Below are 108,223 nucleotides of genomic sequence, written 5' to 3'. Positions count from 1 at the left end.
TCTGCCTATCACCAGAGCTTTTTACAGCACACCATGTAGGTTCATTTTATGCCTGCCTGCGGGCATGGCGCATGATACACTGTTTATAATGAAGTGGTCAGAAGTATGCACCACTTGAGCAGTCTGAAAAGAATCCCTTGCTCTCCACAGTCTATAATTGAATGAAAGCTGGGAGAGGGTCGGCTCTTGTAGCTGTCTCCATGGCAGCAAAAAGCACATGGCACACGCTTCCCTGCCTCGTTCAACCAGTCCTCGAAGAAAAGGAAGAGCATCAACAATAACAACTTGAGAACTCACTCTCCTGGAGCTACAAACAACAACACATAAAATCAATTCCGGCTTGCTTTTTCCTGCATGCCTAAAGTTTTCTGAGCAGTTTATTGGTCCCTTTGCTTATAATATGTCTAGCTTGGTTCAGTGGCTCAAACGTACAGTGATGGGATCCACTGTGTTCAATAGTTAGATGTTAGAGTGCCGGGCTGCTGTGTGTCCAGAATCACAGTGTTAGAGCACTGAGTTGCACTGTGTTCAGCTGCTCAGTATTATAGCTCTGGGATGTGGTGTTTTTTATTTGTTTGGGTCAGAATGATGAAGTGCAGTGTGGAAGGCTACAGTATATGCTGATAAATATGTTATCATACGGCAATGACTTGTGTGGTTTCCTCTCAACCTTAATATTATCATTGCTCTTCAAAGTAGCATCATCAATCATACAGTACTCTGTGAAAGCAAAATGATTTTTTGAGTTCTTATTTCTTAAGACAAAGCTAGTTAAACAATACCATTAAAACAAAACATTCTCTAACAGACAGAGCACAACAGTTTGAAAGAATTTACCATTTTCTAGTACTATTTGGAAACATTTTGTGAATTTACACTAGCCCTTTTCATTAATTCTTCCAACCAGCTCTTATTTGGCATGTTTAGGAGTCTATGTAAAGAGTAGTGCAGTGTCTGTATACTGTATAGTTAAATTACTAACTGGAAGACTTTGTACTGTAAAATTGTTTGTCTTTTTGCAGACTCAGAAGTGCTCTGTTTTTTGAGGCGCAGATCTAAAAACTTTCAATGCAAAGGGCATATTAAACAAACAATATTTTTTTTTTGTATTACCAATTGCATACTTTGTTCTCGGTGTGGTCTTTGCTGTTCTTCAAGACAAGCAAGAAAAGTGAGAAAATAAGTTCAAAATATATCACAAAAGTATACAATTGTTTTAGACCACATGTTGAATATTGAATAGGTTGTTGTTTTGTATATACAGTATACAAAGAAAACTACAGAGCATACACTGTGAGTTTTGAATTGACCGCTGATCTTTAAATGTGTTCATATCTCTGCCCATTCCCATCTTACTTACCTTTACCAGCAGCCATATCACTCTGCAACTCACAACTGGCTGCTCACTGAAGCTAAGCAGGTGTGAGCCTGGTCAGTACCTGGATGAGAGACCTGGGAAAAACTAAGGATGCTGCTGGAAGAGGTGTTAGTGGAGCCAGCAGGGGGCGCTCACCCTATGATCCGTGTGGGTCCTAATGCCCCCACTATAGTGACAGGGGCACTATACTGTAAACAGGTGCCATCCTTCGGATGAGATGTACAATAAAACTGACGTCCTGACTCTTTGGTCATTAAAAATCCCAGGGTGTTTCTCGGAAAGTTACCTCTGTGTCCCGGCCAAATTTCCCATTGGCCCTTACCAATCATGGCCTCCTAATAATCCTTATCTATGAATTGGCTTCATTAATCTATTCTCCTCCCCACTGATAGCTGATGTGTGGTGAGCGTTCTGGCGTTCTTATTATTATTATCTTAAAGGACTGTTCCAACTCCAGGTCCACCCAGAGCTCCAGGTCTGTGTCAAACTGTGTCCCAAGGACTAAGTTGTCCTCTGTGAGCAGTTCAGTTTTTTTTTCCTTTGCTTCCCATCTCTGGAATAATTTGCCCCATGTCATAAAGGCAACCAAGTCCTTGGCAGCATTTAAATCAAGAGTAAAAACATATCTGTACAAGAAGGCTTTTGTTGCTGCTGGATTTTTATCGCTGTTGTATTGATTTGGATTTGTTTTATTTACTTGTATTGTTCTGTACATTTTAGCCTTTGATTTTTTCCAGCATTTTATCCTGTTTATTAATTGTGTTGCATTTACACTGCTGCACTTTGAGCCTTTTGAAAAGAGCACTATAAATACATTCTTATAAATAATATTTAATTTATATAAAACTGATGGATGATTAATGTAAATTCTTCACTTACAGTATAATTAAAAAGGGCTTTTTTCAAAGATTTTGTTTCTGCAAAGCACAAATTGCAGGGCAGCTTTCAAATACATGACTACATTTACATTCATACAGTAACATTGAAATGAAATCGCTTGAAGGAAATAAGGAAATTGAGATTTTTTCTTTTAAACTTGTATACATGCTTTCATAGCTACAGAAACAGCATTTTCAGATCAAGCATTTATTTATTTAAGCAAAAATGAAAATTGATCCTGTAATTTAATATTAAATTAATATACTGGACCATGAGTAAACCAGATATTCTATAGCACTAGGGCTCCCAACCCTAGTCCTAGGGACCAACATTCAGTAGTTGCTGTTTTCATTGCATCTGAGATCTTTTCCTAAAAGATTAAGTGTTAAATTAAACAAGTTACCTGGTTGAAAGTTTTTTGTTTCTTTGCAAGTTTTTTTTCTACTTCCCATAGGTTGCATACAAAGGAAAGGTATACAGAAATCATCGGAAACCACAACAAAAGTAGGATAAAATCAGTGACTAAGGTGTCAACATAGCATTGCAAATTCACATTGGTCAACCTTTTAAAAGCAATATAAAATTGAAGATTTATACCTCACAACTTCCCAAGGTTAGACAGATCATCCTCAAACATTGTTTCACTGTGGATCTACCACAGCAGTTCTCCTGATGAGATTTCTGTATTCTATTCTATTTCTATATTCTATATCAGATTTTAATGTTATGGAGGTTAACAGATACAGTGAACCCTTTATTCTCTACAACATTAGGGCATGCTCACATAATTCTCTTCTTTCTACCCCCAGCTCAGAAGCTGTTCCAGAGGACATTTTAGGAGGGAGAAGTTACTTACTGTAGCAATCAATGGCTGAGGTTCAACAAAGTTCACATAAAAAGGCAGGCATCTTTATTGTAAGAAGTTCAAAAAATAAGAAAAAGTGGATAATAAAAATAAAGTCCTCTTATGTTTCTAATTACAATCTCTCAATACTACTCAGCTTTAAGGAGCTTTTTGAATTCAATTTTCATTTTACATTTTCACTTACATAGTCGTGTATTATCTGAAATAAGTTTGTGCTGAAAGGAGCCTTATAGGAACATACAGTATCATTTGATTAGAGAGATGATATCACTCTCACTGATGACCAGTGGCAGTTTTGCCAAAAGTCTTGAGGTGTTTACCCTGCATAGTTAAAGAAAAATGCCCCCATGTTCAAGACAGTTTGTGTGGATTTTGTAGCCTTATTCAGAAAGTTTAAACCTGTGAGCAGGAATTTAAAAATGCTCTCCAGGTTCTGAAAGCCATGCGATCTCTCAAGGGATCAAATATCTTTGAAGTCAAAACTAAGCTCCACCTTGAAATCTAGTTACCCAAACCCACACTGTTTCAAAGAACAAAGGTCCATCTGAGAAACTCCAGTGACTTAGAAAGAATGTTTGCAGACAGATCCTGAATATGAGCAGTGTACTTCTGAATGAGCAACCCTGCAATTAATCCATGCTGTTTAAGTAATTGACTCCTGAGTCACTGAAATCACCAGACTGTAAGCAAGACCATGTCACCTTCACATCACCCTCTGCTTCCTCTTCTGTTTTATACAGGGCTGATTGACAGCAAATAGTATAAGGGCTTCTAATATTATCTTGTATATTATATATTGATTTTCAAATGGCAGAATGTTTTTCAATCATAATGTATACTCTTTGAGGAAAAGTTTTTGGAATTTACCAATTTTTATCACAAGAGGGAGACAAATGACTTTTTGAAGGCAGCCCTGTGTTTAAGGCCATTGGCTGGTGATCGTAGGTACATACCAAGAGCAGAACAGCTAAAACAAGATACAGTATGCCATTCAGCCCTTTCTTGGATTAATAAGGAGTTTATTAATCCAAGAATCCAAAGATTCTATCCTGGCTTCTTTCATAATTCTTGAATGAAGCTCGTGTTATCAGTGTTAACAACGTGGCTGGGTAGTTTGCTCCATACTTCCACAATACTTTTGTGTAAAGGAGATCCTTCTGTTCACAGTTTTAAATACCCTTCCATGTAAATTCCACTTGTACTATCTGAAATGAGTTTGAGCTTCGATTGCTACTGTCTCTCTCAAAACATGTCTTCTGTTCCATGTTTCTCTGTTCATTCTGAAGGAATCAGCTGGATCGAACCCTGAGAATTACTTGTATGAAGTCCCCTCACAATCTTCTGTTTAACAATTAAACTGTTTAACAATTAAAAGGTTTGATGCATTCAGATTTCAGCCTTTAGCCCATTCAATATTACACTGAAAAGCACTGGACATTCCCTCAAGCCCTGGGATGCATCTGGGCATTGTTTTCTGGACTGACTCAAAAGCAGCAGGTCTTACTAGTGCACTGTTCAATTGTAACATATCATTTAAATATTTAAATTCTGCACTTTTAACCATTTATCCTAACAGTTTGCCTTTTCAATTGCTTCCCCACATTATCTAGAGGCTACTGTACAAAATGTCTCAACATAAACATGTCTTTTTCATAAGAAGCCTCTTCTAGCTCATGTTTCCATCCATCTGTTTTTTTAGATACTTCTTCCAATTCACATTCGCAGGAGAGCCAGGTCCTACCCAGGGCAAGCAACCCTGGACAGGAAGCCAATTCATCACAGGCAGGGACACAGACACAAACATGCACAAACCAAGCCAGAACCAATTTTCCCATAAGCCAATTAACATACAGTGGCATTATGTATTTGGACTGTGGGAAGAAACCAAAGCACTTGAAGTGAACCACATGAATATAGGGAGAACGAACAAGCACCATGAAAACAGCTCCAGCACCCCAGGTCCAGAACTGAACCCAGGGCCCCAGTGCTGTAAGGCAGCAATGCTGACCACTACCACTATGCTGGCCTGCAGTGACTACAATTGTGTATTTTATGTGTATTATGTTTTTCTACCTGAATGCAAATACATGTACTTCTCAACATCAAATAGCATTTGCCAGTTGTTTGCCAATAGTATCTTCATCATCTTAGAGCTATTCAAGGATGATTATATTTTATATCAGGGTTTACTAAGTATTTCCTAGCTGTAACGAATGTGCTGATTCTTTGTAATCACTCCCAGTATTACTTAGCTTTGTTTAGCTTCGGGAATCATTTTCAACAGACATGTTTTGTGCTAGCATGGCATTGAAACAAGTAATCTAAATAGGAATAACAACAGACAGGATTGTAGAACACTTCCATATACTGTAAAATCTTTCCTCTATGCCCTGTGGCATAAATATTATCCTTCTAGTACTGTGTGTCTATATATGCAATTATGTATATATACTGTGTATATTTATATACTCCTGGATTTTAACAGAGTATTCACAACACAGGAAATGTGAGTTATGAACTGTATATATAACAGATTCTACTGGATTGTGTTCAAGTGCTCCACACATACCTAAGCACAAAAAACAGTATGATGCTTAAGCTGTTCATATTTCAAATCCTTTTGGTTTGTCAACAGAAACAATTAAGAAAATACATGAGGAGGAAAAGAGCCGTAAAATTTGAAGTGTTTCATACACTCAATTTCATTAAATTTTGTTTTAAAAATCTCACCAGAAAAAAAAAAGAATTAAGAAGGATTTCTACATGATTTCGAATCTATATTTCTTGTCCATTATGGATTCTTTACACCACAAATCCGTTCTCTCTGGTTTCACTTTGATATCATACATTTCTTCCAATCCATTTGACTTCTCATTTGACTGCCTCTGTAAAAGGTACTGGACAAGACTGTAAACAGCGGTCCTGCGACAACAGCTCTGCCTCCTCAGCTCCTGTATTAAACATTGTCTGCAATAAGGAAAATATGAATGTTAAAGGGTATCAGTGTTTGGGTATTACAGTTTTTCTGAGTGGGACATTTATGTTTTGTGTGACGTTAATTTGTGTCCCATTTGCTCATCCTTTGCAAGTCTGGAAACATTCTCTCTGAAGTATGAGTGTGCTGAGTATGATGCAAAGGGTATTCTTGCTGCAGTGAATAATAATCAAAGGAATAGCAATGAGAGAGGTCCATACAAAATTTATATTGCCCAAAGGGAATCTAGAAAGAATTAAGAACAGAAAGTTGCTAATGACACAGACTTCAAAAGGGCTAAGGAAGTAAGTCTCTTCCAGGATACACAAATCACAATCAATTGACCTGAGCTCCCTGTGTCTATATACCCTGTGCAGTCAGCTCACTAACACACACTACATGGGCAGTGTATGTAACTTGTTAAAAGTCTTCTGTTTATGCCAACTTAATATAAACTCCAACTGCAATTTTTCCCAGACACACTTAAATAAATTGTATCTTTACATGTGAAATATAGGCCTGGATTGTTCAATTCTATTAGCACTCATAATGTAAATTCCATTTCACCAGCCATTATCTTCCATGTTCTCTCTCTAGACCTGTCTATTGGCAATATACACTGATACCTCCAGGGACACCCAACAAACTGCTTATTCAGCAATCACTGCCATAAAGATGTGTAATGACATTTTAGAGGAAAAAAAAGGCCTGTGTGGTTTTTAATTCATATTTAATGATCATCAGGGTAAAAGGCTCTTGTTCCTAAATGGGCGCTACCACTCCCCACTCTTTTCCCACTTAAGGCTGAAGTTTGTCTTTGCTTAATGTTTGCATTTGTACTTTGTGGTAGGAGTCTCTTGTGTGTTCTATTTTATTTCCCAATCTTTAGCTTTTTTTAATGACTACCTTGGTAAATGGAAATTTAAATTGAGTGTTCACTTTTGCACAAACCTTTTATTTTTTCCTCATTTTGTGAGAGCTACTACACAGTGCCATCCAACAGAATTGGGACGAAGTCACAACTATTTTTTTTGTATTTACAAATACAATGTGCATTTATGATCAATAGATTAATGTGAATGATAGGTATAACACTTTGTATTTAACTCCATGATTTCAAGTGGTAATTAGCATCAGGAGACATTCACATTTCAAAGTGTAAACATCAGAATGTAAAAATATACACCTGTGTAATCTCAAGCCATTATTGCAGGTGGGTTTGTATTCATTCTTGTTCTGACTCTTTCAGGCAATATCTTATTCAGCATGTAAAATACGTGTTCAATTGGATTTAAATTGGCAGATTGACTTGGCCGGTCTACATTTTTCCACTTTTATCTCTTAATGAACTCCTTGGTTGCCTTGGCCTTATGCCAACAGAACCATTTGTCTTCTGTGGAAGAAGGCAAAATGTTTCCGTAATCTTGAGAATTTATTCTTCCGTTGCCATCATCAAAACAGATGACTGTCAGTTCTAGCGGTGGCTCTGCACGCTCAGACTGACAGTAACTCCACCACATTCACAGATGAGGTAGTGCTTCTTCAGTTCCATCCATTTTCCACTCTTCAGCTTTTCTGTCACTTGTAACTTAGTCTTGTTTATCCATACAACATTTTGCCAAAAACTCTCCTGACTTTTCTTTGTACTTCAAGGAAATTCTATTTTTTTTTCTTAGCACTGAATAGATGTTAAGATCTTGCTGTGCAACCCTTGTAATATGATGTCTCAGTACTCTGAATTCTGGTGCTTGAGATTTCACCCACTTCTTCCCAGCACTCTGGAGGTTGCTGGTGGTTTCACAGTTGTTTTTGTGTTTTTCTTCACAGCTCCGATACTTTGTCATGAGCTGCATGTTTTTCATAGCCAACCTGGTTTTAGCTGATAATTCTGCGTTTTCCTTCTTAAGTATATTCAGTGCTAATTTAGGTATGCCCACTGTCTGTCCAGATCCTGATTGAGTCCTTGATTTCTTTCAGTTTAATAATTATCTGCTTATCTCAAACAAAAAGTTAATTGGTTTTCATTTAGTCTGGAGTTTAGAATAATTTGTTTATTCATTCCAAACTTAAAAAACAAAACAGATAGTCACACTGAATAAAAAAAAATAAGTCTACAAAAATGCCAGCAATCCACCTTCTTTCCATGGTCTGTCCCTCTCACAGCAGCCTTGACTGTGCCAGCCATATTGACATTTTCTTCAGACGGAAGTCACTATCCACAGCTTGATCCATTGTCCTTCTGGCATTACATTGTCACATGCTATACAACAAGACATGGTTTTACAGATGCCCCTTGTAAAAAGGGTCACAAAAGGGACAGCCACTATCTTGAACATCTATTTCACTTCACATTCAGAAAATACATTAAGCCCGCATCCTTCCATGGTGCACCTGGAAGAGCTTGTCCATTGTCATCTGTATAACAAAGCCTTTACTTAGAGGACATTCTGGGACACCATCCATGCCAAGTCTCAGTGCTGGTTCAGTAAGTCAGGCCATCTAATATTCTTCTATATACAGTAGAAGTGTCACCCCTGGGAAAACTACCATTTGCATGCATCAAAGACAGCAGAGATTTAAACAGTGCTTAGGTAAAGCTTTCCTAACACAATTTCCAAATTATTTCACACTAAAAACAAACTTTTGGTATGGAGCAATTTAATTGATTTAACAGAGGGACAAGTAAAAGAAGGGTCAGTACTTGTAATATTTATAATCGAATCCACCTTTGGATTAACCCTGTAGAAATAGTTAAAATGAAAAGCTACACATTTGCCCTTATCTATTTGCTTAAGTCAAGCAGGTCTCCCCCTTCCCCCTTTTCCTTACTTCGATACACTGTTTCTCATTTCAGTCTTTCACAAAAAAGAAAACACTGCCTTCTTGCTCCATTTAGGGTTAAGTGTGTCAAAATGACATCATTGCTAAAACATGAAAATTGCTAGATATTCTTTTTAAGGAGCTCAACCCATTAATTATTTCAGCTTTTTTCCCCCTCCAGTTCAAAATTCCTGACCCAGGTGCATCAAATTTCAGACAAGATTTTACTAAAAAGTTTGGTATTCCCTCCCACATTCCATAAAAAAAAAAAAAAGTACTTCACATTTTCTGTTCAATTGAGACACCAATCTCAAATCTTCCAACTTCAAGCTTTTTATGATGCAAAAGCTACAGTTGACCTCCGGTAAGTCAACACCATCCTGCTGTCAGCTTTGTCATACTGTAGTTCTGCTACTCATCAGAAGGAATTGGAAAGATTGACAAGACCAATGTTACTTTAATGGAGTAAAGTACATACAAATGTTAAAGAAAGGCTTTGTTTAGACCTAAATCTGGGACAAATTTCATTCAAAAAGGATAGTATACAAGGCCAAAGCTAAACTGGAGTAGTACAGTTAGAGACCTGGCTTGAACGGTATTGAGAATCTCTGGAAACACTTAAATTGCTGTCCATTAATGATCCCAAAGCAAGAGAAATTTTGAATGAATCTGGCAAGAACAGTGGACAAAAATTGCACCAAGCTAAATGGAAACTTGACAAAAACTTGCCCAAAAAACCTGCCAAAAGGTGCTTCCCCGGACACCGAGTTCACAGATCTGAAGACTTATGCATTTTTTTCCCCCCTCTTTAGATTCTGCTAATGTTTACTGGATTTACCCTTATAACTCCTTAATTTTAAATTCAGGTTTAAATAAAGTTAAGTTTTAATGTATCACTCTGCAATTTCACAAATGGATACAACAGAAAGGGTCTGCATATATCAATTACATAAAAGTCTTATAGATATAAGACCATACTGTACATAGATATAAGAAATAATAATTCAATATTTGGCCTATCTTGAACAAGGTAATAAATTAAAGCTTTACTTATGACAAAGGAACAGTTGAAAGGGCCAACATATAAACAGACAGAATGCAGGTTGATAGATATGCACATCAATTATTAAACATCCTTCTAAAAGGATACTGTAACTAAACATACATGTAGGGAAGTATGTTGCATATGGTATACTGTAAATGTTACAGTCACAAAAGGATGAAGTGAACAGGAAATTAGAGATACTCTTTTTCTCTCAGTCTCGGCCATCTACTGTATGTGCAAGGATACCCACCCCCCAAATTATACAGCATAAGACCCCTTTGCACTAAAATGTAAATACATCTTGGGCAAAGGAGAGCCAGTATCCTGTTACACTCCTTACAATCAAAAGCCCTTTCATACTGCCCCAGAGAGCCATTCCTGTAATGCTGCTACATGAGAGATGCCCACAAATCATCTCTCTCCACCTTTCACTCTTACTCCTTTATATCTCCCTTTCAGACACACAAGCTTCTGCTCTTCAGTGCTTATGAGTATTTACATATGAGCATACAGAAAGAGGGATGGGGGGGGTGGAGACATATTTCAAAGAGGTCCTTTTTGCTTTAAGACAATTTTATAATATGAAATTCTTTACCTGAACTGAATTTTTGGGGCAGTTAAAATGGTAATCAACAGTATGCATTACAAGTTGAAGATCTGGTGGACAGATAAAGCCGATTTAATAAGAGCTTTAAACAGAGGTTTTTATAGCCCTAAATATAGTGAAATTAGAACTAGGTTCGGTCACAGAAGTCATAAAAATAGGTGTTTGTTTACTAAAAGTGCCGTTTTAAAACTATATACAGTACAAACATAAAAAAATAGAGAATTTGAAAAAGAGATTAACCAGCCATATTTAAAGGAAGTGTCCTACTAGCAGGTCCAAAAGTGTCAGCAACACCAGGCTGGACTACTATACAGACCAGGTACAATACTAAATGATACCTTAAAGACAAAATAAAGCCAAACTCGTTCCACCCCAAGTGCCAGGTTAAATACCAAGCTCCATGCCCAGTTCCTGTTGGATAGGAGGTTGTCGTCATTTCACCCAGGGGTGAAATCTTGATACAACATGGTGGGACAAACCAAAAAGGACAAGATTGTGGATCCACAACTGGTAAAACAAAACATGTTTAGATTAAGTTAATTACAATAATTATACCAAAATTAAGTATAAAGAAAGTGACTTAAACTAAGCAATAGAGCAAGTAGTGTATACCACAATTTAGTTATAGACATCAGCAGAGATCATATGAGGAAGTGCATAACAGAAATGAAGACAGCCTGTGAATACTCATGAGATATATTCTAGTACTATTTTCTAAACATTTTAGACATGATCAAGAGTGTTAATGTTGTCAGGAAACCAATGGATAGAATAGGGAATAGGGAAGATGATGGAAGCCCCCTGCCCCACGTGCATCAGATCAAAGTAGCACTCTGTACTCTTTTCCCAGTCCAGATATTACAACCATCCATAATTTTCTCTGGCTGACCCATGACTGAGACACGTCATAGGAGGAAAGCTGTTACATCATCATCCCCAATAAAGGGGTCATATAAATGCACTATCACCACGCGAAAATTGTGGTTGTAGCAACCCAACACCTCAGTCTCTCAAAGTTCTCCTTTCTTGTCCATAACTAACGGACGCCCTCTTATATAGCTCTATCTTAAGATCTCAAAGAAACATCAATATACAGTACTTCAAGGGTCTATTCCCTTGCACACACCACACATCATCGGATGCAAGGCCCAAAACAATCTTTAAACTCACGCTGTCCCAGTGGTTCTCCCTCACACATCCAGCAGAACCAAAAAGGCCAATCATAGGAGTCAACCCCTTCTGCCGCCATCCTGGAGGAGGCCTCCAGGCAGGCTCTCAGAAGAGTCCACTCCAATCCAAAGGCAAGGAGACCCCCCAATGTCCAAACAATCCAAGACAAAGAGCACTCCACAGGCAAAAACCCAACTGCAATTTTTTCTTCTGGCCTACATACAAGAGAATTCTGCAGGAGGCTTCTCAATAGTAAGTAAGGGTTGGTGTAAGAGGGAACTTTAAATACTGAAAGGAAAGGGATGTGGTTGGATAATTGGTTTGGGAGTGAGAATTTGTGGAATCTGGTGCATGTGGGAATGTGATGGGTTCAATTAGGAATGAGATTGTGAAACAGTGGGTTTGGGAATGCAACGCTGTTTATGAGGGAGAGTGGGGCATGACAGGAATGGAACGGCGTTTGCAAGGGAGAGTGTGGGGCGTGACAAATGTACAGTATAGAATCTGGCCTATATAATTATTTACATAATGTACACAATTGTACTATAACAAATTTGACTTGTATTAATACAGCTCAGAAGCTTTTTAAAAAACAAACTTTTCAATTACAAATCACTAAATTTGTTTGTTGAGGTGAGTCCCCCAGCCTCATCAGGGTGCTCAAGACTAGTTAATTGGATTCTGGGGTTCTTAGTTAATAATTGGGACACTCTACTCAAAGCACTTAACATATAATAGAAACCCCCCTTCTCCATCACCAGCAGTGTGTAGCCCCACCTGGATGATGTGACAGCAGCCAAAGTGCAACAGTGCACTCAAGACACACCAGCTTTCAACGGGGAGAACAGAGCAATGAAGCCAATTCAGAGATTGGGATTATTAGGAAGCCAAGATTGGTAGAAGCCAGTTGGAAATTTGACCAGGACACTGGAATTAACACCCCCACTCTTTTCAAGAAACATTATGGAATTTTTAATTACCACAAAGCATCAGGACCACGGTTTTACGTCTCACCCAAAGGCACAGTTTGGTGTCTCAATCACTAATTCTTTAAATCCAGCCTTTTTCTAACCTGCTTATCCGGTAGAGTGTCTCGGAGGGAGCTGGAGCCTAACCTGGCAAGCAACGGGGGCAAGGAAGGATACACCCTGAACAGGATACTAGACCATCTCTGGGCACAAAAACACAAACATCCACATGCTCACACCAGAGCCATGCTCACCTACCAGCATGTCTTTAGATTATGGGAGGAAACTCGCACAAACTCCAAACAGACAACCCCAGGGATTGAATCCAGGGCAGGAGCACTGACCACTGCGGCACCTTGCTGCTACTTGTTCTGTCCACTTCAAACATAGTTAGAACATAGTGAGTTAAGATTAGCAATGTATGTGGGAGGAAGATGAGTCTGGCGTTCTAAACACATAGTTAACTCGTGTACCATGCTGACTAACATTTAGTGGCATGCTCTCTTAGTTTCCTTCCCTAACCTTTGGCAATTTATTGTAAATTTTTAAATTTTAATATGTGAAAGTGTCAGCAGTGATAGAAAAGACAAAAGTAAAGCAAAGACTGAGTCTATAATGGGATAACAGCCTAGATAATTTTGCAATCAGTGAAAAAAAACAAAGAGGTTTAAAAGGGAACTGCAGTCCCAATTTCTCAGACCGGTCATTATATCTTGGTAACAGAATAAATTCATTGACTTTACAGAAAAAAATGACATATTTCAAATGAAGCACAAAATCGTGAACTTTGTGAAAGTACTGTAAGTGGCCATGTTGTCACAAACTTGTATTCAGATTCCCATAAAATTGTGACGTGATGTGGCCCTTCCTGCTCACTAGTCTAGCCAGCAGCCATATCACCTTGCAACTCACAACTAGCAACCCACTGAACCTAAGCAGGTGTGAGCTTGGTCAGTACCTGGATGGGAGACCTCCTGGGAAAAACTAAGGTTGCTGCTGGAAGAGGTGTTAGTGGGGCCAGCAGGGGGTGCTCACCCTGTGGTCCATTTGGGTCCTAACGCCCCAGTATAGTGATGGGGACAGTATACTGTAAACAGGCACTGTCCTTTGGATGAGATGTAAAGCTGAGGTCCTGACTCTGTGTGGTCATTTTAAAAATCCCAAGGCGTTTCTCGAAAAGAGTAGGGGTGTAACCCCAGTGTCCTGGCTACATTTCCCATTGGCCCTTACCAATCATGGTCTCCTAATAATCATTATCTATGAATTGGTTTCATTACTCTACTCTCCTCCCCACTGCTAGCTGATGTGTGGTGAGCGTTCTGGCGCACTATGGCTGCTGTCGCATCATCCAGGTGGATGCTGCACATTGGTGGTGGTGGACGGGAGTTCCCATTACCTGTAAAGAGCTTTGAGTGGAGTGTCCAGAAAAGCGCTATATAAGTGTAAGAAATTATTATTACAGTCTCCATAATGACTAATGTAATGTGATGTACAATCAAAACAAATGCAGGTTGTGTGGCAGATATTTCAGCTCAGAAATGTTACAACATTGATCTGAATGCAGAGGTAACAAGTAAGTAGTATATTTGTCGGCAAAACCATCTCAAAATCGAAAGCAATATTTCTATTGGATTAAAAGAGATTTAATTACAAGCCTGCTTGTTTGCAATGTCAAGGGCCACACATTGAAGTTTTGGTGCCTCATTTTGAAAAGCAGAACATGGCGCTGCACATACCTTTACATTTAATTTGTTTTGTGATAATATTGAAGGTTTTACAAAAGTACATTTTACTTTTATTGTGGTTTTGAAATGTACTTATCAAAACTAGAAAAAAGAAGAAAACTAGAAACATCACCAAAATACAGCAAATTATCTTCAGTGTACAGGAATATTTAATGTTTAGATTTATGAATCTCAGCAGGTACATACTGTATATATTCACTAATAGCTTATACAAAGCAATCCAAGAAAGGGCAAAAAGTAGGGGACCAAGAGGACACCCCTGTCTCATACCCCTCTTCAAAGTATATTGTTATGCAGTGGGTGATTCTTAAAATGTGTGCATTATCTTTAGAACTTGAGCATAAAAAACAAAATGCCAAAGCACTGCCTATAAGTGTTCTCACTCCAACCTAATAAAAACCTTCCAAGTTTAATTACTTGAAGTAATTCTGTGCATGTTTTCTATGTACCTATGTTTTGTTTTGCTACCTGTATGTACATTTCTGTTGTTTATATAACAATCATCTGCCAATTGTTCCCCATTTTGAATTGTCTAAAACATTTTAAATTGTGCTTTGCAGCATTTAATAATCCTTCTAACAGGGCTATGTTCTATAAACTCCAATAGCTTATAACTTACAGTATACCAGTATATGCTGCAGAATGTTGATATAAATTAGGAAGAACAGGGTTCGTAACACCAATCCCTGTGGTACCCTGTGGTTTAATTTGAGCTTTTATCCCTTATATCTAAATTCTATCAATTAACTCATTGTCAATCACTATCTATACCTCTTACCCACAATTTCAGAGTTAATCTTTATCTTAAGAGATTTCAGAGTTAATCTTTTGAGGAACTTTAACAAAAGCCTCATGGAAATCTTATTATAACATTATGTATGCACTGCCTGTTTCTCATTCACAGAACTGTAACAACTTAGGTTAGAAAGATAGGTTAGCAAGAGTTACAGTACTTTTTCTAAAGCCATGCTGGGATGAATGTACCTGTTAATAAATTCAGGGGTGGTCACATAGTCCTAAAAACAGCAACTAAACAGTTGAGCAAAATGGTGTTTCTTTATTAAAAGTGTGCAGAAACAGACAAGGACAAGGACTGTGGATCCACAACAGATTAGGCAAACATGAAATCAACACACAAATTAACTTATTTACAATAAATATACCAAAATCTAACAGTTACAGTGTAAAAGACAATAAGTGAATAAGTGAATAAATATGTGTGATAGACCTCAAAGGTTATGTGACAAGGACGTGTGATAGCCCTTTGTCACACATGCTTTACCATACAACCCTATTTCCACACTGGAGATCCTCTGTTTATAGTTCTTATTACATAACAGTGTACACAATATAAGAAAGATTTATTGGATTTAAAATACTTAGTTCAGTTTTATTACCCCTTTATGGATGGGTGGTGCATTAGCAGTTTTCTAGACAATAGGCTTTACCTCTGTCCCGAGCTTGTGTTAGAGCAGCACAAGAGTTTTTTAAAGGCTTACAAATGCATCCACTGTTTCCTTAAGTACAATTGGTAGAATGCCATCAGTGTCTTGAGATTTATTTTAAGTGATTCAAGCACCTTTAACACGTCTACCTCATCTATATTAATACAGTTTAATACAGCATTTTGTGTCTTCTCAGTCTGAGGGAAAATGTTCAGTTAATCACACTATTTCATCATCTTTCAATTTGCTATGATACTCATAGCTACATTTAATTTCATCCTTTACTGTTCTACTATCTATCGATATTATTCTAGGGAACTGAACAAACACGGTTCACATTTAAGTGAAAATGGACTATTACATTTCAACACCTTACACAACTTGTTCAACACCTTGCACAATTGATTATAAATATGATGACTGGATATTGAAAATAAAATTTGGATCACTTTTAAAAAGCAAAGGAAGCAGATAATTTGATATACTGGTAAACCTTAAATATGTGCTTAAGTGCTTTTCTGTTTTGTAGTGGACTTGTCTCCTTGGATCAGAGGTTTAGATCACGTGTAGAATATTTTTAGGGGGTGATTTAGCTTTGAACTAGCTTTGGCAATCAGTGTTAACTGCCCTTGGTAATGAATGGGCAAACCTTGTTTACATCACCCTAGAGTTATTAGACACAACTGAAATTACAATTTAAAAAAAATGTTTTCAGTCAGATATGTATTGCTCCTTCTTGTATTTCAAGAGGATCCTGATGCAGGATCCATAGCAGTGAACTCAGTTGGTTAACAGAAAGGCCATTTGTACTACAAGTATAACATTCTGATGTAAGTGTTTATAGCATGTCATATAAAACAAAAACATTTTCTGGATACTGACATCTTTATCTTGGGGAGTGATAACTAATTGTTCTTGGGGATGCTGTGCTTTTTAATAGTCTGTATGCATTAATATTGATGATACTGTATATCACTTTGAGACCAATATAGCATAGACATTTGTTTAAGATAAATAAATTGTCTAAGATGCGAAAAATACCTGGCCATAATATTAGAAATCCTGTGTTGTGCCTCTGTAAACCACACAACCAAAGCCTGCAAGCTTGAACAGGGTTTGGTCAGTACTCCACAAGGATGTGAAATATGGGTGACCCAAACTCAGCTCATTTTTCTAGCATGATGGTGAAGAAGATGAAATATTTGGGAGTAAGCTGAATGCTTCACTTATTGTTTTGGTTCTCAAAACGATTAAACTGGGGTTTGCTCTGACTAGTGATTATGACAAAATCTTGTCTTGCTCACTCTCATTTCCTGCCACTGAGAACTTGGCATCCCAACTTTATTTAGGAGGACTGCTACTACACTCAATCACTCAGCCTTTTAAGGGACTCACAATCAGATTGTAGTGATTTTTCATTTAGTGTAACCAAACATATACTGTACAGTAAAACAACATTTAACACGGTCTGCTCAACATGCAGTGCAAATACAGTATTTAAAAAAAACCCTCCAAGGCACACACATTCCATACCAAACAGATCTTTATGAATTTTGCCATATTAATCAGAATTTAAAACCATGTGATGCCAAAAACTCAGCAGGGCCTCCGAATACTATTGTCCAACTCAGGGCAACAAAAAATAAGGTGTTATTTTTTGCATTTCATGTTTCGGAAAACAGATGTAGAGAACCCGTGTTTTTTGCAAAACTCCATGATGATATTCTCATATTAGATTGGATGGTTAGCCAGCAGATTATGCCAGCTTAGCTCCCTTACAAATAAACCTGACAGTTGATGCTCTCACTGGGCACTAAACAGATCTTTGAAAATCTCATAGTGTCAGATTGATTTCCCCTACTACCCAATTAGCTAGCATGGTGACATTTGATCAGTGCCTTTGTGAGCCAGTGCTTTATGAGCCCTGAGCAGACATAGATTTGATTAATAAAGGAAATTGTGTGTGCTGACAAATCTGTTGAGCAGGAGAGGAGATGTAAATACACCAACTTCTTGAATATTTCAAGCGCAAAGAAAAGACTTGCCCAATGATTGTGCTTTTTCTATTTTTAGAAGGGATCAGAATCTCAGCCATTGGTGTTCTGTTTGGGTGTGGAGAGCATTAAGAGCATATACTGTAACACACTCATGACATTCATAAGAAAAGATATACTGTAAAAGGGAAAGTGCCTGATAGTTTATTCAATTCAATTCAACTTTATTGTCATTAAACTTACACAGGTGCATAGTATAATTTTCTCATTAGTCACTCAGGTGCAGTATATAGATAGGACAGAAGATAAGACAATAGACAGTTACACAATAGCAATAATAGTAACATGTAATAACATAAGATAAATAACATGTAATCGAGTAATCGAAAACTGTGCAAAATTCCACAAACAGAGAAAATTTAACAGGACAAAAACAGTGCAAGGTAATTCTTGGAACAGTGCAAAAAAAATAGTGTGGTTAAAAGTAGTATGGTTAATTATTATTAAATATTATTATGCCTGTTACTATTTTACTGGGCTATCGAGGTTGACAGTACAATTTTGGCTTACATGTGTGTGTGGTGGTGTAGGAGTACAGTGGTTGTGGGTACAGGAGGATGTTAGGAGAGATCATAATAAGGTGGAAGGGAGTGGGGGCGTCACCAACTTGACAGCTCTGGGGAAGAAGCTATTTTGGAGTCTAGTTGTGTGCGACTGGAGTGACCGGAACCTTCTGCCAGATGGTAGGGGAACAGACAAGTTATGACCGGGGTGATAAGTTATGGTGGCTTTTTTCAGACTCCTGGTGTTGTATATTTCCTGGATGGATGGTAAGGCACTGCCGATGATGTGTTGGGCAGTTTTGACCACCCGCTGTAGTGCCTTACGGTCGGATGCGGTGCAGTTGCCATACCAGACTGTGATATAGCTGGTCAGTATGCTCTCTACCGTACATCTGTAGAAGTTGGTGAGGATCAGTGGGTATAGGTGTATTTTCTTCAGCCTTCTCAGGAAGTACAGTCACTGTTGTGCCTTCTTGATGAGACTGGAGGTGTTCAGTGTCCATGTAAGGTCCTTAGAGATGTGAACGCCTAGGAATTTGAAGTTATTCACCATCTCCACCGCAGACCCTTCTATGTAGATGGGGGAGTGAACTTTTCCTTGTCTTCTGAAGTCAACAATCAGCTCTTTGGTTTTGCTGATGTTGAGACATAGGTTGTTGGTTCAATCTTCTGAAGTCAACAATCAGCTCTTTGGTTTTGCTGATGTTGAGACATAGGTTGTTGGTTCGGCACCTGTCAGCGAGTTGTTTTATCTCCTCCCTGTAGGCAGTCTCATCGTTGTCAGTGATCAGGCCCACGACTGTGGTATCATCAGCCTACTTGATGATGGTGTTTGTGCTGAACTTAGCAGTACAGTCGTGGGTGAACAGGGAGTAAAGCAGTGGGCTGAGCACACAGCCTTGAGGGGCACCGGTGTTAAGGGTGAGTGTGTTGGAGGTGAGGTTGCCAATCCTGACAGTCTGGGGTCTGCTGGTGAGGAAGTCTAGGATCCAGCTGCAGAGGGTTGTATCTAAACCTAGAGCCCTGAGTTTGGTAGAAAGTTTTATGGGTATGATGGTGTTAAATGCTGAGCTAAAGTCAATGAACAGCATTCTTGTATAGGTGTTCCTTTTATCCAGGTGGGTTAGTGTGGTGTGTAAAGCTATAGAGATTGCATCTTCTGTGGAGCGGTTTGTGCGATAGGCAAACTGGAGAGGATCCAGTGTTTTTGGAATGCTGGCTTTAATGTGCAGAATAAGTAGTTTGATCCATCAGTTTGTCTCTTAAGCCAAAATCAGCACTGAAGACAAAATCTTCACCTGATTGAACAACTGGAAATTAGTTGTAGGTGCATTCAGCAACGAAAACAGAAATAGTATTTTATTCTCAGGGTCTGTTATGTCTGGACCCAACTGCCCAGTTATATTGCAAATTCAGCATGGTAATCAGTGTTTTAATGTACAAGGCTATTATTATTGCTATTATTGTATTGTTTCTTCTTCTGAACTTCCTCACAGTCTTCATTAAGGAAACTGTTACACAAAATTCTAGTCTTTTCAAGTCTGATTGGGTAGGTTGCAGCACCCCCTGTCACTGGAACTCACAGAGTCCTCCATCCAGAATAGTAGCTTTGCTGTTTGCCCTCTGGACTTGCACTATGATAAGAAGAGGATTGATTAACATGCACATTTGGAAGACATCTATTTGTTGTTCCATCTGTCCCAGGCTGACGACAGAAGGTTGCAGATGTGATTTTGCTTGAATTGTGCATTTCATCTTTGGTAAGTAGTAAATGAGATTTCAAGTGTATGTACAAAAAAGAATTAAAAAAACAAAATTAATGATATTATCTAATTACCTGTGCACATTAAACTTTCTGGAAATAATATATGAGATTTTTGTTTAGTATTTTATTACTTATAAATGTATTTTGAATTAAATGGAAAGCTGAGAAGTACAAGATCCACATGGTGTTTTTGAAGAGAAAAGTGGAAGAGGAAGTGAAAAAGTATGTTGGTATTTTCACTTACAGATATCTTCAAAAATGTTTCACACTTTCTCTGTCTATTCAAAGGTATACACAAATTTTACCAAAAAAAACAATATGTTTTCACCTGTCGTCTTTTTCAGCACAGTAAATACATGCTGCAAATGTATTTTGGTTATGATATCCATTTAGAAGCATAATTTAGGCCTAATAGTTCAATGATTAAAGGCTGTCATTAGAAGTCTGTAAATGAGATTCCTGTGTAAATTCGGGTTAAAAGTTGGATTTTATAGTTTTCCTGTTTGCAGATCTTTGGATTTACTGTGCAAAAAAAGACCTGATCTTTCTGTCCTGTCCTGATACAAAAGTTTTTAAGAAATAAGTGAAACCCCTGATTAATACATTCAATGATCACTTCATGTCTGTGCAGAACTTTAGTATACATTCATCTGGGCTTGTATATTTTTGTTAAACACTGTATCATCACTGTCATAGTCCACAGAGAATTTGTAAAATCACAAAACACAACAGCTCCCATAGAAATTCTAGCCCACACACATTCAGGAATAGCTCTATTACTTATACACTTAAAAAATGTAAGTCTTGTGTTACACAACACCGAGCACAGAATGGAGCAGAGAAGACAGGGAGTCTGTTCAGACAAGTTTCCAGCCCCCCTTTCTCATTGACAGATGGGCCAGGCTCATTTGTCTTGGCCAGGTGGCAAATCTGCAGCCCCCACTCAGCAGATCAGAAGTTGTTCAAAGCGGAAGAATGTGTTGGGCTGACAGACCTGCATGTCTGTTTGATTTGATTGCAATAGCAACCACTTTGTTTTTTTTATTTGATTTGAATTATTTGTTGCATATATCCAATGCCAAATGCTTAATTGATTATATATATTTTTTTTTTTAAGTTTTAGATGTCTTACACTTTTCAGTGTAACTCACTAAAAATCTTACTGAGCTACAGAACTGGAGGTCAGATGTCTGTCTCCTAGAAAAGAACGAATGTTGCTGTGCTGAAAGGCCTCTTCAGCGCATCGGCTCATGGGAAGTCCGATAAGGCTTAAATTACTTTATCCTAAAGCCCCGGGAAAAGGAAAAGAAAAAGACACAGCCACAAAATATGTCTAGCAACTCTTCTGACACGGATTTCCCCACAGAAGACAAAAATCTCGATCCCAGAAACTGCAATGAGATCATACTGCTGAAATTCCCATAAGACATTATTTTTCTCTAAAAAGGTATGGGGCCTCTTCACTGTGAATAAGCTCACCTATCCCCACTGTTCTGCAATGACTAAGTTAACATTCTGGTCACACAGTTTTTCACAAGCATGACTGCATTACAGATAACAAAGGAAAACAACTTTCGTTCCCACTTTATTCTGTATCCTCCTATTTCTGCCATGTTATGCTTTTTTTATCTGACTAATCCAATCTCTCTTTAACTGTCTTGAAAGAGTTTTCTAATGTGCTAATTCAAACTAAATGTTAGCTATAAAAATCCTGGAGCTTTTTTGTGTTTTCTTTGCTTCACTTTTACTTTGAATAAGGCTGTTTGTCACGCCCAGTACACCTAGAGGGTGCTCTACTTCTCTCCTGCTCTTATTTCCCTGTGATTATTCATGTCTTTCTGGTGTGTCTTGTTGTGTAGCCTATTTACTTCTTGCTTGTGCTCTGCTCCTTGCTCAGCATCGAGGTTCGGATGTCCTTGAAACCTGCCTAGCACCAGGTCGCCCCAAGTTCGCTACCTGAGGGCATAGGTTTCTATACAGCATTTCCTGAACAACTGAGCCTGGGCTAACCCACGTCTTGCCGCTACGCATAGGGTCTTTTTCGCTCTCCTGCCATTCCACGGTTCGTCCCTTCTGACATCCGTGACACTGTTACTGCAACATTTAGTGCACTGTTCAGTAGTTATTGAGAAGTGTTTATTTGCCATTCTTGAGCTCTCAATGGAAAAGCTCTCAGTATCTTCTTATAAGTGTTGGTGGACTGGACTCCTTGTATATCTAATACAATTACAAGGCCTGTGATTGCCGCTCTCTTCAGGCTTCACCCCAGGGCACCAATCTCTGACTAAAGTACATTATCAGGGCTGCTTGCTGTTGATCTCAACACAGAAATCAATAGATAAACTCAGGAATTTATATCTATATGTGTAAATATTTAAGCCTGTTACTTATGGGAAAATATATCCAGGACTATTCTAATCTGGTTAAAAATAAAGATAATATTGCAAATGCAAATCATTCCTAACTCAAGGCTCAGTGCAAAATTAATTCAATATGTCTGTCCAGGTTATTTTTGTTGCCAGTAAATATATTACTATTACTAAGTAGTTGGCACCTTATCTGCCAACCAGTTTCACTAGTACATTTGTGTTTGCCTGCCGATTGCACTTATGTTAGAACTGTAATGTAACCACTAGTAAAGATACTGTCTCTATTTACATTATTGATTCATGTTCTCAAAGTGGCCAAGTATTCTCAATCCTGAAGGCCTTTTACCATGTCAAATTAGAGGATGTTTTAATGATCAGCATCAATACTGGGACCCAAGAACACAAGCAGAAATTAATAATAGGAACATTCAGTACATAAAAGAAAAAAAAATCTGTACTTAGAGGATTCCAGAGTCATGAACCAGCTCCTTAGCCATATTCTTGAATGTGATTTAATGGAATCATATAAGAAATGTATTATTATAATTCTTAAAATATTAATATTATTATTAACAACCAATTAAAGAAGATTTACCAAAAAGACTCCTTTTATTTCTACCTTACTTATGTTCCTATACTCCTTTCAATGGAGACAATGTTTGGTAATGTAATTGTTAACATTAACCCTATACAGTATTTTAAATGCATTTTTCATAATCTTGCAAAATATTGATACATTAACAATAATGGTATTATTATATATTTTCCTTATACATTTTCTTTGTTTTGAAGGTCCTGGAACATTGTTGACTACTCAGTGTATTCAATAATATATAATTAACCTCATTAGTACAGATTCTTCTCAGTCAATTAATGAATACTGACGGACATGATCAGCAGAAGAAACCAGAACCAGGTTATTTGCATGGGTAAACATTTAAAAATCCAATCTTTTCAAAGTCTACTATCATTATCCATTATTATATGCACAGCCATCAGCTGAAAAACAAAACATGATCCCTTGTATATAAATAATACACAAGTGGGATACCTGAGGATCAAGCAACCATGGTACAATATATTATTAAATGAATATAAATAATGTAAACAAACATGAAATGCTTAAGCACAACAGTTCACAAAGAAAAGGGAGGTTTATTTCAGGTCATGCAGCAGGGTTTGAAATGAAGTGGGATGCTGCTGGATTTCTTTAGTTATGAGCTAACTGTTACTCACAACAGTAACAAGCTACTCCTCATGTTTCAGCTCATCTGCATGAAGACAGCACACACATTACCCCCCTGCCACCAAGTTAATGATTCTAATGAAGAATGTGATATTCAGTTACATTACAGAATCTTATAAATGCACTAGCGGATCAATCCACTTTTTCTCTTGTGGGTATTTTAGTTATTTAGTCTAGATGTTGGTATTTGGGAGTTTTTTGTGTTTTCCTTTTACTACAAATAGAAAATTAGGCTGCAGCACTAAACAACAGAAAACACTTGCAAAATGAACAAATCAGAGCAGACCACCTCAGCTTGTCTTGGTCCTCCATTTCATGCAAATGCATTGATCTAGTTGTTGATGGATTCCATAGAAACTGCAGTCACAGCATGGCCTGGGCTGTTTAATCCATATGGCCACCCCTCATTGTGAGAAGATATTCCTTAATTTCTCATTTCTGAATGCAGTTCTACTCCATCTTTATTTTTTTCTTTCTAATGGAGTAAATTTATTTTTTTTTTATTTCAGAGCAACATTTAATTCAATAGTTGTTTTTTACACAATATGGTAAACTTCATAATAAACATTTTTCTTGTTGTTTTTTGTTCTCATGATCAGAATTGTACCTGTGCTATAATCCTTCTGTTAATCAGTGTACCACCCTACTCCAAAGGAAAACATTTTTTTTCATCTTTATATAAATGATTTTAACAGTCATAAGGAACTAAATTTACAGCTACAGTTGCTACATTTGCAGTATAAAAAAGATAAGGACAACATTTCTGTATCCTTTTAAATTTGCATGGTCAAAAGCAATTCACTCACTTCCTTAACACTGCAAGTGCGAACTATGCATGCCCATGCTGAAAAGCGGTAAGATGCCACATTAAGAATATGAACCCACTCTTATCACCTTGCAACTCACAACTGGCAACCAAGAGAAGCTCAACAGTAATGAGCCTGGTTAGTACCTGGATAGGAGACCTCCTAGGAAAAACTACAGTTGCTGCTGGAAGTGGGGCCAGCAGGGAGTGCCCCCCCTGCGGTCTGTGTGGTTCCTAATGCCCCAGTATAGTGACACAGTAGAGGGGTCACTATACTGTAAAAAGGTGGTGTCCTTCGGATGAGACATAAAACCGAGGTCCTGACTCTCTGTGGTCATTAAAAATCCCAGGGCATTTCTCGAAAAGAGTAGGGGCATAACCCTGGTGTCCTGGCCAAATTTCCCATTGGCTCTTACCAATCATGGCTTCCTAATAATCCCCATCTATGAATTGGCTTCATTACTCTGTCCTGCTGACTGCTGATAGCTGATGTGTGGTGAGCATTCTGGAGCACTATGGCTGCCATCGCATCATCCAGGTAGATGCTTCACAGTGGTGGTGGAGAGGAGTCCCATTACTTATAAAAGTGCTTTAAGTGGACTGTACAGAAATGCACTATATAAGTGTAAGCAATTATTAATTATTATTATTATATCCAGTGTCTGGCCAAATGTGTCTTCCTTCCTAGAACACAGCCCCAGTTAATGTATATAAGCCAGAAATGTTGGGCCTATAGGATTCAACATACACTCCAAATAGAGTGTGGTATCACCTGGTAGCCTTAACTTTTCTTTAACAGAACTCAATACTTTGAGTCTGCAATTATCATTTGGGTTAACTGTTTTAACACCATCACCAAATCTTGCTATTTACTGTATTTTAGTGGTGGTGCGGTGGCTCTGTGGTTAAGGATCTGTGCCTGTGGCTGGAAGGTTGCCAGTTTTGTATCCCGTGGCCGGCAGAGGAATCCTACTCTGTTTTGCCCCTGAGCAAGGCCCTTAGCCCCAGCTGCTCCTGGAGTGCTGTATAAATGGTTGATCCTGCACTCTGACCCCAAGCTTCTCTCCCTGTCTGTGTGTCTCATGGAGAGCAAGGTCGGGTATGTGAAAAAGACAAATTCCTAATACAACATATGGCCAATAAAGTGATCTTATTTTCTGGACTAAAAAAAGGAACATATAGAACAAATAACAAGTCTTTGAACTTCCAAACATGCGGACCGTCCATTCATTTTCTATTTTTTTAAAATACAACAAAACACATATTAAAATATGGATAGAAATTTAAAAGAAATTGATGAAATAGAGCTTAAATGGTCTTTTGTTAAAACTTCTGCTTCTGTCCCCAAAACAAAAAGCAAATACAATTTCACACATTTAAGAGCTATTCTTTATCAAAACCTGTATCACTTTTGTGAAAAATTATTTCCATGTTGCAATCAGTGAGGCTGTGTTACAAATTCAAAAATGCATACATTTGTTAATTTTAAGAAAATGTATTTACCAGCATTCCTCTTGTGAAGATTTAAAAGTTCCCAACATCACTTTGTCTCCCTACTGCATTCTCCATGTGACTATTTCACATTCCAATAGAACAGTGTCTGGAGGACTCAAGAATGGTGGCAGATTCACGGTTATGACTTAGCAATCACTTCTGAGCTTTAACTGCTCACTGTGTAAAATAAAATTATTGCTCCCTTGTATCAGTTCCAAATCTGCTTTTACTGAGTTTCCATTTATGTTCCCCTGCAACCTGCCAGACCATTTCACTTTTGAAATAAGAGTCAGATCTTTTAACTTTCTGCTTATGGTAAAACAACTTTGCTCTTTCTGCTGGCAAATGACCATGTGCACAACATTTACAATAACTTTGTTGTACACTTTCACCTAATTAATTGATTGCTCTGAACCCCTCTTCCTTTTACTGTCCATAGGATTGTAGGATCCTCCAACACCAAAACTGTAGAGTATTGATTTTATCCACTCTACCATAATCCTTATTCTGTTTGAGTGCTCAGGATTACTGGATAATTATCAAACACTACTGCTTTCTACTGCTCTCATACGTAATCAGAATAACTGAAAAAAGCTCTTATTATAGACATTATGTGCCAAATGTGTTCAGGAAAATATTTCTGATACACAATTCACAGTTAACTTTAACTTTATGTCTCTCTAGCTAAACTATAAAGCAAATTACTGTATTACAGATTTTCTTTTGTTTTGTTAAGAGATTTTAAACTACCACAATCTCTTAAACTCTCTGAAGTGTTCTGCAATTTTCCCATTTCATCAATAGATGTGTGTTCGTTAGCTAACATGGCTTTATTTTTTTCTATTTGATGCGCCCCCAAATCTGGAATGATCACCTAGCTGCTAAATTAATTTCATTTCATTGCACAGGACAAATGATGACCTCCAGCTTGCTGCTTTGATGTCCTCCTGTCAGAGTTATTCCTCATGCTGTTAGCTGTAATATGAGAAATAGCACCAATATGTCTGTGATGCATCTCCTGACAATGCCAAGCAAGTGCCAGGGTTTGGTGTTAGGATAGAAACCAGGAAGACCTTAATTAAGTCAAGCATACCCAATCCTTGTGGCTCTTGTTCATTTGCATGTTGCTATTGGAAATTCTCATCAAAGAAGGCCTACAACATAACTCAAACTGGCCATATCTGGGGAACAGCAGAATTGAGCATTCATGTTGGAATTATCTGATTATTGCTTAGTATAAATATAATACAGAACTTACACTGCAGGGCAGAAAATAGTATTTTTTTCTTTATCTTCATTTGCTGCAGTGGCATACATTAATGAAATAGACGAAAAAACTAAATCACATATGAATGTAGCCTTGTGATCCATCATAGGTTCGTTGATACCCAAGTGTTCTGTCAATAGTTTAAATGGACAGGTTAAGTAGCACAAAAAGGAGACGAGGAGGCCTGCCCCAGCAGGTCTGGGATCTCCCCTAGTGGTAGGTTTGGTTAATGGTCTGGGTTTGGTTCTGACCCAAGCACTCAGGAGGCCAACTGTAGGAGTGAAGTGGAGCCTTTTCATTTTTCCTCTCAGGCTGCACTGATGAATAGCCTTTAGCTAAGGCCCTTGACAGATGTTGCCAAGAGGAAGATGGATGATTGTGAAGTCCGGGCTCCTCCTAAAGAACCGTGAGAGCTGAACCATTTTCCTGCCCTATAAGTACAGTAATACATCATTCTCCATCATTGCTATTTCTCATCCCAATAATCACATAATTATTTTGTGGTGTGCAGTGTGACATCTCATAAAACAAGCCAGTTAAATGTGTTCTATTTTAGGGTTTTTTTTAAGGTCTTTTTGATCCTCCCCAGATTGTGGATACAGTACTTAAAACACTTGTTTATTTTATTTTTTGTTGATATACCTTTTTCAAGATGGTAAAATTGAATTAATGATACAGTACACATACCAAATAATGACTCTCTCTGCCAGATAGTTCATCAGTAGCTCGAGAAGCATAAGACCTACTGTACTATGTCCAAAGCAATCCCCAGACCTCAATTTAACTGAACCTATGGAATATGCATCTCAGTCTTTCACACCATTTCTCTTTCTTTTCTTATGGAGATGTAAAAACAGTACCGTGGCAGTCCTACAGTACAGTAGGTGCTGGTTTAAGAGGTTACAGCTGCAGCTGTGAGACATTATACAGTATTTAAGTGGCCTGCACAAAGTTTCTTGAGGATGAAAACCTTCTTTGAAAGAGAAAAGGTCTTTGGTACAAAGTTCTCCTAATCCTGTTGAAAAGGGCCTGGTGTGTCTGCGTTCACTGGGGAAGAAGCACCGCTGGACAGTTGAGTGCTACGTGCTACAGGTGCCTCAGAGGTACAGGGGACACAACTTGGAAGGGTGGCTGGATCATTGGAGAATCAGCCAGACAAGAGCTATGAGGTGTTTGAGTGGTGAAGAGAGAGAAGTGCCACCCTGCCTTCCTCTAAATCTTTTTCTAGATCTCTTCATCGTTCCTTCTCTTCCTCCCTGGGCTACCTGGCCCCCACTCTTACTAAACCAGCATTCCGTCTCCTCACAGGGATCTGTTCCAATACCAGGCTTTCTAATCACCTCCTATTCCTTTACAGATGTTAGCGTTATAATATAATTCCTAAAGGATTTCGCTTGAAATTTAACACTTTTTCTTTTGAATCTAACACCACCCAGATTAACACTCAAAGACTTCTACAACAATTTTCTAGGAAACTCATAAGTAGTCAAAGTAGTCTAACAAGGTAGTTTAAAAGAGTATTCTTTTTTCCAAAAACATCTACCCTATTCCTGATTAATTATAAAAATAATTATCCAATAACTTTAATATATTTAAGAGTCACTGCTCTACAGTTGTCTCTCTCTTTATTGTACTCATCTTTGGTGTTAGTTAAAATATTTATAATTCTTCTGAGTGTGTCCTGAGAGATCATAACAGTTAAAAAAACATCTCTTTTTTTAAATGACTGCAAAAATTTAATCTTCCCTGGTGATTTACAATGTTTTAGTGTTTGTAATGTCAGTGATTCTTCAACCTCTGTCTTACTGAGATTTCTCAGAACTGAACATTTTCCCATTTCAACCAAATGCATGTTATTAATATCTATTATTCTTAATGAACAGTTTTGTAAAACTTTCAGAGTATGTGACATTTTATTGTAACTTCATCATCATCTGTTAAGCACCTGTGTGTAGTGTTATTTTCCTATTGCCTAGCCAGAAGCCATATAACCCTGAAACAATTGGCAACCCACTGAAGCTCAACAAATGTGAGGCTGGCCAGTACCAGGATGGGAGACTCCAGGACAAAGAGTTTTGCTGCTGGAAGTGGTATTATTGGGGCCAGTAGGGGGTGCTCACCCTGAGGTCCATGTGAGTCCTAGAGCCTCAGAATAGTGACGGGGACACTATACTGTAAAAAGGTGCCATCCTTCGGATGAAATATAAAATAAAGGTCCTGACTCTCTGTGGTCATTTAAAATCCCAGGACATTTCTTGAAAAGTGTAGGGGTGTTACCCCAGCCTCCTAGCCAAATTTCCCATTGGCTTTTACTAATCATGGCCCCTTATAATCCCCATCTCTGAACTGGCTTCATCACTCTGTTCTCCTCCCCATTGTTAGCTGATGTATGGGGAGTGTACTGGTGCACTACGGCTGCGGTCCAGGTGGATGCTGCATATTGGTGGTGGTGGAGGGGAGTCCCCAATATCTGTAAAGTGCCTTGAGTGGAGTGTCCAGAAAAGCACAATATACTGTAAGTGTAAGCAATTATTATTATTATTATTATTATTATTATTATTATTATTATTATTTTACTGACAAAATTGTTTCAGCTTAATTTTGTCCAGAATAAAATCATTCTTCTCTACCTCCCTTAGCCTTTCGAATGTCCTTGAAACTATTGCGATCTTTTTATTTTCTTTCACCTTTGCCCCTTTTGGATATTTTGTAATGTTAAACCATTAAGTCATTTTTGTACTTCAAAAAACAGTATACCTCTCAGATGTAGCCAATCACTCATTCATTAATGTTTCCATGTCCATTTTATCCCATTCCCTCTTGAGCAGTGTTCCATTCATTCACAGTAGGCTTTTTATACCTTTGCTTCTGAATTATCTGACTGGGGTTTCAAAGTTAATTTAAACAGTTGTGTTGTTATCACAGCTCCCTAAGGTTGCATTACTTTAAGGAAAAACACAACATTTCAACGTGACACCCAAAGAAGGCTCTGCAGCCGAAACGTCATGTTTCCTTTCTTCCCTTTTCAGCAGGGAATAAACATTTACTTGATCATTTGCAGACTGCACATGCTGACACAGCTACCTACTTGTCTTACTTTAGCCTTCTAAATCTGTTTAAGTCAATTGTAAAGACACGATTAAGAAACACTCTTCCCGGTAACACTTTAGAGTTCACAAATTCTATTTATACAATCTTTAAAAGATTAAAAGTTCTTTAATTGAACATTAATAAATTTATACATAACTGGCCCTTATTAACAATTAACAAGAATTCAGATTGGTCTTGTATATTATATGTATGTTATATTAATTGATTAAGAGTTAATGGTGTTTTACAGTATTATTTAAAATGCTGAAATTAAACTGCCACCTCTTTTCCATAGTTAGTTTCTACCATTTCATCTAGTTATGTCAATCAGGTAATTGATAGAAGAAGGCATGGCAGTAAATTAAAAACAACTAAAATGCTACTGTATGCATTAATGCTAAAACTTTCTTCATATTCCACAAATTAATAAAATAACAGCTGACAGTAAAGCCTTTAGTTACAGGGCCCCTAGCTTATGGGACAGTCTCCCAGCCCATATTCGGGATGTCGAATCAATCTCAGTATTCAGATCCAGACTGAAGACCTACTACTTCAGCCTAACCTACTCACACCTTACATTACAGCCTGCTGCGACCATGGCTGCTGGTGCTGCTATACATGCCATTGTGTGTCTCTATGTCGGCCTACCAGGTAGATACATCTGTTCTGACCAAACTATCCTATTCTTCTCCCCACATGTCTGGATGGCGCACAGACTGGGTACCATCTGAGTTGGATGCTGCATCACTGCCATGGATCCAAGAGGGACATCGTATATATAGCTATTGTTTAGGAGGAATTTACTGGTCTACAGAGATCTGCACACAGAAGATATGATGGCTGAATGGATTAATACCCTCATCTTTTCCTTTTTTTAATGATATAATGTTAGCATGCCTAAAGGGGTTGGGCAACCAGTTGACCTTGGACCCCTAGAGGTTTTTTCTCTCCTTACTAAGGAGTCTTTGGTTCCTCTCCTCCATTGTCTTCTGGTCTTCTGTTCTGTATTGACAAAATGTATCATCAATTGTAATGTTAAGCACCTTGGAGCAACCTTGTTGTGAAAGGTGCTATATAAAAATAAATTGAATTGAATTTAATTAATTCTCAATTAGAGAGAATATACCATTAGAAACAATTCTGCAGTCTGAGGAACATATCTGCTTCCTTGTTTTACGTTTTGTTAAAAGACTCTAACAGCATACAGATATGATTGTGTATATGTTTCATCATGTGTAAATGTAAATATTTTATTTCTTCATTCTTTAAACCCATCTTTTCTTTTCTTGCTGTTGCTCTTAAGCAGACGTTGCATTACTGTCCTCCAATTCCTCCCTACATTCGATTTAATCCAGTAAATATGTTATTTACTTCTGCAAGAAAATTATTAATGTAGCTATAGTCTATCTGTGTATACCAGGTGTATATGTCAAGAAGCCTCTTGATTGTTTTGAAATCTAGAAAATATTTTTCTTTCTTTCTTGGTTATCAGAACTTCAAAAGGAAGTCAAATTCTAATATTGCTGTGGTATAAAAAAACGTCCTGTCTCTCCACAACTCCACAGCTGTGGTAGCTCAGATGGTGAGAGTGTCTAGCTCCTCCCTGGAAGGCCCTGGGTTCAATCCCAGGTAGGGGCAAGTGATGTAATTTGCTCTACTTCCTTCCAGATGGGTCCCAGATTCACTCAGCCTACTTTCCAAATGAGTGCTGGTGGTTAATCCTTCTTGGGGTAATAGGCTGGCTGGAGTGTGATACTGACCACATCACCTCCAGTGTCAGATGGTCAAGAAAAATGGTGGCCCTTGCCCCCCCCCCCATTCCCCATGGGGCTTTATGGCATGAAAAGGCACCTACCTACCTCACAGCTCTGTATACCTTTTCTGGTTCTCCTTTTTGCACCCCAGCTTCACTGTTGCAGCACCTCACTGGCGTACTCCTCATAAGCAAGAGGGGTTGTGCCAGCACTGGTCTTTGGCAGCTGTTTTTTCCTCATTCAGACTACTAAAGCATACAAAAGCATAAAAAATACAAAGCATACAGTTCTCTGTGAACTTATTTGATCATTATTAGAATTTGACTGAACAAAAGAATGCACTTTTAAATTGAAATGGTGCACTCTAAAGCACTTTAGGGAGAAGGAATGAGATATCTTTATTTTGACCGACATCAGGTGACTTAAATTATGACATGCAAGTACAAGACATGTCATGGAGGCAGCTAGAATGTTCATTTTTAGTTTCAAACAGGTGGTTTTGCACTAGAAGAGGTGACATTTCAGTAAGATCTAAGAGCTTATGCTTACTCTTCTCTATCAACTAGTCAAAGCGGAATACAGTAATACAAATGGAACAGAAGTTGATTCAGGTATCCAAAATCATGAAATATATCAATTTAGTCAATCCACAGATATTCTTCATAAATCTAAAATATAATGAATGATGCAAGTCAAAATTAAATTCCAAAGAGGAAAACAGGAGACACTCATTTACTGAAAGAGTTGTGAAAGTCTGGAACAAGCTCTCTAGCCATGTTGTTAAAGATAACACTGTGAAAGTGACTTCTACGTACACATAACTGTAACAAGAAATGCTGTACAAATATTGATTACTCATCTTTAATAGTTCGCTTGTGGTTTCCAGAAAAAGGATTCCCGATTAAAGGTAAAGTAGCCCAAACAATTAATTTGACTGTCTACAACTGAATTGCAAAATTATAGTTTTAAGACATTTTATTTGCACAGTAAGTGTGTGATACATCAGATGTACAACAGATGTATGTCCAAGTGGTGATAGCCTAAGGTTAATTTAAATAAGGTATTTTAATTTACTATTTAATCAAGATTTTTCTGTAGTCAAATCATAATTATTATTCCTGAGCTATTTGTTTTATTAAAGTTTTTATTTATAGAGTAATAAGAAAGACTGTGAAATATGATATTTTATATTCTACTACATGTCATATGTGACTGTTGTATTTAATATTTAAGTCCTTTAAAACATTAATTTATACTGTATGACTCTAATAAAATGTCTATTTTCTTTATTAACCTTTTGAATTCAAATTTAGTTTTTAACATTTTGTCAAACTTCTTTCCTAATGATCTACTCTTAGACTTTTAAAAAATATTTTTTATTGTTTATGATATTTCTTCAGTGGTATAGCATTTGACTGAATTCTTATTGGAATTTTCTTTGCATTTGATACTTAATCTGATTGGCTACACATGTAGCAAAAGTGTGCTTTATTTTGTATTTTATATCAATACTCCACCCCTCCCCTTTCTCTCTACTGTTTAGTCTTTGGAGTTCTGTAAGTTTCTGAGTTGTTGTGAAATCTGGGGGATGGGTAACTCTGGAAATAAAAGTCCCCTGTCAATCAGAGAGCAGATATGTCAGAAGCAGCCTTGGTTACTGAACCTTTAAAGACTATAAACCTTAGATTCTGTCTCAATGCAGTAACAACCAATGTTGTGAAATAAAACACAATAAAACGTCTTTTATTTTTAAAAAATTCAGGCCTTGCAAATTTTCTTAAAAAGATCATACAGGCTCCACTCCACACTACACCATGTTCTGGACAGGAAATGAAAAATATTTGCTAAGACTTCTTCGGAAAATGTTCCTGCAAATTGAAATACATTATACTGTATATTACAGCCAATATTTGGTTAATTTTTCACCATAAAAAGGTGGTCTATAAAAAGCTGAAAAGAGTGGGGTCATGTTGTTGCTGTTTTCCCAGAAACCAAAAGCCACTTGTTTTCTCATTAAATTGTGCAAACGCTGGGGTGGCTCTCAAAGGTAACACAATTCTACTGTATGAGTGCTGGTGTGGCATGAGATTTAGAGGGCTGAAAATGGAGCCATTTATTGTATCCTGATTGCATCAACAAAACAGTAATGCAGGCCTCGTTAGTAGTTGTGGTTACACTGTGTTGGCCCTGCTCTTTATGCATGGTAATTCTAATGGCTGCTGGTGGAATACTATATTTATCCCTTGGGTGGAATCGACTCCACTCACAGCTCAAGGTTTAGCACCAAAGCTTTGTCTCAGATGGACACCCAGCCACACCCCCAGCTCTGCTAGTATTGCTCCATCCTCCTGGGTTCCTTGTATTCAAGTGGGTGGGAGTTTCTAAGCACTGATGTTTATCCAGGCTCTCAAGACAAAAAGTATTGTGATTAGCCTTGCTACACATTTTTTATATCTCCTCTTAGAATAACACAGAGAGGGAGAAAGGGAAGACTTCTATTGTGAAAATACCAGTTAACAAGGCAATAATTACATTATTTAGAAAAATAATGTATTATGTTTTCAATAAAATCTTGATTACACATAACACTTTTGATAACTATCTATAGAAACTGGTTTCATCATGTGCTGTATACATTTAGCTGATGAATACAAGACAATGTGAACTGGTACCAATACAAAATTCTCTTAGTGGTGTCTCTGCATTGTTTTTATTTTTAACTGCATGTCCACTTCTGCTTTTCTGTTTTTTACTTTCACAAACCAATCACTCCTCACCATACAGTAGAGGTTGATCCAATCTATAGCTGAAGTGAAATTCAAATTCAAGAATCAATGGAGTGAAGACTTAAAAAGGTGGTACATTTCTCCTGGTCTCCTGGTATTTGTGTAGGCCTGGGAACCAATTTCATACAGCAGATGACCATGGGACTGAGCAAATAGAAATGTAGACATATTGACACACATCTGCTGAAATGTGCACTTCTGGCCATTTCTATTTATATCCAAATTCCATTAATGAACTGTAGTACCTAAAAACATGCCTTTAAAAATGTCTTGCTTTAGGAAAAGAAATGGAAGATCTGACATCATATGTCACACTCTGACTCAGGATTTTTTGCAGCATGTGTTGTAAGGTTTGAGTTTGTCTTATTCTGCTGTATGGCTCACAGCTGTAAGGAAATATCTAGTGAAAGATGTTCAGTTATTTTCCGTGCTACAAAAAAGAAATAAGAAAGAGCTAACAGATTTTACCCTTGCTAACAAAAGCTCTTTGTGAAAACCTTTATTCAGTTTGTTTCAGCTTTTTACACATCTGTTATTCTCAAGAGCACAGTATTTGCAACTGATGTCACCACTACTTGCTAACAAATGTATCCATCTAAAGCACTGATAAACGTTACAGTTAAGATCTGCTACTACAGGATTACAGATACCAAGGCTGTGGTTCTTCTGTGTTATGCCCATTTGTCTGTTATTCCATTGATCACCTTTTTTTAATAGTTCATTGTGATCCTTACCTACAAGTACAAGTATTTTATTAGTAAATGATACAGAAAGTTTTTATACAGTATATATTATATTCCATATGTCCTGTAAAAGATTATGCAGTACAGTTTGTTAGACTTCTGGTAATATTTCTTTTTTTTTCAGATATTTCCATACTTTCTTAATCAAATTCTCATAAGGACTTTGTAAATAGTGCTTTGTAGTTATATATAAAGTATTTTTTTATACAAATGTAAACATTACCCTAACATTTGTGCTGTATTGTACATTTTACTAATAGGGCAAAGCACAAAACATTAAGTAACTGTGGGGTCACACAGTGAGTCTGTGGCAATAAGGTCAAGTTCTGGCAACATCAAATGAGTTCTCTTAACAAACAGTTTACTTTAACTACTGGGCCACCCATACTCAATTTATGTCTGCTTCTCTGATGAATAACAAGAAAAGTCAATATTCCTACCCTGTTGAACACTATTTAAAATTTGTAGACTGTTGTTCGCTTAAGGAAATCTCCTATATTGTAGCTTTCAAAGGCAAAGTATTCTAGTTAAACACATATTGTATATTGCCCTCAGATATATTGATTATATAAGTTATTTATTAGTATGGATTATTATTTATTATTATTATTATTATTTATTATATTATTATTTATTTTTCACCCTCTTACACTCTGGTTCTGCATGTAAACTCGGAGGACTCTCACTGCTTAGCCTATATTTCCATTTCAGGCATTTGGAATTACAATCTGTTGTGTAAGATAATATCAGAGGTGTTATATTTTAACAATAATATGCTGCTTGCAGACAAATTGTGGGTTATATAACTTCTCTTCTTTCATAGTAGAGTTTTTTTTCAAGTAACGTAAGGCTCAAAAACACCTGAAAAGTCTCCAAGTTCTTTTAAAAATGAATAGAGATTTCCTGATATATTATCCTTAAATTTGGGCAAGGAGTGTTATGCAGAAACAGAACTAAAAAGATTGATCCCCATTAACTCCATCTAGAGCTTCATCTCTGCTCTTTATGTATTGCCCAGTATCAGTAGTACCCTTCTGACTCTCTGATACAACAAATGTATTGTCTTGCTCCTCCCTCCATCTATGACTGGAGAGAGGAGGCTACATGCTATGTCCCTGGGGCCCAGAGTAGCTGCTGTGTTCAGGAACCAAAGTGCCTGGCTTATAACAGAGCAGTCTGGTAATAGCCCAGTGCTGACAGACTGTCACTGAAGAATAAAAACAGTTGTTTGGCTATCTGAAGAAAGTGAGGGAATCTATTTTTGTGAGCCTGTTTTTGTAATCGAGCTTGAACAACCAGTCTTTTCTGAAAGGTATTATGGCTTTAGGCTTTGCAGGCTGGGGGACTCTTGTGCTGGCAATGCTAAGCTTGGCACTGCCAGCTTTCTGCAGCTGCCCGAACTCATGCAGGTGCTCCTATGCCACCCTGCAGTGTTTCGAACCCAACAGCATCACAAGCATCCCAGCACTGCCCTACCAGGAGAGCGAAAATGTTACAGAGATGTAAGTCTTTTTCTTCTTTAAATTCTGAGATAATCGTTTGAGAACCTTGGAGGTAGAGAGTGTATATTTGTTTTGTGGGTGGTATAGTCTTCAGAAGTTAACTTATCCTTAAATTCTGTGATTGGCCCAGCCCAGGTGCTAGATATAGTCACCACAGAGCTTCCTTTCCTTCTCTCCTTACTTGTTCCGAATTCATGAACCAGTCTAATGGCAACAAGTACTGTGAAAAAAAAATTGGTTATGGCTAAAAATGTTGGACTTTTGTATTTTAACTAGGCTATGTTGTTTTACCAAGTACAGGTAATAAAATTAGTTTTCTTTTTTTAATGTGCTCAGTATTGATTATTATTGTCTTTCTCAGTATTACAGCTTCTGGTACTTATATTATTACTAGCACTGATTCTAATGGCTCCACCAATTTCACCTTTATGTTTCAATATGTTGAAATATTTTCCATTTTATCTTTCTGATGGCTGCAAAATATTTATTTGTGCTATACATTAAACTGAACAACCAGGCTGTAGTGTTCATTTGTGATGATATAGTCCTTTATGTATTTATCAAGCAGGATTATTGAATTTGACCAAATAAATCCCAAACAAGCAGACTATGTTTGCATGATACTGTACAACTCAACAAGGTTTAGAACAAATACATACCTGTAATACTTATAACATATAATTTCATGAAAGTGGACATTTTGCACATGAAGTTTGAAATATTTCACTATTAAATATTTTATGCAATGCTTCTGAATATAAATTGTAACTGTCTAGATCTAGAATAATAAAGAATTAAACAATCATAAGTCAATATAAACCTAAAACAGGGAAATCTGAGACATATCCTAATCTCATGATTATTAGGAGGTTTAGCAGGAAAAAGTGCAAATAAAAGATGTTCAGTTTGGTGACATGTGGGCAGTGATCTATTGCAGAGTGATGATGGGCTGTTGATCTGATTTTGAGTTTCAGGGCTTCTGACTTACAAAGCCTTGAATGGGAGAGCACCCCAGTGTCTGATCCCACATGTTAACAGTCATTTACTTTTGTCTAGTAATGCATAATTCTTATAGATTCAAGGGATTAAGTGAAAAAAATGAACCAAAATGACCTTTAAAAGTTTACATAGAAGGAATCTTACAGGTTTTTTCAATAACTGTAAAATGTATTTTGATCAACTTGAGCAAACATTTCAGATGCAACAAAAATGTTTAATTTTTCCAGTCCCTTCTATTTTTTCAATGTTTCAATGCCCGAAAGGCACTTTATGATATAAAAATCTTTTTCATTTTTTTGCAAATTATATGTGATTGATTACAATTGATTATTTTAGAATACTGTATGGATGTATACGTTTAAAAAATATATATTATATAGGGTTCACAATTGTGCATCTGATGTTCAGTGAAATTGTTTTTTGAATGTTAGGTTATTGTCATCTGCTTTTCTTGTGTTTGTGTGAATTGTTATGAGGCAGAATACTGTGAATGTGATTAAAACATCAGTTGAGATGACTCCTATTGAAAAATAGTAAAAATATTGTAGAATGTTGACTGTAATCTCACAATTAGCTTAAACTAGTGTTTACTGTCCAATGAAATTCAAGGGCTATGTAAATTCAATTCCAACCTTAAGCAGATATGTTACTATTAACTTAGAAATCCTTGTTGAGATTTCTAATGCAATAAAATATAAATGTGATTTAACGAATTAGCAATGAATGCCTGTTCAACGACAATTGATAAAAATTAGCCATTTCACTAAATTGAATATACAGGGCAATCAACGATTTCTGTCTAGCCAGCTGGCTCCTTATGTTGCAGCTGTATGGGTGCATGTGAAAGAAAGAAATATCATGCCAAATTATTTAGTACTGCAACACACATATAGCCACCTTTTAATGTATATTTAAGGCAAGACTATTCAATGGGAAACATATGTTTATATTTAACATTTTATTTTTTCAGAAAATATTGAACATGCAGACACTTTCAATTTTTTAATATTTCTGTAACACTAAATCAACTTCAGATAATTAGACAAATAAAGAAAGTAACTCGTAGGCACTGTGGTGCGGTGGTTGGTATTGCTGTCTTGCAGTGGTGGCGACCTAAGCTCAGGTCTGGATCTAGGGTGCTGTCTGCATGGAGTTTGTGATGTTCTCCTCCTGTTTGTGTCAACTTTCTGAAGTTACCTGAGGGTCACTTATGGACAGGGGTTTTCAACTCTTTTCAAAGATTCCTAAAAGCATTCAGTGTGGTTTTGGCCTTGTGCTGTAGATTATTGTACATGTTTTCCTCTAGTATTTACCTGGATTTTCCTCTGTTCATTCTTTCTTCAATCCAGGATGCTTTCTTGTCTTTCCTAAAGAGGAATATACTGCCAACACGATGCTTGACTGTAGGATGGTGTTGACTGGGAGATATGATATTTTTCTTTTGCTCTAATCATAATGATTTAGACTAAAATGTTCCAATTTGTCCACAACATAATTTGGCAAATTTTACCAATATCTCTTAGGTGTTTTTTTGCAAAATCCATGCAGGGTTTGAGATGGGTTAGTTGTATTAAATACTTACTCACAGTAGCATCTTTCACCAGTCTCCTCCTTGACCAGCAGCTCAGTTAGCAGGGATGTCCAGATCTAGGCAGTGTCTGGGTGGTATGATGGGTACCCAGAGTGCACCATCCATTTCCTGATGATTTGAATATACTGTGCTCAAGGATATTCAGATATTTCAGTTTTCTGTACCCTGCTCCTGATCTTTGACTTGCTTAGAAAGCTCCTTAGTTTTAATGTTTGAGTCTTTGCTTGAAATTCACTACCTAACCATGGAACTTCACAGAGACAGTGTTTTTTTCTGAAATCATCAGAACTACTACTATGTCATTACATGGAGACATGGGAAACTCTTTCAGTTGTGTGGTTCGTTGCGGTCATTTTATTAATTTAAATCAATTAAGGTTTGTCACAGGAAAAGATCCGAATACTATGCTATCAAGACTGTTTTCTTTCATTTTATGCATTAACGTTTTGTTTTTTTCCTTTAATGTTTGGGGTAGGGAAGGTCTGAATACTTTTGAAAGGCACTATATATCAGTAATAAGAAATAAGATGATATACTGAGAAGAATGTTAGTTGCCACAGCAAAGAAACACTGAAGCATCATCCTCAGCCCAGGGCATCCTGAACAATGTACCCCTGGTGTTCGCACTCTATCCTGTTTGTGTCTAAGTCCAGTTCTGGGTTGAGGGGGCAGAAAAACAATACTGGGATTTCCTCCTCTGCTCTCAGTCCCTAGTCTCTAGGCTTAGGCTGTGACTCCTTCGCTGGGGGTAAAGGTTTCCCTGTGATATCTTGGGCAGAGCAAACTGCTTGGGGCTCATTGAGGAACTGGCTGAAGCCAGATGGCTAGGTGTACAAATACTGTACATTGCGGATTTGCACCCTGTTCCAGAGTCTCCATCCAGATCGCAGGCTGCTTTCCAAACCCACATGTCACCTCTGAACTGTGTGGTAATTGCCTGGCATCTGTGCTAAGAGGGCCTTTGTTCAGGAGAGAAAGTTCAGGGAGCAAGATTCAAATTGTATTACACTTAGGGTGACACTGCCCCTTCAGTGCATCTTAAAATCAGTCACACAGCTATTATTTTTCACTCTTTGACATACTCATACTTTACTGTTAATAGTTTGTTCATTAAGCTTTCATAAAGTGGAATTTGCAACTCCGAAATTAAACGTATACCATCATTCCTCATACAGATGCTGTGTGGAGGTGCGTAGTGTGTTGGTTGCAAAGGAACAATATGAGTTATATGCCTGTTATGGATTTAGAGTCATCTTGGGGTGTGAGAAAAGCTTTATACAGGTCTGTTACGCTGTCACACTGTTACTGAAGCTGATACCATGGGAGTCTTTAAGGAATATCTTGCTGGGACTCTCAGTCATTAAGCTACCAGTAATACAACAAACACAAATGTCCAAAATGTTCTTTTTTTGTAGCCTTTGTAAATGCTCTTCCATTCAGAAACTGCCAGATGAGATCCTCAGGTCAATTAGCTACTGGAAACTAAATCAATCAGAGGAGCTGGATATCTGGACTGTCTGATGCCCTTTTTATGTTTTCAAGTCTCTATTTTTGTAATTTTGTAACCCACTGTAACTGTCCAGCCCTATCTCCACCAATTGAGCTCACTACTATCCTGCTTGTGTGTCAACCACACCTCTTTCCAATGGGCAAGGAATCTTGCTTTGAACTTGCACTCAGTATAATTTGGAAGGCGTGTTTGTTACAATTGTTTCGATTCAAATTGAGTTAAAATGTTTCAGTTCAAATGCCTAATAAGAAAGAGCTAACAGATTTTACCCTTGCTAACAAAAGCTGTGTTTTGTTAGCAAGTATCTCTCATAGGATCTGTGAATCTGTGAAGACATGATAGTTTTACATTAATTTCGATTATGGAACGGTTAGCCAAACCCTAGCTTGTGATCAACAGTGAAGTGATAACAAATTCTTATACTTGAGTTTAGCTGTATCTGTTTGTTTTGACAATCTGCTGCATTCTGGTTGTTGCTGATCCAAGACCTTGTTGTAACTTGCTGGGGCTCCCTGAATCAGTAAACTGTATCCCTTCCTAGCTCTGTGCATCATCTGTCACACTTCTGCGACTGCAACCCTCTTCTAAGGATTTGTCATTAGCTACTGTACCTGTTTCTAAAGTTTCTAAAAAGTGAAAGTAACAGGATTTTTATTATTTCTGTCAAAAGAAAAAATCAAATAGAATTGCGCTAACGGCAGGCATGCTGTGAGAGAATATCTTTGGTAGTTGAACTGTATGTATGCGCAGGGAAAAATATAGGGGGAAATATTGATAATAACTAAAAAACATCTTCTAAAGTACCTTTATCAATTACAAAGATCTGTTTCAGTGTGTTCAAGCCATTCAACTTTGTGCATGATATCAATCCAGCATGATTCAAAGATTTGTAGGGTTGTGCCATACATGAATCTTACACTTGAATTTACTTCTAAATGGAAAATGAAAACATCCCCCATGAATGCAAAAATCAGTGACTTGCTTAGTGGGCAAAATAACCAGAAGAATCCTCCTGTGTTCTTCTGAAATAAACACTCCAAATACCATCAAATTATCTTACACCTGTAGTCAAACAACATCTGTGTACTTGGCATATTGCCTGTACAATGTTTTGAACATGTTACTTTCCCAATATTTTTTTTTGTATAATAGAAGCACGGATAAACAAATCCATTTGACATTTTGCACAATTTATTTAGAATAAAAGACTAATTTCTTTATGAAAGTAAAATGAGTAAAAATGAGCACCTGGCTGTGAGACCAGAAAACAGGAACTCCTGGCTCTTGTGGTGAACATTGGGTGAAGACCAGAGAGCAGTATGTGCGGCCAGAAGGACCACAACTCTGTACACAAAAGGTGCTGGAAGAGGCCTGTTGAGATTCCTCCTGTCTAGTAATGAGGTGTGTCTGTATCCCCACTATAAAGACAAAGAAGGACCCTGATAGGGGCGACTGCATTCCAGACTGTGAGATTGTGAATAGCTATGTATAGTGGGTGTAGAAAGTAATGACCTCCTTTCATCCTCTACCAAATTTTGCTTTGTTTCAACTTCACATTGCAACACATTTGAACAGGATTTTTTGCATGACTAACAAAACATACTTAACAATTTGATGGGGCATAATCATTTTTATTATAACACAAAATTTTATTAAAAAATAGAAAATTGAAAACTACAGGTTGGACAAGTATTCACCTCCCTGAGACCTAAAGGTAGGTTGGTAGGTATGGCCCCTTTTCTGGCCATAAAGGCCCATGAGGGAATGGGGGGCAAGAGCCACCATTTTTCCTCAACCATCCCTAACTGGAAGTGGTGGAACCAGTCAGGAACCAGATGCCCTTGCCGTCTGAGCTACCATGGCTCCCCCTAAGACCTAAAGCATTTATCATTTAGTTGCTCCTCCTTTTCAGCAATTATGTCCTCTTGTCTTTTGTGGTATATAGTAACCAGCTTTGCACATCTTGCAGTTTTTAATTTTAGCCCAGTCTTCCTTGCAAAATTACTCCAACTGTTGCAGGTTACTGGGGGAGTGGTAGTATACTGTACAGTAATTGACAGTTCCTATAATAGATTTCCTTTTGGATATAAGTCTGGACTTTGACTGGGCTTTGGCTTTGTATTTAGAGTCCTTGTCCTGTTGAAATATTAATCTCTGTCACAGTTTCCGATCTTTTGCAAATTGTTCCAGGTTTTGAAGCAACCCCACAATATTATGCCACCACTGCCATGCTTCAATGTGGGGATAATGTTCAGTGCTCTTCTTTCGCCAGACATGCAGTTTGGCATTAAGGCCAAATAATTCAATTTCTCATCAATTTTTTCCCAAATCAATTCAAAGGCTTTACATGCCTTTTTGCATATTCAAGACAGGACTTTATATGAGTTTTTTTAACATGTCTTCCTTCTCGCCCCTCTACCATAGAGCCCAGTTTTCTGGAGTACCTGAGCTATTTGTTGGCTCAGTTGTAGTTTCTCCCATCTCAGTTAGGATATGAATTACTGTAGGTCTTTGAGGGTTGTTTGAGCTTCTCGACTGCTTCTCTTCTCTGATGTCCATTTACCCAGCTGCTGAGTTTTGAATGATAACCAAATTTGAATATACTGTATATGTCCTCCACTTCCCGATAGATTTAACAGTACTCATTAGGATATTCGGAGCATTTGAAATCTTTTTATATCCCGCACCTCACTTGTGTCTGTCCACAACTCTGTTCCTTAGCAATTGTGGAAGCTCCACTGTCTTCGTATCAATTTTATGTAGTGTCCAACTGTGTGAACTCACACAAAGAGGTGTATTTAACCTTATAAAGACGTGTATTCAAGCTGAATGGCTAACCTCTTTCAGGGTTGGCACTGGGCACAGGTGAACTAGGTGACTGCCTAGGGCCCCGAGGCAGCCAGAGGGCCACCTCAATGTGTTTAAACAGCACATTCAAATGTGAGCGAAAAATTTCCTATAGCAGCTCTTTCTGTTGCTACTGTGGATCATCCTATCATCCTATCATCCTATCATCCTATCCTGATCCTATCCCGATCAAAAACTAACAAACTATAATTGAGTATGTGTTGTGTTCTGAAGCGCATAAAAGAACAGCGGGGATAAGCAATCTCAAAACAGAGCTATGCCCAGTGATTGTAATAGTGCACAATATTCATAACGATGTAATAGTTTTTATTAAATTTGGTTTTGAGTCTGGCAGCTCCATGTACCTAGCGAACAGTAGACTGCTTGAGGTGTTATAGTAGAAATGAACAAATCAAGTAGGTAGCTGCGTCAACTACAAGGGAACAAGTAAAGATTTATTCCATGCTGAAAAGAGAAGAAAAGAAACACAACTTTTTGGTTGTGGAGACTTCTTTGTTTATCTTTTGTTGTACACATGCTGTGTCAGTCTCCTTCCTAAAAATCAGAGCTGCACAGCCAAACAAAAATGGGAAAGCTCATGTACGATACAAAAAACTGTATTATACAGCAATTAGATGTAATCGTCATTAAAATGCGATGTTTTCCTGTATTTCATTAAATAGGAGTATTGAGTACTCAGATTGCAGTCTCTTTCCCAGTGACAACAACAGGAGCAGAGGAGCTTTTCAGAACTCAAGTTGATTAAAACACCCAAGTTAGAAAATACTGTACAGGCAAATTGATTTATAGAACATTTGTTTAATAAAACTTTCCGATCTATTCAACTTTACTAATCTCACCTCCCTTGTTATCGATTGCACATGTTTTTTTTTATCTTACTTAATTTCATATTTATTTCTACAATTCTTTTCTTCAAAGGTTTCAGTGCAGTACTTTTTAATTTATGATTTGGTATAATTCTGAAATAACAGAGGTCCTGTTTATCATTATTTATTTTTATTAATGTTCCTGTTTATTACTTTCAATGTTATCTTTGTAAAATGTGTGCTTTGTGTTCTTGTTTATGTAATTTATCGTGTGTTCTTCAAAGCTTGTTTATTAAGTTTTCTAGTTATAATAATAATAATAATAATAATAATAATAATAATTGCTTACACTTATATAGCATTTTTCTGGACACTCCACTCAAAGCGCTTTACAGGTAATGGGGTCTCCCCTCCACCACCACCAATGTCCAGCATCCACCTGGATGATGCGACGGGAGCCATAGTGCGCCAGATATATGTAGACTATATAATGCATTAATTTAATTGTACTAAATACTAAAATAAGGTTGTGTTGGGAGCTAATAATAATGATGTTGGTCAAGTCGTGATCCAGAGGGGGCCCTTTCCAAGATCTTGCCTAGAACCTGCAAAAAGCCACAAAAAGCCAAAAGGACCACTTTAATTGCACACAGCTGGTTTCCAATCACCTTTTGCTGCAGCACTATAGAAAGTCTCCTACCTAGTGACCAGGCTCACACCTGCTTAGCTTAGTAGTTAATTGTACTGTCACGATTATAGTTCCCCCTCCTTAAGGGTGCTCCAGCCCGTTCACGTGAGACTTTATTCTATGCACCTGCTCCCTATTCCCAGCCCACCTTAAAAGCCAGGCGCTGATGCTCATCCGGGCTCTGCATCTGATTTCCATATCGTGCGAGTCTGGGACCGGGAAGCGCCTGGTCCCGTTAAGGTTTTAATCTCGGTTCCCGTTCCTGTTCCCTGTCCGCCGGTTCCGACCCATCCTTCGTGGTTTTAATTCCCTTGTTTTGATGGATTTCCTGGTTTTGGACTTACTCATGTGTTTTTGGATACTCTAAGGATTACTCTTTGGGATTGTTCGCCTCGGCCACGCCTCCCCCGTGCACCAGCGCACCTTGGACACGTCCCCTGTCTTCAGCCCCGTTTTCCTGCATGACGTTTTCCTAGTGTTTCCTCACGCCGTCGGATTGTGTCGTCCGCATAGGGTCTGGAAAGAACTGTTCGTTACAACTACCATACATGACAGAGTCGCACTACAAAGGGTTGTGGCACAGACACAACGGCACAGAGAATCTAGGATCTGACTTACCATCCGTTGATGGGATTCACATCATCTGCTGTTGCAATAAAGCCTGTTTCATTATTCCAGATTGTAACCATCCCAGCCACAAACTATTATCCCCCCCCCCCCCTATGTTCTGACAAGTAGTAGATCTCCCTTAAAGTACAGACAACTTGGCTTAAGAATAGCTTCTACCCTATAGCAGTGCCTTAGAATGTAATGCACCACTGTACTCTGCAATTTATTCTTGGATATCACGTATTTATTGTCCTGTGTTCATTGTTCTGTACTACCCATTGTATGTTATTGTGCTTTGGTGTACTGGCATTATTTATTGTATTTATGTACTGTTTTGTAATGTAATGTGCACATTGTGTAAAAGTGTAGTCTATTGTACTGTGCACTGTGAAAGAAGAGCATGAATATGAATCCCAGTGTACACATACATACAGTATGACAAATAAACTTCTCTTTCTCTCTATCAAGATATTGTGCAAATTCTGAAGGCAATGGATGAGGCAGAGCTTATTAAGGAGTGTTAATGCTAAGGGGGTGATTACTTTTACAAAGTAGGTTTTAAGTTTTTATTTTTTACAAATTTAGTTTTTTCACTAGTTACAGAAAACTCTGATATGGTAGAGCAGTGGCTCTCAAAGTTCTATGGTCCACGGACCACTTACACCAAGTCACAGATGTGGGGGACCACCTACAGTATGTCTACTTACACTTCTTACCCTATAATAATCATCACCTATGAATGGTGGGTAGCTGCGTCAGCATGCGTAGGCTGCAAAGGAACAAGTAATAGGTTTATTCCATGCTGAAAAAAAGAAGAAAGAGAACACAACGTTTCGGCCGTGGAGCCTTCTTCAGGTGTCAATGCTGACACCTGAAGAAGGCTCCACGGCCGAAACGTTGTGTTCTCTTTCTTCTTTTTTTCAGCATGGAATAAACCTATTACTTGTTCCTTTGCATCACCTATGAATGTACTACAATTAATATTGAATTAAATTTAATGAAAGTACTCATATTTTTATGAACGAAATAATAATAATAATTGCTTACACTTATATAGCGCTTTTCTGGACACTCCACTCAAAGCAGTTTACAGGTAATGGGGATCCCCTCCACCACCAATTTGCAATATCCACCTGAATGATGTGACGGCAGCCATAGTGCACCAGCACGCTCACCACACATCAGCTATCAATGGGGAGGAGAGCAGGGTGTACTGAAGCCAATTCATAGATGGGGATTATTGGGAGGCCATAATTGGAAAGGACCAATGGGATATTTGGCCAGGCTGCTGGGGTTACACCCCTACTCTTTTCGAAAAACACCCTGGGATTTTTAATGACCACAGAGAGTCAGGACCTCGGTTTTACATCTCATCTGAAGGACAGCGCCTGTTTACAGTATAGTTTCCCTGTCACTATACTGGGGCATATAGTGCAGCAGCAACCTTAGTTTTTCCCAGGTCTCCCATCCAGGTACTGACCAGGCTCACACCTGCTTAGTTTAGTAGTTGATTGATCTGAGGATCCTATACAGCCATTTCTGGGAAAGAGCCAGGGTATTACCTTCAACAACAATTTTGGTCACCATGTTAGAAGGCAGATATTGCTCTGGAATTAGTCAATATTAGAGTAGATGCATTCCAGTTCTCAAAGCACTCACAATGACACAACTCACAATGACAGGCTAATAGAGCTGAACCTCTTTAGTGATGAACAGAGGACAAGGAGAATTTATTCAATTATTCAAAGGCATTGAGGAGGTCTTTCTTCACAAACAACACTGAAATATGAATCAGAATTTTAAAAGAAAAAATTGATTCTGCAGACATTGGGTTGACAGTGTTTATGTCTGTACACAAATTACAGGATAATGGCAGGCAAAAATGAAGGGTGTGGAGTCTCTGAGGGCAGGAGCTCTCATTAAGAGGTGACAGAGAGAGGGTGCCACTGGGGCAAGTAAGTGTGTGAAACTGTAAGAAAACTGTAAAGGCAGCAGTGGCTGGGTTCGATAGTGAGGTGCAACAGCGACTATGAGTTGCACAGCTTGGGACGCAAGAGTGAGGAGTCAGAGAGGTTTGTCAGTTTGATGAGAGTACCTCATCTGAGCTAGGATCTGAGGCACTGGAGACTTTAAGTGTTGTGTGGCGAAGGTGGTGACAATAGCAGCTTGAGGAAGACCTAGAAGTCCAGGGGCTAATTAAGTTACAGAGCTCATAGCCTTCATGGGATATGTGACAGAAGGGGAGCAGAGGCTTCATATGGGAGAAAGAAGAGCAAGGTGTTTAAGATGTGAGACATCTGGGAGCAGGAGGCTCTGGATTAAAGTAAGGGAGCAGACAACTCCATGTGTGGCGGCTAGAGGCAGGGAGACTACTAGAGAGATTATATCATCGGGGTCAGAGAAGGCCTTGGTCGTTGCTGTGTCAGCTTGCCGGTGTCACAGACGTCCAAAGGGACTAACCGTGGGGAGCAGGAGAGCGGATAAAGACCCATATGCGTAGCGGCGAGACAGGAAAAAGGCCCGGGCTCATTGCGAAGAGTGCAAAGAGTTCAGGAATGCCGTATAGAAACCTATGCCCTCAGGGAGCGGACGTAGGGCACCCTGGTGCTAGGCGTGTCTCAGGACATCCGAACGTCAATGCTGAGCGAGGACAGAGTGCAAGACCCGGAAATATATAGCCCAAGGGAAAGAGAGGGACAGGAAGGACAGCAGACCGGAAACTAGGGACAGGACAGAGAAGGAGCGCCCTCTGGCTACAGAGGGCGTGACAGCCAGTAAGGTAAAGATCATGATAGATTGGGTGTGGCCAAACAGGAATGACCGAGTTGAGCATTTTCCACTGCTGTTCCCTGAAAGGGACAAGTCAAAGGGTGAGAGCTGGAGGTGAGGTTAGTCGAGCCCGTGAATCCGTGAGAAAGGGTTCTGCAATGTGTGTAAACCTCAGGAATGATCTTAGAGGAGATAATGAATGGACACAGGCATGTGTGGGTAGGAGCCTCTTAGCCTGATAGCCCGCAAGGGCTCAGAGATCTTGAAATATGTTTGCCTTGGGTCCAAGTTGCTGTCGGAGAAGAGTGCATGTAAAAGTAGAAAAAATGAGCAAAACAGTTCCCCAACATTAGGGGTGTGTCTAGAGAGGTGGACACAATTTGTTCATGCCCACAGTGGCAGCTACCATCCCTGTGGCAATATATACAGCACAGTAGAGGAATGGTGGGTGGTGCAGTAGCAAGTATATTTTAAAAGTAGAAGGGTCTCAGGGAAACAGACACACATACACACACAGCTATATGGTAAAAAATGGTGCTCTTTTTATAGCATAATTAAACTTACAACACAAACAATAGCATAGTTTGTCTTTTGACATGCAGCAAAAATAACTTCTTCAAGCGGTCTCTAGATATAACCATGTAGCTAAGTTCCTTAAATGTTATCAAAATCCAGACTCTCTCAATTCCAAAAAGAGCCTCCATGGGCTCATCAGCTGGATGATGAACAGTGGTATTTCTCTCACTAACTGGGTAACTGAGGAAAGATGGTCAGTCTTTTGATCATGTTTTCTGAGGGATGTAGTTTAGACATGATCTGCCATCCTATCACAATACATATATATATTTAAAATGTTTCAGTTTACATGTGCAGCAGTAGAATTAAATGTCATTGAGTAAGAGCTCTCTTTCTTTCAATTGGTTTTATTCTACCCCTGCTTGATTTTGCTAAGGGTCACCACTAAATAGGATGAGTGTGACTTGATTACAATTACACAAATCACATAATAAAGTGCAGAACACATTAGAAATAATGATTTAATTTGAATTTTTTGTTGCATGGGTTGTATTAAAAATTATCACTCTTTTTCTGTACCCTGTGAAACAGCTATATTGAAAACCAAGACCACCTGGAGAACATTACAGAAGCTGACCTTGTCAACTACAGGGAACTGAAAAATCTGTAAGTTTGTTCAACTGCTGTGTTTTCAATCTAAAATATCTTCCCAAAGAATTATACTTACTCTGAGGCAAATATTCTCTATACTCATTTTGGTATATACTATATACTCATATCCAAGTGTTATTTATACAGCTACTGTGAAAGCTTATTAGTGGAAGAGAAACACATAAATATTGCATTATTATGTTATCTTGTACTGTGTAATTTCACAAAACTTGTAACATGTCAAAAGAATCCATTAATAATGATTGTGACAGAAAAGGCACATTTTTACCAATGGTTTACATTTACTCAGTTCATACATAAACACATAGAACACAAAATCTTGGTGCATACATTCATTCATACAGTGCATTCAATTCCTTTTTGAAGGAAAATGGAACATCTAGTTTTTCGATGGCAGGAAGCACAAACATGAATGAAAAGGAACCTGCTTTTACCAGTACGATGTACAGTACGCTCTCAAGATGCTGTACAATAAAGCAAAAGAGACAGGCATACCCAAAGCAATACAGCTAAACTGAATTAAAAATAGTGTATAAAAGTCAGTTTTTAAAACAGGATTTGAAAGTGTTTATTGGGTTAAGCTTTATGATCTGGTATGAGCTGGGAGATTATTCTACAGCATTGGAAGTGCAGCCTCCCTTTGTTCAGAGTTTCATATTGAAACTTGCCAAAAAATGTCTGTGTTGAAAGAGCTCAAAAGAAAAAATAAGACATCCCCCCGAAAAAGCTTAACATTTGAACTACATTATTTCATTTGCTTCAAAATTCTGTAATATATTTTTGAAATAACACATTATCTCAAAATATATTTTTTTTAATCTGTGGGAGTAACAAGCTTTGCTGATGTACAGTATATTTAATTTTCTATTAATACAATTTAAGAAACTCTTACTGTAAATGTAAAATATTTCTGTAATTAAATTAGATATTTAATTTCTCATTTGAGGCATATTTTTAATGCTACAAATCTGTGAATATCATTATATATATATATCTTTATATAGATTATTTTACATATCTTTTTATTTTACATATCTTTGTATTTTACATCTAAAATAATCTACATCTCTTTGTATGATAATCAGATTATATTAATTGATTACATTAATAGAGTGTAAGAGGCTATTACATAATGATTTTTCTAATTTTGCATTTTTAATTCTGTTGGTAATTATTTTACTCAGTCTGTCACAAGCATTGAACTGTACTAAGCTTATATAAATACACCAGTAATTATAAATCTAGATTTCATTGAGTCATTTCTTGAAGTAAGCGAAGAGAGTTTATGTACTAATAAAAATTATATTTCAGCTCAAAAGATTAATATATGCCCTGCAATGGACAGACTTCCCATCCATGGTGTATCCTACCTTGCACCTGTTGCCTGTTTTAATAGTCTCTAGCTCTCCCATAACCCCAAATAAGATGAAGCAGTTACAAAACGGATGAATGGAAGATTCATATGCAGTAAGGTAAAATGTAGAATTTCAGTTTTTTTGTTTCTGGGTGTTCCTGTCTGGTGGAAAGTAAGTATACCCTTTTTCAGATTTTATGGTTCAACATATTTAGACATCTTTGACCTTCACCTGTTCCTTATCATGTCCTAATAGTAAATAAAACTAACCTCGCCTGACAAATAACACACATAAATTCTACACTTAATAGGTGCACCTACTTTTTCAGCACCCTGTATGTTACATATGTTACATACATGTTCAACCATGTTAGAAAAATGTGTTTTTGTTGTGTTCAATCCCCCTATTTCAAGTGAGTAGACATATTGGCACAAATGATTGACAGGTACTTCTTATCGCTCAGGTCATCCATTTTGCAGTATTTTGAAAACATAAGAGAACTGTCTCATTCTTTTAAGTTTACGCTCAAAAGCTGTGAGCTGTAACAAAATCACTAATATAACAGAGAAGACTAGAGACTAGACATTGACTAGATAATTACAAGGGGTATGCTGCAAGATGCAAACTTCTCATAAGAACTAAAAACAGAAAAAAAACATTAGAATTTGCAAGAACAAAGATGGAACAAAGTTTTATAGAAACACGAGATGATCAAAGTGACAGAAAGGCAGAAATGAGGAGCTGGAGCAAGAGAGTAACAGCTAATGATCCTAAGAACATCACTTCATCTGCAAAGTATAGAGGATGTGGTGTTATTATTTGGACAAGCATGTCTGCCTCTGCAACTGGCCAGCAGGTCTTTAATAATGATGTGACTGATGATGGCTGCAGAATGAATTCTGAAATGTTCAGAAACATCTTGTCTGCCCATGTCCAAAAAATCCTCCAAACTCATTGGGAGGCAGTTGACCCTGCAGCACAACAATGACACAAACATACTGCACACTTATCCAAGGAGTTCATCAGGAAGAAGTGGAAATTTTGAACCAAGTCAATTGGTTGATCTGAATCCTATTGATCATACATTTTACTTATTAACAAGGAAACTAAAGTCATAACACCCCACAAACAAGCAACAACTAAAAGTGACTGCAGTTAAGCCTTTGAAAAATATCTCTAAAGAAGACATAAAAAATCTGAGGGGTCATAAAATGTCAAGGGGATATAAAAAGTCAACAGGTCACAGACGTGATGCAGTAATTGCATGTAACAGGTACAGGATGTTAGGTGGAAACGTTACAGAAGCTTAATTTAATTTATAGTTAATTTAGACCAATACTTACAGTATGTTCATGCAACCCTGTCTTATGGAAGCCAAATATAAAACTGGCTATGAATGTTCCACATGTAGCATTGGCTTAAGAACAACAACTCCCATAAACAAATGATGGTGTCTGTGTCACAGTCCCTGTGCTGCCTGGCTGTGATGACGTCCAGTACTGTCAGCTTCACGGCTAGTCATCTCTTGTAACTGGTAGGCACAGAAGAAACTGACATGGGATTCCGTTTTAAAAGTTTATTTTCTAAAAAGAAAAAAACATGGGACGGTTCCCAGGGATAATTACAAGTCAGGAGTACTGCAAGCTGGTAGCAAGGATTTAATTGCCCACTTGCATAAGGAGCTGCTTCCAGACTCCTTTCCCGACCCCATCACATGGTTACATTCGATCACTCACTTGCAATGGAGGGATTAAACACTACAAATTACATTTTTTCTTATATGGCCAAACATGTTTGCATAATAACACCAAGAAATTAGGAATCTAGGAATGTATCTGGTTGCTGTTCCCTTGGACAAATCCCTGAGCAATATCTTTTTTTATAAACACTCTGCACTTACCTACATTAAATGTCATCTTCCATGCTTGTCATAATCTTTTTAAGATTGCTTTGCAAATCCAATTTCCTAATCCTCTATTTTTGATATTAGCTGTGAATGTCACTGATTTTATAATCAGTCATGATTATCGATATAGAATAGGAAAACCTATGGTCCTATTTTACTCTCCTGTGTTGCTCCACAAATTCTGACCCAAATTTGAACATTCATTACTTATGTGTACTTTCTAGTCTGTGTGCATTAACGAGATTTTAATCCAGATACATGCATGACATTGAACGCTGATTTCAGTCTAGGTATTAATCTTTTATGTAAAAAAAATGAAAACCTTAATAGAAAAAGATAAATCAGACCTTTTTAAACTGATGTTGGTTATCCCCTAGAATCCTATTGAAAAAGAGACAATACTCTAGTTCTAAATATGGTCCTATAACCTGAAAAGTGCTAGAAGTGTATTGCTTTATTTATTTTTTTTAAAACATGTCCTACATGAGGAATTTTGAGTGATGGTCATAAGTGTTTTGTTAATGGCCTATAATTGAAATCCCTTGTGTCATTACGTATTGCACTGGTAGACTATGTGTGGGCTTGTTGTAACACTGTGATCTCTTGCGTATTTGAATCAGTCATTGTCATGACAAGTTTTATTCATAATTAGTTTATCTCCGCACACACATTAATACTCTTAAAGAGCTACTGAATCATAATAATACCTAGCAAGCAACAGGCACAAGGCAGGGTACACCCTGGATGGGACACCAGTCCAACACAGGACACACACGGACACAAACAGAAAACTGTCATATAAAATCTCTACCATTTCATTTTTTTCTGCTGGGATTCCTTTGTGTTTTTCCCAGTGATTAAGAGAAAATCTGAAGTCTCCCATAAAATATATTTCATATACTGTAAATAAAATTTCATTATACAATCTTGTGATTAATAGAATATATGGATTTGATGGTCAATAGCCTACTGAATAGATATGTACTGTATGCCAAGAATAATGGTGTTCATGTCTATCAATTTTATAACTTCTTTATCCAGTGGATGAAGAGCACCGAGATCGTATACCAGCAAGCACCGGGCACATGGGGTACACCCTGGATGGGACACCAGTGCATCACGGGGCACAAACAGAAACACACTGACACTAAGTACCAGTTTTCCTAGAAGCGAATTTATATAACCAGTACATTATGTCATTGAACTTTGGGGGAAAACTGAAGCACCTGAAGTTAACCCACGCAAACACAGAGAAAACATACACAAAAATATCACCCGGTCAGGTATTGAAGGTATTGGTGCTGACAGGGGTTCTTTCCCCTGAAATAAATATAGAACCAATAACCACAAACAACTTACAAATTATTATTATTATTAGCACCCCCCCCTTTCCCTACTTCATTTCATGAATTGAATTAAATACTTCATTGTGTTCAGTAAAACTCAATTACTAAATTACAAATACTACAATGTGTTTTCACACCTGAAAAGAATGAATGTCCTGGGATTTAATTAAAATTTCACACAATTACAAAATTCAGTACCTTGATTTGAGTGGTGTAGATATTGGCCCCAAACCAAATTATATGCTTCCTGTTCTCACATTCATCATCATTTATGTTTTTCCATTGTTTTGTTTTGTTTTTTGGAATGCACACACACTTTCTCTGAACTTCTTTTTCCTTGAATTGTTTTCAATCATGGTTCAGATACAAAGAAATGAGCGCCTTCACCTGGGAAGGGAACACAACACGGTATTGGAAAAACAGCACATTAAGTTAAAAATGGCATTTAACAGAATCCAGTGTTTCCAAAAATGGGACTTTTACATAAGTCTTTACAATTTAGTTAAAACTTGAATGTTAACAGTGCAGGCTCAGAAGAGAGATTATTTTAATACTTTGTGAACTTCCAGTTCTGTACTGGTAGTATATCCTAATTCCTGTTCAAAATTAATTTAAAGAGTAAATGTAGGCTCTAGAAATGAGAGGAAGAAATAACTGACATTGTTCAAGACAACTGAGAACATAGTGAATTCCTTTTTCACTTTATTATGTGCTTTCTCTTTCCAGAACAGTTATCTTTTGTGGATTGGTGCATATCTCCTTAGGGGCGTTTCAGCACAACCCCAAGCTTCAATATGTGTAAGTTAACAATATGGAATTTTTTACTTTTCACAAAATTGTTTTCTTCTATCTCAATTTTTTCCTACAAAGTCATGATTTGGATGCCCTAACTCCTAAGCAAGTAAAAGAACCTTCAAGTTCTGTATGTCCTCCTTCTATCTCACTCCATTAACAGCACCATTCAGGCCAAACTGTCTCCATGCTCCTCATCTCTACACAATGGTGAATATACACTGTGTTTACACAAGCACAGATATTATGGATTGAGTAGCTAATTGGACAGCTTCTGATATTACTGTATGCTGTGGTATACATGCTACCAAACACAGTTCAGAATCTGTACTCCTGACTTCTCAGATGTTAAAAACACAATCCAGCACAGTCACAATACTTACTAATGTAAACACAACTATGTCATACTTTTCTACAAAGAGAAAAAATGTACATGGTACACTCATAAATAACATAATTTCCTACATGTTGTTTTAGCTTGAATGTGAAGATCTTAAATTATTTATTTTATTTTTATATATGAATGAATATTCTTCTTTGTGTTGTCACTTTGTGATAATGTATGATGTTGCGTGTTCACTAATTATGTTGTCCCACGCACAACAATGGCAGACTGTTCCACTGTTCTGTGGAATTTTCATACACATATTATTCTACAACAGAACAACGATTCCAGAATGCAGGTGAAAAGACACAAACGCTGTCTCTCTGTCTCCCCAAGTTTGTTCAATAGCCCTCTTAAAGTGGAACCACAGTTCCAATTTCTCAGACCGCTTATTAAATATCGGTAACAAAATAAATTCATTGAGAATTTTTTTTTTTAAATCAAGCACAAAATCCTGAACATTATGAAAATACTGTAAGTCACCATGTAGTCACAAAACCCTGTTCTCACCATGGGCGAGAGCGAAAGTAGCCACGAATTGTGATGTGATGCGGCCCTTTGTGCTCACTAGTCACTGAAATGATTCATGGGATGCAATGTAAGAGCAAATAAGAACAGGTTGTGCAACATGATCTGCATGCAGAGTTAACAAATAAGTAGTATTGGTTGGCAAAACCGTCTCGAAATTAAGAGTAATATTTCTATTGGATTAAAAGAGATGTATTCACAAGCCTGCTTATTTACAGTGTAATAGTGTAATCATGTCACTGGAAGTTTTGTTGCCTTGTTCTGAATCACAGAATAAAGCGCAGCACATAGCTGGGAATTTTGTCTATTTTTGTGATGTAAATTGGAGGTTTTACAAGTTACAGTACTGTGTACATTTTACTTCAATTGTGGATTGAAATTACCATATCAATGCTGATTCTTTCTAACCCCATACATTTCTAACCCCAAAATATAAAAATCTAAAACAAAATATAAAAATAACAGTTGCTCTTTAACATCAGGAGTTTGTTGTTAAGAAGATGGGAGGAGGGTGGGGGGGTGTCTGGAGTAATTGGAGACGACATCACCTTTTACTCACTCCTGCAGATTATCGACAATTGATGCATAATAAATACACTCCACTAAGGGTCCATTATCGCTTAATCGATAGTGCACAGAGGGCCAGAGTTGTGTACTACAACAGATGTGCCCCTTGAACTGGAAAATCTACACCAGAAAGAGAGAGAGAGAGACAGGAACATTCTGATGGGAAACAGTGGGAGATAGTGATTTGAAAGGGTAGGCTGGGCGAGTTGTGCAATTTGATTTACCGTAACCTTATAAAAAAAAAACCTCTGTTGCCCTAATTCCTCCATACACCATTTCTATTTTTTATTATACGACAAAGTCAAAAAGAGAAACAGTGCCAGCCCTTCCTTCATAACAGCCTGTTCTTTCTTCACTTTTCCCTGGGGTTTTAAACAGAATTGAGCTGGTGATAATTGATAGGCCCTTATGGTTAACCTGCTGATGTGAACCCTTTGCAGCCAGGAAAACAAATAAGTTAACTCCCTGCCCCCAACCCAGCATTAGCCCTGACGTGACCTACATGTAAAGGCTTTATAGAGTCCAATACAGTACACTGCTTCATCCTTTTTCACAATTCTTTAGAAATGCTGATTGTGGTCTGTTTCAGGTGGAAAAGACCAAAAAATTTAAAACACACTGTTAAATAAGAAATGATTGATTCATTTATTATGCAGTGATATGGATAACTATGTATTACAAAGAGATACTGTACATTATGTCAGCCCTTGTGTTGATCTTATACAGTATGTCATATGGTACAGAGATTATGGAAAATATCTTATATTGGCCTAGTGGACAGAGAAACTCAATTAATCCTCACATAATCCTCACATAATACTCACAAAACAACTACAAATTGTTTTGTAGTTTGCACAAGAGGAGTTAAAATAATATTTTATATATATTATTTTATATTTTAAATATAAAGGACATATTTAAAGCTGCAGATTGTTTTAATTTTCAATTTTGTTTCATTCTGTTTTTTGGAATGTCAATATACTGACTTAACACAGTAAGTCAAAATTCAAAAGATACTGATTTTTTTCCAGAGCAAACAAACATTTCTATATGAAATGGTTTGTGAAGGTAATATTTACTTAAAGATTATTTAAGATATAAAGTTATTTGCAGTATCATACTATAAATATAAATCTAATAACCTTTGTTTAGCCAAGAGCTTTATAATTCCAGTGTTATCCATTTACATAATAAATTGTAAAAGAAAATATTTTTTACTTTGATGTATCCTAATACAGTTTTCAAAATATGTACTCTGAATTACTTTTCAATTACATTTAATTATTTCATGACCAAAGAAATAAAAAATTGTTGACTCACTGATGTATAGCTGGTGGGACTAAAATAAAACAATGTGAGCATTACCTAGCATCATCACAAATAATTTACACTAGAGGTTAAGATTCAATTCAGGTTTAAATTCAGTCTTCACTATTTTTTATGATTTTTTTTTAAATTTAGCATAATTATCTTAAGTAATTACTTTCATAACATTTCTTTTGGATGGGGTATTTTCCCATATATTTTGATATAAACTTTTAATATTTTCTTTATTAGGATTTGACATATGACTTCATTGATCGGTTAAACACAGAGTGGAGTGCACAAGTACAGTAGAAACTACTTTAAAGTATAACCAAGAACAGGAAGCACTTCTTTACCCAGAGAGTTGTAAGAGTGTGGAACAATCTGCCCAGCCACTCTGTTGAGAGCAGAGTAGAGGAGTTTATTGCCATATGAATACTCTCTCCAATCTCTCAGGACAGACACAATACAGTGAACACAGTACAACAGACAGCACCACACTATGGAGACAGTACATTACTAAATGGTGCATAATAAATAATAACAACCAGAACAATAAATATGTTGTAGAGAACAATAAATACAGTGGTAGTGGTGGTAGTGAAAGAACACATGGTATTCCATGCAAAAAGTGCATAGTGCAGACAAGCATTGAGCTCTGAGGCATTGCAGTTAGCTGTGGTAGGGTAGAAGCTGTTCGTAAGCCTAGTGGTCTATACTGGTACACTGAAGCTGATGGACTGTCTCCTTTCACGTAACGTCTGTCCTTCCATCAGTGAGCTTCTGTCAAACGGGCTTAATGGAATGAATGGTATTTTGAAAAAAAATACTATTTACCGTCTTCATAAACTTATAACCTTATAAATAAATCACACATTTACTGCACATTTTCATTATTTTTTACAATTTGGTTTGTATATTTTAATATGGCTGTTTTGGGTAATGGGAGTGCCTTAATAAACTATGACACTGTTTCTTAATGGTATTTACTACTGTATAATAAAACGATAGTTTACATTTTGCATTTAAAACCTTGCCCCTTCAAGTGAAATTATGAAATTGCTCCAATTTCAGATTTTATTACTGACTTTAAAATGTTACAGATTTGTTTAAAACAAGTGGAAATAAAGTCAATTCCCAAAATATAAGAGATTATGAATTTATTTAAACTTGAAAATCATGTTGAGAATTGGCTTGATGAATTTATTTCTTAATAATAAAAAACGAATCTTTGGGGCTGCAAAATTAAAGATCTCTCCTTATTTATGAAACCTTTCTTGTTGCCTTCTGTCCCAGCTGCTGAATATTGATCATTGCTTTAACAATAATATCTATTGTGTGTGTTGTCCCCTCAGCCACCCTTGTAATGCCAGAAGCCTCATTCAAACGAATAGAGTGACTCCCAAAACAAGTTTGCTCCAAAGTAAAACATGCTCTCACGTGTTTAAATGTAAATTTAGCAAGATACAACATAGGAATGTGAAAAGAAGAAAACAATGTTGTATAAAAACTGTAATTCTTTTAGGACATCTCTATTTTTGTCGCACAGAGAGACAAACATATTGAAATCTGTTAAGATCATACAGAAATGTATTCATGGCATACAAAAAAATAATACATCTGCTTAAGAGTGTATTTGGGGTCACTTTTTGTTTGGGAACTAAGATACTGTAAGCATTTTATTTTCCAGATGGCATAGCATGATGGAGTGTTGTACTATTTGTGATCCAAGAGGACCAACAGCAAATGTTCTGAAGACTTTATTTATCCATCCATCAATTTTATACATTTAAACACTTTTTTTCAACTGCAATAAAAACACTGTGTGTCATTCCTGCTGGCCTCTGACCCTTTCTCCACTTTTATTTTACAGCAATCTGGCTTCCAATGCCCTGGAGCATGTCAGCTGGAGGGTCTTTCACTCCCTGCCTCTGCTTGGCCTGTGAGTGCATCTCCATACTCTTAAACTGTCCACTGTACTGCCATGGGTATTGCCTCCCTAGAAGTGTTGGATTTGTGCTATACACATATGAAATGTCATATGAAATTCGGAGAGATCATTTTTTTCAATAAAGTACTAAATATAATAATAATTATTATTATAATAAATAACAATAAACACTATTTTATATAGCGCATTTAAAGGTGGCTTCTCAAAGTGTTTTACAGAATGACAACAACAATAAATAAAAAGAATACACAAGATAAAACAGAATTAAAATATACAGAGGAGACCGTGGATGGTGGTACTAAGAAAAGTAGAAGCAGAGGGGTAAGGAATGGAACCAGTTAAGTAAAGGCTCTTCTAGTTCTCCTCTAGTTTAGAGAATTCTCTGATTTCCTTGGGCAGAGAGTTCCAGAGCTTTGGGGCATAACAGGAGAAGGCCCTGTCACCCATACAATGTAGATGGGCTTGGGGGAGAGTAAGGAGACCAGAATTAGAAGAGCGATGGTTGCGAGGTGGGGAGTAGGGTGATAATAGTTCAGACAGGTACAGTACTGATGTGCCAAGCCATGCAGAGCCTTATAGGTGAGCATGAGGATTTTAAAGTCCACACAGAATTTAACAGAAAGCCAGTGTAAGGACCCCAGATAGGAGTAATGTGATCACTTGCACTAGACCTGGTCAGGATTCTGGCTGTTGAATTTTGGACATACTGGTGTTTGCTCAAAGTACATTTAGATACCCTAGCGAATAGAGCATTACAGTAGTCAATTCGAGAGAAAATAATTGTGTTGATCTGCTTTTCAGCCACAGTTAGGGATAACATAGGGCGTAGTCCAGTAATATTTCAGAGGTGAAAAAAAGATGTTTTGACAATATGCTGCACATATAGGTCGAATGTTAACCAAGAATCAAATATCACCCCAAGGTTTTTCAGTTTAGACTGAAGTTCAAGTACAGAAGCATCTACAGATAGGGTTACAGGGTTGGCTTTACGAAGTTGATTGGGGGTGTCAATAAGCATGACTTCAGTCTTGTTACAGTTAAGATGAAGGAAATTTTGAGTCATCCATGTTTTTATGTCAGAGATGCAATTAGATAGAATAGAGACAACCACATCAGTGTCGGGTTTGGTATGGATGTATATTTGAGTATCATCAGCATAGAAATGATAGCTGAGGTGTTGTAAGATCCCATTGCCTTTATTAATGATTAATCCATTCAAAATACTCTCTGTGTGCAACATTTAGGTGCAGAAAGATGAATCTCAAATAGTTTTTGAATTCAGTAGTATTAATTGTTAGTGCCATCTTTTACCATGTAGCATTTACTTGTATAATGAAATGGGATGAATGTTTTACAGTCAAACAAAACTCAGTTTTACTTAATTCAGTTGTTTAATGAAATATATACAATTTGAGCTAAAAATGACTGAATTCTTTTGTATTTTTTCTATTTTTTATAAAAGGGTAATGGAAGAATAGTATTTAGCACTTGATCATGTATGTTTTATATATCATACAGTATATTTATATTCTTAACACTGTAAACAGGGGTGTAAGGGATTTGTACTTTTCCCTCTCATCTGGTGTTTACCTTCTTTGAACAATCACTAGAAAAATTGCAGTTTTATTCCCATGTGTGACTTTTTTGCACTACTAAGACCAGTTCCCTCACAGCCACAATTATAGGTGCATATGAATGGTAATCCTGATAAGGATTCAGGATCCAGAGGAATGTTTTTCTCCCCATTAACATTTAGTACCATTCTAATCCATTCTAATGTATATACAGTATATGAGATGGTATACCGTATGTCATATGATGGCGCAGTACCGATCTTTGCATCTTGGGAGTGTTCTGTGATAAAGTGATTTTGAGTGTATAGACAGTAAGTCCCAGGCTGTTCCTTCTCAAATATAGCTCCTAGTTTAGTCTGTCTTCTAGCAGACAAAACTGAAGCCAAAAAATATATTTGTGGGACTGGGTGGAGATTGTGATTCTTCTGACCTGGTTACATTCAATCATAGGTATTGTTCTTGTAGAAAGAAGCACAGCTAAGCTGCACTGTGCTAGTGGAGATGATTTTCTCTCTTTTCATAGCAAGCTTAGTTACCTATTTTTCTTTACTTTTTGTTCCTTTTTCCTATGTGTGTTGTTGTATCACTTCAATTTGTTTTAAACATTTTTTACAGTATAGATCAATCTGAAAAGTATTTTTTTATATGGTCATGGCCAGATTGTTGGACAATTTACAACAACAGAAATTTTTGCAGCACCTGGTGTCTTTAACAACTTTTTTAAGGATTTGTATATAATAGCTAGTATTTCTAGTACTAGCTAGTGTAGCATAGAGAGCTGGCAAAAAATGTGAACCCTGATGTTATTATCCGAACTGCTGTAAAATTTCTTAACACTCTACCATTGTTTAATTGAAAATGGTCTTTTCTTAACCAAAATTCTTCTTTGGTAAACAATTCTCATCATCCTGGAGAGGGTACCAAAAACAATTTCTAAATATCTGGGGCTTCATCCATCTGCAACAACCAAAGAGCAACTCAAATAGATCATCCAGGAAGTCATAAAGAATCCCAGCGTAATCTGCAGACCTCTATTATTGTGGCTAATATCAGTTGTGTTGCCTCAGCTGTCAAGAAAATACTGGAATTGTTTTCACTGAAGGATAGCCAGGAAGAAACCATGGCTCTCTAAAAAGAACACTGCCACCTTAGAGCACCTGAAGGATCCACAAGACTACTGGAAGATTTTTCTCTGATCAGACAAGTCATAAATTAAATATTTTGTCCAGAATGAGAAATACTTTGTGTGCTGAAAATGAAATACTGTCTTCCAACGGGGAAGACTTCCAACTTGGGGCTGTATTGCTGCTTCTGGAACTTGACAGCTTGTCATCATCAATAAGAACTGTGCATTCAGTGTAGTATCATATTAACAAAGAAGCATGTTTCTATAGGAGAAAGTCACACCATCAATCTCACCATCTGAGAATTACAGCTGAGACAAAAATTAGTTTTGCACCCAAATTATGATCTCTAAACATACGAGCAGATCTACAGCAGAATGGCTGAAGAAAAAATGTCACATTTTAGTTTGGTAACATAAATAATTAAAACACATTTTATGCCTTTGTGTTACACATTTAATCAGGTTATATTCATTTTAATGAAGACTCTCATTAAAAGCTAATTACATTTGAAGTTATCTACAATACCGGCTAACCTAGGATGTTCACAAATGTTTTTCTTAGCCCTGTAAGTGATTTACTTAATAATAATAATTCCTTACACTTACAGTGCCTTGCGAAAGTATTCGGCCCCCTTGAACTTTTCAACCTTTTGCCACATTTCAGGCTTCAAACATAAAGATATAAATTTTTTATTTTATGTGAAGAATCACCAACAAGTGGGACACAATTGTGAAGTGGAACGAAATCTATTGGATTTTTGAAACTTTTTTAACTTATAAAAAAATGAAAAGTGGGGTGTGCAAAATTATTCGGCCCCCGAGCCACCTTTTGCTGCGATTACAGCTGCAAGTCGCTTGGGGTATGTCTCTATCAGTTTTGCACATCGAGAGACTGAAATTCTTGCCCATTCTTCCTTGCAAAACAGCTCGAGCTCAGTGAGGTTGGATGGAGAGCGTTTGTGAACAGCAGTTTTCAGCTCTTTCCACAGATTCTCGATTGGATTCAGGTCTGGACTTTGACTTGGCCATTCAAACACCTGGATACGTTTATTTGTGAACCATTCCTTTGTAGATTTTGCTGTATGTTTGGGATCATTGTCTTGTTGGAAGATAAATCTCCGTCCCAGTTTCAGGTCTTTTGCAGACTCCAACAGGTTTTCATCCAGAATGGTCCTGTATTTGGCTGCATCCATCTTTTCCCCTCAATTTTAACCATCTTCCCTGTCCCTGCTGAAGAAAAGCAGGCCCAAACCATGATGCTGCCTCCACCATGTTTGACAGTGGGGATGGTGTGTTGAGGATGATGACCTATGTTGCTTTTACGCCAAACATATCATTTTGCATTGTGGCCAAAAAGTTCGATTTTGGTTTCATCTGACCAGAGCACCTTCTTCCACATGTTTGGGGTGTCTCCCAGGTGGCTTGTGGCAAACTTTAGACGAGACTTTTTATGGATATCTTTGAGAAATGGCTTTCTTCTTGCCACTCTTCCATAAAGGCCAGATTTGTGCAGTGTAAGACTGATTGTTGTCCTATGGACAGACTCTCCCACCTCAGCTGTAGTTCTCTGCAGTTCATCCAGAGTGATCATGGGCCTCTTGGCTGCATCTCTGATCAGTCTTCTCCTTGTCTGAGCTGAAAGTTTAGAGGGACGGCCAGGTCTTGGTAGATTTGCAGTGGTCTGATACTCCTTCCATTTCAAGATGATCGCTTGCACAGTGCTCCTTGGGATGTTTGAAGCTTGGGAAATCTTTTTGTATCCAAATCCGGCTTTAAACTTCTCCACAACAGTATTACCGACCTGCCTGGTGTGTTCCTTGGTCTTCATGATGCTCTCTGCGCTTTCAACAGAACCTTGAGACTATCACAGAGCAGGTGCATTTATACAGAGACTTGATTACACACAGGTGGATTCTATTTATCACCATCAGTCATTTAGGACAACATTGGATCATTCAGAGATCCTCGCTGAACTTCTGGAGTGAGTTTGCTGCACTGAAAGTAAAGGGGCCGAATAATTTTGCACGCCCCACTTTTCATTTTTTTATTAGTTAAAAAAGTTTCAAAAATCCAATAGATTTCGTTCCACTTCACAATTGTGTCCCACTTGTTGGTGATTCTTCACATAAAATAAAAAAGTTATATCTTTATGTTTGAAGCCTGAAATGTGGCAAAAGGTTGAAAAGTTCAAGGGGGCCGAATACTTTCGCAAGGCACTGTATATAGTGGATACTCCACTCAAAATGCTTTATAGGTAATGCCACCACCAATGTCTAGCAACTTGTGCCGGTGCATGAGTTTTCATCAGGTTGAAGTCACTGAGGTTGTAGTTTACTTACCAAGACCATAAGTCATGAGAAATACCATGAGAAAAAGAAGTATCTTCTAGGAAATTATCTACTAGTTGTTTCTGCTAGAAGTCAATGTGTTCTTGCTGTTGCTAAGTTGAGATCTTCTCCTCTCCCCTAGCCTGTCGCCTTTTTTACTTCTTCCAGAGTTCTGAAGGACAACCCACTTGCTTGCTCCTGTGACATTCACTGGTTGCAGCTGTGGCAGTTTGCTGGTCGGGCAGATCTTCTAAACCAGTCCCTGACCTGCCGCACTGAGGACCACATTCTGCAACTAGAGACTGTGGTGATGGAGAACTGCAGTAGGTGGAACATTACTTTCTAAGATTTTTTTCTTAAAAATCTAAGTCTTTGTGTTCCTACTAATATTACTCATGGTACTAAAATATTGCTTTTTAAGCTTTGCTTCATCCCTGGCATGTGGGAAGTCAGTAATGAGCTTGTGGTGACTGCAGTTTGGACTCATTAGCCGTTGTGTGCTCAGGCCTGGGTTATGTCACTAGCCAATTGTGAGCACGGTGCCCCAAGCAGTGGCTTACAACTAGTAGAGTGTCTGCACCAGTTGTAGGAATGGTATTAGGTAATCCAATGCTCTTGGTGGTTCAGAACAGAAACTAATGCAACTGTCTGTCTTTTGGGTCCTGCAGAATTGCTGTACTGTCAGTAAAGGATGTTATACTTCGCCAATAATTAGTAGCCATCCTGTAAATCACTGTGAACCTTGCACTCTTTGCTCTTAAAATGTGAAATGTTTTATATACAAATATTTTAAAATGATAACACTCAAATAGTTATAGGTTTCACACAGTACTTTCTGTTAGGTAAAAGTTGACAATATCTGAATGTGAGTGGTTCTCATTTCAAAATGATGTTTTTGTTTTATTGCATATGGTTACTGTACATTGAGTGAATAGGTATTTTCAAGTTAAAAATTAATTTAGTTCATTTTTGGCCAATCACTGTATAATGCAGAATAAACACTAAAATATTAAAATTCTTCTAAATGTTTTCCTTTAAATAATCTTAAAGGTGATACTATACAGTATACTGTATATATATAGTAGTGTAGTTTAGGGTATATACAGGTAAACAGTATGTACAGTAATTAATTTAAGGAATTATTATTATTTAATTTTGAGTGACATACTGTAACATTTACCTCATTCTCATGTTAGGAGCAGACATACATTCCAGTGACAAGCAATGCCTGTGTTATTTTTTCACATAGAAGATTTGGTACTGGAAAGAGCTCCTTGTGGATTGGAATGTGGCACAGTGGATTTATATGGGGCAGCTCCCTTACTACTTATTTAATAAACAATTTGAAAAGTAGTTAATGGGGCCTCCCAAGTGACGGAACTGGTATTAGTGCTCGTTTGAGCACAGGATCATGGGTTGAGCCTGCGACTCTCACCAGCTGACTGTGACCAGGTTTCCCCAAGCAGCAGCACACAATTGGTCAGGGACTGATTAGAATAGCTGATTAAGGCTTTCTGGGATCTCACTGACACAACAATACCTTAGTCCCTTTGGCACTTGCAGGTATGATGTGCTGTTTGTGATAGACGCCACTCTCCTCTAATTTAAAGAGTTTAAAGCTGCAAGTTGAAACGTGAAAGCCACACAATAGCTATTCTAAAGTGGGTGGATATTAAATAAATAATCTCTGAGTCTAAATTTGGTAGATATATTGACAATAAGCATTAGCTAGATATATAGGTTGAAGGTTAAAATACCCTTATTTTGCTCCTTACAGTGTTCTTTTTTGGGGTGGTGTTATTTTTTAAATAAAGTTTATTGCTTGGTTTCAAAATTCTCTTTATGTTACTATTTTTTCACAAAATCATTCTAAACAGAAGTATTCTAAATGATACACACTCATCTTTTTAATTTATATTTAAAGTTCCATATTTAAAGTTGTTTCCTTGGCATCTGGGCTTGTGACGATTTTGAAACCAGTGGTTTCACTCAATATCTTCAGCTTTCTGGGTAACTGTTACTCTGAATAACGTTTTGATACATTTATCACTTTATCTAAAGGCTATGTGCTTGAAATAGCATCACAAGATTCATGAACAGCCTTGTCAGTTGTCAATTTGTGTTGCTTTGCAGGTGTACCTGAAGTCTCTATCATTGCTCCCCAGCTGACAGTGGAAGAAGGAGGCAACTTGACCTTCTTCTGCCAAGTTTCAGGGACCCCGATGCCTGCAGTGAGGTGGCACACTGATGGCCTGAACTCCCAGTACACCCTGGAGGTATGAATCACAGCCACTTTAGATGGACAGAAGGCAGGGAAAGGACATGGCCTCTGTGACTACTCTACTTGGAAAACCTTAGAGAATTTCAAGTCACTGCTACCTTTCCATTGTGTTCTTCTTACATAAAAACAAACCTTTTCAAAGATTCTCGTTACAGATTTTATTAACGTGAGTCCAAATATCGAGTACAAATATAATAAAAACAAATTTGGACCACCTCTCATTAGCCCTTTGATTAACCTTTGACCAAGGGTTTAGAGCAGTGGTTCTCAAACTTTTTGGACCAAGTACCACCCCTAATCCAACCAAAGCATCCAAGTACCACCTACAAGTCATTATCTCATAGGAACCCCAGAAATTCTCAATGACCAACATGAGTGCGCGTGCACACACACTCACACATACATATAATAAATATTATAATAATAAACTTAATTTGATATAGCGCCTTTAAAGGTGGCTTCTCAAAGTGTTTTACAGAAAAAAAACATTAACAACAACTAATAAAAAAGCACCATTTCAGTGAGAGGGGTGAGCCTGTTTAGTTGAGCAAAGCAGATGTGAATTAATTTTTCGAGCCTTGATACAATTCACAACAGTCTAACAGATTTTAAATCAACAGGCATTTTCTTGACGGCAAAGGTCTCGCGGTGGATGTTGTAATACGTACATTAATTTCTGGAGCAACCTCTCTAATTCGTGCAACTACACCGTTATGTCGGCTTGTCATTGCTCTAGCACCGTCTGTACAAACTCCGACACATTTTATCCAGTCGAGGCCATTCTCTTCGATAAATTCATTCAGAAGCTGAAATATGTGCTCTCCTGTAGTTCCTGTTGGTAGCGGTTTACAGAACAGAAAGTCTTCATGGGACATGCCCTCAAACCCGTATCTCACGTAAACGAGCAAATTGGCCAAATCGACTACTGACTCAGTGTACTTTTGATATAATCCTTCTTTTCAATAATTCTGTGAATGACTGTGTCTTTCAAGGGGACGGGGGCAGCAGGTCGAGCTGTTTAGCAGCTTTTTCTCCACACATAATACGTGTCAGCTCTTTTGCCAACGGTAAATAAGGTTCTTCAGAAATAGTGTACTGTAGCTTACCTGCTTTAGCAATCCGCAAGCTTGCATTTTTCCGCGTTTCCATTTTTATTTCCGTATTTATTTAAAGTTTTTATTTCATGCGCATGGGAGCGAACACAGAGACGCTCGGTGTATTTTTCTCAAATTAGAACAATTCTTAAATATTTTTCTGTTATCACGCTTTCGTGTACTCACAAGATTACATTTGCATCCGTAGCACGCATTGCTATAGAGTGGTATAGAATTAAAGAGTATCTCTTGTGTCCACTGAAGTATTAGCGCGCACTGTATCGTAGTACGAAGGCTGCCTATTCGACACGTATTAAAATACAAAATATGAAAACCCGTCCCGATTTTTCAGCGCACACGACACAGTTCCAGGGTCATTTGGCGTACCACTTGGCGGCACTCCACATACCACTGCCGTTACGCGTACCACAGTTGAGAACCACTGGTTTAGAGGATACAATTGTTTAAATTATGAATTGCAGTGTAAGATGACACAATAAAAGTATGAGTAATATTTTCTAAACATTGGAATCATGTATGGATTCATGTGCAGTGCAACTATGTTTTCCTTATTGCCTGCAGCAAAAAGCATAAGAAAAGGTACAAACAAGAGGAGGCCATTCAGCTCACTGTGCTCATTTAATATTTTAGTAAAACCTAAAGTTTTGTCCAAATATTTGTTTAAAGTCCCACCATTTGAGTATCAATGACCTGGCTGAGAAGCATTTTCCAGATAACCCAAAACCCATTTCCCATATAATAAGTATTAGTAGTTCAGGTGGGTAGCTGTGTCAACATGCATTGACTGCAAAGGAACAAGTATTATATACTTTATATGTAAACATTAATATAAAGACGTGTTTCTTATTCTCAATCCTAAATAACACCCTTTTGTTTCCAAATGTGATCTGTGTCCCTGTTTCACTACCAACTCTGTCTTCTGGGTTGACCTTATTTTTAAACTCACCTTTGTTCAGATCAAAAAGGAAGTTCTTCTTTGAACTCTTTTATTAAGATTTTTATCCCTTTTTTTCTGAATGTGTATGTTCTATGGTTTCATTTTTTTGTCCCTTTTGAAACTATTTTGTGATTTTATCCGTTCAAGTACAGAAAGGTTCCTTTTTTAACCTCTATGAGTAGGACACTCTGTTAAGCCTGAACATAAAATTAATATGATTGTTCTCCTCTGGACTGATTGCAGAGTAGCAGTACGATGATAAAAATTTAACACAATATTCAAAAAGAGGTCTTACTAGTGCATTGTACAATTTTAACATAACACCCCTTGAAATTCTACACTTTTAAACATCAGTCCTAGCATTTTGTGTGCCTTTTTAATTGCTTTCCTTACATTATCTAAAAGTTGTAAATGAGGTGTTAAACAAGTCTTTTATCTCTTTTAGCTCAGTGTTTCCCATTTTTTATTTATAGTTTAGGTTTTTACTACCTCTCAGTTTTCTCCTTTTTGTGGATGGATGCTACATTCTACTTTCAGCAGTTTTAGCAGTAATACCTCTGTCTTAAGACATTGTTGAAAGAGTTGCATCAGTGAATCTAGTAATCCGAGCACTTCTCCCTCTTCTAGGCAAATACCTTGTACTTCCGTTACCTGAGGCAAACTGTTGGCTTTTTATTTCCTTTTTATTTCACCCGAGTGAAATACCTGCTTAGTAAAATACATTAGCAATCCACCTTTCTTTGTCTGAAATAGTGGTTCTCAAAGTTCTAAGATGCGGTGGACCACCTATGCCTACGTCCACTTCTTACACTTTAAAAATCATCATGTATTAATGTACTAAAAATAACTGATATTGAATGAAGCTGCTTTTGTTGAACAATCAGAGAAGTGATATCTGGATCCATGCTGAACAACTTTAGTATTTTGTCGGGCTCCACATTCAGCCCATTTCTCTTCTTTGTTTTCAGTCCAGTTGGTAATAGATGCTTCTGAGCTATGTCACTAAGTCCAGCATACTCAGATCGTACTTGGAGCCCAATGTCTGTCGAACTTTTTCCAGCAAATAACAGCTTCATTGATCCATCTGATGTCAGCTCTACAAGATTGTCCACCTCTCTTGATGGAAGCTTGAGACTGGTCACTTCAATTCGACCAATATTTGCAAATTAATTTCTTATCCATTCAAATCCAATCTCGGCCTCTGGAAAATACATCCCGAATTATTCATGTAGTCCTCACAGATGTGCTTTGAAAAAATCAACAATCTGCTCATCGGTTTCTTGCTCAGACATAAGTACAAAGTTGTGAATGAGTCAAATTCTCCGCGATCGATACAGTCACACCATAGCTCCAACTTTATGCACAAAGTCTTGACTTTATTATGAACATTAAACATAGTGACATCTCTGTCCTGCAATGCCAGATTCAGTTCGTTCAGAATGGTAAAGATGTCAGCCAGATATGCCAGTTGAGCAAGCCAAGAAAAGTCATGCATGCATACCGACAAGTGACAGATCTGACATTCACTGTCATGCAAATATATTTTGACCTCTTCGCGCAGTTCAAAGTGACGGGTAAGTACCTTGCCCCGTGACAACCAACGGACTTCGGTATGGAAAAGCACTTCCCATCTCTTCACACAACTTTGTTAACAGTTTTTACAGCCTCATCCAGAACCAGTTTAAGTCCGCCTGGCATCTTTTTCGCAGCCAGTTGCTCATGATGAATGCAACAATGTGTTGCTACTGCCAATGGTGCAACTTTTCTGATATGTTCAGGCCTTTCACCCTACCAATCATCAACAAAGCTCCATCAGTATTAATACCAACGCATCGTGTCCGTCAACGTTATAACTAACAATGAAATTGTTTAGCAACTCAAATGGCCTCAATGGTTGTGTTGGTTGACAAACATCGGCAAAAAAGAAATTCATCGTGTACTCCTCCTAAATACTCATACCTGACATATGCCAGAATGTGAGCATTGGCTACTATATTGGTACTCATACAGCTGAAGCGCGAAGTACTGACTTTGACACAAGCGTGATATCACCTGGCATTCCACATTTCAGTTGCATAAAACTAAAACATTGAAGCGATAGGCGCTGATAGAAAGAATGAAGAGGTGTGGTGTACAGAAGAGTACAGCCAAGGAGAATGAATGGAAACTTTGCACTTTCGGCAGACCCTCAAGCCAGCCAAGCCTATGACTAAGCTGTTGCTTGCCCCATTACTGACACACACAGTACCAATAACGGTTGGTGAAATCCCGATACCTAGAACCAGCATGCAAGTCCCTCCTACTATGCAGATTAACAGTCCAACTTGCAATTAATTTACGTTCATTGTTTTCTAGTCTTTGTTTTACTTACTATAAATCTCATCTATATCTATTCTGTTCCATTCTATTTCTATTAAGTGCTCTTTCATTCCTTCAAAGTCTCCCTTATTTGAAATTCTAAATGTTTGATGTGGATGCAACTTTGTACAATTTCATAGTTTACTTCAAAGATCACCATATTCTGATCACATTTCCTAGTGGTTCACTCACCTCTGTTTGCTTCACTTTATCTTGATTGATTACAGACACTCCCCACTCACAAGAATGTAAGGAACAATGATTTATTGGGTGGAACAAAAAAAAACAGCCTGTTCTGTATGAATTCAACCGGGGCAAAAGGGCAAACAAAATCACCCAGCCAGGCTTTAGCCCTGAGACTGGTTTAATATAACCCAGACCGGGGGCGTTCAGCCCTGGTCTGTACTGAAAACAAAGACAGCCTTTGCTGGGTGAGTGATAACAACATACAGTAGCTACCCTGCAGCGCTGTGGCTGGAAAGGGGGGAAAAGCCTGTGTTTGTGTTAAGCAGCTGTTTGTAAATACAGCAGATGTTCTTAAGCCCTGTAGCTGGGATTGTTGCAATGGAAAAATATAACTGCTTTTTTTTTTGCCCAGGGCTGGATTGCGATAAGATGTACAGTACGTCATCATCTTAGGTAGCGGGAAAGATTAGAAACAATTTAGGAAAATGAACTGTAGAAATAACGCTCCGAGGGGAGACAGCTCCTTAGGGCATCACATTGTCAAATGTATCGAAGCTGATAACAAGCATTGAAGAATGTCATTAAGTATCTGATCTTGGCACCTGCCATCAACTGTTGATGTCACTGTCAGAGACAAATCAGTCATGCAGTATATTTACGGTCCTCTTCAGATGTGTTTTGTACAATGTCTGTCAGTTCACCAGTACTTGATTTTCATTGTAAATGAGCAAAACATAGTGATCATTTACATCTGGAGGTTCAGCTGTAAATATAGATACCCTGTTAGACATTTAGGTTTTGTGCAAATCAGAAGTCTGTTGTAAATAAAAGCTGGTATCTGGTACAAAGGCATTGTCAAGGTCAACCCAGTATATTTCTTCAGAATGACCATTAAAACATCGATCAGAGGACATAAATGAAAAATGTGCAAAAGTTTAAGTTTAAAACCAAAATCAGGGGGTTGTGGGAGTATAGAACGAGCTACCCTGCCATGTTGATGAAGACAGTTCTCTGAAGAAATGAGATCCTTGGATCAAATATCTACTTACTATAAAACAAGCTAGATGAGCCAAATGGTCTCCTGTCGCTCGACTTGCTGTCACATGTGCCTCACCATTTGCAGTTGTTGAGAAATGCAGGTACAGTATCTTTGGAAGGGTAACCTTTTCTATCTAATACCTGTGCTACTCAGTAGATTCAGTTTTTCAAGTTTTCTTTTCCTTTGTGCTTTTTAAAAGAAGATTTCCTCTTGCTACCATCAATCTCAGTCTTTCATTTTTATATTTTTTCTGATTTTAAATGTGAAATGTTTGTCATTATCTTCTGAGGGTCAGCCAATGATAAATATCTATTTGTGTGAAATGTGTCCATTACACTAGACAGATACTATATATCCAAAATTAGTACATTTTATAATACAGTAAGTATTCTCAAATTTAAAATCCTTCGTAGTATTGCATATGGCTGTATGGCTGTATATTATGTACTGTATATTTGCTGATTTCTTGAACTGTAACAATTTATTTGCACTACTTATGTCGTCATCATTTCTAACTGTTTAATTAACAACAGTTCTTATGATGATTAGATTGGTGAGATTAGAGTTCTTATGGCCCCTTCTTTGCCCCAAATCCAATCTGCACTGGCTCAGTATCACCACACACCTCAACATGCTATCCCTTACTATATGGTAATTGAATGGCACCTGAGTAAATAGTGTCCTTCAATGCTTGTTGATTGATATGGTACCTTCCTTAGTATTTGTACTTCAACATGTTGATTAGAGGGAGTCTCTGTGTCACTTGTTAAATGCAGAGCTACTGTAGCTCAAAACAATAATTAAGCAAATCTGATTTTTCTACTTCTAAATGTTAGTTATTCCAGAGACTCCTACTGTCATATAGATGATATTATAGCTAATTTTAAATGATTTTTCCATACCTTCGCATGTAATAAAAAGTTAGATTTAAAATAATTACTGGGTTTTGTCACCTACTATATCAGAAATTTTCCAGTGGATTAAGCGAATGGCCTCAAGAGAATGTTGAGTTTTTTTAATGGCCTAATAATACCTATTGTTTCCTTAAGTACAATACTTTTACTTAACTACAATACCATCAGACCCTGGTGGTTTCTTCATCCCAAGTGTTTCTAGTACCTGAAAAACTTCTGCTTCTTGCATGCTGATATAATGTAATATATAATATTGTGCTTGCTTCACACTTCCTCTTTTTCCTTGGTAAACAGCTGGGTACAATATTAATTAAATCGTTTTAATCAGGCATTTCCATTAACATCAGAGAAAAGAGGCTGTCGTCAGCAGACTGCAAAGAACGGGTTTTGAGGCTTTAGTCTCAGTCTTCCTCAGAGAGTACATTATATTTACATATATATTATTTAACAGTATACTAATATCACACAAAAAGTCCTGTGGGCTGTATGGTGGCATTCTGTTAGCAGTATAAGTTGCTAATAGAATCAGTAATTAACTGTTAGTTAGCTACGCTTAACAAAGGCTTCAGTGTGTTTTCATACTCTCCACATGTCTGTTGGTTAGTAACTACATTACTAATGGTTTTCTTTAGTGGTTATCTTTTGCTATTATATAAATTGCTTATAAATTGCTACAAATGCAACCTTACTATAATACATCTGCAAAGGAACAAGTAATAGGTTTATTCCATGCTGAAAAAGAGAAGAAAGAAAACACAAAGTTTCGGGGTCACACCTGAAGAACCACGGCCGAAACGTTGTGTTTTCTTTCTTCTTTTTTTCAGCATGGAATAAACCTAATACTTGTTTCTTTGCAGCCTACGCATGCTGACGCAGCTACCCACCTGAAATAATACATCTGTGCTGGTTGTCTGCAGGAGAGGACATCAGGCCATAGACAAATGGTAGTGCTGCAGCTGGTGAACGTATCCTCAAAGGACAATTTGCAGAACTTGACCTGTCAGGCCGAGAACAGAGCCGGGCCGGGCCAGGACACTGTGAAGCTTGACATCCTCTGTGAGTCCCACTCAGTCCTTAGCACTTTACTGTAAGGAGTTTCCAAAAACACTGTCACAAATGCAGGCCTCCTTTGCAATTAATTGAGCTACTGTGCATGACAAGACACAGATTCCATAAACTGACATGTAAACTGTATCGTATGCATGCCATATGTGTACATTAGTGTACATTGTTTCATACATACAGGCCTATATATTTCATATACTGTATAAATTGCTTTTACTGTGTAGAGCTGCAGTACATTATAGAACTTTATAAGTCTTTTGAACCCATTACATATCCTTTATCAGTCTTTTGAGCTCGTCACATATCCTTCATCAGTCTTTTGAATGTTTGCCTTCAGGAATATGTTTTAGCTGTCCACAGTGCAAGACAAATAGATTGAAATTTAGTTTTGTTCCAGAGGCCATCAGGATTGCAAACAATGTCTATATAGAAGTCTTATCAATATGATGTCTGTTGAACAGACACCCCTCTACAAATGTGCATGTACTTTAATTCTTCTTTTTATGGTCTGTTTGCTGTTTTAATTTATGTATAGATTTTTTTCTTAGCAATGTTTTTTTTTCTATTGTTGTGTTTTATGCTGTACCGCTAGCTGCTTAAATTGCACCTATGCTGGGGATAAATTAAGTATTTTGAATTGAATAAAACTATGTAGGACAGCCACTAATAACAAGCCAAACAGAAGCCACAAAAGTGCAAAAAAACACACATACCTACAAATGGCCTTTTCCAGTCCAGACAACTATGATAAGAATATACTGTATAGTCTAAAGCAGGTCTGGCTCATTCTACTGTTTTTGTACTGCCTTGCCAAAAATCATAGACAATCTGCAACAGCAGATTAATCCATCTCTGTCATTGATCGCACTGGCATGTGCATTCGTGCCATTATATGTTTACATATACTGTATATGAGGAAAAGGGAGACAACTCAGCCAACAGCAGCTGAAGCAGCTCTACATGGTATATAGTAGTGTTGAACTACGTCTTATGTGATAGTCAAGAGCTTACCACTGGCATACTGCTAAATTCCAGGGAAAACTCACCCATGTGGTTGTCTGCATTGACACATTGCATACAGGTAGGTGTCCTGTTGATTTCACAAGAGGCAGATATACTGCACTAAGAAGACTTCATAGAGAAGCACACAAATGAAAACACTTGGTTTACTAATCCTTTGCAGTTCCTTGGAAATTATTAAATGTGCATGAGCAGTCTCCTTTTATCTACAGGATGGATCATACATATGAAGAATACCTTCTTCAAATATCTTCAGAACATTTAGTCCCAATTAAACCCCTCACAGTAATGATGAAAAGAAAAAAAAACAGTATGGATTGCAATTGCAAGGGGTGATTGTAAGCACAGCAAATGGCAGACTCCAGCACTGTCGGGGGAGCCAGGCTCTTGTCAGGAAGAAGAGAGGCTTAATGTTCAGATCCACTAGAGATGAGTCACATCTGACCTGCTGATTAGAGATGCTGAGCTAATGGGCCTCGCCCTCATGTTCCGGAAGCCTAATTGGTGAAACGAACCCTCATGATCAGTAAAGTGCCTGGCAATATTCATCCATCACTATCAGTGCCCCCATTTCCCTCCTAGACCACAGATCATTAACTCCCCCTCCTCCATTAATTACATCTCATATGATGAGCAGTGCTACGTATGTTCACACCTCTAGCTTATTCCAATAGGTCTCGTTTTTTCTGTTATATAATATAATATATATATATGCTATGTAATTTTATATATAATGCTACTGTATATTATATTGGGCAATCTGCAATGTTACTTAATTGAACTATAGCTGTGGAAGGATTTGCAGAAAAAGATACTCCCAGAAATATGAATTTTCATACCCTTCATTTTGTCTTGGTGATGTTAATGGTGATAATAATAATAACTGCTTACACTTATATAGCGCTTTTCTGGGCACTCCACTCAAAATGCTTGATGAAGGTATTTCCACCCAGTAAGATGTGGATACCCTTTGTTAATTATGGAAATATTTCTTAGCAGCTGGGTTTTTCTAATCACAGTGGTTTAATAGAAGATTAGATTATCGTAGTGCAGATATCAAAAACTAATCCTTAAACAAACAAAATGCTATGTAATCAGCTGTGTTACCTCTTATCCTTCAGCCTGCAAAAAATCTAAGTGTTGTTTAACCAATATGTTTTTATGAAAGATATGTGTCATTTCCAATATTTTTCTTAGCATTTCTAAACATGGCTGCTCTGTGGTGGATTATTAGATTTGTTGCCTCACAGCAGGGTGGCTTCTATCTGGAGTTTGTATGTTCTCCCCATAGTTTCTGCCTGGTTTCTCTTAATTGATGTCCTAGAGTGGTATAAAATAAAACAATCTGCAGGTCATGGCTAACTCACCATCATGGACTGTAGATTCACAGTTGCAGCCAGCTTAGCTGAGCTGATGGTACTGATATACTGTAGCAGCTTCACATTATAAAGCCGCTCTCAAGGAATGTTCATCAGTGTAAATACTCAACGGATTTGTTCAGAATAGAAGGAATTCCCAATACAAGAATGTGATTCAGTGTTTTTAGTCACTCAGCACTATACCACATAAGATAAAGATAGATAACATCATGAGGCCATTGTTCCTACATTGTGTTGATCTGGACATCTGCCTCAACATTCAGATTCCTTTTACTGTATATGTAGCTTCCTGCAGTCTAGATTACGAATGTTATATATATAGTGTGTTCCTACTACCAGTAGTAGTCCTATGACTTGGTCCTTTTGTAAGTCTTTTTTTATTCCTTTGCTGCTATTTCTGTGTTTACACCTTTTGTTATGTGCTAGTTAGTTGCTACTTAGGTTGTTTGCTAAGAATATGAGAACCTATTTTTTATGTTTATCAAACAACAATGAGCCTGAAGTTTACCTTGAGGCACACTTAGTGACACTAAGTAATAACAAAAGCAAACAGAATTATACCTTGACACCAGAAGAAATCTTAACAGATTATATGTTCTGCTTTTTCCTTCCGCTTTTCAGTGTACAGTATACTATATCATATTGTATCATTTTCTTTTATCTATTATCCATTTTGCTTGTTTAACAAATTCCAGAAAGCTAGCTAAACAAGCCATTACCTTTCTAAATCCTTATTGGCTATATCTTAAAATGACATTCTTCTAAGCACTGTAAAACATGTAATTATGATTTAGTTCAAAGTATCAATCCATTAACTTTATCAATATTAAAAGTAAAATCTATTTGTCTAAAGATTACCTGTTCTTTTCTGCCACCATTATTTATGAACTGGTCTCATAATTTCAGTTTTGCAATATCTGGGTACTCTTGCCATTTCCAATGATTTTATTGTTTATGTTAGGTTTACTGTACTGATGAAAGACATTTATTAAGTAGAACATGCACACTCAAACAGACTGAGTACAGTCACCATGTATATTTTAAAAAGAAGAATAATATTAACTCCCTTTAAAGGATGATCCCTGCAATCTACAATTGCATCTTCTGGAAAACATTCTTTCAGGAATTTCAGAGCCGGATTTTTCTAATAGTATAGTATCTGTGACACTCTCAGAAGGGATAGTACACATTTTATTTATTGTTTCTCTTGCAAAACTCAGGAGGGTTGCATAATATGAAATGAAACAATCATTTTATTTGCTACAGTGCCCTAATTAAACAGTACGCCACATATTCTTTAGCATTTATTTCTTTTGTTTTATTTTCCCAGAAATTAAAAATAATTTGAGTGCAGATAAACACCCTTTATATTTTAAACATCTGCAAATATTAATCAAAGTTGAAGAATGTTGGACAAAAGATTTCTAATTTCAGGATCTTTCAACAAAAAGACAACACATAACACCCTGGAACCACCATTAGCACTGTGCAAGCCAAACAAATATCAAACAAAAGCCTGACTGCATCTATGTGAGAACGTGAAGTTCTAAACCCTTTACTAATTACCTAATAGTTCAGTCAACCCCCTAATGGAGCTATTTACAAGTTATTAGAGGACATATAGCAGATTCTAGGGGCAGGTTGAATGTAACTATAGCCCCTTTTTAAGCCACACATACAGAAGGTTTCATATGAGAAACATCTGACATGAAGATGTCTCCTTGCTTTCTGTTCACAGTTCCTGTCAAGATCCTCTTCCTGGGCGATGCTGTTCCCCAGCATCACTGGTGCTTCCCCTTTACCGTGGATGGGAATCCGGCACCCCAGATTCGCTGGCTCTACAATGGCACCAAACTACCACTAACAGAGTTCACATACACACAGCTGATTCCCGATGCAGACGATGGCTCTGTCCTGCATGGCTGCCTCTTCCTCAACAAGCCCACCCACCTTAACAATGGCAACTATACACTAATTGTGGACAACGGCCTTGGATATGACTCAGCAAGTGCCATTGGCAAGTTCATGGACAACCCATTTGATGACTTAGAGGGCATCATACCAGGTACTGGAAGCGTGAGATGGCATGCCACTCATTGTGTCATATTCGGTAGTGCTTAAAAGAAGTCCTGAGTGTCCTTAAAGGAGAAATCCTTTAGCACATTTTAAGCTTAAAACATGGAGGTACCTGCAATGTGTTTAATTACTATACCATTTTATAAATATTTATATGTAGTTATAATTGATAAATTGCAAACTTGCCTAACTGTCCTTTCTTACAGTTTTTCTAGACTTCACTGTGCTTTGAAGTTAATTACTGAGACTAAAAATCCACTTTCTTTTTATAATGTTTCCTTCTGTTTTCCCTGCCTCTAACTTTGCATCTCATCTTAAAATTGTCATTTTCTCTCTTTTATACTTCTCCCCCCCTAGTTCTGTTCAACGATCCAAGTAAGTATGTACCATGTTTGTGGTCAGCAAAACTGCATGAAGTAGCACACAATATGTTTCATGCCTTCATTTTACTAGTTACTGTGGTGTACTAGTAATTTTATTTGTTTTGTATGCTACAGTACATCCTAATTTATATTCTGCCAATGAGTCTTACTGGAATTACCTGGTGTTCAGTGATAGCAAATTCAGTAGATCTATGGTTTTTATATGTTTTTACTATCCAAAATTATGAGTAAAGCATAGCTTTCTACAATACACATTCTATTAAAACTGAAACCAGGAAACTATCTCACACAAAGGGTTTTGGGAGTCTGGAACAGCCTACTTACTGTAGGCATACTGTACACTATTGTCAGCTTTCATTAAATGGCTGGATAAGATTCTCAGACTAATTTGCTCCTGTAGAATATCCTTTTCTCATTTGTAACCTAAGCTGCTAAATAAATTAAGTTGGAAATCACCAAACCCGAGCACAGCAGAAAAAAGAAACACCCATCTTAAGAGATCAAGACTAGTGTTGATTTGTTTGACCATTTTAATGTTTTTAATGTTTTTTAGTTTTGAAGGTTCATATCTACAAAAGCTTGCTACAACAGACAAAAAAAAATGCCTAAAGATGTCCTAATAAATGTCAAAAGGTTGCTAGCAAAATCTGCCAACCTTATGTTTTTCTTATGGTCCTATCTTCATCGCAAATATTCATTCTGATATACAGAATGGTACAATGTTGAAGTAATTTGCCTATAATGTACCTATAATTTCTAAAAGTTGCTTTCATTTTTATGTGCCCAGATAAGTTTTGAAAATACTGTGTGCATTCTACTGAAAGTGCATTCCCACAGGTGGCCCTGAGATCTGTCACTCTTTACAGTACTGCCTGTACTGTAGCTACAGGCGCAACCATGCGTGGAGATTTTATGAAAGCTACTGTATTTAATAGCTGTATAATACAATGTGTCAGAAATATAGCAGCCTTGAGAGACACCTATGCATATTTCCAAGATAATGCCATAAAAGCATGTGTGATGAACAAATGCATCTAAAAACATGTCAAAGAAAACCAAGAAAACAATATACAGTATCAACATATTGTATAACCTAAACCATTGTACCAACATGAGGGTGAAGTACAATACTACAGTTTTCAGAACTTCACTATGCAGTCTTCAAATTAATTGCTTTATTATTAATTCATTTTGTAAGATAGAGAATGTGTTTCAATGATGAAATGTGTTCTTTAGTGATTGTGCTGTAAATTAGTATTAGAATCCAATAGATGTTATACAGTTAAGTTGTGACATGATAAATGTCCTCCACAGAACAAGGTTAAAATTCTTTTAACACAATAAGGGTATAAGAAAACAAATGTAACCTAACCACTGCATGTTTTCTTACTTCATTCAATGTATTTGGAGACTATTATCCTTTCCATTGGCTAACCAGATTCCTTCCCCCTCACATCCACCAATGATGCTGCTTAATCTTCTTCTCCAACAAATATTTGGAGTATCGACATCATGTTTCTCACCAGAAATGCAGTTGAATTATATACATTTTTCACATTTTGCAGTCATATACTGTAGTTTGTTTTTATATTTCCAGCCAAATAAATAAATACTCAAGAGTACTAAATCTAAATCCTAAAACAAGCATGTTAATGATTATCTGACAAATCTATTGTTTATGTATGGTTTTATCATGCCTGTGCCCATCTTTTTTGTTAACAAAACAGAGCTGCATTACCTTGAGAAGATAAGGATGTTTAAGACAAGTTGTTTTCTACTTATATATCTATAGTAGACAGCTAAATTAACAATATTTCAAATCCACAGCTGTCCCCCATGGTGTTCTTTACTATACTACATTAAGAGCTCTCACCCAACCAATAATTATAACAATATTTAATCAGAAGTCTTTCCATGTTCATGGAGACTAGTCAACCAATGCAAGCAAGCTACACTATAGATTTCTAGATCACACTTCCCATGAAAAAGAGGCAATATAATCTAATACAATATAAAATCAATATAAAAAATAAAAGTAGAGTCATTTTCCTGAACTGAAAAAGCTATCCAAGTAGATCTGATTTTTCACACCCAGTGGTTGTGCAAAATACTCTTATTTGAGCTTAGAAGACTCTTATATATATACACACTGTATGTGAAGACATTCTAGTCCTTTGATCAACAAAAACTACCCAATTAAAAATCAGTCTAAATTATGTTAGATCACCATTCTATATGTCCCAGACCCCTTCCTGCATGACTGAATGTAAAACTCACACATGTATGTATTTGATTATGTTGTCCAACTGGGATCATTGCTCTGAAGTTCTTGTACTGTTTTCGTACTTATTGGTGTGTTTTTTATTGGTATTCTTTTGTAACAGGGGCCCTCAGTAGCAGTACTTGAGGACATAATCCAATGAGTTTTGACCTTGGGTGCATTACAATCTATGAGACCATTGAGTGCTGGAGTTGAGGAAAACTACTTTAACATCTTGGATGTTGTTTGGTGTGAAATTTCTGCCTATTGCCATTTGTAAAATTTGCTTTTAATTTGTCTGATAAATAACATTTTACACTTATTCTTCATAGCTCCTACAAGCCTATCTCCCAGGAGTGTGACAGAGAACCTGGAGAACAGGAACTTTGGTGTGAGTATTCATGGTAGAGGAACTTGAACTCGAACTTTATTGCTATATGTAACCGGTACATGTACTGGTACAATGGAATTCTTACTTAACTAACTTAAAGTCTCTCGATTGTTAAAAAAAAAGTGTAAAACACAAAGTGCAGACAGTGCATCAAGACAATATACAAACAAACAGTAGACAATGTACAAGTAAACAAGTAAACAGTTCAAATGTAAACAATGCAGACATGTAAACAATGACTGGAGATGTGCAATAAATAAAATCATAATGAGGTAGATGGTGTACAGGTGTGGTCCCAGGGGCACGGCCAAATGTGTTCACCAATTGCATTGCTTGTGGGTAGAAGCTGTTGAAGAATCTGGTGGTAAGTGTCCGTATGCTCTTGTATCTCTTGCCTGCGGGCAGTGGGGTGAAGAACTCATGCCCGGGGTGGTGACTGTCCTCTGTGATGGCCAGAATTCTACCACAGCAGCGATCTTCATCGAACTGTTTAATCTCTGTGAGACCACAGCCGATGATCTTCTCGGCCACATTCACCATTCTCTGCAGTGCCTTTCTCTCTCGAGAAGCGGTGTTGCCGTTCTTGAGGCACCTCAGGAAATAGAGTCACTGCTGAGCCTTCTTCAAGAAGGATGTTGAAGAAGTAGACAATTGCCAAGTTGTCTGCTCCAAAATAAAAGTTAAAGTGAAACAGTTCTTTTTTAAGAAACAACTTTCAGATGAAAAAATCATGGATATTTCACTAGATGGAACACAAGGGTATTGTTCTCAAAAGAATTGGGTAGAGACATTTGTCTCATTTAACAGCATAATTCAGGTTAGTGAAATGTGTCTCTGTATAAACCACTGCACTTACATCACCAAAAAAGGTAGAGAACTCTAAAAACCAGGGCACTAATATAGAACAGCAAATATGTCCATCTCATACAGTACATATGTCTATCTCAAAGTCCACCCCCCATCATAATCCCACCTGTCCACCTCCTCACAAATTACTGTGCTTCAGGAAAAAATGTGTTTGGTATTAATTGGTAAATTGTGTATTAATTGGTAGAAATCTGTCATATTGTTACCAGCGTACAGAAGAAACAACATTCAGGTATTATTGATTTTGTGAAATATTTTAAACATAAATTATAGATATAAAAAGGAAACACCAACAAGTTACAACTTGTTAGTAAAGGATTTGAAAATATAGTGGGAATTACAACAATATGTATACAGTTGCTGTGCTCACTGGTGTCTGTCTGTGCATCTGTGTACAGGTGTCTGTAGCTGTGGGACTGGCAGTGTTTGCGTGCACTTTCCTCCTCATCATGTTGTTGGTCATCAACAAATGTGGGCGGCAGTCCAAGTTCGGCATCCACCGTGAGTCCACCCCATCATCATCCCACCTCCGCCTCCTCACAAATTACTGTGCTTCGGGAAAAAATGTGCTTGTTATTAGTTTAACTTTTGTGCATTAATTGGTAGAAGTTATTGTTACCAGCACACTGAAGAAACAACACTATTACTGATTTAGTCAAATATTTTAAACATAAACTACAGATATATAAAGGTTGAAGAGGCTACTTAAAAGAAATGTAGGTGCTTAAGTAAACACATCCCTTTCAGACAACAAAGTATAAAAACCAAACAGAATGTTAGTATCTACTGTTAAAAGTATACATTTTAAATCTAGAGATAGTACGTAAAATCATGTATTTTTTAAAGTTTAATTATACAGATAATTAATGTAAAATGTCAAACACTTAACACCCGGCTGTACTTTGTTATAGAATCATGTGGCATGAGCTCAGTTTTCATTTTCATCGTGAATCAGTGCGTTTCTATAGAACACCAAAGAACTGGGATGTCAGTACACAGTAGTTGTCCTACTGCAAGAAAAGTTATGTCTGATGGGTTCAGTTTAGTACTAAAGAAGAAGAGTTATTCTCTACAGTTAGAGAACAGGCAGCCTGGGGTGTGTTCTGAGTAGACCTGGCACAATCTTATCCATGTGGGATTTCCCTGGACACTTTTTTTTCCCCTGACTGTCTCTATATAAGCAGGCTAGGTTAATGGGTGTTTCTAAATGGACAGTAGTCTCCTCCCTGGCAGACTGCACATACCCCTCTGGGTTACCATGATGCTTACTAGTAATACATGTCTTTCTAATAATGGATGGCTGAAAGTTATGTACAGTAGCTAGTCAAATATGGCAAATTAATTATTGTAAACAGACAACAGAGCGATGTATTTTTGAGAAACAATTTCCTTAAGATTGATTTATCTACTTTTAAAATAGCATATACTTTTTTGTTAGCATACAGCAGTGGTTCTCAAACTTGTTGGACCAAGTACCACCCCTGATCAAACCAAAGCATCCAAGTACCACCTACAAGTCATCTTCTCATAGGAACCCCAGAAATTCTCAATGACCAACATGAGCGCGCGTGTGCGCACACACTCACACACACATATAATAAATATTATAATAATAAACTTTATTTGATATAGCGCCTTTAAAGGTGGCTTCTCAAAGCCCTTTACAGAAAAAAAAACAGGAACAACAGCAAATAAAAATAAACAATAAAAAAGCACCATTTCAGTGAGAGGGGTGAGCCTGTTTAGTCGAGCAAAGCAGATGTGAATTCATTTTTTGAGCCTTGATACAATTCACAACAGAGTCTAACAGATTTTAAATCGTCAGGCATTTTCTTGACGGCAAAGGTCTCGCAGTGGATGTTGCAATGCGCCCATTCATTTCTGCAGCAACCTCTCTAATTCGTGCAACTACACCGCTGTTTCGGCTTGTCATCACTCTAGCACCGTCTGTACAAACTCCGACGCATTTTATCCAGTCGATGCCATTCTCTTCGATAAATTCATTCAGAAACTGAAATATGTGATCTCCTGTAGTTCCTGTTGGTAGAGGCTTACAGAACAGAAAGTCCTCACGGGACGTACCCTCAAACTCGTATCTAACGTAAACGAGCGAATTGGCCAAATCGACTACAGACTCATCTAATTGCAGTGAAAAACATCTGCTCATCTTAATGCGCTCTATTAGCGTACTTTTGATATCATCCGCCATTTCAATAATTCTATGAATGACTGTGTCTTTCAAAGGGGTAGCAGGTCGAGCTGTTTAGCAGCTTTTTCTTCACACATAATACTGTACATCAGCTCTTTTGCCAACAGTAAATAAGGTTCTTCAAAAATAGTGTGGGGGTTACCTGCTTTTAGATTTTTCAGCGCACAGGACACGGTTCCAGGGTCATGTGGCGTACCACCTGGCGGCACTTCACGTACCACTGCAGGTACGCGTACCAGAGTTTGAGAACCACTGGGCATACAGTATAGCATACAGTAATGCCAAAGCCTATAAGGCAGTTTTACAATTATATTGCCAAGAGATCAGAAGTATGAATTCTTGCTATTTCAATAGCTATGACTGTGGTTCCCTAATGGGTATCTCTAATGAAAAACATCACCTTCTCATGTCTTTTGTTGCTGTGTGACTTAGCACACTGTTGGCCTAAACAAGCATGTCACCTTACATTGCAGGCCTTAGAATATGAACATATTTTTTTCCCGCATGGTATGGGTCATAAGCACAGGTGATTAACAATTGCAATTACTAAATTGGAGAGGCAGCATATAGGAAATAACAGACACTTCCATATCTCATATAAAATGGGACAGGATCTCTGTGGATTTTGAATGGATCTAACTGTAAGGAATATTGTAGCACACCTGAGAGAAGCAATTTCATTTTCAATGCAGCTGTAAGTATGTTTGCCACAGCCAGCTGGGGAAGCTAAAAAACCAGAGAGTTTTAATTAAAGTTTTGAAAGCTAAGTGTTGGCAGATCCCACAGCTGGCTGAAGAGCCATTAAAGAAGACTGATAAGGAGACTGTCTGTGCCCTTTTGGACTGTTTTCAAAAACGCTAAGTGGAGACTGCCCTACTGTAATTCTCACCCCTACACTATGCTCTCTAGCTGAATGCATTATTAGATGTGATGTTAGTCAGCTGCAGAAAAGCTTTCTGGTCTGGCTTGCACCTATTGATCTTTTCTACACCCTGGGTATTCCAAAGCCTGGTTTTCAGTCCAAAACCCGTGTTATAGAAGTTTATAGCTGTATGGACAGAAGCAAAAATGTTTTTGTATCCTATTTCCACTTTGTTTCAAGTTATGGTTTTTAACATTGGAAGTATTTTCTTAGGTTTAGTTATAATAAGATCACTTTATTAGCCCTATACAATTTCTTGTATAAGGAATTTGTCTTTTCACATACCCCAGCTTGCTCTCCCCATGAGACATACAGACAGAGAGAAGCTTGGGGTCAGAATGCAGGGTAAGCCATTTATACAGCACCCCTGGAGTAGCTGGGGTTAAGGGCCTTGCTCAGGGGCCCAACAGAGTAGGCAGATTCCTCTGACAGCTGTGGGATTTGAACTAGCAACCTTCCAGCCAAAGGCATAGACCCTTAACCACAGAGCCAACCTCATTTAATGTTTTAAATTCTAGGGTGAGCAAAAGCCAATATTAAAAAATGAATGTTTGTAATTTGGTCTGATATGCAGTCAGATGAGGCAAACAGCAGAAATGCTGGCCACAACTCCCCAAACTGGATACACTCCAAATCTTGGCTGAGCCTTGATATCTTGTCCATGGAAATCAAGAACAGAAGAGGAAGCAAGACGCACCCATTTTGAACAGATTAATTACTAGAATGCACAAACAGAACTCTCTCTCTACAGGGACCAGATAGCACACAGCAGCGGGCCTAGCTCTCCATACCTTGGTGTGCATGGTCGTAAGCCTTCTCCAACCCACAAAAGTGGAGACAGAAGTAGTAAATTCCCATACCCCCTCAAATATCCATGTGAGGAAAAAGAGTTGGTCTGCCATTCCAAGGCCAGGACAGAATCAGTATTGTTCTTCCTGTATCCAAGGCTCAGTTATCAAAGTGAAGCTCCTTTCCAGCACCCTGGATAGGTTTTCCTGGGAAGGCTGAGGAGTGTGATCTCTCTGTGATTGGAACACACCCTCTAGTCACCCTTTTTAAAACTGGGGACCACCTCCCCAATTTGCCAATCCAGAGACACTGTTGCAGCCTTCCAAACAACAGTGAAAAGGCACATTAACCATGACACCCCAACTATGTCCATCACCTTCAGGGAGCAGCAGGGAGAGGAGCTCAGCAAACCAGGTGAACCTTAGAGTAGAGTAGCTGCTTCTCTGGATTGAGAGGAACCAGTTGAGGTAGTAATTAGTGTTAAGCAAGTTGATTAGCAAGTGACAACTGCGAAAATTGTGTGGTTAGTTAAATCGTGTGGTGTGTGTTAGGGTGTAGTTTAACAATTGTCAGAAAATTATTTTTTAATAAAGTTGTATTAATGTATATCTAAGTGCTAATAGTTGTTAAGTATTAATAAAAGAAGATCAATTTAATACATGTAAAACAACACTTTTCCAAAACAAAGTGACAATCCTTGTAACCCCTATTGAAATTATTCAGATGATTTGTAGGTTGTCCAATTATTCAATGCTTGACTAATGCTTGTTCCCCCTATGCCTTATTTGAACAGGGCCAGCTGTCCTGGGTACAGAGGATGACTTGGCTGTCTCTCTCCACTTCATGAACTTTGGGGCTAGCCCTCCCTCCTCAGCTGAGGCGACACTGGATTCTGGCCTGTCCAGCTTTATAGAAAATCCTCAGTACTTCTGTGGCATCATAAAGGACAAGGACATGTGTGAGTGAATCTAACAGATCTATTTGCCTTTATTCCTGTGTCTGACTTTGTTGTATGGAAATTGCTTACGCAATTTATGCTTTGTCTATGTCTCTGTCTAGTGCCTTGCAAAATAATTCACTCCCTGCCGGTGATGTCCAATTTGAATTGTAAATGTGTAGTGGTTTGATGGGTTTACTGAGACAATTATTAATTGTAGCAGTAATCACGAGGTTGTTCGTTTTGGCTTTTAGAAAATCAATTGTCAGAACAGCTAACAACGTACACACACGGGTTCAATACACGAGATACATTTATTAATATAAATTGTGCACCAAACATAAACTAGTCTGCCTGGATACAAGCGGCAGACCTTACTGTGAGGGTTATCAATATACAAGGTATATAATCTCGAAGAGATGCAAACACAAAGAGATACACAACAGAGAATATATATATCGTTTGGTTACCAAATCGCTAAATCAGTGTTATTACCCACTGTTACTCTAAACTCGTAAGTAAATACATTACTCAGGAATTAAATTGATAACAACTTGTGTTGAGGTACAATTGAATTCTCGAGACACAATGTAGAACATGGGGTTTACTTATCCACTGTGTTTGGATTTGGAATTTCCCGGCACAAACACCAAACCAGCTGACAGACTCTGTTGCAGCCTCTGTTCCAGCGGTTGTCCAATGGGCGTTGTGTCGGCGTCCTCTGGCTACCGGCCAACCAGTCGAGGTGCAGCTCGGAGTAGGACGGGCGGAGGAATCTGACTGCGGCGCGCAGGGCAGTCGTTGCTCCGAGGGGATCTACCAGCAGTCCGGCTGGCTAGTAGAAAGTCTCTATGCACAGAGTGTGACCGCGAGTCCTCACAAGTCACTCTTTTGCCTGGGAAGAAGCTGGTTCGTTCCCGGTCCAGCGCTGCTTCTGAATAAGCTATTCAGGTTGTCGACGAGGGTCCAACTGTAGGCTGCCGTTGATCAAGCGGAGCATTCACGTTGGTAGAATTCTGAGTACGTACGGGATCCTTGGCCTCGCGCTTAGAACAAAATCCAAGTCCCTTTGCAGACAGCAGCAGTTGTCACGTGATTGTCTCTGAGGATGCGCGAAAATGGCCAAGGAGAGCTCAGAACTGAGCTTGCGCTCCCTTTTTGATCAAGACCCAGATGTGTGCTGATTGGTTGAGAGTTTGGCGGGCATTGGAGACCCACGTGGTATTACCATGCCCTGCCAGTCCCTGATTGGTTGGTCAAGGTGAGATATAAGTCACTTACTCTTGACACTTAGGAATGCAGTCCAGATGTCCATTCGGCACTCCCTAGACTGATAGGCGCCAATGGATGACCATTGATCATGATAGCCAGGCTTAGCTAATTGCATCCCCGTCTGGGAGCTTGTTTCTTATCAAAAGAAAACATCTTAAATCAGCCTGCATGAATTCTTTCTCTGTGGCTGCACCACAGAGATGGAGGGTGAGATGGGCCCTCCTTTAGGAGCATACCAACGCTTAATTCTGTCTTATTAACAAGCATTGCCGCTACAAATGTTACAATACATACTGTACACATTTTTAAAGAGAATATTTTAATCAGAAATTAATATCTTGTAGTGAGCACTGTAATGGAAGAAATAAGTTAAACGTCTGCAAAAAACAAAAAATATCAAATATTTTGATTGCATTATTATTTATCCTCTTGCTGGGGCAAAGCTAAATTATGCTTCACATATTACTGTAACAAGTTACACAATTAGTTGAATGGCCTCCTTCAATGTATAATAATAGTGGTTCACATGGTTTCAAAATAAATACATTTGTCTTTCTAAGGTCTCTCAGCCAGGTAGTGTTCAAAACTCAAGAATAAATTTAGAGAGAATTCAAGAAAGGTTCTGGTGGATTTCTGTACAAGGCACTGTACATAAGCATATACAGGAGAATCTTGTGTCTCTTCTATTTGTTTAGTGACTGTAGACATTGAACCATTTAATTCATTGAACATCCCCAGGTATCCCAATTTTACCTCCCCAAAATCCACAAACCCGACACCCCTGGATGCCCCATCGTCTCAGCATGCAACTGTCCGACTACTCACATCTCTGCCTTTCTCAACAGCCTTATGAGACCGCTGGTTGAAGGGCTACAGTATATCAAGGACACCAACCACGCATTCCAACTTTGTAATGATTTCCAGTTACAGGGCCCAGAATGCTACATTTTTACCATGGACATCACATCTCTTTACACCGTCATTCCTCACAATGAAGGTCTTACAGCCCTCAAGCACACGCTGGACAAACGCACAGTGCTTGATCCACCCACCCATATGTTTGTACGCCTTGCAGAATTGGTACTCACACTTAATGCATTCTCTTTCAATAACCTTTTTTCCAGCAAAGTAGTGGAGTCACCATGGGCACCAGAATGGGACCCAGCTATGCCAATATTTTTGTCGGCTGGGTAGAAGAACACTTCTTCACTTCCTACACTGGCTTTGTCCCAGACCTTTACAAGCAATACATTAATGACTGCGTCGGTGCCGCCACATGTTCTAATGACCAGCTAGAGCACTTTCTGCATCACTTCACGAATGGATGGACTCAGAGACCACATCAAACAACATGTTAGGGCTGTGAAGATTAAAGACTTCTCCAAGCCCATAGTTTCTCACTTCACCTCTGGGGGCCATGATCACACTGATCTCTCCATCTGCATTCTCAAAGTAGGGTTTCTTAACTCCTATAGCAGAAAAACATCAGAAACTAAAATTATCCTGAAACTTAGTTCACACCTTCCCCCTTCCCTCAACGACAGACTTGTTTTCTTCTAATTCTCTCCATTTATAGGTCTCGTTTCACACCTCCCCTCACCTCTCTTGACCTCGCACCACTTGATTGGCCACTCTGTCTCTCCCCTGCTCCGACCTCCTCCTCTATTATCTTTGCCGACAACCCTATCTTTCTTACACCCGAAGAAGGCTCCACAGCCAAAATGTTGTGTTTTCTTTCTTCTCTTTTTAGCATGGAATCAACCTATTACTTGTTCCTTTGTAGCCTACACATGCTGACGGAGCTACCCACCTGAACTACTTCATCTATTTAATTCAGTTGCTTTCTGTGCTCTCCCTGTTACACCGATGTGGTGGGGACTTGATTAGCTCCACCCTCTTTTCAGAGGCACTGAGCCACCTGCAGTAGTCCTGCCCTTTTTCTGCTGGGGTAACAATGACATCTATGACATTCAATCTCAGGCCATGGAGCACCACTCTTAGCCCTCCCATCAACAGAGGTGCTGATGACAGCAGCTGCTGACTCTTGCTTCTGAGTGGCTTATACAGCACTTCCTTTACAGAGTTTGTCAACAGCATCACCTTCAGCCTCAGTCTCCAGCCAGTTATTCTTTTCCTTAAGAGAAAGCTCATATGAAGGTGACAAGCACTCAAGTTCATCTTTCATTTACACAATGAACTCTTGTTACGCTTGCAGCTCATTATCCCTCATCACTTGGGACTCTCGGAAGACAGAGGCTCCTGCCTCACGTCTGGGGACTCCTACATTTGGGCAAATCCAAATCCAGACTTGCTGAGCTCTTCTTTTCATCATTCTTTACACAATATATCCCACAGAGAAAGTTTTCTCCACCCAGAGACTTGGGAGTGGCCTAAAGTATATTTTCTTCTTCCCTCTGACAGTAATTCCAGAAACTCAGGCATGTCCATTAGCTGGTCCCCATTTGCTCATTATAGTATTTCACTATGCTTTTTCTTCTTCTCCATTTCAAACTCAATGCTAGTCACTCAGGTGCGTGGAGGTCTTTAACAATTCTCTCAGGACACCATCATTTTTTTCTCACTGGGTAGGGTGATGCTGTGTGACCATGTTCCAAGCACATGTTCAAGTAGATCCTATCACTTCTCACAGCCTTTATACTTCTCTATCCACCTCCGTTGTACTGTTAAATACTCACCAGAGATATATAAACTTTTTCAAAACACCTTTTGGAAAATATCTGGACATTTTGAACTGCACCCAGAATTGATTTTACTTACTGTAGCTTTGGAGAAACTAAGAAAAGCTTTTTTTCTCTATCTTCAACCATAGTGAAGTTTCAGGATCTCAGGAACTTATTTACACTAGTCCCAGTAGCTTTATTGATTTTTTAAATTCTCCCTTACACCATCACTTCCAACCACTAGAGTGTATATTCTCCACAACATGCATGGCATGGCATGTTCATGGCACAGTGCAGTAGTGGGCCTCTTTAAGGTACGGTATGTGGATTTAAATTAAAAAAACATAGAGAAATGACAAATAAGGTGAAGAAAACGGGCATTTTGTTTACAGTGTTGGGAAAATTAAGCTGAAAACCTATCTTTGGTCAGAGCTCAAATTAACTTCCTCCATCCTTGTCTTTTTTATTTGTTTTTTTATTTGTTAACAGATTCATGTTGTGTTAAATGTATAATGCATTGTGTTACAGGTGTGTCTTTTACCTACCTGCAAAGCAAATTTCCCATCTGTGACAATAAAGTAACAGTGTGACACATAGTGGTCATGTTTAGCCAAGTTCCTTCCTCTGTCTCCTCTGTCTCTGTCAAAAACAACACATTCCCAATTGTCCAATTTGAATGTGGACACAATTTTATTGCTTTATGGTACAGCTATCTCCATAGACTTGATTTGTTTGAGTGAATTTCATATACTGTATAGATATACATTGGTCCTCTATGCATACCTGTTGATAATAATGCTACCTGGCCTGACAAAAAGATTGTGGTACTCTACCATGCAATATATGACTAGCACAATGTTTCTTATGCGGATTAAACAGGATGTCATGTAATGTTTTCATACATTCATGCACTCCTACTGAATGTGAATAAATGGGGAATGGGTTAGGGACCTTCGTTTTCCTCTGCAGGTGTCCAACACATCAAGCGACAAGACATTGTGCTGAAGTGGGAACTGGGAGAGGGAGCTTTTGGGAAAGTGTATTTGGCGGAATGCGCCAACCTCAGCCCCCACAATGACAAGATGTTGGTTGCCATCAAGGTAAAGAGGGGATGGAATGAAAGAATATGTACAATACAACTCCCTCAGGTGTTGGCTTTTTTGTGTTTAAGGCTTTCAGATTGGCTCTCCATTTGCATATGCTGCCAGTGTAACGTCCTGCATCTTGTGTTCATGAGGTCAGAGGTTTAAACTTAGACTGGTGTACAAAGGAGTACATTTCAGTTTATACTGAATTAAACTAAAACCTAGTTTGATACCAATAATGATCACTGGCTACAACAGGGCTCTGTATTTCTGTTCTAAAGAGGAATACCAATACAAATACTAATAACCTTAATTTATGAAGTGTCTTTCAAAGCCTAGGTTTTTGTTTTTAGTAAAAGGAAAAAGTAAAAGGGAAAAATACGCAAAAAAACCTACAGGATAAATTGTAGGGCAATCAGACATAGGTCTTGGCAAAAATCTATAGGAGGGAGTGTAAACATGAAGGAGTTCAGAGATGTATGATTGAGTCAGATTATTTAAAGCTTTAAATGTCAGTAACTGTAAACTGTAAAGTCAATATGATTGAATATGTGATGTTATAGGCAACTAACAATGATTGAAGTGAAGGAGTAATATTCTGTCAAGGTCTGATGTGAGTTAGAAGTCTAGCTGCAGGGTTTTGGACATTTTGCAACTAACTTAGTAGAGTGTTGGGGAGCCCATAGTGTAAACAGTTGCAGAAAACAAGCCTTGATGTTATAAATGTGTGATTTATAATACACATGTAATATTGCTGCCCACCAGTAAAATTAATGTTTTGTCACTTTTTCATGTCTTCTGGTTTCCATTACAACTGAATTTGAAATGACTAAGTTAACATGCTTTCCAAATCTCTGCCTGCTGACCCTTAAAGGTTACCTAGGAATCCTGCAGAGATTAGGTTCTCTGGGTCTGTGGTTGCAGATCCTTGGCATTCAGCAGTCTGTCTGAAATGTATTAATGAAGAGTAAGTTTACATTTTTATCTCATCAGACACTGTGGTCCCTTTTTTTCTTCACATCCCCGTCTCCCAATCTCTCTGTGTCAGACTCTGAAAGATGCCAACGATTCAACTCGGCAGGACTTCCAGCGTGAGGCAGAGCTCCTGACAGTGCTGCAGCACGAGCACATTGTGCGATTCTATGGGGTCTGCACAGATGGCGAGCCCTTAGCGATGGTCTTTGAGTACATGAAGCACGGAGACTTGAACCGCTTCCTCAGGTATGTTGTGGACCCCCCATCTGCAGGCACACTGATCACAATCAGTGCACATGAAATGACTTAGGATTTGTGGATGGCACAAGCCTTTCGAGTAAAGCTTGGTTGCCCATATATTAGATGTGCCAAAGAACTAAACATACAGTCACAGACAAAAGTATTGGTACTTTATCAGAAACAATGCAAAGGGAATTTGGTTAAATTCTGTAACAAGACCAGTATTGAGCATTTTCATGTGTGAGAAATTTGAGATACAGATCTGGCTTTAACTTATTTGGCAGGGAATGATAATCTGGCTGTGACGAAAATTACAAACAGGGCCAAGAAGCAGTGGCACAGGTAGTAATGTGTTGCAGGGAGGGAACAAATTCTGAATGCTGGGAAAGAGTTTTTAGTTACCCATGTATTTATGTTTAACTGCACTTTGGGTTAGTTCCATTTGATGGTTATTAGGCCTTTCTTATTTATTAACAATATTTTGCTAATGTTTATTAAACAGTGACTCAACATAGAGGGAAGTAATTAAGAATCCCGTAAAATTAGATGGGGGAGTCTGTTACACTAAATTAGGTTGGTTATGTAAATTAAATAAGGTAAACTTTAAGTAGTAAAGCCAGCACCTGACACGAGCATGAGTACAAACAATTTCATAAAAGGTTATTAATATAATCAAGAAATTTGAATGGAATGTCCTGCACTGACATCTGAATCCTGAAGATAATGAAAATATATATTTAGAATCCTCAAAGGCTTTTGTGGGCATGTGGAACAAGCCATGCTGTTATCCTTTTGAGAAACCACAGGATGGGATCCTAGTATCAACTAACTACTTAATTAACTACCAAATGGGTTAGATAGGCTGAATGGCCTTTTCTCTTTTATTTAATAATTGATATACAATAATATATAATAATACATTATAATAATATAATAATTTATATAATATATTTTCTTCTCTTTCTTATGTTCTTATATAAATTAAAATTTATATTCAGACTTTGGGCTTAATTCTAGCCAGAGCTCTTCAGAGCTCGGCTCTGACACCACTAAATTTCAAGATGTCCTTGCTCTGGGACCGCGAAGCACAGCATGAACATTTCTTTCAGACAAGAAAAATTTCATTTCATGTTTAGTATTTAAAAATAGTCTAGAAGTGAAAAAGAAATAGAAAAGGACGCACAAGATTGGCTCACAAGTTTGGAGGTTTCATCACTGACTACAATGTGTGCTCCTGGAGAAATTGTGTAGTCTGAAGTGTGTGTGTGTTTGTGTCTGTGTGTGTCTTCCAATGTACTGGCAGACAGACCAGGCTGTGTCCTGCCTTGTGCCAATTGCTTGCCTTGATAGGCTCTGTGTCCCTTGCAAGCCTGTATTGAATAAAGCAGTTAAAAACAGATGGATTGAATTAGGTTAGCAAAGAAATGCAGATGCAGCCAGTAACAATGCCTAGGGTGTTTCGTAGCATGCCACAAAGAACATGCCATGGTAACTTGAAAGATACCACCCAACACTTTTTTATTTGTTCAAATAATCTGATGCAGGAGAGCTCTGTAAAACTGACAGGTGGTGCAGTGAATCTTTGATGGGCTATGTATCTATCAGTAGAATTCTGCACTGCTGTCTTTGAGGTCAGGGTTCAAATCCCTGCTGCTGCTGAGCCCCTTGGTAATAATCCTCTAATAATAAAGTTTAATTTGCATACCAATGTATTACTAGTGAGACTTAAAAGTGTTTCATTTTTCATTACAACAATCACAACAGAAAAATGTAGTATAACTACCATAACTAGTGATTGAATTAAAGAATTTGATGCAGATGTTTATGAAGAAAGTGGAATACACTACCACTACTTAAATTAATAAATTAATATTGTTAATGACGTTCAGAAACGTATTTTTGTTTTCAGCTACAATTAAAATACCCCTTTAGTTACATGATTCCATATTAATATTCCATATTAATATACTAAATAGGTAGAACAACATTGAATGAAGCTAATGTTTTCACTAATACCTAACGCACCACAAGTGCCACCTATTGATCCTCTTTGGCCAGTGAAGATTCTCAGAGGCAGTATACCGTGTATGAGTATAGCAAAGTCATTTTGCTTCAGTGATGAGTTTTGACGCACAACCTGAGTGGATGCATTTGTAAAAAATATATATGTTTTTTTAAACAGGGATTTAGTGAAGATGCTGACTTCATTTTGAAACATTTTAAACAAATAATGCTGTGAATAAACTTTTATTCCTCCAGATATTGTCCATGTGATATTTAATTTTTATAATGGGCTCTACTGCTCTATCCCAAATATAGTTTAGCTATGAATTAAAAAAAGTCTACCCAGAAACAGCAGTTGGCATTTCAGCACATCAACACAAGTTACAAAGAACAATAAAATAATAATCAACTCTGGTGCAACTAATGTTGATATTCACTTATAACAGTCCAAAATGCCGACATGGAAAATGTGTGGGACATTTTGGTCAGGGAAGTACCACTAGCTGGTGTGTCTGTATGAAGCCTTAGCACATTGAAATAATGACTAATGATGCAGCTGCATGGCAAGGAGACTGAAAGCTGGTCTTTTAGTCCCCTGGGACTGTCACAGAGATACACACCAACATACATATACGCATTAGTGATGATTCAAAGCCCATAAGCCAGCCATTAACTCTGTGCCATATGTCAAAAGGGCATGGTGAAGAAGCTTTGCTTAATTGTTGAAGAAAAATGCATATTCATCGACTGATGGTACATATTTCCACCAGACAGCTTAAATATGGCGCCATCTACTCCCCCCCAATGCCACCTGTCCTGTATGTAGAATTATTATGCAATTCCAAGATAAATCCATCAACATGCACCCTACCAAGGAGCAGAACAGAATTAAAAACAAAATGTTTTAGCATATTTACAACTGTTATTCAAACATCTGTTGAAAAGCCATTTTATGCTAATGTGCCATATGCTATTTTCATAAATATGAATTGCAAAAATGAATGCATCAAATATGTTAATACATTTATTTTCATAGCTTACGTCATACAGACAGTGTAACTGTAGGTATAAAACTAGCTCCCTTGGTCTTATTCCCAGTATTTTATTCTGCATAGTGTTACAGTTATAATGCTATATACTTGCACATTATACTAAAGCTATGTATAACTATGTTTTGTAATAATCATCAACTACCAAAAACACTTATCAAAGTCTGTAAATACATTTCAATAATAAATTACAGATTAAAAGTGTTGCATATTATTTGACCTCTGGTGTATCTTTCTATGCAAATGTGCACATAACAAGGTAACTGTCACAGATGTGGTTCAGCAATCCCAGGTTTGTTGTAAGACCCTATGCAAGGAGGTAGACAGGAGGCAGACTTCAGGGAAGAGACACAAGGGTTTATTGGTGATGCTAGTGAACAGAGATGGTACATGAACAGGTGCACAAGGGAATAACTAAAGGCAACCAAGTCAAAGCAGGTCAGGGCACAGTCCAAAACTCCGATACCTAGAGGTCCATCCAGAGACAAGAACAAGGCTAAAATCCCCGGGAGGGGGGAACACAAACACAAGAACGCCGAGGAATCACAGGGCGAAGTTCTCCAGGGCCCGGGCTCAGAGATCAGGGATGTCAGGGATGATGCCTATGCCCTCAGGCAAGCCGTAGCCTGGTAGTAGGCGGGCCTCTAGACATCTGCAGTCCATTGCTGAGCTCTGAGCCCTGGAGGCGCTGGGGTTATATAGGAAAAGACAAAAAAGGCACACCGGGAGAACATGCAAACAATCACACGGAACTAATGACAAGAGTAATGGAGCGCCCTGTAGAGGAGGGATGTCCACCATGACAGCAACAAGCTAACAAGATAACAAAATATTTGTGTTATAGGTCTTGCAAAACCTAAAATGAGTCTTGCAGTTCTGCTATATGAGTAACCTTGGTCTTGTGTTTGTATTAATACATTAATACATCAAAGGTATGTACACCAAAGATCTAGCCGTCTATGAATGTTATGTTGGACCTTCTGTGACATTCCAGTTCTCTGCATTTTGTTAGGGCTCATGGTCCAGATGCCCGGATATTAGAGGAAGGAAAAGCTCCCCCACTTGGCCAACTGACCCTGCCTCAAATGCTTCAGATCGCAGCCCAGATCGCTTCAGGAATGGTGTATCTTGCCTCTCTTCACTTTGTGCATCGAGACCTGGCCACCCGGAACTGCCTGGTGGGGGAGGGAATGGTGGTGAAGATTGGAGATTTTGGCATGTCCCGGGACATTTATAGCACTGATTACTACAGGGTAGGACACAGTTATTATAAAATTTCAATATGTGTGTAAATCTCTAGTGTACATCTCTAATGGATGAACATATTATCATGACCATCACCCCCACAAAATTAATAAATATGCCATATCAATTGTTTTAATTTCATGTATTTAAATGGGCCAAACTAAAAACAGTGATTCCAGTAACTGACGTAATTTCATCTGTATCACACATCAGCATCAATTCAATCAGATGTTCACTGAACTGTGAAATATAGGATCACTCCACTAAGAAAAGACTATATGAATCACTATCATCATGTGTGGTCTGAACAGTGTTTCCTGTTGAAGCTATATAATCTGGCAAGTGCTCCCTTTAAGTACTTGACTGTATAAAAAACCACATCAGCCACATCTCTTGTAACCTTTTTAAAGCACATGTATTCCATCTTTTATGGGGCCAGTTGCACCTGTTTTCCTTTTTCACAGCTTTGCCTGATCTGTTACTACTTTACAGTCTTCAGGAATCAAGGGACATGCAATATGCTGAGCCATCACCACTGCTCTAACCAGGAACATTCACCCATCTATTGTTATTGTTTATTCTGGTGGGGATTACAGCATGCCAGAACTCATTCCCGAAGGACAGAGAGAGAGTACATGGCTCCTCCTCCATTACAGTAGTCCAGAGTGACTAGAGTCACAAATGTGATACTTCTCGCTGCTAGTGTGTTTCTGTTCATTATAGCATAGTACATATTGATTTGGAACCCAGATGGATATGTTTGTGTCACGCCCTCTGCAGCCAGAGGGCTCTCCTACTCTGTCCTGTATGTTGTTTCCGGTGCTTTGCTGTCCTCGCGGTGTTTCTCTCTCTCTGGGGCTATACAGTATATTTCTGGGTCTTTCATTTGCCTTCGCTCAGCATTGACATTCGGATGTCCTGAGACCCCCCTAGCACCAGGTCGCCCCACGTCCTCTACCTGAGGGCATAGGTTTCTATACGGCATTTCCTGAACAGCTGAGCCTGGGCTAACCCCCGTCTCGCCGCTACGCATAGGGTCTTTTCGCTCTCCTGCCATTCCGCGGTTTGTCCTTTCCAACATCCCTGACAGTTTGCACTTTTCGATGTTGTCTTTGGTTACCAGGTGGGAGGCCGTACTATGCTGCCTATTCGCTGGATGCCTCCAGAAAGTATTATGTACAGGAAATTCACCACAGAGAGTGACATCTGGAGCTTTGGAGTGGTATTGTGGGAGATCTTCACATATGGCAAACAACCCTGGTACCAGCTCTCCAACAGCGAGGTAACATAACATACAGTAATTGCTGCACAACTTCAGCCATGGAGACCTATAATACAACAGATCCCTTTATATGCCCAGTACCAGGAACAAATTGTAAAGCTGGTGAGATTAAATCAGATCACTTTGGTACTTTATAAAAACCTTCTAACACTGCAACTATTTGTAGTGGTTAAACTGACCATCTGGACAACAGAATACAGTTTTTATTGCAGTTGACAAAAAAAGCTCAAATGGGTTTTGCCCCCGGTCTTTACTTGGTGAAATTAGTACCCAGGAGAACTGTCTCAAAACCTAAATTTTTATGTGTTGGTGCAGGAGATAGCACTGCAGGAGAATGCAAGTTATCAGCAGCTTATATACATGTTACTGTATGTTTCTCAGGGTGGATAAGGCATATGGATGAGGCATACTGTATATTCAGTAATTTTCCATCTTCCCTGACCTTGGTTCGTGGTTTTGATACTCAAGAACACTTGCTCCTGCTAGCTGCCTTACAGTATTCTTTTATCCTTTCTCACGCAAATTCCAGTTCAAACAAATACCAAGTCACACAAGTACATTGTTCAGTTTAACCGTCTGTCTATTCTGCCTTCCTGAATCCCTTCAGTATTGGGCTGCAACCCTGATGTAGAGGGAGTGCTGTACCCCTAAGGTGGACGATTAATGTGATCCCTTTAGATTTTAGTCACGTAACATAATCTAAAGAGCTCATATTATAGAAAGCTGCCTTAATTGTGTGATGCTGTTAATGTTTCTTTATGTCTTCTTCACTTGCCTTTATAGCTGCATTGTTAAACCAAGTCTAAGTAATGGAAATAGATCATCCATTTTCTAATGACTTTATCCAAGACAGGGTTCCAGAGGTGCTAGAGCCTTTCCACAAACCATGTACAGGTACATGGCAGGATACACCCTGGACAGGACAGGAGTCCATCACAGGGAACACACTGACACACACTCACATCAGAGACAATCTTCCCAGAAGTAAATTAACCCACATGTTAAATAACTAGTATTTCTTTGGATTGTGTGAGGAAACCAGATCACTTGGAAGAAAACCACTCAAACACAGAGAAAACATGCAAACTCTATGCAAATAGCACCACAGGAATTCAGGCCAGAGCCCCAGCACTGCAAGACCACAGTACTGCCCATCTATAGACATAGCCTTGTGTAACTTACTAAATGGGTAAAAAAAAGAATAATAAGAAATAATTCAAATAAATAAAGAAAAGAAAGTTAAAAAATAAAAGATTAGGATGGTAGTCTCGCTTTTAACAAGCAGTTGGAATTGAGTCAACAAACCCATCAGTACAGATTTTATTTTCACATTTAAGAGCTTTGTTGAAAAGAAACCCAAGTTTTATCAATTTGCTATTTTAAAAGAGATGTTAAAAGCTAGCAGCTCGTATTATGTGCTATGCTTTTACAACAAATGACTTTATATTCTGAAAGTCTTTCCAACCCCGATTGAAGAACAATACTGCGGAAGCCCTGTTAACAATGGTGTTCTCATCTGTACCCTGATCTCTCTCCCTTCTCTTGGTGTTTTCAGGACCTCTTATTCCTCAGTTCTTGCAAGGAAACAGCCAACTCCAATTTAAGAAGAAATGGGAGCTCAGGAGAGTGGAGAGGCAGACAGAGACTTGCCTAATGACACTAGACCAGCTCCCACTTTATGGAAATATGAGCTAGTAAATGTGCTGGAGTCCAACAGGCTGCGGTGGTACCATTATAGAAAGTGGACTCTTTCGGTAACGGCATGGGGGACTGGGGGAGTAAGAGGTGGATCACCTTTCCCCTGTTCCCTCTAAATTAATCTAATTTGCCGTCATCCACCCTTGCATTTACTTCATTTTACCTTGCTAATCTAATTTTCTCTATTATCAGCCCCCAGATTGACATTGGGCTTAATTAAGAAGGAGAGCTAGAGGGATCAGATACTGTAGATATTTAAAGGCACTCTAACCAAGAGGTTTTGGATAAGACTTAAAAAAGAAACCCTTAAAAGATATAGAATTCACAGCAGTGATTGAAAGCCATTCATAATTAATTCAATTATGTGATTGCCCAAGCCTGACTCATTTAGAATTTGACAACTGTGTCATCTACTTGAACCAATAGTATCACATTTGTTTGCCCACCCTTTTATTATTCCTTATTTAAAAAGAAACGTGTTCAGCAACAATTTTGTTTCTGTGAAGGTTGTGATTTTATATAACAAGTTGTTGCAGATTAAAGCTTTTTAAAAATGCAAGAGAAAACAGAATAGGAAATTTGATCAATTATACTCTGGATGCTTAATCTATGTGCTTTTCAGAAAAGTTTCACTTTAAGTTACACAATGCAAACTTCCTACCTAGTAGTTTTGGGACTTGCATTTCACTATTTGTATCCATGTAGACTTGTTGGTTATCATAACAATGTGTTCACAAATAATGTACAATGTGAAATAATTGCCAAGCTGGTACACAGAATTGATTATATATACTTATGTGTATTTACTGTATATTCTGCATTTTATTTTTTGGTTGGTTGTTTCGTATTCGTATTGTCTTTGCTTACATCATCCTCTAACTTTAAATCTCATATCAATGACAAGAATAATAAAATCATTACAATAATTTAATCCTGTGTGCTTTGCACCTGGGAGGAAGCTAATCCAACTGAGGTCATCCAGGAAGACAAGAAACCAAAAAGCTTACAGGATTTCTTTTAGTATTGAATTAGTTTTACAGAAGGTTTGGTAAGAATGTTCAAGATAAAGCTCTGAATGAGAACAAACACATTTCATTCTATGCAAAAGAAAAAAAAAGGCATTTGCTTAGGTGGTCTACAAATATGCGCTATTCTGTATAACAGGAAATTTCTTCATTTTTTTTCTTTCCATTTCTTCAGGCTATAGAATGCATTACTCAAGGCAGGGAGCTGGAACGCCCACGCACTTGTCCCAAGGAGGTCCACCTCATCATGCAGGGCTGCTGGCAAAGAGAACCACAGCAGAGGCTCAATATCAAAGACATCTACAACCGGCTCACTACACTGGTTAAGAGTCCCCCGGTCTACCTTGATATCCTGGAGTAGCCCGCGAAGAGAAGTGACTCCAGACTGTGGGGACAGGGGATAGTGGAGAGGAATTACACTTTTATACTCCATTACAAGCTTTCCAACAATCCGTCCCCCCTTTCATCATCTCTCTTCCCTGGGATGCTTGTTTGAAAAGAGTAAACAAGTTCCTTAACTAGAATGCTGGCCACAGGTGGTCAAGATGTTGCAATGTATAGACACAAGAGTTAATGTGGAAGATGATTATGGAAGACAGTGTGAAACTGTTCAGGCCTGGCACAGTGATGGAGGAGGCTAGACTTTTAGTGGGAGGCTAAATGTCTTTTGTATCTGTGTAAATACATAAATCTGGAAAACCAAATTCCAAATTTAATATAAATGTATACCAAAAGAAGAACAGTGTAGGTCAACATGGTGCTGTGCTTGTGACACAGGTGCAGAAAGAAGATGGAAGGATTAAAGATAATATTTCAAGCTGTACAGAAGTGAACTATTCCCTTAGTACTTGAGTTTTTTCTTCCTGCAACCCCTACAGATGATCTTGATCAATCATAAGCCAGTAAATCCAGATAATCAGTCATTTTATAATTCTGACACTAGTATCTAGACAATCTAAATAAGAAGAACTATATTCTGTCTCAATATAAATCTAACAGGAAATTGTAAAGGTGTTTCGTTAATAATTAAAGAAAACTGTACATTTTTCGTCTCAAGAAGGGGTAGGAAATAATGTTTTCACCAACGATTCAGCTGCAGACAACTTAATTTATACATTTCAGCCTGGGAGATACAACCAATAACATATTACTGACTGATAATGTGTGGCAACAGTGGTGCTGTTGTTCAGGTTTGCTGTAACATATTGTACCTTGCCTTTTCTGTATCATGGAAGCTAGTTTAAATTAATGGTGGATTAAGGGTGTAAATTAAGAGGGTTCATTGCTTCAGGCATACTATATATCTGTCACTGACTACTTGTATGTTACTGAGTTAATCAACTTCCTTGTGCTTTATACAGTACTTAAGGCATAAAACTGAGCTTCGGTTGTTTGTGTATCTCCAGCAGTAGTTGTTAATGCATACTTGAGCTCCTAGTTACTGTAAGTGTCATAAATGAATTACAATGGTGTTGGTAATAGGACAAAAACAAAATTGCTTTATGCATCTTAGAGACCATGTCCATTTCCTAGTGATTAAGTGAAATGGACATGGGTTAATCCAGAAACCAGCTTTCGACAATATGCTCTAGCTAGTCTTTGTACTTGATAACAATTTCTACATGAATTGTGTAGTAAGACTGGGGGCCCTCAACTTTCTCATAGGATTAAGGACTCTTTTATTCTGTTTGTTTTTGTTAACAAATTGGAGTTTTCCAATTGTCTTTACACTTGTATCTGTCCATATATTTTACAGTTGTACTATACAATCAAAATGTTTCAATAGAATGGTGTCCTAACTAATTTGTGCTGATCCAATAATATTCAATTCAATATTTTTTATTTGATCAGGACTAAAATCACAATACGTCATTTGACTTGTGTGGAGAAAAGCCTACTCTTGCTCTACTTACAGTACAGTTAAATCTGTTTCATTTCATTGATTCCTCAAAGGCCACAGTGATTATAGATTATTCATCCAATTCCTTGCTATTTAGGTGAAAACAATTGTAAGTGTCAGTTCTTTCAGGTTAGCAGACTGATCAACTTGGCAAATATTCATATGACAATATTAAGTACACAGAGAACAATTATGATGCCTAGAGCAGTTTCACAGTACTCTCCGGTATGTAAGTTGAAAGGTGGCCACCAAAAAACCCAATTTGGGAAATTCCTAGTCAGTAGGGTCACCTGTCACCTTTCATCCTTGAAGAAAACACATAGCTTTGAGAAGGAAAGGGAGAATCCAAAACATAACAAAAACATAACAACATGACATAAATGATTATTGTATATGGCTACCCCTTCCATCCATTGCTTACTAAAAAACTGAATATTCATAGTGTGATGACCTACTAATGTCCAAAATTCAGCAGTCAGAATCCTGGCCAGGTCTAGTGCAAATGGTCATATTACTCCTATCCTGGAGTCCTTGCACTGGCTTCCGGTCAAATTCTGTGTAGACTTTAAAATCCTCATGCTCACATATAAGGCTCAGCATGGCTTGGCACCTCAGTTCCTGTCTGAACTATTATCGCCCTACTCCCCACCTCGCAACCTTTGCTCTTCTAATTCTGGTCTCCTTACTGTCCCCCAAGCCCGTCTACATTGTATGGGTGACAGGGCCTTCTCCTGTTATGCCCCCAAGCTCTGGAACTCTCTCCCCAAGGATATCAGAGAGTCACCTTCTCTAAACTCCTTCAAATCCAGACTCAAAACCCTCTTCTTTAGAAAAGCCTTTACTTAACTGGTTCCATTCTTCACCCCTCTGCCTTTTTATTAGTACCACCATCCACGGTCTCCTCTGTATATTGTAATTGTGTTTTATCTTGTGTATTCTTTTTATTCATTGTTGTTGTCATTCTGTAAAGCGCTTTGAGAAGCCACCTTTAAAGGCGTTCTATAAAATAAAGTTTATTATTATTACTTTTGCAAAAAAAAATATGTGTTTGTCAGGAAAAACAGAATCAGCCTAAAAACTAATTCTGACAAGGTCTGTCTGGATGAATGTAAATGGAGAATGTTGAATAGTGTTGCACATAAGGGTGAAGTTCTTTGGTGAGCAATTACCATATTACTCCCACAATATATGTAGTGGTCAACAAGGACACTCCACCTCTTTGTAGGGCTATCCTAGACATTGAGGATAGAACAAAGTGAGCTTCTGTGCACCCTAAGTAATCTTTCCTTAAGGTACGAGTGGTCACACTCTTGGTCTAAATTCCACAGTACAAATCAGTTGACCATTGATATTTGACATCAAAGTACAGCCTGAGTACAAGGTCAGTTTAATAAGATACATTACTCCTACTCCAAAGAACATTAATAACAATATATACTGTATATTTACAGTATAATCATCAGTGTATAAACTACTGTCTGTTCAGCAAATATTCTTGATTTAATGGGTTTTACAAAATATGAATATGGTATTAGAGTTGTGCCAATGTTTTTTGTTGTATTGTATTTTGAAAATTAGATTCCATTTTTATTGCTCTAAAACTTATTCTTATTGCAAAGTTTAAAAAACTAAGTTATTGCAAACTTGTTCATAGGTTGCTATTCCTTTTCATTGTTGATTTATTTAGTTTTACAAGTCTTTGTAAATTAACTATGTAAGAACAATCAGGTCAATTGTTATACAGTACATATTACTCTTAAAAAATGTTACCAAATGAGGCAAGCTTCTCATAAGGCCAGCATGATCAAAGCAATTGCTCACTGTAAGTGTTTTTGTTTCCTGCTGCACATTTCTCACTTATTTTCAGACTTAAAACACATGAACAATACCAGGGCTATTGCTGTTGCATAATGATATGAAAGAAAAAAAAGCATCCATGTTAGGAACAAACAATGTCATGATGTCACACTGTTTAGCAGAGGTTACTGTGCTGAATGCTGATGCTGACATGTCACAAAGGTACATTTACCATACCCTCTATGCTATACACAAAGGAGACAGAAAGCAACCTGTGTTGTGATGTAACAAAGGTGGTGTGGCATACAGATATTTTCCCCATGTTATTTTTATGCTCTTCATAGAAAAAGCTTTTTCAGAAGACACTGTTTTTTTTTCAGCACAGAACTGTGGAGGTGGTGCACAATGTAATGAGGAACTAAACCGCTTGAAGATGAAACCAAGCAATCCTATTCAAATGTGAAATCCCTCTTTCACAGACAACAGATCTGAGATGGAAATGAAAGGAAAAAAATTGACTTCTGAAAGAGAGATCATAATTGTTGCTATACAATAATATAAGTGTAAATCTAAACCTGTGACCAAATTATTGTAGCTAGGTATTTGTGAGTCTTTGATGAATAAAGGTGATTTATACTTAAATACAAAACACTAGTCTAGTTGTTTTATTTAATAATTCTGTATTTTGTTACAAAAACACCTGATTATTAATATTAATAATTCTTTACACGTAGTGTATATAGCAGTTTTCAGGTAATGGGGACTCCCCTCCATCATCACAAATGTGCAGGATCCACCTGGATGATGCGATGGCAGCCATAGTGTGCCAGTACACTCCCCACACACCAGCTATCAGTGGGGACCAGAACACAGTGATGAAGCCAGTTCAGAGATGGGGATTATTAAGAGGCCATGATTGGTAAAGGCCAGGGGGAAATTTGGCCAGGACACCAGGGTAACACCTCTAATCTTTTTTGAGAAGCACCCTGGAATTTTTAATGACCCCCAAGAGTCAGGACCTCAGTTTTACATTTCATCAGAAGAATGGCACCTTTTTTCAGTATAGTGTCCCCGTCATTATATGGGGACACATACAGGCTGCAAGGTGAGCACCCCCTGTTGGCCCCCCTAACACCACTTCCAGCAACAACCTTAACTTTACCAGGAGATCTCCCATCCAGGTACTGACCAGGCTCCCACCTGCTTAACTTCAGTGGGCTACCAGTTGCGAGTTACAAGGTGATGTAGCTTTTGGCTTATTATTCATAAGCAGACACACTGGAATCCATTTTGTGGCCTTTCTCATCCTGACCCATATCAACAATTTAGGTTTTTGTGACCAATTTTGGTTTAATAAAACTAAGAAACTTTTAAATAC

General features: G+C 37.9%; 1 protein-coding gene across 1 annotated transcript; it reads left to right on the top strand.

The window, feature by feature from the left end:
* The first annotated feature begins 36,967 nt into the window (after positions 1-36,967).
* ntrk1 (neurotrophic tyrosine kinase, receptor, type 1) lies at positions 36,968-103,509 on the top strand. The gene is made up of 17 exons (XM_069185250.1): positions 36,968-37,274; positions 50,222-50,296; positions 55,636-55,707; positions 60,360-60,428; positions 65,633-65,787; positions 67,598-67,740; positions 75,212-75,350; positions 79,497-79,834; positions 81,656-81,684; positions 82,832-82,868; positions 84,134-84,236; positions 88,449-88,613; positions 93,515-93,645; positions 94,679-94,851; positions 98,911-99,151; positions 100,267-100,425; positions 103,324-103,509. Exons 1-17 carry the CDS (start codon positions 37,090-37,092, stop codon positions 103,507-103,509), a joined length of 2,400 nt encoding a protein of 799 aa, XP_069041351.1. The 5' UTR covers positions 36,968-37,089.
* Positions 103,510-108,223: the final 4,714 nt, after the last annotated feature.

Source organism: Lepisosteus oculatus, chromosome 27 (assembly GCF_040954835.1).
Source record: "Lepisosteus oculatus isolate fLepOcu1 chromosome 27, fLepOcu1.hap2, whole genome shotgun sequence".
Lineage (NCBI taxonomy): Eukaryota > Metazoa > Chordata > Actinopteri > Semionotiformes > Lepisosteidae > Lepisosteus > Lepisosteus oculatus.
This window is presented reverse-complemented; position numbering and strand designations above follow the sequence as displayed.

Bases quoted from the DNA above. Each gene is read 5' to 3' on its own strand.
- ntrk1 (XM_069185250.1), top strand. From the start codon at position 37,090: ATGGCTTTAGGCTTTGCAGGCTGGGGGACTCTTGTGCTGGCAATGCTA. The intron at 93,646-94,678 runs GTAAAGAGGGGA...TCTCTGTGTCAG, and splicing joins AGATGTTGGTTGCCATCAAG to ACTCTGAAAGATGCCAACGA. The intron at 99,152-100,266 runs GTAGGACACAGT...TTTGGTTACCAG, and splicing joins ATAGCACTGATTACTACAGG to GTGGGAGGCCGTACTATGCT.